This window comes from Juglans microcarpa x Juglans regia, chromosome 5D (genome assembly GCF_004785595.1).
Source record: "Juglans microcarpa x Juglans regia isolate MS1-56 chromosome 5D, Jm3101_v1.0, whole genome shotgun sequence".
NCBI lineage: Eukaryota > Viridiplantae > Streptophyta > Magnoliopsida > Fagales > Juglandaceae > Juglans > Juglans microcarpa x Juglans regia.
In genome coordinates, this window is record NC_054602.1 from 9016023 (window position 1) to 9148276 (window position 132254).

Here is a 132254-nt window from a genome sequence, read left to right on the forward strand (position 1 = left end):
TCCGGTGGAGTATGTGGCGCCCCCAATCCCCCTTATATAAATACACAGGGATCGAGACGCCAGGATGGTGACAACACGGTCACACATCCCAACGAAGTGCCAGTGTGTGTACATGCAACAGTGTACAAATAAAATAACGCAGCGGATAGTCAAATAAGTACCAGAATTTAAATACAAATATTTAACACAATTTATCTTTAAAAATTATACAGTCATCCCAAATATAATACAAAAGGTAAATACAATAATTGATAAAAACATAACTCACTAAACAGGAGCAATCCCAGATCACTCCTCCACCGGAGCCAAACTAAGGCTCGTCATCATCGTCTGCATCAAAATCTGCGATACCATAAAATGGTACCACAGGTAAGTATAAACCAAACAACTCTCGGGATAAAAATATATTAATGCAACCAACAATATAGCAAAATACATTTAGCCATAAAATATCATTTTTTCCCAGAAAAATGATTATTTCCAACACACGCCAAAAAAATCCCATTTTGGCCCAAAATAACCGTAAAACATTTTCTCATAAAATGATTCACACAAACAATCCATTTATCGGACACTGTAGGCAGGAATCGCAGGCGGGACTCTACCACCGTCCCTGCTTACCACCATCCCTACCGCGTGCACCGTAGGCTGGAATCACAGGCGGGACACAACCACCATCCCTGCTTACCACCATCCCTACAGTCTCTTTTCCTTTTACTCACATAAAAATCCAAATCCAATAAATACATGAACATGTATGCAATACACGAAAACCCAGTTTTCTTTACAAACATGATCATGCATGCAATATGTGATGTACGTGAACAAGTCATAACCAACAACCACAATTCACAATGCAAACAAACACAACTCCGTCCACAATCCATCCGACCCCCGAAACTCCTCGGACTCAGTCCGGCAAAACAACCCAATTCACAGATAATATGTGTTAGTGCAAAAATATATTTAAATCACGAAAGTTCTTTAAGGAAAATACTTACAGTGCAATATAGTAATTTCTGGAGGATCTCGAAGTTGCAAGTGGTGATTTCTGAGCAACACCACAGTGTAAAATACACTGTGGCCGTGGGTCACAGATACCCACTTTTCAACGAGGACAAACGAAGACCCAAGATTGATAGGGTAGGGTCTAGGGAGGTCGGTGAAGCTAATGGTGGCGGTGGTTTGCCGTGGGTGGCGGCGGAATGGGCGGTAGAAGACCAAAATGCCCAAATCGGAAATGTAGTTGGTGGAGCTTCACCGGTGATGGATCGGAGGTGGGGTTGGGTCCAATGGGTTGCCAAGAGGTCGGGGATGAAGTGGTAGGAAGATGGTGGCCAATGGTGGTGCGACGGCGGCGCAACGGCGGAAGGAGTGCCGCGGCTTCGAAGAGCTACTGGTGGTTAACGGCGGCACGGATGGAGGTGAGGTTGGTGGGGTGAGGTCGCCGGCGGCTGGGGAAGCTAATGGGCTGGGCGGTGAGGGCCACCGCCGGCTCACGGCGGCGCTGGCGTGAAGGTGGCCCGCGGCTTCGTGGGGGGCGTGTGGGCTACCGGCGGCGAGGTAGGGGCTGAGATTTGGGAGGTGAGGTCGCCGGAGGGAGGGGAGCTGGTCGGCTGGGCGGTGTCGCGCACGGCGGCGCGACTGCGGCGCTGGGAGGAGACGATGGAAACGGGCGGAGGAGAGGAGAGAGAGAGATCGCGCGGGAAGGAGAGGAAATAAGGAAGAAAAAGAAAAGAAAGAAAAGAAAAAGGAAGGAAAGAAAAATGGAGGGAAAAGAAATGAGGTCCAATCCTCATAACTTGGGTCACAAAAAAGATCCAACGGAGACGATTTTAAAACCACAAGTTAAATAAAATAATTTAAACGTAATGGTAAAGTCAAATTGAAATAATTAAATCCCACGGTAATTAATTTAAATATTAAAAGCAATTTAAATGCATAACAATAAATAAATATTTGGAAAGCACATAAAAAAATAATTTTCACCAAATTAAAATCATAGAAATAAACTTACTAAAAATCCAACCAATTTTAAAATAAGAGGATAAATTTTTGAACAATAAAAATAATCCTTCAGTAAAAATACACTGAAATACGGGGTGTTACATCCTCCCCCCTTAAAATAAAATTTCGTCCTCGAAATTTGTAGGGCCAATCATCACTCTAAAGCAGGATACCAAATACAACCAGAACACTCTTAAGAAAATCACACAACCTCCAACACCCAACGGGCATGGATACAGCTTGCATAACTTTCCAAAACCCAAGAATAAACCACACATGGCATCCATTACGAAAGGTAAGATTAGACCCATACCTGCCGTAACTCCAGCGTCCTGAGTCCCTGGAATCTCGTCGCCAGCACTACCAGGAGTCACTGCATACACCCGAGCCTGAACTAGTTGCCTCTGATTAGCCCTACCACCGCGATGACCACCCTGATTCCCTTGGGTCCAATTAGGGCACTCACGAGCAAAGTGTCCTGTCTGACCACACTCAAAGCACTGGTTCCAACCCTGACGACACTCGCCCTCGTGGGCTCTATTACATCTACCACAAACTGGAGCTCGGCCCCCAATACGTATACCGGAAGCTGCCTGCGCTCTGGCCCCGATCCTTTACACAAACTTCTGTGGCGACCCGAAGCTGCTCCCTTCACCATCAACGTTCAGTCGCTTCTTACCCGGAGGGGAATCTACCACAGCACCTCGCTCTCGCTCAGCAATTGAGGCCACATTGACCAACCTCTGAAAGTTCTGGATTTCCAAACATGCGACCTGCCTGCGGATTTGAGGGCGCAACCCTTCTTGGAAACGTTCAGCCCGCATCTCTTCCGTAGCAATGAGGTGAGGAGCAAACCGCCCAAGCTCCATAAATTTCCTTGCATACTGCTCGACAGTCATGTCTCCTTGAACCAAATTATTGAAATCCCGAGCCAATTGCCGTCTCACCGAAACAGGAAAGAATCGATCATCAAATTCTTTCTTAAAACGCTGCCAAGACACAGTAGCCAAGGATCCCAACTCCATCTCTAAAAGTGACCGCTTGGTCTCCCACCAATTCGCCGCTTCACCTTGCAGCATATAGCTCCCATATAATACCCTCTGGGCCTCAGTGCATCCACAGACTTCAAACGTTCTTTCCAGATCTTGAATCCACCTTCTAGCCCGTAATGGATCCTCTTCACCAGAAAAAGCAGGGGTCCTATGCGCTAAGAAGCGCTCATAGGTGCACCCGGCCTGCATCGCCCTGAACTGCTCTCCTTGCTGTGGACGAAAATTCTGCTGAAGAAACTCCGTCATCCTATTCAACGCCCTCGCCATGGCATAATTTCCATCACCCCTCGGTAATTCATCCTCGGGCTCATTAGCTTGCCTTCTTGGTCGTACCATTTTCCTGCCATAGCGTAACCCTTAACCCCACTATCAGTTTAAAACAAACTAAAAAATATAATTATAGTAAAATAAATTAAAATACAACCATATCACATAAAATAAAATAAAATAAAACCAACAAAATAAAATATCATAAGACAAAAGGAATAAAACAAATGAAATAGTACACAAGAAAATAATTGAAACAAGTAAAATTGCCTGCCATATAATAAAATAACTAAATAAACTAAAATAACAAAAATAAGATAAATAACAAACAATTAACGTACAATTAAAATAAATAAATTAAATTAAAATAACGTACTCCCAACAAAATAATTTCAAATCAAAATTTTAAAATTTTCTGGTACTACACCTATGGGACATGTGGTTTTACCCAGAGCCGAACTGCTCTGATACCACCTGTGGCGCCCCCAATCCCCCTTATATAAATACACAGGGATCGAGACGCCAGGATGGTGACAACACGGTCACACATCCCAACGAAGTGCCAGTGTGTGTACATGCAACAGTGTACAAATAAAATAACGCAGCGGATAGTCAAATAAGTACCAGAATTTAAATACAAATATTTAACACAATTTATCTTTAAAAATTATACAGTCATCCCAAATATAATACAAAAGGTAAATACAGTAATTGATAAAAACATAACTCACTAAACAGGAGCAATCCCAGATCACTCCTCCACCGGAGCCAAACTAAGGCTCGTCATCATCGTCTGCATCAAAATCTGCGATACCATAAAATGGTACCACAGGTAAGTATAAACCAAACAACTCTCGGAATAAAAATACATTAATGCAACCAACAATATAGCAAAATACATTTAGCCATAAAATATCATTTTTTCCCAGAAAAATGATTATTTCCAACACACGCCAAAAAAATCCCATTTTGGCCCAAAATAACCGTAAAACATTTTCTCATAAAATGATTCACACAAACAATCCATTTATCGGACACTGTAGGCGGGAATCGCAGGCGGGACTCTACCACCGTCCCTGCTTACCACCATCCCTACCGCGTGCACCGTAGGCTGGAATCACAGGCGGGACACAACCACCATCCCTGCTTACCACCATCTCTACAGTCTCTTTTCCTTTTACTCACATAAAAATCCAAATCCAATAAATACATGAACATGTATGCAATACACGAAAACCCAGTTTTCTTTACAAACATGATCATGCATGCAATATACGATGTACGTGAACAAGTCATAACCAACAACCACAATTCACAATGCAAACAAACACAACTCCGTCCACAATCCATCCGACCCCCGAAACTCCTCGGACTCAGTCCGGCAAAACAACCCAATTCACAGATAATATGTATTAGTGCAAAAATATATTTAAATCACGAAAGTTGTTTAAGGAAAATACTTACAGTGCAATATAGTAATTTTCGGAGGATCTCGAAGTTGCAAGTGGTGATTTCTGAGCAACACCACAGTGTAAAATACACTGTGGCCGTGGGTCACAGATACCCACTTTTCAACGAGGACAAACGAAGACCCAAGATTGATAGGGTAGGGCCTAGGGAGGTCGGTGAAGCCAATGGTGGCGGTGGTTTGCCGTGGGTGGCGGCGGAATGGGCGGTAGAAGACCAAAATGCCCAAATCGGAAATGTAGTTGGTGGAGCTTCACCGGTGACGGATCGGAGGTGGGGTTGGGTCCAATGGGTTGCCAAGAGGTCGGGGATGAAGTGGTAGGAAGATGGTGGCCAATGGTGGTGCGACGGCGGCGCAACGGCGGAAGGAGTGCCGCGGCTTCGAAGAGCTACTGGTGGTTAACGGCGGCACGGATGGAGGTGAGGTTGGTGGAGTGAGGTCGCCGGCGGCTGGGGAAGCTAATGGGCTGGGCGGTGAGGGCCACCGCCGGCTCACGGCGGCGCTGGCGTGAAGGTGGCCCGCGGCTTCGTGGGGGGCGTGTGGGCTACCGGCGGCGAGGTAGGGGCTGAGATTTGGGAGGTGAGGTCGCCGGAGGGAGGGGGAGCTGGTCGGCTGGGCGGTGTCGCGCACGGCGGCGCGACGGCGGCGCTGGGAGGAGACGATGGAAACGGGCGGAGGAGAGGAGAGAGAGAGATCGCGCGGGAAGGAGAGGAAATAAGGAAGAAAAAGAAAAGAAAGAAAAGAAAAAGGAAGGAAAGAAAAATGGAGGGAAAAGAAATGAGGTCCAATCCTCATAACTTGGGTCACAAAAAAGATCCAACGGAGACGATTTTAAAACCACAAGTTAAATAAAATAATTTAAACGTAATGGTAAAGTCAAATTGAAATAATTAAATCCCACGGTAATTAATTTAAATATTAAAAGCAATTTAAATGCATAACAATAAATAAATATTTGGAAAGCACATAAAAAAATAATTTTCACCAAATTAAAATCATAGAAATAAACTTACTAAAAATCCAACCAATTTTAAAATAAGAGGATAAATTTTTGAACAATAAAAATAATCCTTCAGTAAAAATACACTGAAATACGGGGTGTTACAGAGTAGGTCTGGGATACCAATTACGAGTAATAGAGACATGATGTTTTGAATCTCTAGCCGAAAAGTTATTAACATGATCTCCTCTAATCTTGTTTATCTGTAAATCTAGATTTTTAAATTGGTTTTCAATATTACTAATTTCAGAGTCAGATATTACGGGTGAGTCTATTTTGCTTAATACATTAATATGTGGTTGTTTTGAGGTGGTGGCAGTGTTGCTAATAGTTAATTTTTCTAATTTACTAGATATCTGTTCCAATAAATCATTTTTGTTTTTGAAAAATATTGATTTTAAATGGGATGGAATTTCGTGGGGAACAAATAAGGGAGTTTCTTCTATTTCTTTAATAGTGGGTTTTATAGGAGATATTTGGGTTTCAATCATTTCTAATTGCTTACCCATGATTTTTAAATATAAATTAGTATAATTGTTTTGTTGTATTATATTATCAAGGTTTTTTTCAGTATTTGCAATATTATGTTTTTTTATTGGTGTAGCCAGAATTTGAGTATTCCTTTGATTGTACTTGATGGCTTCAAAAGGGGGATATTCTTCATAAATAATTTGGTTATTTTCTCCTTTAATCCATTGATTAGTAGTCCTGTTTATGGTAGATAATTGGTTTGATTTATATATCTCAAACCATATAAAGAAAGGAATATTGATCTGTATTTTCTCTAAATCTTCGTAATATCTTTCTTGAATATAATCTCTTTCTATTTTTATAAAGGTTGAGAAAAATATTATTCTTTTGTGACTATTTTCTTTTTTCATATAATCTTGTTTGAGATATTCTTTGTTAATTTTAAATTCTTCTTTATTCAGGGTATATATTTGGGCATCATCTCCAACTACTTGAGAATAAGTTGGAGAAGAGGGTTCTTTTTCAGGATTTTAGGAGATAGATGCTCTATCAGGATTCCTAATAGCATATACTGGTGTATCAATAATGTTTCCAGGAATGATCCCTCGAATCTGGGTGTCAAGATTTTGGGATCTAGTATCAAAAGATCTAGTGTCAAAATTTTGAGATTTATTTCTAGAAATTGATGTAAGAATAGATCTGGGTGTATGATAACTGGAAGGTGCTGGAGAGGAATAATGTGAGAAAGATCTTCTGAAAGGCTGAAAAGTTATTTGAACCGTCCCATCCGTTTTTTGATCTATATATTCGAGATTATCTTTAGAATTATTTTCTATTTTGGGTGTTGGAGTGATATTTTCTAATTGCCATTCATTAGGAAGTGTGACTTGATTCCAATTGATTTGTTTAGGAATTTGTATACTAGAATTTTGTGTGCTAGATTGTCATAATAATGTATATCCTTTAGGGCTAGTAATTAAAGCTTATGGTTCTAATGTTGTTTTCATTAATTTATAATGAATCCTGTAAACTACTGTTAAAGCATGTGACCCTTTCATCATTTGATAGCCATTTGTTTTAATATTTAGTATTAAGGCGTGTAAAATGTTACCATCAAATAATGATAAAGAATAATTGGGATAACAGTTAAAATAGACCGGTCCTTGGAACAAGCTGGATTCTACCATTCCAAGTAATGAATCATGAAAGTTATAATGTCTTCCGTCTCTTAGACAAAGCAATACTGAGGTATTTAAGCCGTTTCGAGTGAGTGGCTTTATAGCTACTTGTACTAATCCAATATGAATAAAAGAATAATTTTGCTTTTTGTGTTGATCAATAGCCTTTTTTGTTAAGAGATGTAATGATTCATAGTCATTATTTAAACTAATAGTTTTCTCTACTGTTTTAATTGTGTAATTTGTAAGGAATGAAAATTTAGAAGAAAAAGTTGAGATTTTATATATTTGATTGTTTGGAACATCGGGAATTGTCCAATCTTGTAGATTTCTTTCTATATCTAATATACTATAGTCTTCTTGATTAATATTATCAGATTCTATAGGGCTGCTAGTGGTAGATTCATTAGGTTTGAATAAAGAATTCATTGATTCAGATTTTCAACAAAAATTTCCTATTTCTAAAGAGAAATAAGTAGATTAAGAACTTGAGGGAACACCACCGGGACCACCCTGAGAGCCCTCTGGCTTAAATGGGCTGACCATCAGTTTTTCTTGGCTTACCAACACAAGCTTTCCAATATACATTTTTCTCTCTAGTTATGGGTTATCTTTGTAAAATTTGTATCAATGATTCCTTTACTCTTTTTTTTTTTTTTTATAAAGCAAGTATTTTTAGATGGTTTCTTATGGCATTAATTTCTTTTCTAAGGAAAGTGCAGTCAGCTTCATAGTATTCTATTGCAGACTGCCTACTTTGATATACATGGTATTTAGTCATCATTAATGTATAATTTTGCTTCATTAATTGTTGTTGTCTTTTAAGATCTTTTATATTATCCATTAAGATTCGTAGATCCATTCTTAAATTATATTCTGTACATTTTAACTCATACAAATCGCGAAATCCAGTACTATGAGCATAATAAAAATCCATCGTAAATATCAGGAAAATAAGATAGAAATATCAATAGCAATAAAATAAGCAATAAAATAAAATAGTAAATATCATACTATTACAAATTTACAATATTACTACCATGTAACACTAAATTACTAATGTATAAATATAATAACATATAATACTAATGGATAAACATTAATCTATAAATTTATAATAACATATAATATTAATGTATAATAACTAAAGTATTGATCATATAAATTTTATATAACAATCATCTTATATTAATTATATTTTTTGGCCTAATAAATTATCAATATATTCATTTTGATAAATATGTTAGTAATACTAATATACATTAGTATATTAATTAGATTTATGGCCTAGCACTAATACTATTAGTAATCCACTTTAAGTCTATATATAAATTACTATATAAATAGCTATAGTATTAGTTACTAACACTGTATCCCTATATGATACTATTAACTATAGTGATCTAGTTATACTAATATTTATACTAATACTACTATATAGTTATACGAAATTAAAATCACTATAGCAAATACTAATATAAAGTTATGCTAAGCACTATAACTAATACTATATTTATACTAATACTAATATAGACTATAGTTATAACTTATACCTACTAAATCACTATAACTTATACTAATATATTATATAGTTATACTAATCACTATAGCTACATATAGTATTAATATCACTATAGTATTAGTGATAATACTATATTATCACTAACATATAGTAATAGTACTATACCAATAGTATTACTATATACTAATACTATTAGTACATTACTAATATTTATATATATGAATATATATATATATATATATATCAAGTATAAGAGATTATAGATTTAATATATTAAATCACTAACATACTAATAGTATGATACTATAGTATTATTAATTATACTATAAGATATAGTAATAGACTAATAGTATATTATATATAAAATAGGCCATAATGGTGTGGATTAGTAATAGTATAATTAGTATTAGTAATATTCATATATATTCATATATAGATTCATAGTATACTATATAAATATCATAGTATAATATACTATATATAGTTTAATACTCTTAAATATATATATATTTGAATCTTCATTTCCGGCACTTTTTTTTTAATATTCATATATATATATATATATCACATATATTTTTTTGAATCTTCATATATATATATATATGTATATAATAGATTCATAGTAATTAGTATACTACTATACGGTGCCGTTTCTATTTGTTAATAACTTAATTGTTTAGGAATTAGGCCCTTAGGGTTCTCGAGTTCCCCTCTCTCCCCATTTCGTCTTCAATATTCATTCTTCAGATTCTTCACAACTGCCTCACTCCTTCTCATAGCCCTCCTTCATGCAGCAGTCAACAACTCTGCGACAGTCCCCACCGGTAATTGTAATGTCCCTGATCTCCCCCAATCGCTATTCACCCTCGGTCCCTCACTCCCGAAATTTCTTCATTCTCTCAAATTTCCCTTGAAACCCTAGGTCCCGTTGTCGTTGTCGGTGGCCTCTTGTGGTGTACTGCAGCTATGCAAATGCCGTCCCTCAAATCACCATCGCCTATTGACCTCTTACACTCTCAATCGTAGATTAATCACTGCCCATCAAAGATTTGAAGTCAGTAAGTTACCCAAACCCATGTCTCTGTTCTTTAATCAAATCTTTGAAGTTGGTAATGCTGATTTTTTCTATGGTTATTTCTAGATTTGGCTCTTGATAGTGCTTCTTCCAGATCTTGGTTCACCATAGTAAACTCCTAGATTACCCCTGTCATGTACTGATTTATACAGTCAAATGGTTGGGTTTTAATTTGTTGATTGGTAATTTGGGTTTGTTTTGCTGATTATGTTTAGGAAATCCGTTACCCAAAAATATGTAATTTTTGATGTTATTTTAGTGGTGTTTTCATCCATAACTTTCTCATTTTTCAAATCCACCTGTATTTTGTATATACTTTTCTTTTAGTGGCACAAAAGGAAATACCATTTGATCTTCTCGAATTTTAGGCTTTTGAACATTTGTTGTGTAGATTAGGCACAAAAGTATTTTCGTGCATTATCCATATTGTATGTAAATAAGCATGCAGATATGATTGTTAAAAAATGTGTTTGGGATGAACATATTATGTTGATGATTATATTAATTTTGATGGTTCTGTGTTATAAAGATGGTTCTGTTGATGATTTGGAAATTTAAGTATACTGCTGCATTTGTTAGTTGTGCATATGTGTAAAGACTAAAAGTTTTCAAGTTTTAAGAGTACTACTAGTACTCATAATATATATTCCAATGCTTGTCATGATGTTTAAAATTGGCTAGTATGTACACAAGAGTACCTTTCAATCATGAGTGTTGGTGATATGATCTGTATAGTGGGTTTATGATATGTGTTTGTTATATTATTTCTTTTACATGAATCTATCTTTTATTTATATCATTAATGTTATTATTTTTAATAATAATCATGTGAATTTTGATATAGAAGTGAGAATGAGTGGGTGAGGAAATGGGGAGCAAGTTGGGTTTTGTTGGGCGGGTTGAAAATGGAGCAGAGCAAACAAGTGTTAGGAAGGCTGGAATTTGATTTATTATTAGTAAGAAATAAAAATAATTAATTATTATGCATGGGAGAATACATACTTTTGTATACATACATATATACGTATACTTATCCATATCTAATCTTATAAACATATTTTTATTGATCTCTATATTATTTTAGGACCCAAATTCCATTTTTGGAGTTACAAACCACATTAAGCTAGTGCCACAATACGTATGTTGCAGCCAAGCATTTCCTATGCTCCTTTATGTTTTTTTTACTAATCTTTTCATATTTGTTTCAGGCACAACTTGAAAGTTGGAACATTTGGAAGTTTGTAATTTAATTTATTTTGGTGCATTTAGAAGTTTGTAATTTAATTTATTATTAATTTTTGAAAGCATGTTAGTACTTGTTTTTAGTTAGTTGTATTTTTTGTTGTAATCAAAAGTGAATTATTTAGTTTAGATTGTAATTTTTGAAACAATTGAAATTTGAAAGCACATTTTTTTTTTTTTTAAAAGTAGGCCAAATATGATGTTAAAAAATAAAAACAAAAAAAGTCTAAAATCCGACTCTGTTCCGACAAGTCCGAGTCGAAGTCGAAGCGGAGAATGTGCCTGCTGGAGTCGAAGTTGGAAGTTGGAGCTGAAGTCAGAAGTTGGCCATACCAACTCTGAATTGGTTGGTGCTTTGACAATTTCAGGGGGGGGGGGGGGGGAGCGGGAGACACTATTTTTTTAATTTATAATAAAAAAGTTAAAAATAAATTTCAACCTACTTCATACATTTTAATTAAAAAATTTAAACTCATTTCAGTCTAAAAAAGTTAAATACATCTCAATAGAATTCATAAAATACTATTATTTACAACTTAACTCAAATCATTTCAGCATCTAAACACAACTTCAACCAATGGAGATGAAACATTTCTCTCTTTGTAAACTGCACGAAGCATTTCTCTTTATATTAAATTGCTTGTGACTCTCTTATTTACCTAGAATTTCTCTATTCGAAACTCAAATCAAACTACAATAGTAATAATTAGACGATGAAGGTTGGGACTCTCGTCCATCCACCAGTTGTTAGGAGTGGCATTAACAGTCATCACCCTTTGAAAAACAAATTGGTTAAAATTATTTTTTTAATTTAGGAAATGTATGGGTTTTTAGTCTAATATTTTGGTGTTTTTTTTTTTTATGTTTTCATATTTTTATTTTCTATTATGTTTTTAATTTTTAATTTTCTATTTTTTCTTATACCACTTATTTCTTCCATCAGTATGCCTAATGAAACGATTTTTTTTTCCTTTTAATAATATTTTTTTTTTTTAGATTTTACAGAAACTTAACAAAAAGAATTATTTGATTATTATGAAACACTAGAGTAAAAATTTAAGGAAAAATTGATCAATAACCCTAGAATCTTTGGTCAGGTTGAGATTCATCTCTTATATATCTTTTTAAGAAATAATGCTATGTGTAAGCTTCATTTGGAAGTTAAATTTAACTCAACTCATCATTACAATTTTTTCAAATCCCAACACAAAATATAATAAACAATTAATCTTTTTCAAATTTTAAAATAATAATAATATTAAAAAATAATATTCTAACAATATTTTATCATCTCAACTCAGTTCAATATCTAAACAATAAGTTTTGGAATAGGATTGTCCTCCATTAGAAATTCATCCACCTTAGTAATAGTTAATAGAGAGAAATATTCTTTTGCAAGTCACTGCAGAGGATACGAGAGATTGTTACATGAAAAATTATTATTACTAATTTTAAAAATAAAGAGTTTTATCACTCATCATCCCACACATCACACATTATATTTATTTTTATTATATTTTAATTTCTTTTTATTTTATTCTTCTTAAACTAATTAAATTCTTTTACTCATCATTCATACACTATACATTCGATAAGAAAAACAAAATATATTATATGTGGTGTGAAAATGATGAATATAATTTTTCTAAAATAAAACATAATACCAAAATGATAACGACGTTGTTTAATTAAAAAAATTTGTTATTTTTAATATATACACACACACATGTATACTGGGTCGGGCAGATGTGTGAAAACTTGAGTGGGCTTGAGCCTAACTCAGACCCCCCCCCAAAAAAAACTTGAAATTCACATGTCTTAGAGGTGTCAAATCGTGTTAACGAGTCGTATTCGTGTCGTGTCAAGACATGTATATTATACTATATAGGTCAATCATAAGTCGACCCGTTAAACTTATCGTGTCAAAATCTCAAACCCTAACATAATAGGTCGTGTGGTGTCAACCCGTTTTGACCCGTTTATGTCAATGGATTGAATATACTCAAAATTAACTTGTTTAATCTAGTTAAGTTTATCATATAAATGTTAAAATTACAATATTTATAAAAAATATAAAACTAATTACAACTCCAAAATTACAATCCAAACAATAAAAATATCAAAATTAAAATCCCAACAATTTTATTTTTTAGGTATAATGGTATAATTGTAACTTAAACTTTCTTAACGGGTCATAACGGGTTATAATGGGTCAAAACGGGTTGACCCATTATCAACCCGTTAAGCTATCGTGTCTTAACGGGTCAACTCGTTTTGACCCGAACCCGTTAAGGCTAAACCCTAACCCGCTTTTATCTTGTCGTGTTTGTGTTGGGTTAACGGGTCGTGTCACATATTGCCACCCCTACACTTGCCTCAATCGAGGGTGGACGAGCAAAATGTTGTGGCCCGCTGCCTAGCCCTAATCGTGTTTTCTTAAGTTGTATTTAGGCAATGCGACGATTTTAAATATTTTGTGAATAATAAAAAAATAATAATAATAGAATATTAAATAATAATAATAAATAATAATAATAATAATAATAATAAATGAAGAAAATGATCTAAATCAAAGAAGTTATAGATCTTTAGAAAAGAAGTATAAAGACGAATCTCAACTCACTAAAGTATAAAGATTATCCACCAACTTCTCCAAAATTTAATTAAAAAGCACAACCGCCGGTAGCCCTTAAAAACCGTCTTCGGTCTTTCCGTGCAATGAAGCACAAGGAGGCAAAGCTCCCAATGGCAGATCAGACCGGTCGAGCCGGACACAACAGGGGCGCAAGCAACAATGATTTTCGTCTAAAATACGCTGTCGATGCCGGATTCTTATCCGGTCCACACCCTAACATCACGCCGAACGCCCTTGCTCTCGATGACGAAGAATCGGGTAGAGCCCCGAGCTCTGACGACTCGGGGAGCTGCGAATCGGCTGGTGAGTCGCCGCGACTGGCCAGTCTGGCAGCGAGCTTCCGCGTCTTCTCCGAGTCGCTGTTGAGAATGGAACGAGCCCAATTGGAGATGGCCAAGGCGAGGGAGGCCTCGCGATTGGAATCGGAGAAGCGGCGGATCGAATCGGAAGCCGAGCTGACTCGGATGATGCGGCAGACTCAGTTGCAGATCGCCTCATTTGTCTTGCAGCAGAGTCCGAGTAGAAAGCGGAAGCGCGTCGAAGAAGATCACTCGCCAATACTTTCTGAAAGGTAAAAAGTTTAACAGGTAGTTGGGCCTTGCGACTCAACCAAATAATGGCATATTTGACTCACTGAGTTAGGAAATTTTCTTAATCATGCAGGGAAGGAGCATTGCTGTCCAGTTTTATCCAGTGCAATTTGCTCTTCTGAAGTCACTTATGGCCCCAAATCAAATCATGGGGAAACTATGTATTTATTATTTTCCTCGAGAAAACAATAAAATGATGTTATTTCATCTTATTATTGATAAAATGATGTTTTTTTCTTCTGAAGTCACTTTTACATATTTGTAAGTGTCACTCAATGTTTAATGATTTGATGATCATGAGTAAATGTATACACCTAGAGAAAATATCAAAGCAAAACCAATCAGTCTACTTTCATCGCCATAAAATCCAACTGGGGGCTCGTCTTGAGAGTTTCGAATCTTCTAGTCCGTTATAAAATACCCAGTGAAGACTTCCGCCGAGTCATGGCAATATATTCTTGTAAAGGTGGAAGACACCCTCCTCCTTCTCCATCTTTACGTACTTGTCCTCTAATTATCTATAAAAAAAAAAAAAAAACAATGCCATTTGAATTAGATCAAAGAAAGAAAGAAAAAAAGGGACTAATTACTGTCGTAATGATTGAAACATGAAGAGCTTGATTGCTACCTTTGATGCCCACGACCGCTCGGCTTGTTGGCATACATCTCTAATATCCCTTCCAGACATTCTGAAATTGGCAAGGGCCGGAGAACAAGTTGCAAGAAGATTAACAATAACGTGTAAACACAGTATTCTTATCTAGGCTTAACATTGTACTGCAAGAAAGAATCCATATGGCTAATTTCATCCACTCGTGCTTGGCAAGGCTGCTTTGCCAAGTTGAAGAACAGAACAGAACAGAGGACGCATAGTGGCTGTTTTCAATCCAAAGAGAGTTCTTGGTGTATGAAAGAAACAAAGGAAAAGTTGGCATTTAGCATTCCTAAACTATCATCCTTTCGCAATTTCAATGAGCACCCTAAGCCAGCTTTCAGTGTTAATTATGATGCAAATGTGGAGCACGCGAACTATTTTCTGTACACTCCAAATCCAGAATCCAATTGAACGTGTCTTTGCAAAAAGGGATAGTGGTTGAGGGTAAACTATAATTTCCTACTAATGAATTAATTAAAAAACAAGGGAAAGAAACTCAAGCAAATAATTGGCAAGTTGGATTTTGAGGCTTAATTGAACATAATTACACTAAACTAGAAAAAAAAGGGGCATATTCAACATGATTAACGAATCGTAGTGATAATGTGTAAAACTTACGCTTCTGTAACTGTCGCAAATTCTTCTAATTCACGTTTTGTAAGGTGCTTTGCATATTGCGCTGCAATTTCCTGACGATTTTGGTGACCAGGTAAGCCAAAAGTAATCATTGAACCAAAACGACTGCAACAGCATAGATAAAACAAAGTTAGCACACATTCCCATCAGCTTTTGGTACAATTGTCATCTACAGGAAAAATGTCCATAAACTTACCTAATTAAAGCAGGACCGAGGTCTTGCTTTCGATTTGTTGCTGCAATTACAACTACTTTCTTAGACTGTTCAAATCCATCAATCTGCACGAAAAAAAAAATGTATATATTAAAGGCACAATAGCTGTGACATCCATAAAGTTTTGCCCCTCATAATATATGCAAGTATTAAAACATATGATATAACATGGCCATTCAGACAGTTCTGTAGAAAGGCATGCCAAATGGTTCATTTTCTGTGTGAAATGTACTGGAAAAACCCAGTTTCACCTGCCGCAATAACATTGATAAGATTCTGCAAGTAGCTTCATACAGTTCGCTATCACGAGCTACAGCAAAAGAATCAATCTGCAATAGGAAACAACACCATGTACTAAGAAATTAAACACTTCAACAGAGAGATCATAAGATAAAGAAGTGCAGTCCGCATCCAAGGAAAAAAAAGGGGGAAGAAAACGAATTATGCAGAGGATATAACACACTATTGCAAAAGTATACAAAGACATTATTACGCGATAAAAGCTTCAGTTACCTCATCAAGAAAAATTATAGCACCGTTAGGGAACGCATTAGCAAGTGAAAACACTCTTCCTAACAAGCGTCCACTTTCATCATTGTACTTTGACAAAACAAACTCCAGTGGCACATAAAACAAAGGGACACCCTGCCAAGGAATGCCACAAGCTCATTCTCAGTTTTTCGAAAATTCAAGCTTGCAGACACAAGAAAAAAGGAATTCATTTTATGGAATGATCAATCAAAATCTTAAAACTATCCAAACAGGATAGTTTTGGAGCTTGTCATGCATGTGCATCCAAATCCAAGCATTGTGAATCCATATCCAGTCAATGTAAGTTAATGTGCTCTACTTTAACCAGTAGAGCAGAAGGTCAAGCACACATTTGACCCATGTGTAGTGCGAGCCACATTCGCAGACGCAGTAAAAGAATCTACCGCCTACATGCTAGTTCTATGGAGTCCAGCATACAGTCCGGGGAACTTATTATAGTTGAACTAACCAAATGGCTCACTGTACTTTTTTTTACATAAATGATTCACTGTAGTCTTACTTGAAAGGGAAAAAAAAAAAGTAACAAGTAATGTACGGCTTTTAAACATTTGCACATGTGCAGATAAATAAAAGCAGCTGGTTAAAAATAAAAGTGTATGAAAAGTGGAAAAACTGCAAGCCAAACATAAAAGCTCCTGAAATAGTGGATTGATTGCCCCATGGCTCACCGCTTGATTAGCAATAATATGAGCACAAGATGTCTTCCCTGTACCTGAAATTGAGCATGCATTATCAGTAATCTTGTACAATACCTAAACTGAATTCTGAAGTCTGGGATGAAAAACAAATTCATGTCAACACAGTTCTCACTTCTCATCTTTAAGAGGCAAGAAAAATAGTCAGAGATATGCAGTATAGAATTTTGTAAAATAAAAATGGGAGACTTGCTAAGTCCCCCAACAAGAAACAAAATCAATCCAAGAATTATAAGCAATTTTCTTTCATTTGAAAGACATGCTGATATATGCATCAAAATCCAATGTTGCAACTAGTGTTTAAATCATTTGTCCCAGTAAAATAAAGGAAAATATTAGCTTGAAAAAGTTGGGAAGCTTGCTTTTGAAATTACCCAAAAATTCGGTATTCTCTATCTTCTTATTCTTTTATTATTTTAAATTTTTCGATTACTTAGTCCTTCATTTCTCTGGTGAATGACATTAATTTGATTCCCTATGTGCCTAGTTTGCTTTAGGCCTGGTTTGTTTTCACAAATCATCTCATCTCATCTCATCATTACAACTTTTCTAAACTTCCACACAAAATACAAAAAACAATTCAACTTTTTCAAATCCCAAAACAAAAATAATATTATAACAATATTTTATTCAACTTTTATCTCGGCTCATCTCATCTTATTTGTGTAAGTAACCAAACAAGGCCTTGTTTCCATGCATCTTCCATAGACTTGCCACAACAATTTTAAAAAAATAATAGAGCGAAAAAGTAATTCTTTGTATGTAATTCTGTATATTCTATAGAAGTGGATCAATTCACACAATCATCATTCATCAAGTTATTCGGGGCTAGAAGGGCATGCCTGGTGGTCCTTCAAAGAGCACAGCTCGAGGCTTGTTTGACTCGAACTTATGCCGAGTCCCGCGAGCGATATCATCATATACTTTAGGACTTTGCAGAGCCAACAGTATTGTATCCTCTATCTCTCTACATGAGCAGCAATAAAAAATAGGGATATATAAGAACTTCTATAAGGAGAAGGGTGGATGCATCTATTCTCAAACACATGTAGACAAACAAAAAGAAGAGATGTAATATGTCAGCACACAAAAGCATAGAAAACACAGTGGAGAATACATGTGCAAGTAAATTCAATCAACATAATAACCACACATATGCACTTTTTGGTGGAGATCATGAGAACAAGGAAATAAGAATAATCAAACTAAAATGGACTTAACTGATTTAGTTTTACTGGCTGGTAGCATAGGTTATACCCAGTCCTTGAAATCATGCAAATAGAAGATTTAGATAACATGCTCCACATGGACTACCTAATATAATGAACCAAAGCAAAGACCAAACCACATCTAGACCTATACTCCAAAAGAACTAATCAAGCTTACCATTAATGCCCTTTGGAATAGATGTAAGAGGCAACAACTTCTCCCTCCAAGCAATTGGGGCATTAAAAAATGAGCCAATTTCAGCCTAAACGGAATGGGCTTTTCTATAATTCCAAGTCGCTCCAATTATAACCTTAACTAATCCTTTTGGAATATAGGCCTAGATGTAACTTGGGCTTCCTTGGGTCTTACACCTAGATATGCCACTCCAAAACATTGCTATCCATATAACTTATTATGTGATTCAGCAGTCATATTCTGTTTCAAATTATTAGAAGAGAAAATTTCTTAAAAAAGCAAGTGCACGTATTTTAGTCACTGTTTGCATAGTCTTAAAACATACACAAAAGGAAAAGTAAGGCTTGGTTGAACGAAATAGGTATGAGATCTCACATTATTAAGATTATAACTCTTAAGATTTTAATGGCAAGCTAACAACAGCAGTGATTTAGGAAAGTTTGAATAAAAAATAGCAACAATGAATGCAACACACCTAAGTCCTCACATACCGTTTCTGCTGATCATACCCAGCAATATTGTCCCATGATATCTCTTTGTTTGGGGAATAACCGTGGGGTTCATCGAGTCCGTAAATTCTCACTCCCGAGGACTTGTGCTCAGCAACTGAGTTTTTCGTAGATGGTACCCATGTGGTACCTTCCCCTGGTCTTCTTTCTAAGGTCTTCTTTTGTGCCAACTTTCGACCTGCTAATTCTAAAACAGACACGAAAGCATCAAGCTCTTTGGGAGTCAAGCTCCCCTGCTTTATGAATTCAATTTCCTGCAATTCACCCTAACAAATCAGAAAATTCGCATAAACAACTAATGTTTTATTTTCGACATATAAGAAAAGCAAGAAAACAGAAATATAAACATCATAAGATAATGGTTTCATCAACTAAACCAAATGAATACTAACAGCTTTTTCTGAGCTAATGAGTGAACGGAATATGAGGATGCATAGATCTGCATTATGTGAATTTATATCTTTTGAATACCCCACATCCCCTTCAACTTCCTTCCTTTTCTCGAGAGGATTAAGTGTTAGTTGCCAAGCAACTGCACTGCAATAGTTCATATGAACGAGAAAGCATTATTTAATTCACTTCAACTGATGAAAATGACTAACATAGATACAATGAATTAAATTGTGTGAACCACAAAGCATAAGCTCGCAGTTAATAAATACAAAAAGAAAACTGAAGGACACTAAGTCTGACTCAACCTGTCCCAAGCGCGCAATAACATATCTGAACTGCTGCCACAGTCTTCAACTTTCAGTCCAAGATGTGAAACAAGGTTTGCAATCAGCTGTGAAACTTCACAAGCAGGAGGAATTTGGAATTTGATGGTGACCTAAAATGCAACACATGCTTCTGTCAAATACATTTTGAAGTATTCTCATACTATGGATTTTACATGAAAAAGAACTGCATCAAAACTTAGAATAATCTAGATCAACCTCATATAAAATCTGCCAAAACATTTGCTTCCAATAATTAAAAAATACAAAGTTCAAAAGAAAATAGATGCTCTCAAAGAAAGTGATCTTAGAGAAGCAAGCTAAGTTAGTTTTGCCATGTTATGACTCCAAGAATATCAATTTTTGAATCCCCTGATGTAGAGGGACTAACAACAGAGTAATTACTTTTGGATTGAGCTTTTCCCTCCCCATTAATAATATTAAATATTCCCCAAGGTCAAAGAAAATCTCTATCGGCTAAATGAGCTTAAATGCGAAGTAGTATTAAACAGAGGCCACTAGACAACCCGCAATTAATACCGGATTATCTAAAGAAGTAAATGCAACAACCTTTTGGCCGTTAACTGCCACAGTAAAGCGAGGATAAGAACCACGTTGCATTCCTTTACTTCTAAGCAACTCTTCAATCCGCTGTCGTTCTTTCTTGGCAGTTTCCTCTAAGACCTCATAACTTGGAGAAGATTCTGATGGCAAAGGAGGTTTGAAAGCAGCCTGAACAAAGCTAATTTTGCAGAAACTAAATTCACAGAATGCAGCTTCAACATAGCAACAACTCACAGAGTACACACATTTCAAGAAACACACACACGCGCACGATCAATTTGAGCGGCACTGGTTGGTTTTCTCGAAATGAAAAATGACAGAACGAGGGAAAACTTCACACCCGATGTCTTATGATCAACAAAGCAATTCACAAACCTCATCACCATCTGCATAAGCCGATTCAACCACTCCAACTCCAAACGAACCAGCCAAGACAAATGGAAAGACAGAATACGGTCCCCAAGCATCAGGTGCCGATCTCTTTGGCAGAACTTCAGATGCATTAGATTGACTCTGGTGGTCAGTAGATCCTACATGGTTCGTTACTAACCATAAATTAGCACATTATCCAGTATCAGCAGGGATAATTAAAAAAATGTGAAAAACCCGAACATTATTCTAAATTGAACCAAGAACACTTCGATATGCATGAAACGACCCAAAACCACCAGAATTACTGAATTAGTAAAAACTTAGTATGATCGTACGCTAGTGTTACATGGTCAAGCGGAATAAAAAGATGCGATACAATTTATTGAAATACAAACCAGGCACAAAATGGCACTAAAATCACGCGGATGAGAACAAAATGTTGGGCTTACTGAGGTAAAGGCGGAGAGGAAGGACACGCGAGCGAGGGCGAAGAGGGGTTACGGTTTTCGGCGAGGCAAGAGTACGCCATGCAGGAGATGTTCTCACTAGTCGCCCCAAAAACGCCATGGCTGTCCGCGAGTTCCGAGAAATTTTGATCTACCACCCTCGCTCCTCCTCAGTTGTCTCGGTTGTTTGAGCATGCGGGAAGCGTGGTTCGAAAGGCAACACTGCGGCCTCAAATATTATTTGTACCAGAGGGTGTCAGCGCGAGAGAATAGTGATTTGTCGCCGTTGACCGTATTTCCATTTGGTTCAATTCAAGATGGTTTGGAATTTGGACTGAATTGATCTAATTTAATTTAATTTTAAATTTAATTTAATATTCAATATTTAATTATCAGATTATTAAATTTATCTCTATTCAAAATCTATTTATAGTTAGGATTTATCACTTTTTTTAATTTAATACTTCTTTACACGCATGACTCATAATATTTTTTAACTTCTTAAAAATATATTTAAACTCATGTTAACATTTAAATGTATCTAAATTCATCTTAGGTGGATTTCATAAAACTCACTCTATCATCTCAACTCACTATTATTCATAAAAAATATAATTTATCTCAACTCAATTCCGCATCTAAAGAGATCAAAACCTTTCAAATTACAATTTGAGAGATATTAGTTGACGGATTTTTTATTTTTATTTATAAATAAGTAGGGAGAACATATTTTCTTTTTATTAGTTGAAAACGGACAAAATCTTGTTTATTTAATACATCAATTTGAGAAGTCAAATCATTACAAAGTTATAATCAAAGTTGGAAAAAAAAAATTAAAAGATCAATTATGGTGAATAAATATGTATGAATTGTCCATCCAATTTTAGAAGTTATGTTATATATCATAATTTCATCAAACTTCCACCACACCATATTAAATGTGATAATGTAATGTTGTTATCGAGTATTAAATCAACTTAGTTTTAGAAAAATATATTGTATCCAACCAAGGTAGATTTGCGGGAAAAACCCTTGACGAGAGTGTGCATTTTTAAATCAACACTCAACACCAACTCTTTGATTTATTGGGGTCTCCTAGCGTGCGTTGAGGAGGGTTTTCTTGCTATGGGCAAGGCAATCTCCTAGTTTCTTTTCAAACTAAGGAGGAGGTTGAGCCTCAGTCATTGTTCTGTCTAAATATAGTGGTTGTTGAGATGTTAGAGGAGATTCTAGAGAAGTGGGGCAACCTTAGATTGACTGAGGCTGAACAAAAGGAGGACGGGTTGATATTTTTGTGGATGAAGTGGTGACTAGACGTGGAAGACTTTGTCTGATTGGCCTTATTGTGGCAGACAGACTCATCAACAGAGAAGCAATCAAGGCCACAATGCTAAAGGTTTGGAAACTAAAGGGAGGGGTACATTTCAAAGGTGTTGGGGAAAACCTTTTCTTAATTGAGTTTCATAATGCCCATGACATGGAAAAGGTGAAGAGAGGACTGCCATGGACATTTGATCGTAACCTACCATGTCTCAATGAGTTTGATGGTCTCGTTGCACCAAAAAACATTGCTTTTGACGAGGAAAATATGTGGATCCCGTTTCACAACATCCCCTTTGGCGGCATGACCAGAGCCATTGGTGAAAAGATAGGAAGCATGGTTGGTGAAGTAGTAGAAATTGATGTTGATGAAGAAGGGATTGGCTGGGGGCCTTATTTAAGAGTCAAAGTTACTATTAGCATTACCAAACCTCTTATGAGAGGAGTCTTTCCTTCAATAAATGGCAGTAAAGTTTGGATTTCTTTTTTATATGAAAGACTTCCATCTTTCCGCTTTCGATGTGGTATTATTAAATAAGGTGTAACATGTTGCTTGCTTCTGCAATGACATTCGTGCGTGGCAATAATGAGTCTCAATATGGTGCATGGTTACGTGCATCAAACCAGAGAGAGATGGCCAAGGATGTACAAGGTGGTAAGGGAGGTGCTACAAATTCGAATGGCTAATTCTCAACATAGATGGAAAGCAGTCTAATAATTCTGAAGAGGTGGCAGAATCTCGTAGGGGTGGGCAGCGGGGCCCCGCCCCCGCTGCCTCGACCCGCTTCCGCCCCGCCTCCGTTAGGCGGGGCGGATCACCCCGCCCGTCAGATGCTGGCGGCGGGGCCACCCGCCCGCATCTGGGGCAACATCCGGGGGTGGGGGCGGGCTGGGGTGACCCCCGCCCCGCCCCGCCGGATATTATTATATATATATAATTATATTATATATTATACGTTATTTACATATATATTAAAAAAAAAAAAAAACCAGGCATGAAACGACGTCGTTTCATGCCTGGGTTTAAAATTAAAACCGAAACACTTACGCAGCCCCCCTACTTCTCAGTTCTCACTCTCGCAGCCTCGCTCTTGCCTCTCTCTCTCTCTGAGTTACTTCTCGCAGCCGTGAGCCGCCGCCCGGTCCATCTATCTGCATCGCCATCCCCGTCGCACGACTCGGACTCGCACCCGGTTCCTCTCTCTTCATCTCCGAAGGTAAAAAATCCAAATTCGACACTTCAATTTTTTTTTTATTTACATATTTAATGGAGATTGGAGGAAGGATGGGGTTTATCGGAGATGAATGATGGGATTTTGTGAATTGTGTGCTGTGGAGTTTAGATTGTGCATGTGGTTTGATCTTTGAAATTTTGAATGGCTCCCGTGACCTGTGAATTGTGTGCTGTGATTTTTTTTTTTTTTGCATTATATAATGTGTGTAAATCACTGAATTTCAATATTATTGTGTCTAGGGCTCCAATCCGAAACCCTAAAGAGCCCAATCCGAAACCCTAAATTAATTTAGGGGTTTTAATCTTTGAAACCCCTAAATTAATTTAGGGGTTTAATCTTTAAAATTGCTATGCACAAGGGGTTTAAAAAATTAATTTAGGGGTTTAAAAACAGAATTTGATGTTCCCTACCAAATTGAACAAAAAAAAAAAAAAAAAGAATGCACTAGGGTATTTCGAAATTCAATATAATGAATTAAGATGAAATATATATATATATATATATATATATATATATATTTATATGAAATTATGAATGTCAAGTGGTACTTTTTTTTATTCTACTTTTTTTTTTTTTATGTTCATTATAATTTATATAGTTGCTATGCTTATGCCTTATAGTCTTTCAAGTTATAAATATATATATATATATATATATATATATATATATATATATTATGAATGTCAAATTCATTTGAACACAAAAGAGAATTTGCATAAACATGTTGTTTTAGTAAAAAGAAAGCATTTAGGGTGACAAGACAAAGCCCTCAACAAATTTGGAACATTCATACTAACACAATAATTATGGTGCATGCCCATTATCGATATGGACATCCATCCTTTTGTAAAGCTACCATAATCATTATTATCCATTCATATCAACATCTCATCTCTTATTTTGAGTTGATTTCTAGACGTTTCATTTTTATTGTATTGTATTTAATTTCTTTATTTAATTTAATATGCTCGGATGTGATCATTTTTCTTAATATGTTGGTTCAAATTTGTCTGTTTTGAGTTCGGAGAAATAATTAAAATAGTACAATAAAAATAACTAAAACCACTATAAGTCTTTTTATAACTTGAATAATTAATGTGTCTTTTTAATGCCTAAAATTTATGACTTTAAATTTTTTACAATTGTTTGATGAATTATATGGTCTAATTTTTTATTCTAATTTTTTTTTATGTTCATTATATATTTGCTATGTTTTCTATAATTTCAGATTTGTTGTTTGCTTGAGTTCATGGATATGCCAGCAGATTCTAGTGCGAGCTCTCCTTTCCAGGCCGAGGGCACCCCTACCCCTACCCCTACACCTACACCTACCCCTCCTAGTCAAACCCCTACCCCTAGCCCTACGGCACCTTGCCCCGCCCCCAAGCCCAACAAGAAATCTGCTTCAATAGTTTGGAGTCATTTCACCAAACTAGAGGGTGGTGACTCAAGTAACCCCCAAGGCAAGTGTAACTATTGTGGAAAAATTTATAGATGTCACTATAGGAAACATGGCACCTCACAATTAAAGGTGCACTTAGAAGAGCAATGCAAAAAAAGTCCAATATTAAGATCATTACAAGACAAAAGCCAATCTAGGCTAGAAATTGGACTTAAAAAAATGGCGGATGAGACTAGTGGGGGTGCAACTTTGAAGGGGTATACTAAGTATGATCCCGATGAGTGTAGAAGACACCTAGCTCGTATGGTCATAATGGACGAGCTACCTTTTCAAATTGTTGATGGGAAAGGGTTCCAAGCGTATTCTCGCTACTTGGAACCAAGGTTTAACATTCCTTCTCGCCACACGGTGGCAAAGGATGTAAAAAAACATTATTACATTGAAAAGGAGAAGTTGAGGGGTCAATTGGCGGATCAATTTGTTTGTCTCACCACTGACACTTGGACATCGATCCAAAATTTTAATTATATGTCTTTGACTGTGCATTTTATTGATTGTCATTGGACATTGCAAAAGAAAATTATAAAATTTTGTAAAATCACCGATCATAAGGGTGAGACAATTGGAAAGGCCTTGGAGGCCGCAATAAAGGAGTGGGGGTTGACCCGAGTGGTTACAGTCACAGTCGATAATGCCTCGTCTAACGATGTTGCATTGGAACATCTAAAGACCTATCTTAGAGAGGCAAATAAGACACTCATGGGTGGTGAGTGTCTGCATGTGAGATGTGCGGCACATATTCTGAATCTGATTGTCACTGATGGTTTGAGAGATTTTCATGACTCGATTGCTCGGGTTAGGACTGCTGTGAGATGGGTGAGATCTTCTCCTTCGAGGTTGGACAAATTCAGGGTTGCTGCGAGATCTGCGGGCCTAACATCTAAGAGGGGCCTTTGTACTGATATGCCTACACGATGGAACTCAACATTTCTGATGTTGGAGGCGGCCCAAGAATATAAGCTGGCATTTACATTATTGGGTGACGAAGACATCCAATATGTTAAATATTTTAATGATCACGGGGGATTGGGGAAACCCGTAGAGGATGATTGGGAAATTGTAACTAATTTTATAGAGTTTTTGAGGCTTTTTTACGATGTCACCATGAGGCTATCTGGAACTTTGTACCCTACATCCAATATTGTATGTCAGCAAATATGTAGGGTAAAAGAAGAATTAGATGACATGGTCGCGGGTGGTCACATTAGGATGCGGGAGATGTCATTGATTATGAGGACAAAGTACGACAAGTATTGGGGAGATTTAACGAAGGCTAATATTTTGTTATATGTAGCTGTCGTCTTTGACCCGAGGTATAAGTTGGATGGCATGATATTTGGATTGGGCCTTGTGTACGGGCAAGTATGGGCAGAGCTTATTGCAGCAAGGGTTCGGGAAACCCTTACTAGATTATTTGATGAGTTTTCCACCCTGCGGGGTGGTAATATTGCGGCACCTACACCTACCCCCTCAGCCTCAAGCTCACAGTTTCCTGAAGTCGAGGTTGGGAAAAGACGTAGATTGGAGTGAGGTGAGAGGTATGAGCAGACCCCCTTCCTTCGGAGTTCTATAGAGGCTCAGCCAGAGATAGACAGATACTTAGCAGCAGAGATTCTACCATTTTCACTAGATTTTGATATATTAAGTTGGTGGAAGGTGAATGCCGTGAAGTATCCCATCCTTGGAGAGATAGCCTGCACACTTTTGGCCATCCCTGTTAGCACAGTAGCCTCAGAGTCGGCCTTTAGCAAGGGAGGACGTGTATTAGATTCATTTCGGAGTTCATTAGCTCCTGCCACTGTGGAGGCTTGATTTGCACGCAGAATTGGATCAAGGGAACTCCAATTCATGTTCCGGATGTTCTTGAGTATGAGAAGGCCGACGTCGAGGAGGATAGTGATGATCAGTTTGGATCTGGTATTTATTTTAATTTCATTTTATAATTTCTTATTTTAATTTATTTATTTTCATTAATTTGATTTCAAATTTAATACTTATAGTGATACATGAGACGACGTCTACGGCTACCTCCGATGCAGTATGACTTTGTATTGGACCCACCATTGTCATGGTTTGTACAATTTCTTCCATAATTGTTTTTTGCATTTAAAATTTTGTTTCATCTTTATAACTTTTTAATTCTAATTTGTTTTATTTTTAACTTATTAATATTTCAGGTTTTATAACTTATTGACTTTTATGATCTTGATTTTCAGTCTCACAGCAATCGACATAACTCACCACTCAGTGAACTCACCGCTACGGCTCCACTCCAAAATCAAATTGATCAAATTGAAAAATTATGATTTTATTAATTTATAATTAATTGTAATGTTGCTACAATAGTTAATTGTATAATTTGTAATATTTATTTCTTTTAGAGGAGTTTGTAATAGTGTAATAGTTTATTAGTTCTCTTAATTTGTATAATTGTGAACAAAATATTTTAGCATAGTGCCTTACTGCCTTAGTGATGATTACTACTTAATTAGTTAATAACGTAATAGTTCAATGTATGATTCTATATATCCCTTATATATATATTTTTTTTCCTGTTTTTAAATCTATATACTTTTTAATCTAAATAATGGGCTCAAATGGCCCAAAAACGAATTCTGGGCCCAAAGTGGCCCAAAAACCGATTCTGGGCCAATTAGGGCCCAGAAAAATGTACTGGGCCAAAGGCCCAGTATGGGGGCGGGGGGTGCGGACGGGTGGGGGTCCACCCCCGCACCCCGGCCCAATGGACGGGGGACCCCGCCCCCGCCATGCGGGGGCGGGGTCCGGGGAGAAATTCCCCACCCCCGCATATGCGGGGGAGGGGGGCGGGGGAGGGGTGGCCCCGCCCCGTACGGGGCGGGTATCACCCCTAGAATCTCGGGGACATTCCAAGATCTCGGGAGAAGATCAAGCAACTTTCTTTCTATAGAAAAAGGACGTAATTACGGGTCAAAGGCTAGGTATGGAAACAAGGCCTCCTTTTGAGGCACTATCTAAGGAAGTTGAGGATCCCATGTTGAATCAAGGAGGTAGGTCAAGGGAATATTTCGTGGGTGCAGTTGATTTCAATGCAGTTATTAAAGAACCAGGCATGCATTCCCTCCCTTCTCTTGGTCCAAGTGTGGATATTATGGAAAATGCAGAAGTAGGGGCTTTTTTACTAAGTGACTCAGATTCTGGAAGGATGGTGATAGAAAAGTACAAAGTGAATAATGAGGTTGATAAGACTGTTTCAACACTAGTCCACTCTAGGAAATGGAAAAGAAGTGTCAGAAACAAACAGCTCTTGGATGTTGAGGAACTCTTCACTAGGAATGAAGTCTATATAGGAACCTTTCCACCAAGTTCCTTGGGTGTGAGTATCGTGAAGAGGAATCCAATGGAAAATATGTCAGCTAATAAGAGAGGTAAACTCTCGTTGCTCTCTGAGGATGAGCTTTCTAATGTAATGGCAGAGCCAGCCCTGCCAATTTCAAAGAGTCTCCTTAATTGAAACTGCCGAGAGCTTGGAAACTCTTAGACAGTTAGAATCCTTAGTCTTTTGACAAAGGAGAAGTATCCTAACCTGGTGTTCCTTGTGGAAACCAAGTGTTCAAAAGCTCAGATTGAAGTCATTAGAAGTTACTTGAAGTATGACAACTGTTTGGTAGTTGATAGTAAAGGTAGTAGTGGGGGTTGGCTATGCTTTAGAGGAATAATTTTGATGTGCAGCTTATTAATTTTTCACGATGGCACATCAGTGTCATAATCAAAGAAAAAGGTAGTGGCTCTCCTTGGATGCTCACTGGTTTTTATGACCACCCAGTCACTTCAAAGAGGGACAGAAGTTGGAATCTACTCAAGTACCTGAAGCCTTCCTCTTCTACACCATGGGTCTGCATGGGTGATATCAATGAAATCACTTGCCAAAATGAGAAGATGGGGGTAGTGGCCTGACCCTACAAGCAAATGGAGGCTTTTCGAGAAGCTATTGATCTTTGCTCTCTAAGCTCTATAACTATTAAAGGCCAGAAGTTCACTTGATCTAATAACAGAAAATGCAAGGGTTTTACCAAGGAAAGAATTGATAGAGCTTTGGCAAATTCAGAGTGGAAGAACCCGCTTCCTGATGCTATATGCCATGTGTTACTTGCTTTAAAATCTAATCATTCCCCACTCCACATCCAACTGGCCAATACCGTTATGGGATGCAGAAAGACACAGTTCATATTTAGATATGAAGTTGCCTGGGCTCTAAGAGAAAACTGTTCTAATACCATTCAAACATCTTGGACCAAAACCACAAATGGAGATGATGCTAGTTCACTCATCAGAAATAAGCTGTCCAATTGCTCTATGGCTCTAAAGAAGTGGATCTCAGGAAAGAAATGGGAGGGCTCATCAAACATAAGAAGGAAAATAGATAGAATTGCAACTCTTCAAGGAGCTGGGACTAGAGACCATTTAAATACTATTCGAAAGCTCCAGATGGAAGTGGAACAATCTTTGGCTGAGGAGGAGTTAAAGTAGAAGCAACAAGCTAAACAACATTGGTTACAATATGGTGATAGAATTAGAAATACTCGATTCTATCACATGCATGCTAACCAAAGGAGGAAAACAAACACTGTCACTCAGATTACTGATCAAAATGGCTATATGGTTTCTGATTTGGATCAAATAGCTGATTTTTTTCAGAGTTTTGCTCTCATATATTCTCTTCTTCTAATCCATTTGGCTTCAATGTATGCCTTTGTAGTATAGAACCTAAAGTCATTGTAAATATGAACTCCAGATTACTTTCAAATTCACATAAAAGGAAGTCAAAGATGCTGCATTTTTAGATGAATTCTCTTGGATTCCTAAGCTCTGATGGTTTTCCAACTCATTTCTACCAGATTAATTGGGATAACATTGGCCAGGATACTTGTAAGTTTGCTCTTAACATTCTTAATCAGGGAGGCTCTTTAAAGAGTGTCAATGATACTTTTAATACACTTATACCCAAAGTGAATGAGCCTAAGAGAGTGTTTGATTTCAGGCCAATAAACTTGTGTAATGTAAGCTATAAGATTGTTGCTAAGGTGTTGGCCAACAGACTTAAATCTGTTCTTCCTGATATAGTTTCTATGAATCAGAGTGCTTTTGTTCCAGGAAGGCTTATCACAGACAATATTCTTGTAGCATATGAAACTCTTCACTCAATGAACTCTCGGATGCAGGACCAATCTGGTTACATGGCACTCGAGCTCGACATGAATAAAACTTATGATCGAGTGGAGTTGAATTTTCTCATATCAGTTATGGAGAGGTCGGGCTTTGATAACAAGTGGATCTCTCTAGTTATGAACTGCATTACTTTTGTATCTTATTCCATCTTACTGAATGGAGAGGTAAGATCATCCTTCACACCAACTAGAGGTATTAGACAAAGAGATCTTCTTTCCCCTTATATGTTTATCCTATGTGCAAAAGCACTAACTTGTCTACTGAAGCAAGCTGAGGCAAGAGGAAGCATTTCTAGTGTACCTATTGGCAATGACTCGATTTGCATTAATCATATTTTCTTTGCAGATGACAACCTCTTGTTCTGCAAAACTAATTCTTTGGAATGGAGTAAGGTCTTACAGATCTTGGAGATCTATGAGAAAGCTTATGGTCAGATGCTCAATAAAGAAAAGACCTTTATCTTCTTTAGTAGGAATACTCCCACTGATGTTCAAAGAATCATCTTGAGGATTTCTGGGATTAAATCTTTAGGCTCTTTTGAGAAATATTTGGGGTTACCTGTTGTGGTTGGTAGAGCTAAAACCGTTGCTTTTTGTTCCCTCATTGACAGAACTTGGGCTCGAATCACCAACTGGAAAACTAAGTGCCTCTCAACTATAGGGAAAGAAGTTCTCCTTAAGGATGTCCTCCAAGCTATCCCAACATACACTATGAGCATTTTTCTCCTTCCTCTATCTCTCAAAGGCTCAATAAATTGTTGAAGAAGTTTTGGTGGGGCTATAATGAATATCATTTGAAAATACAATGAATTAAGTGAGATAAGTTAAGTCAAGCAAAAGATAAATGTGGATTGGGATTCAGAGACTTGAGGAGCTTTAACCTTGTCAAGCTTTCTAAACAAAGTTGGTGAATGATTCAAAACCCAAATTCCCTCACTGCTCAGATCCTCAAACAAAAATATTTTCCAAAAGGGACCCTAATGGAGATTAAACTGGGGTATAAACATTCTTACACTTGGAGGAGTATCATAGCAGGCTTATAGCTACTGAAGGAAGGTCTAATTTGGAGGATTGATAATGGTAAAAAATTCAGTATTTGGGGAGACAAGTGGATACCAAACCCTCATACTTATAGAATTTAGTCTATAAGGGATGAGTATGAAGAACATGTGTTGGTGGCTAATCTCATTGACCCTGACTTGAGAAGGGGGAAGGATAGTTCACTGGACAATCTGTTCTCACCTCAAGAAGTTGAGCTTATCAAGTCTATCCCTATTAGCCTTGGTGGTAGAGAAGATCAGTTGGTTTGGAGATGTACAAGTAATGGTATATTCTCAGTGAGGAGTGCCTACCATCTATATAGAAAAATTCTATCGAGATCTGAAGGAGGTCCTTCTCATGGCAAATTGCAAGCTGAGATCTGGAAGACTATTTGGAAACTTCAGGTTCCAATGCTGTGAGGATGTTTGTTTGGAGAGCTTGTAATGAAGTACTCCTTACTATGTCAAACTTGTTTAAGACGAAAGTTGTGGAGGATAGTAGCTGTTCTATTTGTCAACTTGAGATCGAAACTTCAGGGCATGTATTATGGAGTTGTGAAGTTGCAAAAGATGTATGGGGCCAAGGGTGTAGGAAGATTCAAAAGATGAGCTTCAAATGCTTTTCTTTTCAAGGTATTTGGGGCTTTGTAGTTAATAACATGCAACATAATGAACTTACGGAGGTGGCCATGATTACTCGACTACGATGGTCTAGGAGGAAAGATTTTATTCATGGTAAAGGATTCATTCACCCTAACCTACTCATCAGTAAAGCCAGAAAAGAATTAGAACTTTATACCAACTTACAGAATACGCAACCTCCAAGCTTAGACAGGGTCAATGATACGAACTCTTCTTCATGGTTGAGACCTTCTGAAGGGACCTACAAGTTGAATTGGGATGCATCTATTAATGTAGTAGAGGGATTAGTTGGTGTTGGTGCAATTCCAAGAGACTGTACTGGTCAGGTCATTGGTACCCTCAGAGCTAAAAGAAATCTAAAAGCAAATTCCTTTAATGGTGAAACCTATGCTATGATGCTTGGTGTTCTTTTCTGCAAGGAAATAGGTGTTACAATGTTCGCCCTTGAGGGTGATGCCTTGTCGGTGGTAAACATTTGGAAAGAGCCGAAATCTTATTGGAGTTATGAAGGCTTATTGATTAAGGATGCAAGGCAAGTGCTGGATTCCTTTGCAGTTTGGACTGTTAACCATACCAAGCGAGAGGCAAATAAGGCAACTCGCATTGTAGCAAAAAATGCTCTTCATCTTGCTGAAGACTTGTATGATTTAGAAGATATTCCAAATTGTATTAGGCAAATTGTAATCAGTGATATGATGTAATTCCCTTTATGAGCAATAATATATCTCCTTTTCAAAAAAAGAATGAGACGAGCGTATATATAACATTTTTCAAAGGATGCTGCTACTCGACTACCTAGTATTTATTGTTGGGTGTGTCCCATAATTACATTATTTTAAAAAATATTTTTTAAACATTTTTAAATATTTATATAAAAAAAAAACATAAATAAACTAATAGTTAGCTTAACCATTAAAAAAAATTAAAATTAAAATTAAAATGCATGAACTGTCAAAACCAAAGACAAATAAGAGAGCAAACTAACATTTTTCCTTTTTCAAATTCACATGGTAACGCATGACCATTCCATTTCGAAAGTGAGGCTAATTTCCAGCAGCCCAAGGAGTGTTTAACAAGGCCATCAACGCCCGCCAGCGGGTTTGGTATTATCCAAGGAAACCCGTTCAATCATTCATCAGCAGTATCCTTTGTTCTTCGGCCTTATCAAAGCAGTCGGTGGCAGCCTTGCAGCCATGGGTGAGTTAAATAAAACAGTGGTCTATTCAGCCAGAGAGAACAATTTAATTTAATTTATTCTTTGGAAAAAATTAAGCTGCATCTGACAATGATTCAGAATGTTGAATTTGGATTTGTTTGACTTTTTGACTGGATTTTAATTAATTTCACTTAGCCGACAAGAGCATTTGAATTGGGTGAAGGAAAACAAATTGCCTTTCTGGTTGTCTGAAATTCCCAGTTTGTAAAATGCCCAATAATTATTAAAAAAAAGTAAAATACAAATACTTTTTTTTATAATATCATAAGGATGACGATAGGTTTACTACTTATTTACTATTTATTTATTATTTATAATTTTTTTATTTTTTTATTATTTTATTTTAAATATTTTTTTAATATCTTTAATCATTAAAAAAAATTAAAAAATTATATAAATTTACTATTAGTTACTTTCTTAACAATTAAATAAAATTAAAAAATTAAAAATAAATTAAATACAAAAAAATAATAAATAAATAATAAGAGACAGTAACTCTATCATTTTCCATTTCATAAACACAAAGCTACATCATCTAACAAGCTAATCTCCGTGAAAGACTGCCAGACTGGAACACGAGGGAATAAACTGAAAGTCCAAACAGCTCATCCTCTAAGGTGTAAAGGCTCTTTGAACTTTGAAAAATAAATATGTATCCTCTCCTTTACAGGAAAGATGAATGATAAAATCAACTCGTTTGAATTTAAAATACATCTCAATTCATCTTATCATTACATTTTTTTTAAATTTTTACATAAAATATAATAAATAATTAAATTTTTTCAAATTTAAAAATAAATTTTCTAAATTTTCACATAAAATATAATAAATAATTTAACTTTTATTCTACTAATCACAAACTATCTCAACTTATCTTTAAATCTAAATCACTCCTAATTATTCACTCTTGCAATAATGAGATATTCTGAAATATTCTGTAAATAATAATAAAAAATATGTAAAAAATAATAATAAAATAATAAAAAGATATTTACCCAATCTAGGCCTTAGGAACATGTTGGAGCCATCATTTTATTAGGGTTTAGCTCTATCAAGACAATTCTTAAACATAACTCCAATTTTTAAAGTACTCTATGTTGTCTTAAAATCTAACAAAGACTACACATAAAGAACAATTACTAAAAAAAAATATCAACCCTTATATAATAATTAAACAATTTTAATGAATGGATATTATTCTCTTATCTTTATTTAGTATGCTTTGATTAAGAGAAAATTTTATAATTTTATAAAAATAAACTGAGAAGAAGAGGTGGTGGTAAGAGCAACAAACTTCAAAGGGAAGAAAAGTTGAACCAGTTTTCCCTTTTTTCTTTTCCAATACTCCCCCCGTTACTTGCATAGAAAGGAAAGCTATTTATGATGCAAATAATGATGTCATGTACCCATGGACTTGTAATCATGCACACACATATATAAGAACTTCATTGTCTTAACTAAAATCTGAGAAAAAAATTAAAATAAAAAAAAAAGGTTAGAAAAGCTACGTTTACACATGAAATTAACAAACTAATTATTTGTTTACAAAAGAAAACATAAAAAAAATTAATCTCTCAACTATCAGAGAAATAATCTGTGAGAGTGTTAATTAATTACTTTCAATTTAATACACCTTCTTAGTGAAGAGGCTTCGCAGGTTATAAAGATTACCACCATTTCCAATGTTGCCACTCTTACCACCGTCGGTGCCACCGCTGCTTATAATACGACGACTATTATTGCCGCCACTGATAGTGCTATTCTCATCGCTTCCACAGCTCAAATGGTGTCCATATCCAATGCATATCGGGACGTTCAAGTTCAAAACCCTCGCTTTCGGCAAGCTACTTCCTCCGTTGGCGGCGGTTCTGCTCCTGCGATTCTCGGGTACATCTTTTTTGGCTGCTCTCTCGGCAACACGAGCCGCGGGATCGGAGCTCTTTACACCCGATCCGCCACCCCGGCGAACCTGCCAAACAGGGCTGCTCCGACCCAGATGGACCCCCCCACGGCCCGGACTGCTCGGCCACTTCTTCGACTTGGACTCACCCGCCGAGTTACTGCGTGAGCACGGCGCGCTGTTCACCTTCCGGGTACCCGGAGCCCCGGTTACGGACTTTGGTCGAGTCCCAGCATTCCCGGCGGATCTGCTCCGCGAAAATGGCCAGATATTGATGTTCAACTCGGCCGAGCTCGCTCCGCCGCCGCCGCCACTCTTTCTCTCTTTCTCCGTCTTCTTTTTTTCTCTGTCTTTTTCCTTTTCTTTCTCTTTACCTTCTGGGTTTTTCGTGCTACTCTTCTTGAAAATCTCTCTCCACCGCTTCGACCCGGTTAATACGGCGGTTGACTCGGTGATTGCCGAGGGTGAGCTCTCTGGTCGTGCTGGCTCTGGGTTTGTAACAGCTGGGGTTGAGTTGGGAGGATCTGGGTCGGGCTCTTGAGTTGGGTCCGGGTGGTGGTGGGGGAGAAGATGGAGAGGGAGGAGGACACCGTCTACAAAGAGTTCGTCGGCGGAGAGGAGATTGGGCTGTGGGAAAGACGGGTTTCGGACCATCCAGAACTCGAACTCGGGCGACGCGGAAAAGCTGCTCCTTCTTCCACTGCTACTGGGACAGAGGGTTCGGACCTGTGTAGTCACACTTGGGCTATCCATGGAGGGAGAATGAGAGAGAAAGTGAAGGTGAGTGGAGAGCAAGTTTCTCTGTTTAACGAGGTGAGTTCAGAGTTTCAGTAACCCACCTGCTCAGGCAATGGAGGGATGATGAGAGAGAAAGTGAAGGTGAGTGGGGAGGAAGTTTCTCTGTTTAACGAGGTGAGTTTAGAGTTTCAGTGACCCACCTGCTCAGGCAATAAAGAAAGGAGAATGAGTAATAAAAGACGAGAGAGAGAGTTTTGGGGGATGAGTGTTTGGAAGAAGCAATGCCACATGTTATAAAACAACACCGGAAACGATAGTCCGTTTTATGCTTCTGAAGTTTTAAGTTTTTAAGATCAATGCTATTGGTATGATCAATTTATCTCTAAAATTTTATAAAAAATACATATTTTTAATAAATTTAAAATCTTCCTAACTATACCCTGATAATTGATTAATTATTGAAATAGTCAAAGTAATAATATTTTGTTAATAATAATTTATTTATTTATTTTTTCATATTTTACAATTACACTAATTATATGTTAATTGATAATTTAATTTGATACTTAAATTATTATTTCCTAACTTAAGTATATTGTGACTAAAAATTGAAAAATAATAATTTAAGTAAATAAAATAATAGTTATAGAGTGTGAACAATATTCAAATTTGGAGATAAACTTAAATGCGCTGTACTTCAAAGTTGAATATTTTAGTATATGTTAAATCCAATGCAGTGATTTTAAACATAAATTCATCAAATTTTAAAGATGACACTCATTTGATGAGTCCAATATCAATGCTCTAACCCATTTAGGCTAGTTTGGATTATGAAGTGATTTCATCTTATCATTATAGTTTTTTTAAATTTTTGTATAAAATATAATAAATAATTTATTTTTTTAAAATTTTTAAATAATAATAATAATAATAAATAATATTCTAACAATATTTTATTTAATTTTCAATTTTCATCTCAATTTATCTTACTCAACTCACTATCTAAACGGCACTTGATTGGTCTCGTTATAATATTTTGGGTGAAATATTTTCTTTAAAACAATTCGTAGAAGTAAATTATCATTTCAAGTTTACTAATTGCTTAAAAGTTTACACTATATGTTTCTTTAAAAAAATATATATTTATCTCGAATCAGAGTTTAGTTTGTAAATATGATAGTTAAATCTTACAAAATATATCATTAAATACTTATATATATATATATATATATATATACACACACACAGCCCACCAAAGATCCAGGTCTCGCAGTAAAAGTTGATTCTAGTACTAGATGTTTGCCGGGAAGTTGTAGACTTGTGTTTAGAACTCAGAAAGGCCAATCTAGTTCTTGAATCTTGGTTGTTGGGGACTCGTATTCAGATGAAAGAGAAAAAAAAAAGGTGTTCGATTAATGTAGGCATACTTTACTGTGAATAAGATAACGCAAAAAATCCGTTTCTATCTTTCACTAGTGACCAAAGGGAGAGTGGTGTCATGTCAAGGTGTCATGATGTGGGGGAGATGCCAAAATTGCTAACATTCAGGGAGCTTAATTCCTGAGCGTTGACATGATCCAATTCTATCATGATTCACCACATGAATCCCCCCACCCATGATGTTTCCTCTCAAGTTCCTAATTAACTCCATACTATATTTCAAAAATATGGTTTTGCTTATATATTTGCTAACATTCAGGGAGCTTAATTCCTGAGCGTTGACATGATCCAATTCTATCATGATTCACCACATGAATCCCCCCACCCATGATGTTTCCTCTCAAGTTCCTAATTAACTCCATACTATATTTCAAAAATATGGTTTTGCTTATATATTTCAAATTATTTAAGAAATTCAAACGTCAACCAAATAACATAAAATAATACATCGCCCTATTCCTGATTAATGATTTTACGATCCACATAGAATTAAATGATATCTTAATAATTCTTAAATCATATATATTTAATGATTTCAAGCTTTTCTCTTGGAAAATAATATATTGTTTGGAGAGAATAAATAATATATATATTATATTATATCAAATTACTCCCTGTAGCTGGAAGTTTATGACTTTGTGGAAGAAGTTAAAAAAATAAAATAGACACCTTGCATGTCAATAACCCGAACCACCGGACCAAAAAGTAGAGACCCCACATTGCCAATTCCAACGACAAATCTCTACCATCTTTTCAAAACTAATGGATTGTTATAAAATGGATGAAGAGTAAGGCTCCGTTTGTTTACTAGACTCAATTGAAATTAATTTGATTTAGTTTAATTTTAAGTTTAGTTTAATATCTAATTATCAAATTATAAAACTCATATCAACTCAAAACTTCTCTACACGTGAGATCTACAACTTTTTTAAATTCAACACTTATTTACAAGTGGGACTCACAAATTTTTTCAATTTTCTATAAATAGTATGAAACTCATTTTAACATCCAAACACATGATTACGTTTAGATCTTATGCTGAACTGAGCTTTTTATAAACAATAATCAGTTGAGTAGGTAAATTGAGTTATGTGGGACCTATCTAAAATGAGTTTAGATGTATTTGAATGTTAAAATAAGTTTAATACTATTTATGAGAAATTGAAAAAAGGTTGTAGGTTTCAGGTATAAAGATGTGTTGAGTTGAAAAAGGTTATGGTTTACACATGTAAATATGTTTTGAGTTGAGATGAATTTAGTAATTTGAGAGTTAGGTGTTTGGATGTTAGACTAAGCTTAAAATTAGATTAAAATGAGTTGATCTCAACTGAGTCTTATAACCAAATTGGGCCTTAAACTCATATTAATTAGATGGACTCTATAAAACTCACTATACCATCTCAACTCATTACTATTCATAAAGAACTCAACTTAACTTAACATTTAAATGCAACTTAAGTGATATGATATATATAGCTAGTTTTAATACTACTCTTGCTAGAGAATGTATATTAATATTGCTCATGTTTTTACTAACACGGTGGAATATCATGTCGTTTTGATTCATGCACCCACCGGCCCAGGGTATCCATATCTAAATATCTAGAGAACCATTTAATGACTTTAATTTAAACAACATGCTGGCTTGAAATGTACATCAGTGGACCCTTTTCAACAGGTGCTAGTTTTTGCACCATGGGATGGGGCACAAGATTTAGGTGTGAGATCACATGGTTGGAAATCTGCAAATATCAAACACAAAGGTGCACAAGGTGACAAGCTCAGATGGAACCCAGTTAAGGACGATGGGGCTATCAGGAGTCAGTAGGATTAATTGTTTGCAAATTAGGTGGTCTTGTCCTCATGTAAAGACATCATTAATTAGGGTACGTAGTAGCTCAATTAATATATATCTTTGGTTTATTTTCAAATAGTTTAGTATATACTAGGCATTAGGCCATTTGGACAATTCATGCAAGGAAGCTGCCTCCTTTGAAAAACAGAAGGAGGGGAATGGTAGATAAATAGGAAAGGCCGGACGGGATTTTGCGTTTGTTTGTAGGCAAAATGATGATGAGCCATGTGCAGGCAAAAAAAAAAAAAAAAATTGATTATTACATTAATGGGAAGGGGTCCTACCAACTCTCCAAACAGACATTTGTTGACAGCAACAGCCACGTGGCCTGGCTTTTGTACCTACCTGTGTAACTATGTTGTGTTGCATCCAACTTCCTAATGATCCATGTATATATATCCAGTGCAGCACCAGCATGCAGTGGGCTATTATCTGATCATAAATAGTGGTCCTGTGAAAATGGAAGACATGTATATATGCTGGTTGCCTATATCAGACTCCATCGATCATACGTATCCCACTTTATTGATTTTTTATTTTTTTATTTTTTTTTGCGAAATCCAAACATGTAAAGGCAAAACGAAAAAGACAAGGGTAAGAACATGAGATGCAAGTTACAGATCATGAGTAAAGAGGAGCCTGCCTGCCTGCCTTTGCGTGTGGCTACAGAAACTTCCCATTGATTAGGTAGCTAGCTACATTTGTTTCTTCTTCCATCTTCGATCTGCACTACTTGTGTTTGTTTCTTGGCGGGCAGTCAGCACTCGAATATCCCCACTCGGGCAATATCTCCACATCCATCTCCTGGACAATTTCTCATTATCTATCCTAACTTATTCTATTTTTAAAAGCAAACAGTGATTTTGCGTTGACATGTTGTAGTTGGTAAATATCTCGAAAGGATAATGTTTGTGTGTGTATATATATATATATATATATATATATATATACACGTTATTAATATTTAGAGAGGGTTCAAAAGGGCATGGGGCCGTCACCCTCTCTCTCTCTCTCTCTCTCTCTCTCTCTCTCTCTGCATCTTATATAAATGGCTTTTAGATCAACATGCATGGAGAATCTGGATTCGAATGGCTTGACAAAAAGAGCAAAAAAGGATGGCAAACATAAGGATATAGGCGAGACTAGAGGTAGGTTCCTTTACGGTGGGAAAGGTGATTTTGACAATGAAAATATGATAATGCAAGAATATACCTATACTATATGCTTAATTAATTCCGTACAACTTTTTTTTAGGGAGTTCTGTTGCTAAAGAAAGCAAAAATTAAAGAAGACTAATTATTTTAAGATTTCAAATGCATTTTTTTTTAATGATGGGAATAGTGTACTAATTAATCCCATTATATTGTATTTGATCATGGGACGAAAATCATGTGTAGAAAATAAAAGGAAATAAGAAGAAGAAAAATATAGTTAAATTGAGTCGACAATTATTTTGTATTTAACTTATGTGAGTGAAATCTCCTTTTATTAAAGAGAAATATTTTAACTAAAAAGAAATTTTGTAAAAATTAACTCACAAATTAATATGTCTTGATGTCATAAGCTTGATTATAAATTTTTTTTTATTATAAAATTTATTTAATATATCATATAAAATAATATCAATTTATATTTTTATTTATTTATTTATTTTTTTAAGGATAGTAACACTTCTCTCCAAATAATTGGTAACTTGGTGTGTACTGTATAATAGTTCGGTGGTCGGACAAAGCATTTATGGAATTGGACCCACACGGTTCATAGCACTAGGCGTTGGGTTTCGCCATTTTCCACTTTCTCGATCATCAGGCGCTTGACTTTTTTTTATTTATTATTCTTTTTTTAAATAGTGTTTCAAAGAAAATATAATTTACGTAGATATACATATATTTTAAGATCTGGCTTACAAATGGTTAAAATTTTACTAATATATTAAAAAGTGAAATAACAAGATTAACAAAATTTATAAAAAAATTAATTTATTATTTCACTTAAAACATTCTTATCTATTTAATTTTCCAGTAATTTTTCAAGTTGGTAAGCGAAACAATAAAACATACTATCTATAAAAGTAATTTTGTGTACCAATTTAAGTATTAATATTATTGTCTTTATATTCTAAATTTAAATTAACACTGTTTTTAATAAAATCTACTTTCTGACCAATCATATTGAATGTGTGAACGTATACGTATTAATGCACAGAATCGCTTATAATTAGATTTTTTCATCTTTTATAGATTTTTGTTTGCACTAATAATTTTAAATATCAAAATTTTGGTTACCATCTTTTATTTTATTTTTTCTGATCAAGAAAACATTTCAATAAATAAATTAAAATATAGAAGGGGATGAGATTCTCTAACAAACACCTCAACACAATAAATATAATATAAAAATAAAAAAATTGAGATTTGAGTCTAAAAATCTGATAAACACTTGATTATAATAAGATATTTACTATGTATCAGTTACTATTCATTCTCACACATCACATTTATAATTTTTTTATAGGGTGTGAGAATGTTTTTTATGAGATAAGATAGTGATAGAGTTTCCACCCTTTTACTATTTATAATGTATTTGAAATTTTTTATTTTTTTATCATTTTTTTTAAAATATTTTGTAACATATTTAATCATTAAAAAAAATTAAAAAATATATAATTTTACTAATTGTAACTCATTTAACCATTAAATAAAATAAAAAATATAAATAAATAGTAACTCCATCATTTTTCTACCATATAAGCGAGAGGGGAATGTGTAAATAAAAATTAAATTCACCATAAATGCCTCTCAACAAAAACTGGGTTTCATTCATTCCATGATGTGACGCGAACGTACTATTTTAAATCTGGGTTTTCAAATTGCAACCAATTGCGATCAGAAATGCTTTTCGACCCGAATTTGGGTCCGAATTTATGATCTGAATGAGATTTTTTTTATTTAATAATGAAAGAAGTGATTTTGATTGATGTTGTGAATTTTTTATTTTTATAAAAATGTTTATAATGATTTAAAAAATATATAAAAAATAAAAAAATAAAAAATTATTTTTACCTTTTCGGTGGGTTTTCGGATTACATCTCTCGGATTCCAAGCGAGACTCGGGAGATGTAGCAGTACTCAATTGCGATTATGCAGATCGGGGGAGGTCTCACATGTCTAATTCATTAAAAAGGAAAAGTACTCTAGCACCATGTGTAATGATTCAAATTCCCTTAAGTTGTAATCTCATTTATACAGAAGGTTTGTGTACGAAAGACCGTTTGATGGCGACGATGAACATGACACAGCTTTTATCAGGAAGGTTGCAGAGATTTATTACCATTGTACCAATATGGGACCCAATTAATTACTGTTATTATCTTTTGTTTTGTTTTTTTTATTTTTCGCTTCATTCAGGATTGTTTGCCTATTGTAATGATAATTTTTACCGGTGTCTACAATGTTTTTTTAGTTGATTTGCAACCAAAGAAACAACATCGAGGAATCCAGTTGAGATACTTCTTATGTTTAAGTTAGAAAGAATTTAAGTTCTTTTAATCAAGTGAAATCTTATTTACAACACACATGAGATATATTTATAAGAACTACATGATATGATCTTTTCCAAGAGTACGACTGTTTAGTTGATAATATATTTCCCGCGAGAGCGTTTCATTAGGATTTATTTTATGAATAATGCTACTCATTATTTCAATTCTCATCATCTTCTTATTATCTTATAATGTGGTATTAGATTATAAGTTTATAAATAAAATATAATAAATAGTCTCTAATTATTTAATGCCACATCATAAGATAATGAGAGGATTATAAGAAAAATAATAATAAATAGATTTGTTCTTTATCTTATTAGCATAAATCCCAATTCAAGATAGATTCCGTTAGTTGAGGCTCTTTTCTGATTACAATGGTCCTTTTAAGAGCCTTATTTCAAACAGTACGTTTCATTCAATTATAAATTATGTCGCCATATATCACATGGACCTTTTGTGATCATGCCATTAGCTGCCCGTTACCATTTTCTTGCTTATTGCATATATTGATTCTCCTCATTGAGTCATTAGTCACCCATCATTCTTTCCTCGCCTAACACTTTATGTAACTTGTACTAAAACTCTGTTAACACTTCAAAAAGATTAAACCAAGTGCAGCTTTTGTTGACCAATTTTTATTGGAATTAAACCAAACTTCAATTAGACAACATTTCCATTAATAAGTTACCCCACCCCGATCTGATTCTTTGCAATGAAACTTTGTATTATGTTTTTTCGTCGATTCGGGAAAAAAAGGGTGGATAAAGAGCGTCTCATAAATCTAAAAGGTGATCCACACGCTATGATCCACAACGCCATGCCAAGAGAACATAGCGAGTGCCAAATCAATCAGTAGCACGTGATTCAGAGGGCCAAGCATATAAAAAGGCAAGTCGTCAGTCTTGTTTTGCTGTCTGCTGGGAGGGAAAGAAAGAAAGAAGGAAAGAAAAAAGTGATTAATCCTTTTGGGCTGCATCAAAGTGAGAGTAGTCAGCGCACGGCACAAGCTGCCAATTTTGGCAAACAGCAAAGCAAAGCAAAGCAGAGTAGTGCACACAAACTCTGTTATTTTTTCTGGTTCTTTTTCATTTGCTACTGCAGAAGCTGTGAGAGCATTATGTTATGGGCTCCACTCTCAAAAGATTAGACTAATCGGGATTAATTCATATCATGTGCTTCAATAATAGCCAATTACCTAAACAGTATCCTCACCCCCACCCCCCCAAAAATGTCGTCCCTCTTTATTGAAGCCGAGAAAAGTAGAGCACACAAACTGTATGACAGAATTCCTCAATGATTTCATTCATAGTGAAATTGGCCTTGGTTTCCACTTCACTCCATTTACAGAGAATGGTAGCATATTTATAGAGTCTATTACATCACAATAGAATATTCTAGCTAGGGAATATTTACATAACAGAATTGGGTACAAAGGTAATTCCAGATGATTCCAAAATGCCACCTATGCAGCAGGATATACTTCTTTCTGTTTTGCTGTGTCATTGCTTCTAGAATCTTCAAGCATTGGCTGATCTTCATTCTCGGTTTTGTTATTCCTAACACTCTTGTTTACTTTTTTTTTTTTAATAAATATTTTTTGGCCAGGCTGTACGAGGACTTGTCACTTGTTGGGAAGGATTTGAGGATGAGCTAAAAGTAACTTGAGTTGACTTCTGGTGATGTAATTACATACGAGTTCATAAATTCTATGGTACCTCATGTTACACGCAGAGAGAGACATCTCCATGATTTTTCTTTATTTTCTCAGCAATGGCACACATCATACAGCTTTCTGAACGAAGCTGAGTCGCTCTTTGGAACAAAGTTTCTGTCCTGTTCTTACCGGCTGAGGTATCATTTTGAATTTGATTAGTAAAAGTTGATGAAATCATCATGGATGTGATTTCTTAGTGACAATCGCTTATTACATTCAATGATCGAGATTTCATCAATCAACACTTGTCGTTTCAAAAATCCGAATATTTATTGTGGAATCTACGCCCCTTTGGTGGAGCCATGATTTCGGTTATAACTTAAATCACGTTGCCTAGAAAATAAATGAAAACAATTGTTGGGATTTAATGGATGGAAATCCAGTCGTGAAAAGAATTACAAACTCTTTAAAAGAATCTCATAGAAAAGTCTTTTAATAGTATAGTGGTTTCAACTTCCAAGTTTCAACATGTAGCAAAACAGAAATTTCTAATGAATTAGAACATCCCACATGAAGCAAACTAGGAAAGAAGCATGCGACAGAAACAAAAGACAAATCTCAAAGATACAGAACAGCACAGATTTAAATTGTTTCTCTAAATATATGAACGCTCATCAAAGCAGGAATTCAACAATTTTCCTATGCCTGAACTCCAAGTTCGAGGAGTAAAGTATGATTAACTGCATTTGATACTGGACCATGAAACTGGATAGGACCTGCAATTAGAATAATTAAAGGCTTGATTAGCGGATTTAGATTAGCCATTTAGCTAGCAGGCAAAATGCAAAACAAAATCAAGGTTAGGAATATATATATTATATATATATATATATATATATATATATATATATATTTATCGGCACCGGGTTTCGGGGACAAAAGTCCATTTGTTGCGCTCGAATTTTTAGTAGGGCAATCTTCTGAAAATTCAGGCTAAATAAATGAAGAGAAACGAGACCATAAACTGCGAAAAGTAGGTAGAGATGATGGTTGTTGAATACAAAATTAATGACTCACCAGGACTGATGTAGCAATTCTTGAGTGCCCACTCGTCCCGCATGGATGCAAATTTCTTGAAAGGTGCCCCTGAAAATTCATCATGTTAGTTCACTTGCTGATCACCTTTTTCTTGGTTTAAGATTTGAGGAGAATAGTAAAGTAAGTGAATCGTATTTCATGGCGTGCCAAACACTATCATGCATACCATGAACCCAAAGAAATATTGCAACTAATCCTTATAACTTAATATGTAAGTGAATATCGTGAGAAGATTTTTCCCCAAAAAGTCTTACCTTCAAGCTCCACCATTGCCTTCTTTATCACAGGCTTAAACTTACCTGGAAAATAATAATAACTAAATTATGAAAAACAGCTCAAGCGATTGACGAAAAAAGAAGAAGGAAGAAATATAAAATGAAAAAAACAGCAAAGTTCTATTATAGATTGAAATCCTGAAATAATTTTGACAAGATAATTTTCTTCAGACCTTCTGAAGCTTAGCATAGCGATAGAAAGAATCCATATAACATTCCATGAAAATATCTTTCCCCCTTGAATTTATTTACTTGCATAGAATACCAGTTAAAATAATGCTAGCTGTTAGAGACAATGTGGAATACAGCGTATTCTGTTCAGCAGTTCACCAAATTAAAGACGAAGGGAAAAATAAGAAAGAAAAGTTCCCACAAACTACATCTGCAGACTTTGAGGAAGAAAGTATAAGGTGACAATACCATGTCTTCTCTCCACGTCCATTAATGAAGTCAATGCTGTCCCACCAACTGTCCATTCTTCAACTGGAGCAGCCAAATTACCAACCTGGAGACATAATGAAAAGCATATCACAAATTTAGCTTAGCTATGTTTTTTACCATCTGCCATAATAACACATAATTAAACTTTGAACCAAAATGTGCAATCAACAGCAAAGTATAAGGAATTATAATAGAAGAAAAGAATGGAGGTTAAGGTCCTTAAGGATAATGGGTGAAGTGAAAGGGATGGAACCCAGACCGATGATATCAACCCAGTTTTCCCACCCTGAAGGAGAGCTCCAGCAGCAAAACCCAATGCATAGCAATAGCTAGAATCGAAGTTAGTTGGCAAACCACATCTCCCTTCGTACCTGCAGAAATACAATTTATGTCCGAGATAAGAATATTGAAGAATATTTATCAACATATATTGCAACTAAATATACGGAGGATAAGAAGCAAAATATCACAGTTACGAATATAAGTCTAGGTATGAGTGAGGACCATTGGGTCCATCAAGGCCCAATGGTAGCCAACAGAATGCCTCAATCACAGTCACCAAACATACACACCCATTATCACCAAAAGATCAATTACGAAATTGTGAAATTAAATGATGATGTGTTTTCAGGAAAGAATGTGAGTACCCGAAAAAATGGGACTGCCCTCTAAATTGTCCTTTATATGAACCTTCTTGCTTCCTCTTTTCCAACTCGGTTTCAGCCATTTGAATAAGCATTTTCTCAGTTTCTATTTTGGCAACCTAATTTTAGAAAACAGATACAACGTGAACAATCACTAGGAAATCACAAGACGTCAAATGATATACCAACATAATAATATAAATAAACAAATACCTGAACATTTCCATGAGGATCTCTTTCAAGCATCAACTGTTCCTGGATTGCTTGAGGTAAAAATTCAAAAAGCTGTAGAGATTGATTTGCAAGTTTCTTTTTCCATAGCCCACCTTCATCCACAGTATCATGGGCCAGGATTTCATTCAATTCGGCGATAAGCTGCTGTACCTGCACATGTCAAAGAAAGTAATGGTAGTTTATATATCAACAAAGTGATGTGGGCATTCGTTACTTTGTAAAACAGTAGTGCATCGGATTCCTGAACATTACCTCGGGAATGAAATCAATTAGACCTTCAGGGATAAGTATAACACCATAGTTAAAACCAAGTCCGGAACGTTTACAGATTACATCTACAATATAGTCAGTCACATTTTTCAACGTCAGCTTCTTAGCAGCAACCTGTAGCAAGAGGCATCATAATTAGATTCTTATCCTTCCTAAGAATCTTTCCATAAGTTCAAAATTTAATAATAAGAACAGTGTGGATGCCAGCCAATTATAAGAGATACACCTAAACAGAAAAAAGAAAAAAGAGCAAGAAAGTCCTGAGAAGCTAGAAATAGAACAAAAACATGAGCAGACTAAGAAAGGAATGGTTGGGAGGTGGCTTTGAGTTATTTAATGGGAAGCAATACTTGTAGGTGGGTGAGGAAAAGCAATCTTAGAGATTAAGGAAGGATGCAAAACAAAGTAAATATAGATTAAGCAATTCTTCTTGGATCAGAATATGTAGGTGGCAGGAAAGCATGCCTAGACCCAGTCCACTGATAATAGGAGGAGCTCACATCTACCCACTTGTCGACAGTTCTTAAACTGACTACCTGAAACTGCATATTTTAGGTGGTTCTGGGTTGGACTTAGTCAGGTCTTATGTTGCATTGATTGTCATAAACAAGTATACTTGGATTGATAGCCACAAAAATAGAACAAAATTCTAACATATCTCTTTTGAACTTGAGCATTTATTAGCAACTATAACGGGCTTCATAAGTGATCTGAAAGCAAAAAAATATATTTATGAAGATACCTCTTCTCCAATAATCGTAATATTTGGATGTGTTTGTAGGGCACACTCTAGAGTGATGTGTGAAGCTGCACGCCCCATAAGCCGTACAACTGCGAACATGGACCCAGTGAATAGTACTTTGCTAAAAAGTACCACAAAAGCAGATGAACAATTGATGAGATAATGCTGATGTAGCATGAATAGATATGAGGGCGCATGGCATACATGCATGAACCACGCCTCACCAAACTTACTGTATTCACAAGTTGATTGCCATTACTGGTATTAGAGCCATAAACTTGGTAATTTCAATGCGAACTGACTCAGGAAAGATAGTAGCTAAGATAGATATTTATTGATGTAGATGGAATAGATATGAATGTGCAGGGCACCCTACACCACACCACATTCCACAAAACCTATTTCCTTTATGTGACCAATCCAAGACTTTTTGTGGCAGCCATTTTCAAGTCAGGTGTATTGAATGTATCTGATTTATAGCTCTCGATTTTATAATTGTTTTAAGAGGCTGTCTTTGTTGGCTTTCATGCCATTTATGTAAATAGCTTTAGTTAGCGCAAATCAACCTTAAGCTGTCATATATACTAATCATAAGGTATTTATTTTCTTTCATGTTTTTTATATCGCGGCAAAGAGGCTGTCTAAAAGAGGGGTGTTTTTGGAATGTAGTGAGAAGATAAAATAAAATAAGTTAAATACGAGATGCAAAAAATTATGAGGTTTGGCACAAGATATAAATCCATGTGCAAAAAACAAAAGCTAGAGAGAAAATCTACTTACAAAATATGGAGTATAATGGGCATAAGAAATGCTCAAGACCGAATCCCTTTTACATCTAAAGTCTGTCTTAGTTTCAAAAAGATTTTTGTGCGAAACTATAGACGTAGTACATCTCTTGAGTAGTGATTTATTTATGTTGTTGATCTCTTCTTTACTTGTTTGTCATCGAAAATCTAATATTTTTCCTAATAGATAATATGAAAGAAAATTTTCGGAGATGGATACAACTCAAATGCGTATGCAATTTCACAGTAGAGGAAAAACAGGCACTGCTTTTAAATATATCAAACACGATACGTACAATGATAATACTTTCCAGTTGATCGGGCATCAACCATAACATTACCAATCATTTCTGCATAAATCTGCAAGCAAATAAAAATATCAAACTATGATAAACAAGTAGCAAGATTTTCAAGTCCCTCATAATGAAAATGTTTACTTAACTACAGAGGCGATGATATAAAATACCTTTTCAGTAAATGAGATCACGGTACATTATGGAACTCACTTATAATCAACATCATAGTATGAAACCATGAAAAACAAGAACATAAGAAAACAGGGCATAGATTTTGAGTTAGATATAATCACCCTGCAAGCAGTATCAAACCCAAAACTTGTAGGAACCTCTTTGCATTTCAGATCCCCATCAATGGTCTTAGGGCATCCAATCACCCGAGTTTTCAGATTTTTACCCCTGACGGAACAAATAATACCGAAAAACTTAACAGATATGATCGCGAATGCAGATATGAACAACATGCAAAGCTTACTCACACTAGAAACAATAGTATTTCAACAACATAATTGTTCCATATAACATACCTGAAGTTTTCGGCAAGGAGGCAGGCATTTGTATTGGAGTCATCTCCACCAATAACAACAAGCCCATCCAAGTCAAGCTTCAATGCAGTTTCTTCAGCTTGCTTAAACTAAAAATCATATCCATTTTCATTCATGTAGTCTTTGCACAGACAAACGCAACACAAAAAGCCTAAATAATCCAAACATTAGTCACACCTGCTCTGGAGTTTCAATCTTGTCCCTCCCACTGCAAATCATATCGAAGCCACCCTGATAAACAGAAAAAAATAATAAAAGTGATCATCTTATTAGTTTGACAAGCATGAGTGCATATATAGCTCCATAACTAAATTAGATGTACAATGACTAAAACTATTGCATTAAGCTTCCTCGTACATTTTCGTATATGCATATGCATATGGCAATGACATACATCAGTTTAGCATACAGCTAAATATTTTCATGATCTCCACTCACCTACTTCAATACAACGTAAAAACTTTTCAATAGCTAAATTTTCCTACTCACAGACATCAAATTATGCCGACGACTAAATCAAAGGCTTCGCAGATTCATGGAATACTACAAGTAACACCAATTTTCCTCACCTGATTTCTGTACGGATAAATATAGTCTGTACTTAGATCCACATATTTGCACTTCATGATCCCAGCAGGACCGCCTTTGAACCCGTACAATGTGCTTCCTTTTGCGCGTTCCTGCAAGTAATCTGCCACCAATACAAGGATTCATATACATCGAAACTAGAAACAGGTCGTGCATAAAAGAAGATGTATAATTATCGTTTATAATGAGATCCTCACCAAAGATTCCAGAAATCACATTGTGTCCACCAGGAGCCTGGCCTCCAGACAAAACGACGCCGATCTTCAGCTTCTGATCCGACCTCAACGTATTGGATTCGCTCGGCACCAGTATTGCCGAAGGTTGCCCGAACAGATTCGGAAATAGTTTTGCAATCCCATCTGGAAACACCGCGTAACACATTTAAATGAAAAAACCCAAAGGCTCCATTCTCTGTATGAAAGCTAGAAAAAAGAACGAACAAAAACAAACAATGAAACTTCGAGTTTTTACATTCCTCTTATTTCCTTGGGAAGTGTTTTTACATTCACTAAAACGAAAAAAGAAAGAGATAGAAATCCAAAGAGTAATTTTAGTTTTCTGTCCGTCAAACATTCTCGGCAACCAAACAGTTCGAAGTTAATAGAGAGCGAAGAGTAGTAATGCGGATTTATCAACGACGACTTGTGGATCAGAACGAGAAGTGGAAGGTACGAGAGTGACCTGGGTTGCCAGCGGCGGAGCTAGCGGGGCCATCGACTATTTTAAAGGAGCTTCTGAGAACCGACGGAAGCGGAAGCTCGTGCTCGATACGACTCGTTTGGACCTCGCTGTAAACGGAGGCGACTCTTCCGGTGGCGGAAGCCGAGGCCGGCTTGACGTCGATGATATTGCCGTTAGCGAGGAGAGCTGGAGACATTGTTCAACTCAGATCTTCGTCAGTCTCTGCGTGTGACTGAATGGGAGCGGCGCTTGAACTATCAAGACTGTCGAAGAGTCACAGAGCGGAGTAAATGTGTGCGCGATTGTCAAGGCCAATAAGGTCTTTTACGCATTGGACTCTCCGCCCTGAAAGGTAGTTAGTTAGTTACACATCAACACCGTCCGTGGGTGTTTTCGGAAATGAAAAGTTATTACCTACTCCCAACTCCCAAGCTGAGTTATGCCGTTTCAAAGGTGTCTTATTACTTTAAAAAAATTTCTCTTAATGGTATAAAATCTTTTATAGCTTCATCCCTTTCTTTGCAATCTAAGACAAAAATAATACTCTTAGTTCTATATTTTGTTATCTTAAAGTCTTGTTTATTTTTATAATTCATCTCAATTCATCTTTTTTAATCATTACAATTTTTTTAAATTTTCACACAAAATAAATTAAACAATTCAATATTTTTAAATTTTAAAATAAAAATAATATTAAAAAATATATTCTAATAATATTTTATTCAACTTTTAACTTTTATCTCAACTCATCTCATCTCATATTGAAAAACAAATGAGGCATGTCACTTGTGTCGACATATTTTAAGTTGTGTTTATTTAAATAATAAATACTAATATGTGTGATTAGAGATGATAAGATTTAAGATAAAAATAACATTATTTCATTTGTTATATCACCTAGTATTTCAGAAATATATCTTACTATTAAAATTAAAGGCATTTACATAAAAAATTAATTTGGTGACGCAATTTAGGTAGGTTGCACGCGTATGCTGGGTTAATTTCACACTTAGGTACGATGGTAGGGATAGCAGTGGATCACACTCCCTGTACTTACCTTTTTTTTTTTTTTGGAGGCACTCCCTGTACTCACCTAACCTTCATTTGGTTGGTGGGCTCTTGATTTATGGGCGCAAAAAGGTAATATACGGACTTAGTAAGAAAGAAAAGGAATCCGTTTATTTTGCTCCATAATGGATACATATTGCCATCTAATTGAGAATTGTATCCCGTCCATAGACTTTGTATATGGTTGTCATTTAGATTTTAAGGGGATTTGAATATCAACTATTAAGATACATATAAATAATTTAATTTAATTTTTCTATTAACTTAAATTTTTGAGATAAATAGTAATTTTATATTATACACTCGAACTTTTTTAATTAAATATTTTAGGACTAACTTATTAAAGAGAGTTTGAGGCACATTTAAGAGTGTGTGTTAAGATAAATATAAATAATTAAATCTATATTTTTTTTATTGACTTAAATTTTTAAAATAAATAATGATTTCATACAAACTAACAATGAGAGGAATGACTAATTATCCATAGAAAATATATCAAAAGACTTTTAATTAATAAAAGAGAAAATAAGCATCAAAAGACTTTGCCCAACCAGTAATTATGAATGAATTATATAAACGAAAGAATTTGTGGTTCTAAAAAGTAATCCAATTAAGGTAGAGTGGCGGGATCAAATGATTGCTGAGATTTTGAATTATTTATTTTAAGTTACGAGGGTCTTGAGGAGAATGACTTGCACGGGTGGGTACCTAATTTTTCTGTTGTCGGTGGGTACGTCTACGTCGCACGCAAAACGCCATATTCCAGGCCTGGTCCTCCTATATTCCATAAACTGAACGCTACTAAAAATGGCATCTCAGATGGAATTAGGTAAAGATTTTAAGTAGGGGTAGCCTCCGTCCGCCCCTGGCCTATCCCGTTTCGCCTATATTGGGATGGAGGCCGCGCCTAGGAGGGAGAAGGACTAACGTGGGTGGGGGAGGGATGACCTCAATAGATTGTCTTAACTTAAGTATGACTATTATAAAAAATTTGGTTTAAGAGATAAAAATAATTTAAAACGTAACTCTAATAAGTTTATATTCTTTTTATATTTATAGATTTTAATTATATTATAATTTAGATAAAAAAAATATTTTTAGATTTAAAAATAATTTTTTAAACCTAATAAATTGACCTAAGTGAGGCCCCGTCCTTGTCTCCTGGGGCGGGGCTGAAAAGCCCTCCACCGCATGGTGCGGTGCACGGTGCAAGCAATTCTAATTTCAAGTTCACGTCCGAGTTTTATATAATTCATTATATAATTATTTAAGTGAATTTCGTAAATAATCTTAAATATTTAATAATTATTATAAAAAATAATTTCTCCCTCGTTCCAAACTCCGAGATTCAAATCCAAGTTTTTGAGATGGAGTCCATGGAAACTTGACTGTCCGTTGCATAGTCGAAATCATGGGCTTGGGTTGAAAAAGAGCTCGACGAATTCATTTGGTGTGGGATGGACCTTGTGCCAAGCTCCAGCATGGTCTAAAATTGGGCTGGAAGTCGCTAACTGCAATTTTTTGTTTTGTTTTGTTTTTGGAGTTAAAAGTGAAGGAACTTGTACGATTTGTGACATGTTCATCTGATCCATCTCAGCCTCTCACCCCGGTAAATGTGTCTGATGTCATTGGAATTCTTCCATCCATTCTATTTCTCCCGAAGAGAGGGAAAAAGTTCAGGAAACAGTCCGACCCAGTGTTTAGATAATATATCAATTTCACTTTATCACCCAAAACTTTGGCTTTGGTGCACAAAACTTGTTCGATGGATGGCCTGCTTCGTCCAACGTGGAAAGATGCTTTTCCGAAATGAGCTATATCAGTCGAGGTGTTGGGGACTGCCCTGTAATCGCTGCACTCTGCACTTCCATAACTTTGTTCTCTGTGCCTTTACAAGTGAATAAGTGATCATTATAGCAACATGTGGTTTGCTTAATAAACTGGTACTCAAAAACAATACAATAATGCATTCTGAGAATGAGAACCATGTTTCTAACATAACGGTAATGATCAGCGAGTAAAGAATCCACGCAAAAAGAGGTTCTCACCCACCTGCCTATATCTTTGAAGGATTTTCTCCATAATTGGATGACGCACACAGTACGCATATGTAAAACTAGTGCAGGTAAGGCATGCTTTCCTAAAAGTAATATGGAACTTTTTTTGAAAAAAATTCCTGAAGCAGAGCCAAGAGAATGTTATCCATTCAATTCATACAATCAAACAGAACTTACAATTTACAAAGAGACATGCCATGCACGAAATTAAAGAAACGTGAGCAACAAAGCATAAAACATGCTTTATCTCCAAACCCCCACAACCCTCTTTTAATATAAATGACACAATCATATATGGAGCCCTTCTTAATACAGTGCCCACCAATCATGGTACCGGAGTGCTGCTTTTTGGTCATATAATTTCCACGGTTAAGGTACAATGTACAACTTTTTTTTGTTATGGTACACAAAATATGCTGTATTTGGTTAGGCACATGTGAGCGAGCTAAGAGTTGGACTATTTCCATACATATGAGCGAGCTAAGATTGTCGACATATTGAGTTGTCAAAGTGTTCTGATAGTACCATTACAACACCTTGGCGCATATGCATCATCAATTATCCCTATGTGATCTTGGAATCAGACTTATATTCACACATAAATGAGCAAGGATTCATAATGCTGTCTCTTTCAATTAGATGGGAATGTTTAGTTTCGCATTAGATCCGAGTATGTGGTTTACCAGCAGCGCAGCACATCTAGGTTTCATCATTTTTTTAAGTTCAGCAAGTACGCTGGAGCTGACACCCACAAGGCATGTGCAGCCAACCAAAGTTTCCCTTTGCCATTACTTTCATCTATAATATGGTATCCTATTTAGAGTTGTATGAAAAAGGCTTTCAAGAAGTCTTTGCTTTCCATATTAATCCAACCTTCAAATGCTTTCCACCTAACAGTGGCCTATAGAGGAAATTATTAAGGGTCTAGGTAAAACACCATAATCACTTGGCTCAATTAACAACACAGATGTTTCCCATTTCCTTTCCAACCTTCCTCTAGACTTATGTTTTAAATGTGGTAAACACAAGACACAATCATGATTAGCATGACCTACCTGCCAATTGTGCATAAATGATTATTCTTGAACTGGTTTCCCTTCAAAGCCAGCTCCCTGTTTATGCCTGAGAATGAAAGCGTCCAGGCAACAGAACAAGAAGCAACAGCTTCAGCAGAGAGGATGCAGGGCTTTGTGTTGCAGTAGCAGGCTTAGCGTATCTTCGTCAGAGGAAGCAGAGAGCTCAAATTCCGAGAGGTTTGCGTCAGTTTCAACCCTAGCGCACGCCATGGTGCAAGAGAGACTGGATCAAATGATTAGAGAAAGGCAGGAGGCAAGACAATTAGAGAGAAGAAGGCCGCAAAGATCAGGTCATGAAGGGACTAAGTTTGTTTTGGTGATGGCCATGGAAAAGTGCTCCTACGATCCCAGAGAGGATTTTAGGGAGTCCATGGTCGAGATGATCATAGCAAATCGGATTCAAGAACCAAAAGATCTTCGTAGTCTCTTGAATTATTATATTTCAATGAATTCTGAGGAGTATCATGGGATTATACTTGAGATTTTCCATGAGGTTTGCACCCATTTATTCTTATTTTGTAAATGCAATTAAACAATGTGATATCGATTAGTGTCATGTTTGGATCGATGATAATGCATACAACCAATTGTGGTATGATCTGAATCTTTGATTTTTTTTTTTTTTTAAATTCTTTTCATTTTACAAAATGCTCCAATATATTATGAGTTATTCTATTTATAAGTTGGTATGGAGAGTATACCATAAATACTATCAATATGGTATTAGACACACGTAGCAATATCTAATGTATAGCTATAGTTCCATATAAGTGGGATAAGAGGAAAATGAATATATAGTTTGTAAGAAGGCACAACAGAAAAATATCTCAAGCTCAGCTTATGAAATTGCTCCACAAATTTCTCCAGATTGACAAATCTCCAACGTTTCCTCTTAGTGGTGAAGTGTACTACGTAGTATAAAACTAGAGTTACACTTAACAAATCTACAACCTAAATATCTTATCAAGAGAGAACAAAAAGAGAGAGAGTTTTTGTGTATTTCAGATGATGCCAAAACCAAACTGAGGGAGACTAATTACTTTGCAATCGAATTGCAAATGTTGCAAGCTGCAATGTAACGTTTATGCCATACGTTACTCTAAGAATGAAGGGAGGGGGTCAGCCCATGTGGGCGCCCCTCCTGCTAACATCTCCCACTCGCACACAGTGCACATGACCTCAGGTCTGCATCTCTTTAATGTTCTCTATCTTGTTTATACAAATAAATAGGCCGTGCAACCACCAAACACATATGTAAAAGGTGAGATTACATACACCAAATCTCTTCTAGAGAAGACCAGCATAGTAACATCCCTAAAGTGTCTGGTCATGTTCTAGACTCATTCGATCGCATCAAGGTCAAGCATTTTCGAACTCTCTTGAGTTAACAAACTCAGAACAATGTTTGACTACCTCCAAATCATTTCAATGTGTTCACAACCTTTAGTCGCTACTAAGATATAGCGTCATAGTTTGACGTCAGCAAACATTATCGAATATACAATATCGAAGAGTCTTCCCTTTGCAATCATATCACTCAATTTTGGTCGAACAACTTTCCCAACAATGCCTCTTTAGACTGTATCAATCATGGCCATAGACAGCATGCTAAAGTAGCAGACATCACAACCTTTATCTCGTGACATAGTCAAAAGTAAAGGACATTTAAAAAAATGAGACTCACACAGTGAAAAAGAGTTGAACCTTTTACTTGCTTACTTATATGGTCGTATAAGCACATGTAGTATGAAACACATGCTACGGTGGATTTCTCTTTTTCAAAGAGCATATGTTTATATCAACACCGTACAAATCTTAGTCTAGCCGCTCTTTAAACGTCTAACCTGAATTCCTTTATTTGCATTCCTCCAAGGCGTCAAAGAGGAACTCGCATATGGCTAACTACAGGGTATATGGATGGTGGGATAATCCATGCATAGTCCTATCAATAGACCTCATCTTATCTCCTACTAAGGCGACATAACTTTGTGTCAACTAATTTATCCCTTTGGACAAGTACCTAGAGACGTAATGTCTCATCTCTACTCGCTACTTAAGCGCTAGAGGCGATCATTTGTGTGAGTGAGCCGATCTACGCCTGTTGATATATCTTGTGTGTGTATTAAAAAAAATACGATAAAGACAAGAACTGAATCATATTGTATTAATATCCCAAGGGAAAGGTTACATCTCAATGTCATTTGAAACATAAATTACATTTACAGTCCACCCAGTCCTAGATTCCTAATATGAGTCTAAAAGACATCTCTTGTAATAAGTTTCGTTAAAGGATCAGCAACCATGCGATTCGTACAAAGGTATTTCAGAACTACTTCCTTTTGCGCTACTATGTTTCTGAAGTAGTGATATCTGATATCTATGTGTTTGGTTCTTCCATGATACTTTGAGTCCTTAGCATATGCGAGGGCTGCCATGCTATCGCAGAATATCGTCACTGGATCTGAAGTATCCGTGCCAATGTCTAAATGCTTGAGGAACCTTTGTAACAAAACAACTTCTTGAACTGCTGCAGAATAAGCTATATATTCTGCCTCCATAGTGGATTAAGTTATACAGTGTTATTTCTTGCTGCTCCATGTAATGACGCCTTTATTGAGTAGAAAGACATACCCAGTTGTTGATTTGCGCTTATCTAGGTCACTGCCCCAATCGGCATCACTGTAACCTCTTAGCTGCAAATCTGAATCCTAATAGCACAACACATAGTCTGCAGTTCCCTTGAGATATCGCATAATCCTCTTGATTGCTTTCCAGTGAGCCAGTTCGGGGTTAGATTAGAATCTACTCACTAAGCCAACTACATAGCATATGTCAGGCCGAGTACACATCATTGCATACATCAGACTACCCACAACATTAGCATAAGGGACACGAGCCATCTTTTCTTTTTCTCTTTGAGTCTTAGGACACAACTCTTTAGACAAGTTCTCGCTTCTTGCAACAGGGGTATCAATGAGTTTACATCCATTCATTAGGAAGCGCTCGAGGACAGACAAGTTCTCCCTTCTTGCGACAGGGGTATCAATGGGTTTACATCCATTCATTAGGAAGCGCTCGAGGACTTTCTTTATGTAAGTCTGTTGGGACAAACACAAATGTCTCTTTGAGCGATTTCTGTAGATTTTAACTCCCAGAATGTATTTTGCCTCACCCATATCCTTCATCTCAAAATTGAAGGATAACCACTCTTTTGTGGCGACTATAAACCCTTTATCATTTCCAGCTAGTAGTATGTCGTTAACTTATAATGACAACATAATGAAACTCTTCTTAGACCTTTTGACCTAGACACAATAATCCTCTGTGATCATTGTAAATCCATTCGAGGGAATGGTTTGATGGAATCTGAGGTACTAGTGTCTAGATGATTGCTTTAGGTCATATATAGATCGTTTGAGCTTGCACATTTTGCGCTCTTGACCTTTGACCACAAAACCCGTTGGTTGATCCATATAAATCTCCTCATCTAGTTCTCTATTGAGAAATGCTGTCCTAACGTCCATCTGGTAGAGTTCCAAATCCATGTTTGCTACTATAGCTAGAATCAGGCGAATTGAGGCAAACCTCACCACTGATGAAAATGTTTCCTCATAGTCTATACCTTCCTGTTGAGTATATCCTTTCACCACTAAGCGAGTTTTGTATTTATCTATTGATTTATCCGACTTGCGTTTGACCTTAAGAACCCATTTGTTCCCAATAGTCTTACACCCTGTCGGTAGATCAACCAGATCCCAGACCTGGTTAGTCTTCATAGACTCAATCTCATCATTAAGAGCTTTCATCCACTCATCTTTAGTAGAAGATGAGAGAGCCTCATGAATTGTCTTAGGCTCGTCATTATCATGCGGAGCTACCATAAAAACTTCCCATTCAATCTCAAAATGACGACGGGGAATACTTTTACGTGTGTTTCTACGCGGCTGAGGTTGTTGTGATTGATTGACAAGTGGTGTGCTCCCACTCGAATTCAAATCCTTTTTATAGTTTGTAGGAGTTTGAAGAATTTATTCCTCATTCTCAACTAAATTTCTTGGAGCACTTTCCTCTTGTTCCACAATCTCATGAAGTTCTAAACTTTTATCAACCTCACCTCCACTTGGAAACTCATCTTCAATGAAATCCACATCTCGTGAGTTAATCTCAGTCACACTTCCATCAGATTGTTCACCTATTAACACATACCCTTTAGAGTGTTCTAAATACCTTATAAAGATACACTTCTTTTCTTTAGGGTCTAACTTCCCATTTTTATGAGAAAGATTGTGAACAAAACCTGTTGAACCCCATAACTGTAAGTTACTCAACTTGGGTTTCTCGCCGGTTCATCGTTCATATGGGGTGGAAGTTACTGATTTGGAGGGCACTTGGTTAAGAATGTAGGTAGCAGTCAAAAGTGCATCCCTTCAAAAAGAAATTAGTAGGTTTGCTTACGCTATCATTGACCTAACCATCTCAAGCAGTATTCGATTTCTCATTTCCGCTACGCCATTTTGCTGCGGCATACTCGGCATCGTTAACTATCTTTTGATTCATTTTTCATCACAGAGCCTTTTAAATTGCTCAGAGAGATATTCTCGTCCTCGGTCAGTTCTTAGAGTTTTTAAACTCTTGTCTAACTGATTCTCAACCATTCTTAGATATCGCTTAAAGCATTTCAATGCTTCAGACTTATTGGAGATTAAGTAGACATGACTGTAACGTGAAAAATCATTTATAAATGTGATGAAGTAGACACCTCCATGTCTTGCCCTCACACTCATTGGACCACAGATGTCTGAATGAACTAATTGCAGTGGAAAAGATGCCTTTGTGGCTCTTCCAAATGGTTTTCTCTTAACTTTTCCCATTAGACAATATTTATATATGGGCAAGATGACCTTAGCAAGATTGCCTATAAGGCATTCTCTAGCTAACCGAGCCATTCTATCTTGCCCTATATGGCCAAGCCTAGCATACCATTTATATGAATCCAAATTATCAGACGTAGAAAGAAAAGCAATAGACTCATTTATATTTGAATAATCCAAATTTAATATCATAAAACCTTTTTGAAGAAAAGCATTACCATAAAACACATGGCCAAATAAAAGGAAACATAATTGTTTTCAAATACAATTCGAAAACCATGTTTTAATAGAGTGACTACAGAAAGTAAGTTTCGTCGGATCTCAGGAACATATAGCACATTGTTGAGAAAAATAGTACGGCCACCTCGCAAGTCCAGCTTGTAGGTACCAAGTTCGATTACCTCCTGCTAGCTCCATTCCTCACTTAGATATCACGACTCTAGCTGGAATTCGGCGATACTCCACAAATTCGACTCTGCCTCGCGCTGTGTTCGGTCGCTCCTGAATCAACAGTCCACACAGGATAGGAGTGAGCAACCATCACATGGCTAGTTACAAAAACAATGCGAGAAAAGTCAGAGTGTACCCTCTTCGGCTCAGTGCAGTCACGAGTGAAGTGGCTATTCTTTCCACAGTTGAAGCACTCTAATTTTGACTTATTCTTCCTACACTTGCTCCTCTTGCTGCGCTAAGAAGTTTCTGACACATTCTTAATTTGTCCAACAACTATCCCATTCTTAAACTTCTTGCACTTAGGCCTTGATGCCTTACGTGAACCAGAATCAGCCACATAGGCCGTATGATTGGACTTAGCAGCCTTCGATTCCAAGTGACACGAGACATTATCAAAGTCTTTGATATTCTCGTTATGCGTCAGGTTCTGGCTCATATTCTCTCAAGAATTCGGCAATGATCTTATCACTGCCTGGACTTGCTATTCATCAGTCAGGTTGTTTCCTGCCGACTTAAGTTCGAGGATCATGGTCGACATGGCCTTAAGATGCTGCTTCATCGTGTGGTTAGAGCGCATCTTATAGGAGTCAAACCTCATGGTTAATCCACGCAACCTAGTGGCTGAAGTTCCACCAAACTTCAACTTCAAAGCCTCCCACATGCTTTGGGCAGTGTCATAGATTTCTAACTCACACATTAGATCATTATGCATGCTGCTTAACATTATTATGCGTGCGCACTGACTTTTCTTAGCCCATTGAGTATAGGCCAGTTGATCTATCTTGTGCTGTTTCGAGTTCCCTTCCCAGGGCGCAGTAATGGAGTGAGATAAGACCTCCAAGACCTCTTGCTCATCTAAGACATATTGGATTTTGTGATGCCAAATGTCATAGTTCTCCCCATCCAATTTCTCCAATTTGTTTAAATCGGCAACTATACTCTTGGATGCCATTTCACTATAATATGCAAAGAATGAATATTACACACACATCTAAGAAATCTGCCGCGTCCATCCAAGCTAGAAAAAGAATAATTTAGACATATGGCAAGATCGAAAAATCGTTAGGTTTTAGATTCATCTCTTGCGCCATAATATCTAATTATTAAATTTATAACATAATTCCTGCGCAAATTAAAAAAAAAAAACAAATATGGGAGAATTAATCATCATAAATCTCAACCATACTCCCACGATCTTAAGTAGTCATTTAGCCTTAGTCACATGTAAATACATAACCTACTAAAATCGCAGTAACCTTTTGGGCCAGTCTACAAGGACAGCTACTCCAACCATAACAACCTGTTGGGCTAGTCTACAAAGATGGTTCATATAAGATCATTACAGTCAATTTCTCTTGTTCCATCAGTGCATTTACAGTTCTTACTGGGGTCACCATAATCTTTTGGCTATACAGTGCATTTATAGTTCTTATTGGGATTACTGTAATTATTTCAGCTTATTATTTACACTGACAATTCTAACTAAGACTACTTAGTGGAAATTTTTCTATTTTATCATTAAATACTAATGTATAAACATTCAAGCCTAACATTCATAGATGATAAAATAATCACATATCCACATGTTCAATTCACATATACATGTAATCACATTTAATAAAAAAATTAAATAAAAAATCACATGTAATATAACATAATGGAATAAAAAAAATAGCATGAATATAACCATATATTCACATGTAATCACATTTAATCTAAAAAATTAAATAAAAGATCACATATAATATAACAATATATCTAAGCATATATCAAATTATGCAAACAATTTTTTTTAATAGAAACGAAATAAATGTATAACAAATATATTTAAAACCTCGACCAAAACCAAAGGTAAATCGCAACCCAGTGGTGCACGCTACCTTTGACTGATGGTCCTGAGTTCGAGTCCCAGAGGTGCCATTTTCATCCCATTCTTTATTTTGTACTTTTAAAAAAATAGCTCAAACCATGTTGGGTTTCTTAAAAAGGATTTTTTTTTTATTTATTTAAAGAAACAAAGAAGGGCTCAATAGTCCAGCCCAATTTTGGTTTAAAAAACACTAATGGGCCGTGAGGCCCAGGCTCAGTGGAAAAAACAGATGACCTAAGGTCATATTCTACCTTCAGATGGCTACTGTTCACATGAATAGTAGCCTTAACGCAGTAGCACCGCAGACGTTGCTTGAGACCACCACAGGCAGCCTCAGTTGCATCCTCCGCCAGAAAACTAGGTGCTGCCGCACCTTGCTGGTGCTCGCAGCACCTCCCTCGTGCGCGCTCCACTATCCTGGTGCTTCACGCACCAGGTGGTGGGCGCAGCACCATTGCGTTGGTGCTTGCAGCACCTTGCAGTGGTCTGCCATGTTTTTTATTTTTTATTTTTTAAAAGAGGACAAAAAAAAGGCACCCATATTTTAAGCATATGCAAGATTAAACAAAATATATAAACTGAGAGATACTATAAAGACTCTGATACCAATGTAAGAAAGTATAACGGAAAAAATACCTCAAGCTTAACTTATAAAATTACTCCACAAGTTTCTCCAGATTGACAAATCTCCAACATTTCCTCTTAATGGTGAAGTGGTATAAAACTAGAGTAACATTTGACAAATCTACAGCCTAAATATCTTATCAAGAGAGAACAAAAAGAGAGAGAGCTTTTGTGTATTTCAGATGATGCCAAAACCAAACCGAAGGGAACTATTTATAGTCCACCAACACACAACTGGCCTTGAAAGCCAGCCATTACTCTGCAATCGAATTGCAGATGTTGCAAACTGCAATGTAACGTATGGCATTTAAGCCATCTGTTACAAGTCAAGTAACATATGACTTAATGCCATATAAGCCATACGTTACTCTAAGAATGAAGGGAGGGGATCAACCCACGTGGGCATCCCTCCTGCTAACATAGTTGATATGTGTCAAACCTTCAACAATTTAGGTGGGATAGTGAGTTGAGACAAGTCAAGTTAATATAAAAGTTAAAAATTGAATAAAATATTATTCAAATATTATTTTTTAATGCTATTATTATTTTAAAATTTAAAAAAAATAAATTATTTATTATATTTTATATAAAAATTTAAAATAATTATAATAATTAGTTGAGATTATATAAAATGAATTAAGATAAATTCTAAAAAACGGTTATAAAAAAAAATAAGGTCAAGAGTCAAATTATTCCAACCAAAAGTACTGGACATGACATTCCCTGTAAAGTAAAAGTTAGAACCCAAAACAATAAATACCATTGCTCTTGCTTTTATGTCTTAAAAGCACCTAATTACTGTTCAACGTGAAGCTCGTTATCAATCGACAAGGGGCTTATTCTCTTTCTTTTTCTTTCACGGCCTTCTGAGAAAGCATAAAACGAATCCACTGGCTTAGAGGCGTTTAAGCCACACTAGCCTGGTATTAGGCTGAGTTTACATGCTCGTACGTAGCATTTAATTGCGCGACACATTTTGCATGCTTTTTGACATTCCAAAATTTAATATAGGTAAATAGTTTATATCGCAGCATTTGACAAATTTTAAATTAGACAATTAATATATTATATTGTAGCTGTCATGGTACGTCTTTTTATTAATTTTTTGGAAAAGTAAATTTATTCGTTGCTCAAGTGAAACTGCATAAAGTTTGGGAACCAAAAAGTACAAAGCTGCAGAACCTCGCAAACCACGAATGATTACGTACTACTATCGCAAGCGAGAAGTTTCAAATTAATTAATTACTGATGAGATTTTTTAAATTTTTATAAAATAGTTAAACACATCTCAATTTTTATATATTTAAATAAATATTTTAATTTATTTACATTTAAATATATGATCCATAAAATATTATTATTTATAAATCAATTCAGATAATCATCTAAAATAATTACCTTGATATCCAAATCCAAAAAACAAAAAAAGGATATTTGAAAGTGTAATAAAGAGTTTTTTTTTTCATCACAAACTACATGTACTACAAGTTACAACCACAACAGCTAGGGCATCACACGACCAAGATAAATAAAGCCAAACAAATTAAATACCCACACATCAACACGTATATATCCAACTCATGAAGTAGTTTGAGGGACATTCCATAGCTAGCTCAAGCCTCAAAGCAGCTGGCCAAGTTATATGTATTCAAAACGGCAGGCAATCTTGTACGCCTACCGGTGCCGGTTGGAAGTGGGTTGATGTTGAGGGAGTTCAAGGGAATTGGTGATTCCATGTTTACAACAGCAAAACAAATATTTTGGAATAGATAACACCACAACAATAAGGTTCCGAGGAATTGACTGTCTCAACTTTTTCAGCAAGTACTTGGAGGTGTCTGACAGTGATAAATAGAGAGGGAAATATGAAAATGCGAAAATTCCGACTGGCAGGAAAGAAAGTGCATATAGGATGACTTTAGTCCAGCTTTCCCTATTTTGTATCATGAGGAGGACAGTTGCTGCAAACGCAAACATCATCATGGACACGGACAAGAACAGAAATGTGAAGCCTAGCATTAGCTTGTTTGGAAGAGATTCCTTGAAGTCCATTAGTCGAAAGGGTGATGAGACGATTGAGAGAAATATTACTACCGATGTCAAAGCAAATGAAAGGGACAGGACATCGGTTACCGTAAAAACCACAAAGAAAGGTTTATTGACGAGGAGTGGAGTACCAGTCTGACTGTTAGGACCTCCAGGTACCGTGTATGCTGCAGCAAAGGCAACAGTAGCAATCAGAACTGCGACAACGGTGCATCCTTCTGAGGTTCGCTTCAGCCATTCTGTTGCTGCTGTTCGGAGTTCATTGTTTGTTTTATGTAATAAGCCCTCAGCGGTCAGCTTCATATTATTACGGTGCTCAATGAAATGGGGTGGGAGGACTAACTTCACACGCTGCATATGAATACCAAAAGAAACATATATAATGAGTGAGAACTCAATGAATATTTGAACCAACTCTTCAAATGGATGAAATGGTCCTAATACTTCAACTAGCTAATTAATGACATTATCCTAAAAACTAATTACGTAAATAAGTAGTGTACTTTTACAAGTTATTATAATCAACACTTAAAAAGAAATTATGCCACATTGCCAATGCATGTTTGTGTTTCCAGATTAACAAGACAGAGGATTAGAAGTTCTCCACCTCAAACCATTGCAGTTCCTCTCGCAGTTCAAGTGCAGGGCCACGCATTTCCTCAGCTATATACCCTTTTCTTTTCACTCCAACTACATGAAGTATGGAATTTCCTTCGCTGTCAAATTTTCGTACTAGCCTCTTCATGGGCACTTCTTTTTTCGCTACAAGCTCAAAAATCTTTGATCGGCGGTGCCTGATAGCTATATGAAGTATGTTACGTCCTTTGTCATCAATATGCTCAATTGCCTGAGGATAACGTTTCAGTATTTCTTCGGCAATGTCTATGCAGCCAGACTTAGTTGCCAAAAACAAAGGAGTATCTGTTTCCGGTTGATCCCCTTGACCAAGTGAAGTCATTAATATGGGGGATTGTCCAATTCCCAGCTTCTCTACGCTAGGACTCTCACCAAATTTGTGGAGCCTAGGCTTTCCCTGGTCTATTCCAAGATAAGTTGCTTCCCATGAGAGATCTCTTTCTATTAAGAACTCAGCAAGCTTCAATGCTGACTCATATTTAGGCCGTCGCTCATGTTTGGCCGGAGTAAAATATGAGTTGACTGTTGATGAAGTTCGGAAGTTAGTACATATATGTTGCATGTATAGAAGGAAAATAATGTAGAGATCTTATAAGCAAGCTGGCATCATACAATTAATAGCTTTACGATCACGATTCTTTAAACTTTGAATAACTTTTAAGTATAAAAATAGTACTTGAGTTTTATATATACATTTATCTTTTTACTAACTTGGTTTCAAAAACTTGTTAATTAGGTCCCGACATTATATTTTTAATATGCTAGCTGATGTGGCATGTCATGTGTCCATTTTTTGCACATTGTACGCCACATGACTTAAAAAATAATTAGACTATATATAAATTGACAAAAAATAACTTAAAATCTAAGAATGAAAAAGCAGCTAGCTAGCTAGGGATGTCAACACTCATTCGGAAAATTCCATTTTTATAAAAATAATAAATACAAAAAAGAAATCCTAAAATGTTTATAAACGTACAATTTTAAAACATAAGACCAAAAAAATGTGCAAAAACATTAAAATTAATATGAGAGATATATACTATATTCAGAAGGCGTTTTAATCATATTTCTTTAATTCATTATCTTCTAATGTATGTGGCATCAACAAATTGTAAAAGAACTTGTTATGTGAAACTAATGATACAAGTACTATTTTCTACTTACGAAAGAAAATTCAAAAGAATTATGACTAATTTTAGAGTTTTTATACTCTATATTACTACAAGAAAAACAGTCTTTCTCAGCGTAAAAAATCGCTAGAAATAACTTCTAAAATCGTTGGATTTGATTTTTCTTAGTGATTTTTATTGAGCTGACGATTTTTTTTCGCCGCAAGCTTCAAATAAAATGCTGTAAATACCCATTCGGTTTGCCTACTAAATTGCTGTGAATACTTTTTTGCTACAAAGAGCATGGTGGTTGTGGTGGCGGAGCAGGACCAAGGAGGTGTAGAGGTTGCGGAGTAGAACCACTCTAGCACGTAGGTGTTGTGTACTCATACCGAGACTTTAGAGGCTCCATGGCACTGTGTACAAAGGAAAGATGTAGCAGAGAGAGAAACAAAGAGAGGGAAAGGCACACAAGAAAGATGCAGACATCGTGAGAGGGAGGGAGGGAGGGAGAGAGAGAGAGAGAGAGCGGAAAGGAAGACAGAGAGCCATGGGGGGGTTGCGAAACCGAGGAAAATGAGAGTGGGAGATCTTGGGTGGGAGGGAAAAATGAAGGAGACTGAGCCCTAATTCCTTTTAATTTTGAATACTACATTTTATGGTGATTTAATGTCGCCATAAAACAACTTTAACTTTTTTTTGGTGATTTTTAAAGTTAAAAAATCGCTGTAAAATGTCATTTTTACAATTCCATAGAACAACAAACCACAATAAGTTTTTTAATATTGCGGCGAATTTTTTGGTCACAAAAAATAAAAAGTCACTGCAAAAGATCAATTTAGTATTTACGGCGAATTTGTCCGTCGGAAAAAGTTAAAAAATAGCCGCAAAAGACCAGTTTTGAAATTTGATGTAAAAAAATCGCGACGATGTAAAAATTGCTGCAATTAAAGTCTTTTTGCGACGATTTTATTTCCAACAAACCTAAAATCGCCGCAAAAAGCCTTATTTCTTGTAGAATTATATATATATATATATATATATATATATATATATATATATATATATCCGTAAGTACTCATCCCATGCAATTTGCTAGAATGACTTCACAAAAAAGCATTTTGAATGTTATTAATGGTAAGTAACTGCATGCAATATGGCATGATGGCCCGAAACAAGAATACAAAAGATATCAGGGACACATTGTACAACATGAATAACATCATCAGATCAAATATTGGGCGATATTAAACGAACCAAAATTGATGATTTGCTGGAAAAATTCCCCTTTGTCCTCACGTACAAAAGCTCTAGGGTCGCATGATAGAAGCTGAAGATCAGTCATTTCATCTGCGTCTCGTTCACCAACCAAGTGTGGGAACATTTTGGCAACGAGCAGGGCCAAATCTGTAATCCAATTTCATATGAGGGTGAAAAAGACCCCCACAAGAAAAAACAACGTCAAAGAAGTCATAAATTAATCTTTGGGCCGGGTTACATAAGGACAAACATATATACTGCATGCATGTGTGCACACACATATACATATAATATTATTGTTTATAATGTTGTGAACGGGATCAAGAGCCAATTACCGAAGTGCTCGTTAACGATGGCGACATGTAGAATGGTGCTTTTATCACTTCTCCGGAGGAAGAGCTGTTGATTAGCTAAATTGTAGCCAGAAATTTTTCCTGCAAGAAACTTGAATACCTTATCCTTGCCATGGCGCACCGCCCGAAAGAGCGCGGTCTCTCCAAGGTGGTTACGCATGCATAGCAGTCCGGGAGCCTTATCTAATACCTTCTTTACCACGTCAATTTGTGAATTGGATATGACCGCTTCGTGGAGAATAGTGTTTCCTTGGTGGTTTTGTCGGGTCATTTTGTCGAGATGTTGGGGAGGCAAATCGTCAAGAAGATCGAGTACAAGTTGGGATTGTTTGGAGTAAGTGGCTGCGTGGAGCACGGTGTCGTCGTGTATTGTCAATATGTGCAATCCTTGCTCCGGAACTTTTGCACACAATTCTTTCACCTTATCTGCATCTTCACTAAGCAATGCCTCATACAACTCTGCATTCAGCTTATGATTTCTAATATTACTCATTTCTGCCATGGAACAGATGATCACTACTTGAAATTTGAGAGAGAGAGGGAGAGAGAACACTAATATAAAATGTAGGTTAACGTTACTCATTTCAAGTACTGCTCCTTTTATAAAATTTGAGAGAGAGGTTTTGCTGACTTTTTTCTGGGACCATATATATGACATTGGATAGTTCTAATCCTGCCTAGTACCTAGCAGTTTATTGGTGGATGAGCCGCGTATATATATATATAAAATTTATTTTTACGTGGAATCTATGTTTAAAAAGTTATTTTTTTTAATGTAAATTTTAGATTTATTTATTTTTTAAAAAATGATGTGCGAGCCATCTTACACATCTTAAAACTTCAAATATAATTTTTTTTATACATGTATATGCATATATATATATATATATAGATATGAGAAACACTATAAACATAAAGAAATTTTATAAAAATAAATTCATAAATTGATATGATTTCATATAATACTTTAGATCTATTTTACAAAAAAATAAATTTAAAATTTAATATATCACATCAATTTACATCAATTTACTTTTATGAAATATTTATAGTTAAAATATTTATAATTAAAATATTTCTCTTTTATATATACACCCACTATTTAAAGAGTACACATGTCTATATATATGCATATAAAATATGATTTACTTTATCGCTGGGGAAATTTTTTGGATAATGGTATAAGATCCGGTATTTAATAGGGAAGAATCACGTTCAAATCTTACTCTTGTATAAATAATAATGAAAAAGTAATAATTAAATATTAAATAATAATAAATAATAAAAATAAATAAATAATAAAAATAAAATAATAAATATTAAAAAAATATTTTAAAAGTATTTGAAATAATCTCGAAATACAAATTAGGCCTAAATTTCTTTTTTAATTAATTATGATTTGACTCGATCGCATAAAGCTATTCAAAATTTCCGTAATAAGTACTTTATAAGGGTATCCATCGCTTTGCTTACCGACAAAGTTTGCGTCTTATACTTTAGTAGCGAAAGCGATACCCTCATGTGGCCCAAAGCACTTCTAAGCCGCGTTTATTTTTATAGTTGAAAAAAGATGAGATAAAATTAAAATTAAAAATTGAATAATCTCATACTTTACTCTTATGTGACTCAAAACCCTTTAAGTCTCGTTTATTTTTAAAGATAAAATAAAATGAGATAAAATTAAAATTAAAAGTTAAATAAAATATTATTAAAATTTACTTTTCTAATATCATTTTTATTTTAAAATTTGAAAAAATTAAAATTTTGATTTTATTTTGTTTAAAAATTTAAAAAAATTATAATAATTAGATAAGATGAAATGAGATGAGTTGTGAGGAGTATTGAAAACAAATTTAGTCTTAATTTCATATATCTCCTCTTAATTTCCTTATTATTATTTTTTGTCACAACTCGATTTCTAACTTCTGTTTTTTTTAGTATTTTAAAATTTATATTTTAGGAAATTATTGGAGATATGTACATTGTATATAAAATTTATTAGGAGATTGTGTTAACGTTGTGTTTCGAACGCTTTTGTACCAGGTTCCAGCAACCCAGATCTTAAAAATTGGACCTGCAACAATGAATAAGAAAGAAACTGGGAGAGGGCGGACTTGAGATTGAGAGTCTTTGATGCCAAAGTTAATAAAGTCTTTTGGAAGTTTGTAAATAATGAGAGTCTAGAGACTAGAGAGTATTCTCGTATTTGAAAATTGCTATTTATACCGAGAGTTTGGGGTGGGGGGGAGGGGAGATCGTGCCTGCCCTCGTGGAGTCTATGTCATTTTTATTGCTCCTTTTGTCAGAGTCATTTAATGTGGCGTGCCTCTGCAAAGACGCCATTAATGTGGCGTGTAACTCGGGTAGTGATGCCATTAATGTGGCGTGGTTCCCCCATTTGCCTTACTTTACTGGTGTTCTTGATGATCCGTTGATGTCACTTTGTTAGAGGATCGTAGGTCCCTCTTACTTCCCGCTTATTCACGTGGACATGTACTCAAGGGATGGACGTTGTTCGAGGGATCTGCAGGACGAAGAGTCCCATCCCCCTGCAGTATGCTCCCACATGGGAGTTGCATCCAGGAGAGTCTACCTGCAGGCCGGGCCGAGGGGCCTATTTGTTCTGGGTTGGGCCTCATTTTCTTATTCTCTTAGTTGCTCCTCTCAGACTCACTAAAAGGGAAAAAAATCTCTTATAGTTACCTCATCAATTCTCAACGGACTCATACAATGGGAATTCTTTTTAATCTTAAACTTGTCTTGATGTTGAGGCCAAGGTCGCCCTGATGACGTGTCTTTGGCTTCGAAGTTTGAGGTGGTTCTTGAGGATAAGGCGGTGCGTTCAACAGCTACTCATGCCGAGTCGAGGCGCATCGCCATAGTAAGAGAGTGGGTGAAGAAAAACTTCAACTACGTCTTCTTGTAAGCACTTCTTCTAGAGGAGAGCAGAAGAGTCTCTTTGCCTCCCCTCAGTCATGTTCTTCTTGACGACAGGGTGACTCTTGCCCGGCCTCGGGCTATCCTTGCTCGAAAGAGTCGCTCGAATCCTTCTCCCGTGGGCAAGGGAAAGAAACCTCGCTTGGAAGGGGATGGCGTCGACAGCAGGCCCCTTTCCGGAGTCTCGATTCCTGAAGAGCCAGCATTGGTTACACTTGAGGCCCTTCGTCTCGTCGTCTTGGCGGCATAGGTGGAAACGTCCCATTGTGCTGTTGACGTGGAGGTGTTGGTGTAATCTATGCCTTTAGAACCCTCAGAACCGTCGGTGAGAAACCCCTCGGCTGAGGTGCTTGTTGCGCCTCCTGCACCAACTAGTGTCTGTGGCATGCCCTAGAAGCTGGTGACCTTGCTACCCTACTTTAGAAACTTTGGCAGTCAGGGTCCCCTGGCAGGCTGACGTGGGGTAGCGTTCCCCGAGTGTAGATACGGTAGTCTCCTCCACTTCTTCTGCTCGATTTGCTGCGGGCATCTTTTGAAGACGAGGTTGAGGCTTGCTCAGGGGATCCCAGCTTTGTGGTCGTGGCAATGCCTTTCACAGAGTCTTTGCCCACTGCCGTGGAATGTGATGATCTAGCTCTTGTGGCAGGTGGAGAGGAGCCCGAGTTGGTCGGAGGCTTGAACTCCGTTATTAAGAGGGCGATTGTTGCTGCTTCTAGTAACTGTGCCACGAAGGTGGAGCACCAAGTGGAAGGTGTGCTCCTTCTGGATGTTGTAGTCGGCGAGGGTTCAGTGGATCTGTGCGAAGATCCGCTTATCCAGGCAGGAACAGTTGCTAAAGAGGTGGTCCCAACTCACGTAGAAAGCGTCGAGGGTCAGCCACCGATCCTTGCGATTGGCGAGGTTGCTGATTGAGTCCGTCAAACAGAGGCGACCACATAACCGCTCAATGAAGAGAGTTAAGTGGAGATCATCACCTATTTGGCCAGGCTAGAAACCAGAAAGGGGGTGTCGTGCAAAAGCCATCAGCTAGGTCATCAAGTGCTTGTCTAGCTTCTTCCACGAGGTTTTGCAACTTCTTTTCCTGTCTTTTTTCTTTTTTTGTTGTCAGAGTTCCTCTCATCTGGTAGTCTTCATCATGGATGGCCTAGAGGCCGTTGAGTAGGAAAACCAGGCCCTTTGCGTGATGACCTGAACTGCTCTACGGTACGCTCACAGTGTAAGAGATGAGAGGGAACGACTGGAGCAAGAGCTGAGGGTCCAGCTTGCTACAGCAGATGAGGGGCCTGAAGCAACTTGTCATAGATCTTCAGAGCTTCTTGTCCCAAGTGTAGGACATCGTCTCCCTCCTAGAAAGCCAGTTGAAGCTGGTCGTGGGCATTCGCGATACCGCGTGGGCGCATGGGTGTGCTGAGGGCCTTAGGTCGTTGCGAGACAATATTCTGGAGAGTTCCAAGCCATTTTCGTGGGTCTTTGAGAAATATTTGCGGGACCTTGACCTTTCCCAAGTTGCTATTGATAGAGAAGCCTTTGAGTTTGGCCGCAAGCTAGGGATGGACGTGATCCTTGACGCTTTTACGGGTCTTGGCTTCATAGCCACGTCCGAGCATGCTGTTCGCAAACACGGTGACCCTGAGCCTGACATCCCTGAGGTCGACGCTCCCATGTCGAGGTCTCTGAGCATGGTGCCTGATGCTCCTACGCCTTAGGTCCTTTGCGCCTTTGATGTTATTTCATTTTACTCTTCTTTCTCTTTCTATTTTTAAATGTATATACCTGAGCGCCGTAGCCATGTGACTCGTGTGTAACCATTGATCATTAATGAAAATGCCTTACACTTTGTTGTGCCAGGTTGCTTGTCTGATGGGAACCAAGTTGGGCATTGTCTTAAAGATTATTTGCAAGTTCCAGATAGGCAAATTACAAGATCAAGAGCCAAGACGATCAATGAAGCAATGCAAGAATTGGTATAATCCACTTGGGATGAAGCTAGCAAGAGCCTAACACTCAAGATGAGTTTGAAAGAAGGAGAACCAGTTTTGATCCACTTGATACAAGCTGTGGAAGACATGACTTATTGTTGGGGCCAAGTATTATTGAAGGCTTTCAATTTGTTAAACGATTTATTTTATTAGTTTAGAATAAGTGGGCTTGAGGATGCTTGGCCCATGTATGTCTTATTTCTTATGAACTAGGATTTTGGAAAGGTCTTGTATTGTGGCCAATGGCTTATTTGGAAAGTTACTTTTTAGGAACTAAGGTTTCAAGAAGTTACTGTAGCGAAATTACTGTAACCGAATTACTGTAGCATAGCACTATTCATTTAGGGGTATTTTTGGGAGAATGTGGCTTTATTTTGGCTAGGGTTTTAATTAGGATTTTTGTTTAAATACTCTTTGTAGCCTCATTTTAAGGGTTAGACAATATTGAATTTTCATTATGAGTTGAGTTTACTCCTCTTGTTCTTGATTGAACTTTTGAACTTATCAAAAGTAAATCATAACTTTTGTGGCGTTCCTCTTTGTAATTTAGGTTCTTGAGACAGGTTCTTCAACGAGTCTAGATTTTAATATAATCTAGGTTCTTGAAACGAGTTCTTAACGGGTCTAGATTCTCCATCCATTGACTTGATTTTGGCTTTCTTGGGTGAGTTTTGAAATTGATTGTGGGTTCAAAAGATTTTATTCCCACGGGTTATATCATTTGGTATTCAGAGCAAAGTTTCTAATTAGGTTTGATTATATCTTTTATTTCTTGCATATTTAATTCTAGGCTTCATTGTTCTATGATTACAAAAAAAAAAAAAAAGAGGTGGCTGCCGAATTTCTTCACTATTCTTTGGGCTACTGAATTTCATTGTTCTAGGATTTGTGTTGGCCGAAATCTATTGTTCTAGGGGCTGCTGTATATCACTTATTCTAGGGTTTTTGAGTTATTGTTAGGGTTTTGTCAATTGCTTATTCTTTTGATTGTAATCAAATCAGTTGGTGAAAAGAAAAAAAAAGAAAAAAAAATCGTGAAAAAAAAAGAGTATAGAAAATCCGAATTTTTTTCTTCTTGAGCTTTATCATCAAAGGGGCTGCATACATCATTCTAGTTGGTATCTTGTCTTATAGTTACTCTTTCATTAGTATAATTTTCTTGTTTCTAGTGTTTTTTTTATTCTTTCCGTGTTTTTCTTATTCTTGTTTCTTGGACCTAATTATTAGTTGGGATAAAATAAGGTTGCATTGTCTTGATTGAGTTCAATTAGTTCTTAAAGAACTTGAGTGGGAAAACTCTTGAGGTAAAAAACAAGAGTGTGAGACTATTATCGTATAAAAAGCCAATTAAGAGTGAAACAAGATTGGAGTGCCATTATTTAAGTGTAAACACGTAAGAGAGTGTGTGATTTTTTTTTACCACTATCATTCTTTTGTGCAGCACATTACAATGTCTCACCGGAGTGGCTCATCACCAAGGGGGAGGGCAAATAACTCATCCTTTGTGTTGCAAGCCATGCAACAACAGTTTGAGCGGTTGAACTTTGTGTTGGGTGAAATGAGGGATAAGATGGATCATCAAGAAGCAGCAATTAAAAATCTGTAAGGTGAGAGAGATAGGAGGCGACGTGAGCCTAGGGTTGAAAATGATTATGAGAATGAAGGAGATGATGAGGATGAGGAAGACTTAACATCTGAAGTTGAGTCGGGTAGAAATAGAAGAGTTAGGCGTGAAAGAGGATTTGAGGGGAACCTAGGGGTCGGGATAGTGTAGATAGAGACCTTAGAAGCATCAAAATAAAAATACCATCTGTCTAAGGTAGAACTGACCCTGAGCTTTATCTAGAGTGAGAGAAAAAAATAGAGTTGGTGTTTGATTATCATAATTACTCTAAGGAGAAGAAAGTGAAGTTGGCGGTCATTGAGTTCACTGATTATGCTATTATTTGGTGGGATTAATTAGTGACCAATAGGAGGAGGAATTATAAGAGGCCTGTAGAGACGAGGGGAGAGTTGAAAGCTCTCATGAGGTGGAGATTTGTACCTAGCTACTACTATAGGGACCTTTACCAAAAGCTCCAAAATCTTACACAGGGGTCTAGGAGTGTGGATGATTACTATAAGGAGATAGAGGAAGTGATGATTCGGACTAATGTAGAGGAGGACTGAAAGGTCACCATGGCTAGATTTTTGAGTGGTTTGAATAGGGACATAGCCAATGTAATTGAATTGCAGCATTATGTAGAGATAGATGACATTGTATACATGGCTATGAAGGTGGAGAGACAGTTAAAGAGAAAAGGAACAACAAGGTACACTTCAGTTTCTAGCACTGCTTGGAAATCAAAGTGGGATAAAAGTGACCCAGCTGAAGCAAAGAGAAAGACCGAACCACCTAAGGAAAAAGATGAGGGAGCTAGCAACAAACCTAAAGTAGAATCTCAACCTTCACGGAATAGAGATATTAAATGCTTTAAGTGTTTAGGTTCACGGCACATCACTTCTCAATGTCCAAATGAGAGGGTGATGATTATGCATGACAATGAGGAGGTGATGATTTAGAGTGAGGATGATAGTGATTAGGTGCCCGACTTGGTTGATGCTAGTGATGATGAAGAAGTAGTATACCCCGTGACAGGTGAGTCTCTTGTTGCCAGACGTGCTCTCAATATACACATTAAGGTGGATAATGCAAAGCAACAGAGAAAGAATATTTTTCATACTAGAATAAAATGTCACGTCAACAATAAGGTATGTAGTATGATCATTGATAGGGGAGTTATACTAATGTGGCTAGCACTATTTTGATTGAGAAATTGAATTTACCAACCTTAAAACACTTTAGACCATACAAATTGCAGTAATTGAATGATTGTGGAGAGATTAGGGTGGACAGACAAATGTTAGTTACTTTTTCTATTGAAAAGTATCAGGATGAGGTGCTTTGTGATGTTGTGTCTATGCATGTTGGCCATATTTTGTTGGGGAGGTTGTGGCAGTATGATAGGAGGGTGACACATGATGGGTTCAAGAATATGTACAGCTTTGAAAAAGAGGGCAAAACAATCAAGGTTGCTCCTTTAACTCCAAGCCAAGTCTATGAGTACCAACTGAAACTGAAAAGTGAGGTTGCTCAAAAAGAAATAGTGAAAATGAGAGTGATCAAAGAAGAAAGAGTGAAAAAAAGATTGAGTAAAAAAGAAAGAGGGAGAGTGAAAATGAGCAAAAAAGAAATAGTGAAAAAGAAAGTAGAGAGGTAGCTGAGAGTAAAGAAAAAATAGTAGAGGCACGAGAGAAAAAAGAAAGAGAGTTTGCAGAGAGAAAATGAAAGATAAAAGTGAGTTTATATGCAAGAGAGAGTGAGGTTAAGAGGGCTTTCTTCGTAGATCGGCCTAGGATTTTTTTTATCTATAAAGAGTCTTATTTTAATCTTGATAAAACTAACCAGTCTCTTCCTAGTTTGGCTATTTCTTTGTTGCAAGAGTTTGATGATGTATTCCTAGAGGAGATGCCTAATGAGTTGCCACCCATTAGAGACATTGAGCAACAGATTGATTTTGTACTCGGAGCTGCTATTCCAAACCGACAAGCCTATATGAGTAATCCAAAGGAGACAAAGGAGCTTCAGAGGCAAGTTGAGGATTTGATGAGCAAGGGGTACGTGAGGGAGAGTATGAACCCATGTATAGTGCCGGTGCTACTAGTGCCAAAGAAAGATAAGATGTGGAGGATGTGTGTTGATTGCAGGGCGGTTAACAATATCACGATAAAGTATCGCTATCCCATTCCTAGATTAGATGATATGTTTGATGAATTGCATGGCTCATGTATTTTCAGTAAACTTGATCTTAAAAGTGAGTACCATCAAATTAGAATGAAAAAGGGTGATGAATGAAAATTTGATTTTAAGACTAAGTATGGGCTTTATGAATAGTTGGTTATGCCATTTGGACTTACAAATGTGCCCAGTACTTTCATGAGATTAATGAACCATGTTATACGTGCGTTCATAGGCAAGTTTATGATTGTGTACTTTGATGATATCCTAGTGTACAACAAAGATTTAAATGAACATATTAAGCATTTGAGATATGTGTTTGATGTGTTGAGATGTGAAAAGTTGTATGCCAATTTCAAGAAATGTACATTTTGCATGGAAAACGTTGTTTTTCTTGGTTATGTTGTTAGTACAAAAGGAATTGAGGTGGATGAAGAGAAAGTCAAGACCATCAAGGAGTGACCAATGCCAAAAAATATCACTGAGGTAAGAAGTTTTCATGGCTTAGCTAGCTTTTATTGGCGTTTTGTTAAAGATTTTAACAACATTGCTGCACCCCTCATTGAAGTAATTAAAAAGAATGTTGGGTTTCGTTGGGGGTTGATCAAGAGAATGCTTTTGCCACTATTAAAGAAAGGTTGTGCTCTGCACCTATGTTAGCATTACCTGATTTTAACAAAACTTTTGAGATTGAATGTGATGCCTCAGGAATAGGGATTGAAGCCGTTTTGATGCAGGATAGGTGGCCAATAGCCTTCTTCAGTGAGAAGCTAAGTGGGGCGTCCCTGACGTACCCTACTCATGATAAAGAGCTTTATGCACTTATTCATGCATTAGAGACTTGGCAGCACTACCTGTGCCCTAGGAAATTTGTGATCCACATCAATTATGAATCATTGAAGCATCTCAAGGGTCAAGGTAAGTTGAATAAAAGGCATGCTAGATGGATGAAATGTATTGAGACATTTCCATATGTCATCCGTTACAAGTAAGGTAAGGAGAACATTGTTGCTGATGCTCTATCTCGGAGGTATGTACTTCTTACTTTCATGAGTGCTAAAATACTTAGATTTGAATATGTGAAAGACATGTATGCCGATGACTCTGACTTTTCTGATGTGTACATAGCATGTGATAAGACGACATTTGGTAAGTTTTACAAGCATGATGGTTATTTATTTAAAGAAAGTAAACTTTGTGTGCCAATTTATTCTATGCGTGAGTTATTGGTGCGTAAGGCACATGGTGGGGGATTAATGGGACACTTTGGTGTCAAGCATTTTGCATGAATATTTCTTTTGGCCTAAGATGAAGAGAGATGTCAATCGCATTTGTGACAGGTGCATTACATGTAGAAAGGCCAAATCTAAGATTATGCCACATGGGTTGTATACATCCTTACTTGTTTCTAGTGAGCTATGGGTAAACATATCTATGGACTTTGTTTGGGGCTGTCTAGGACAAAATGGGGTAGAGATTCTATTTTTGTGGTTGTAGATAGATTTAGTAAGATGACACATTTCATTCCATGCCATAAAACAGATGATACCACAAACATAGCTGACTTATTTTTTAGGGAGATAGTGCGACTCCATGATGTGCCCAGGAGTATTGTTTTTGATAGAGATGTTAAATTCCTTAACTACTTTTGGAAGGTGTTGTGGGGGAAATTAGGTACTAAGCTCTTATTTTCCACTACTTATCACTCGTAGACTGATGGTCAGGCTAAAGTAGTTAATAAGTCTTTAACTCTGCTTTTACGCACTGTTGTTCATAAGAATTTAAAGACTTGGGAGGATTGTTTGCCATTTATAGAGTTTGCATATAATAGGACCATGCATACTATTACTTCATATTCTCATTTTGAAATTGTTTATGGTTTTAATCCACTTACTCCTTTAGATTTGATGCCTTTACTTGTTGATGGCAGGAGTAGCTTAGATGGACAAAAGAAGGTAGAGTTGGTGAAGTCACTTCATGAGAGGGTACGTCTTCAAATTGTCCAAAAGAATGAAATGGTTGCTTCTCAAGCCAATAAAGGGCGAAGACGTGTCATCTTTGAACCAGAAGATTAGGTTTGGGTTCACATGCACAAAGAAAGATTCCCAGCCCATAGAAGGACTAAGTTGCATCCTCGAGGAGATGGACCTTACCAAATTCTTGAGAAAATTAATGACAATGCATATAAAGTGGACCTTCCAGGTGAGTATAATGTTTATACTACTTTCAATATTTTTTATCATTTTCCTTTTGATGTAGGTGAAGATTTGAGGTCGAATCATTTTGAGGAGAAGGGAAATGATGGGAACCAAGTTGAGCCTAGTCTTAAAGATCATTTGCAAGTTTCAGATGAACCAATTACAAGATCAAGAGCCAATAAGATCAATGAAGCAATGCAATGATTCATATAATCCACTTGGGATGAAGCTAGCAAGAGCCCAACACTTAAGATGGGTTTGAAAGAAGGAGAATCAGTTTTGATCTACTTGATATAAGTTGTGGAAGACATAACTTAAAGTTATTGTTTGTACCTAGTGTTATTGAAAACTTTCAATTTGTTAAATGATTTATTTTATTAGTTTAGAATAAGTGAGCTTGAGGATGCTTGACCCACGTATGTCTTATTTCTTATGAACTAGGATTTTGGAAAGGCCTTGTATTGTGGCCAATGGCTTATTTGGAAAGTTACTTTTTAGGAACTAGGGTTTCAAAAAGTTACTGTAGCGGAATTACTATAGCGTGACACTATTCATTCAAGGGTATTTTTGGGTGAATGAGGCTTTATTTTGGCTAGAGTTTTAATTAGGTTTTTGTTTTAAATACTCTTTGTAGCCTCATTTTAAGGGTTAGACAATATTGAATTTTCATTGTGAGTTGAGTTTACCCCTCTTGTTCTTAATTGAACTTTTGAACTTATGAAAGGTAAATCATAATCTTTGTGGCGTTCCTCCTTATAATCTAGGTTCTTGAGATAGGTTCTTCAACGGGTCTAGATTTTAATATAATCTAGGCTCTTGAAATGAGTTCTCAACAGGTCTAGATTCTCCATCCATTGACTTGATTTTGATTTTCTTGGGTGAGTTTTCAAATTGATTGTGGGTTTAAGGGATTTCATTCCCACGGGTTCATATAATTGTCTTTGTGTATTCTTCTATGATGTTTCCTTCTTTTTCTTTCCCTTTTTTTGTTTTATGGACGGCTTGAGGGGTTTTGTTGTAGGAAATTACACTCTTTGTGTTAGGCGGGGATATTGCCGTCATCCAGAGTTTTATGGTCTACCTCGCCAACACCTTGACGACTCCACTGGCTGACGGCTCTTGGCTTATACTGTAGCGATATTGTTTGACGAGGCCGATGTCTTTCCTTAAATTCTTTAAACCAATTTCTTCCTTTTGTTGTCTGTCTCTTGGATGTGCTTTACCTCGCCTATTCCTTTGGTTTTTTTCACTTTGCGTTGCCAAGCTTTACCCTGCTTAGTCCTTCAGTTATTTTCATATGTAATTGAAAAAAAAAGAAGTGTCATTAGTGTATATTGGCCTTCGTTCGCTGCCATCGGCTTGGTGGGGATGAAAATTCCCTTAAGAGCTAAGTCGCGTTAGGGAGACTCTGGTTGCCTCCTCGGGGGGAGAGGCTAGGAAGTGTTCTGCTAACCCACCTCTAAACTCCTCCAAGTTGCACTGTGGCCATGGAGTTGAATATAAATAATCTAGGCTGCTCTTTGCTGTAATGGGGGCTAGGATAAGTATTAGGGTGACTAGGAGGCTGGACCTGCTCTCTGTCGTGGAAGGGACAAGGTGGCCTCTAGCTCAACCCGTCCCTTTTATCCCTGTAGGAGGTAGGTTATTTGGGTAGTTTGGGACTAGACCCGATCCCGTCCGTTGATATTGCGTTTATAATTATTGGCTGAAAAATAAGCAGGCTAGCATAACTTTATCCTTAGCTTTAGTAGGAGTTAGACTTCGCAAGCCTGGGTCCTCTGGCCTATGACGTGACTTGCTTGCCGCTTTTTACTAGGTTGTTGATGTCCACATTCCTTGGTGCAGTATTCGGGTGGTCAAAGGACCCGACTCACACTCCATCGGGGAGAGGTCAAGATGCCTCAGACCAACCTGCCCCTTTAACCCCCGATGAGGTAATTTCTTTAGGGCGGTTGTGGGGCCAGTTCATTTTTTATTGTGATGGGAGCCGGGATAAGTAGACGGTGTAAGAACTTCCAAACTGCATGAAAATAATTTTAGATCTTAATCCATATAATGGAAATAGAGACGCATATATCTGTTGAAAAGAAAACAGGGATTCTGATCAATCAATTAGCATATATTACTCCTGAGTACAACGGCTATTACAAATGTTAGGGAAGCTATGCTATTGACCATTGATGTAAGGAATGTTGTGGAGGTGTACGACAAGCTTGCAAAGTACATGTTTCGAGTAAAACCCTCCCTGCAATAATTTAATTGTTGTTAGTCTGCCTTAACACATTTTAGAAATAATAGTAAGAGTCTCACTAAAAGAGATGAAAATGATGTTTGAGATTTTTTAAGAAATTCTACGCGGTAGAATGCCAAACAAATTCTGAAGGTTTTTGTTGCTTTATTACTACGTAAATTAGAAGCGAGAGCTTCTTGTTCCTTACCCAAGGAGAGAGGAAAAAAATTCCCAATAGGAGAACTTATGTCACCAAGGCCTCACTTTTTTGCAAAAGATGATTAAATATGATCAGTACCTACAATATGGCATGGTACATTTGGAAAGAAGAACGATTCATGATTTCTGATTCGTCCGCATTAGAGCCCACTTTGTGTTTTTAGACATGTAATCTGTTAGTGATTATGCATGTTATTTAAACTAGAAGAAATGAATGAACCTTTCAAAAAAATAGGCAGAAGGGAACATCACAGTAGCAGCAACAATCTGTTTGTAAGTACTGTAAACATGGGAATTCATTCCATGATTGAAGGAAGCTAGTGTGATCATAAAGTACAAAAAAGTATAGCCCATCTGAGCCATAACCATGAGAAGGTGTGGCTTGAATTTCTTGCAACTGCTCCCAAGGGAAAAACCATTTGTTGGTGCCATATGGCTCCTTTTACTTTCTCCCTCTCCTGATTTTTCACAAGCTGAAGAAGCACATAATAAGGCACATGCATATATATATATAGATAAAATGAAGGAATATTAAAGAAGTAGGGCTTGAATTGCATACTCGTATTATGTTCTTCGTATTTGAGGTGTTATATATGATTTGCATTTGAAACTGTTGTATTTCTTAAACAGAATCTATTCACCTGTCCTCTTGGTCCAATAGATCTAGCTTGTGGGACTTCTCATGTTTCTTTACTTTTTAGGTCACTTCTACTAATATTGTATTTTGTATTTTATAAACAAAAAATAAGTGAACAATTAAGATCATGATGGCGAGTGAAACTATTAAGAATGATGCAGAAGCAAGAGGAAGGAGCTTAAGCAAGGGAGGAGACGACGCAACTGATTTGTACGCATGCAGACGGAATGAAAATAACAGAATACATAGGCGCACAACAGAGATGTACTCAGCAGTTGGGAGAATAAATCTCGTGTATTGATCTGTCATGTACAATGTTTATTTATAGCTACATAGGATTGGTAAATGAAATATAAAAATAAACAATGTATATTTACAGCTCATCAAATAAAATTAATCTCTTCATAACTCATCAATCTGGTGGTCTTGTATGTGTTTGACAATATTCCTCTTCTAACTTCAATAGCCCCCCGCAAGATGGAGAGTAAATATTGATGACTCCCATCTTGAGCAATAATCGATTGAATGTAGGAGAGTGTAATGGCTTGGTAAGCAAATCTGCTAACTGGAAGGAGGAGAAAACATGAGCAGTTTTTACTTGACCTTCGTAGATTTTATCTCGAACTACATGGCAGTCAAGTTCAATGTGCTTCGTGCGTTCATGAAAGACGGGGTTTACGGCAATATGCAAAGCAACTTTATTGTCACAATAGAGTGTAGATGGAGTGCCAATGGTGAGGTGCAGATCACAGAGTAGATAGCGAATCCAAGTAAGTTCGCATACGACAGCAGCCATTGCTCTATATTCCGACTCGGCGGAGGACCTGGAAATGGTGTTCTGTTTTTTTTTTTTTTATTTCCATGAAACCAAAGAGGTCCCAATGAATACACAAAATCCGGTGGTTGACCGTCTCGTGTCTGGGCAATTTGCCCAATTGGCATCGGCATATGCTATAAGTTCCACATTGGCACTAGCAGGAAGAAAAATACCCTGGCCAGGGGTTCCTTTAAGGTATTTAAGAACTTTGATCACAACATCATAATGGGGAACACGTAGATTTTCCATAAATTGACGTAGCAAGTTGACACTATAACTCAAATCCGGTCGTGTGTTGGTTAAATAAAGCAATTTGCCAACTAATTTCCGATAGAGTGTAGGATCATGGAAAGGATTACCTTCATCTTTCCTTAGTTTGCTATTTGGTTCCATTGGCATTGGGGAGGGTTTTGCTGCAAGAAGGCCTGTCTCCGAGAGTACATCCTGCAAATTTGAATCCCTGCTTTGGAACGTCCAATCTCCATTCTGAGAAAGTAATGCAATGTCCCCAACTGTTTGATGCGGAATTTGGTTTCTAAGAACTGTATGACCGCAAGGCTTGAGCTGGAATTTGAACTCATGAGGATGATATCATCAACGTATACGAGGAGGGCAAGAAATGAATTATCTGTGCATTTGGTAAACAAGCTGTAATCCGCCTTTGATTGGGTGAAGTCGAACTCAGCTAATGTGGAGGTCAACTTTGTGTTCCATTGGCGAGAAGCTTGACGAAGGCCATACAAGCTTTTCTGTAAACGGCATACCTGTTTGGATTTTGCTGCATAGTGACCAAGAGGTGGTCGCATATGAATTTCCTCGTCGAGATCGCCATAGAGAAAGGCGTTGTTGACATCGAGTTGTTGGAGATCCCAACCTTTGATGGCAGCGACGGCTAGTAGACAACAGATTGAAACTAATTTAGCAACATGGGAGAATGTATCGTGAAAGTCAATACCTTCACGTTGGGTGAATCCCTTTGCAACTAGGCGAGCCTTAGCCCGCTCGATTTTGCCGTCAGCTTGAAATTTTTACTTGTAAATCCACTTGCAGTCAATCGGTGTCTTGTTTGGAGGAAGATCAACGATGGTCCAGGTCTCATTGAGCTCAAGTGCAGTGAGCTCTTGGTTCATTGCCTCACGCCAAATTGGTTGGTGGATAGCTTGGCTGTATGAGGTGGGTTCGGAATGGATGGAAACAGAGGTGGTAAAGGCACGAAATGAAGGTGAGAGGGAAGCATAAGATAAAACAGACGAATGATGAGTCAAATACATACAAGACCACCAGATTGATGAGTCATGAAGAGATTAATTTTATTTGATGAGCTGTAAATACACATTGTTTATTTTTATATTTCATTTACCAATCCTATGTAGCTATAAATAAAAGTTGTACATGACAGATCAATACACGAGATTTATTCTCCCAACTGCTGAGTATGTCTCTGTTGAGTCTCTGTTGTGCGCCTATGCATTCTGTTATTTTCATTCCATCTGCATGCGTACGAGTCAGTTGCGTCATCTCCTTCCTTGCTTCAGCTCCTTCCTCTTGCTTCTGCATCATTCTTAATATGCTACCAGAGCAATGACTGAAGATTATGACGCCAACATCACATCACGAGCTCAGAATAACCCATAAAATCCTGCTAGCCCATTTTTTATCCAACTAGGCGAAGGCGCTTCTTCTTCATTAGTCCTTGATCTGCTGACTACCGAAAGCTATGTCACATGGGTGAGAACGATGCGCCGCGCTTTCAACATAAAAAACAAGCTTGGATTCATCGATGGAACCATCACCAAGCCACCAAACTCTTCTGATCCTCTCTATGCTTCATGGGACCACTGCAATGACATGATCATAGCGTGGATTCAACATTCGGTTAGCTTAGACCTTAGATCGAGCATTGCGCATGCCGATACAGCTGAGAGCGTGTGGAATGATCTTAAGGAGCGTTTCTCCATACAAAATGCTCCTTGGATTTTTCAACTTGCTAAATCTATTTCCTCTTCCACTCAAGACTCTGATTCCATCAGCCAATACCACAACAAACTCAAAACATTTTGGGATGAACTGGAAATTTATGAGGCCATGCCCACCTGCACTTGTGGTGCGGTCAAAACCTTGCTGAACTATACCCACACTCATAAGGTGATGCAATTTCTTATTGGTTTGGATGATTCTTATGACTCTGTTCGTGCCCAAATTTTACTTCAGGATCCTCTTCCACCTCGCAATCGGGTTGTATCACTTGTCCAACAAGAGGAGAGGCGACGGCAACTACACTCTGTCCCAACTTCACTTGCCATGGCCAGCAAGACCTCTGAAATTCGGAACATACGCCGTGAACGTTTGTTCTATTCTCACTGCAATATTCATGGACATTTGTTGGAGCGTTGCTTCAAAGCAAATCCACATTTACCAGTCTGCTCCCATTGTCACATACCTGGACACACGCGGGAAAAATGCTACAAGTTGAATGGGTTTCCTCCAGGACACAAGAACAATTCAAAATACAAATCCAATGCTAATCAATCCTCTCTTGTGCAGGAATTAGATTAGACTGCTAGCATTAGTATTGGTTTCTCTATATGCATATTTATGATCACATCTTTTGAAGATTGATTTTGCATATCAAGAAAAACTTTCACATTGGATTATACATTTTTGAACCAAATAATAAAAAAATATTATTATTTTTTATTTTTTTCTAAAATTATTATTATTTTTAAATATTTTACAATTTGTACCATGTGCTCAAAAATACCAATTCCATATATCTAAATATTACCAATTTCATATGTCAAAATGACCAATTTTATCAATAAATATTAATATGTATTAAAAAACACTTTGTATTATCGACTTAATACAAATTTCATATATCAAAATCATCTTAATACAAATTCTATAAAGTTGATTTTAATGAGTAGGAGAGAAAAAATATTAAAAATAATGTTTGAAGAGTGAATAGTTCATAGCTATGTAAAAATTTAGAGATGTATAAGTCAATGTAGATGAATTTAAAGACATATTATGCAAATATGAAGATGAATAGAAAGATAAATAAACCATTGCTAGTGCTCGGCGGGAATGGAACAGAGGAGTGGATCCCACAATGATCTATTCCTTTCATTTCTTTTGAAGATGTCTTCCAAATTAGATCGCTCATGTTCATTTTCTTAATCCTTTCTATCCAAATAAGCTAAAATATCAAACAAAAAAGCATTTTAGGAATACCACTAATAAATTTGGATTGGGATTGAAAGAATACACTGTATTTGACTGTAATGATCTTTTATTATCACTCTGGATTACAAAAATACAAAAAGAGAAAGTTCAAGATAATCTCAACGAGAATATATCCATTGCTTCTTGGGAATTAAATTTTATTTGTCGATGTAAGAAATGGGCACCCATAGTGGGCACCCCTTCACTTTCTCTTGGGGATTATGAAGTGGAGCCACTTCAAGAGAGGTTATTTACATAGTCTCTCACCCTCTTTGGGGGTGACACACACTTGGATAAACAAGCTCTCTCTCTCAAATGGTTCTCTCTAGTCATGACATCTAGGCTGTGGAACGTGTGAGTGTTACTCTGGTATTACCACGTAACATACTCCACCATCGATGTAAAGATTGTGGATGAACAACGACGCTGAAGAATTCATGGAACAACTGCACTAGATCTGAGATATTTCCTATGAGATAATATCGCTTCCGCTGTATATTCTGATCTAATTTTTCTAACATTGGTATCAGAAACCATCGGTTGTTCCCGATTTGTATTTTTTGATGTGCGATTTATAATTTCATTTACTGAAATATTTATGCATGATGAGAAATTTTTACCAACGAGATGGCTGTCGTTACGGTGGTAGCGCCACTGTGGAATGATTGCAATCACCAAATCGAATCAACAAGGACACGACCATATGTGGCAGCAACGTTCACTAGAAAAGGTTTGCACCCATGTCGCTTTCACCACCAGCCGCAAGCAACACTGCACTGGGTGCTGCATGATGCGCAACACCACAAATGGTGCTGGGTGATAGCAATCGTTGCTCACCAAGGCATGTAAAGATCTGCTTCGCGCGGAGCCATACACCATGGTGGTGCCAACGGCTGATCTGCAGCGGGCAGATCCACGTGCAGGGCCGCACTCAGAGCTAAGTGCTCTGCGCGGCACCGCACCTTGACGCCACCAAGGTCGTTTTGCGGCCTTTGCTGCTTGTAGAGGAGCAGCGCGTGCCAACAGAGATGCATAGTCGAGGTATTGCGAGCACCAGGTGCAGTGAGCACTAGGTGCTGCGCACACCAGTGAGCGGCGGAAGGCAAGAACCCCGCGGAGTGTCTACCATGGAGAGCAGACCCTTGTGCGCTCGCTGAATGGGTGGCGATGAGCACTGCAGCTTCGCGACGTCACCCATGGCGTAGCCTGCACAGCGCATCGCATGCAGCTGTGTGACGTTGCCATGGTGCAACACTGTACATAGTGCAACCCACTGAATGGGGGCACGGCTCGGTGCCTCTGCCAGGGCCCTCAGAGTCCTGGTGAATGGCCACGCAGCAACCAGCGGCGATTACAAGTGCTGCATTATTTTTTTTTCTCTTTCGTTTCATTGCTATGTAATGTTCGGCCAGCGAGGAAGATGAACATTGTTTTTTTTTTTCTAACAAAGGAAGTTGAAGTTTTTTTTTTTTGTTTGGTGCTGGACGGGCTTGGCTTGTTTTAAAAACTTTTGGGTTGTTATATTTTATCTACTTGGGGTTGAAATATTTTTTTAGCTATAAATAGATTTATTTTAAATTCGGTGCATATATGTTTTTATATTTAAAATGCATCAGTCTATTTTTATTAAAAAAAAAAAAAAGGTTATTGGGCAATTTGGGCCGTGAGCTCAGAAGGCACAGGCCTACTCTGCAGTTGGGCGCTCAAGAGGATGCAGCCTATTGGCTGTGTCCAAAATCAGTGGCACAAGTTTTTTTTTTTACAAAATGCTTTAATGGTGTTTTGAACCAAAGACCTCGCATACAAGGGCTATAAGCTCAACCATTGGGTTAGAGCTTATTGTTAGTGTGTATGTTGATTTTATTTAGTAATTCAGCATGTAATTGTGGCATAAAATATTTATTTTTTCTGAAATATATTTTTGCATGTGTTTATTGAATACATGCATGCCATGATATTATGATGTCATGTTTTATCGCATTTACAGACATTTTATTTTAAGTTATAAATTGCCTAGATTATTATTTTTTGGTGAATAATAATTATTTGGATCAAATGTGATGTGATCATTTTTGTACATATATTGTGATTGCATGTAATTGATTTAGCTTATTTTATCACTTGTATTGCTAGATTATTTTTATGAATTGTCTTTAGTTTTTTAGAATGTGATAAACTAGAGGATTAAGTAATCCGAGTTTGATTAATACATGCTTATGATTGGCTCATATTGATTTCTTCGATCGAGGAAGAAATTATTTTTTTACATGTGACTGACTCGGTAGATTACTTATCTTAGTGGGAGTATGGTTGAGATTGATCTGAAATTAATCTCCTATACGATAAATTTGCGCGAAAATTAAGTTAGAAATTAATAATTAAGCATTGAGACGCAAGAGATGATTAGAAAGTTTAGCAAATTTTCGATCTTGCGACGTGTATTAATTATTTTTGTTCTGACTTAGATTAACACGGCAAATTTTTTATATGTGTGTGCAATTAGATGCGCATAGGTTAGTAACTTTGAGATAACTGAAAAGAAAACCTAGAGATTATTTATGTGACTTAATTGTCTCATTAATCTCCTCCATAAGCAGTAGTTGGAAACAAATAAAAATTATTATGAGTGTCAGATAGTCTTAGACCATCATTATTGTGAAACCTCTGAAATGTCTAGAATAAAATTAGAAGTGAATGTGAGACGCATGCACTATAATTTTTATAGAAGTTGATGGGATCAAGTATCAGATAGAGCTAAATCACTATTTTGCCTTTAAGAATCTTGTGGGTAATAGTAGAAATTGAGCGTTGTTTCTGTAACGTAAAGATTAATTGCTCCTATATTTTGAGGTTGAGTATTATAATCTTGAAGCAACTTCAATTACTCACAGATAAGAACATACTCTCTAAAACTTGCTAGTATGTCTAGCGAGTAAGGATATTAAAATCTGAGTGTGCAAGCATGTTGAGGACATTCTCGATTGGCACATTCATTTTTAAGGTTTTATCCGTGCATCTCTCTGTGGTTTTAGTACTGATAATCTTGCTCAAGTTTTATTTCTTTCTAGCAAGAATAAATAGATTCTTGTAGAAATATGAACTTAGGAGCACCCCTGGAGAGTAATATCAAGCACCTTGGAGGTTTGCATGGTAACGGTGGCAAAATTCTGAATGATTAGGTATGACTTAAATTAAGCCTAAAAATCTTGCTCGTGGTTGCACTGATGCAAGATAGGTTTTAGGCTAAGATAATTTTTTGTAAAGTTTTTCTTTTCTCTCTTATAGTGGATTGGAGAATATGAAAATATTGAGTAAGCGAGAAATGGGGATATATCGCTAGTTAGCGATTAAAACGTCACATACTGCATTTGTTGCACAAAGTGATATTTTTAGTGCTTTTAATGCGATAATAAAGAAGTCTATACCTAATTTGATTTAAGACTCATTGAAAATAGTGGTGTTAGTGAGAATTCCTAGAAATTTAGAAGTTGGACGGTCACTCATTGACTTGGTGATATTATTTCTCGGGTGGGGAAATGATATACTAAAATATGCCATGGAGGCATAGGATGATGGGTGTGAAGCTTGAGAAATTGAAGATTTTCTTGCTAATGAGATCCCTCTCCTTGGTTTAGAAGAGTCAAAGAGAAAAGACAATATGAGTATTTTCTATATGAAAGTTTCCATACATGCACACTAAGGACTTAGACTTAGATAATAAAAATATTGTTTCATCATATTAATGCGATCCAAAATTTTTTAGGAAAATATATTTTTCAGATAAAATATTTTCAAAATCAAAATCGTATGAGTTATATGATGAGAATAATTATCTAACAGTTTATTGACTTGCTGATAATGGTGTTATGGCGCAAAGCAATTGTTACATCACACTTAGGTTGATGTAATATGGGATTGTGGCCATAATTCTTATTTGTCGTCCTTAGATCGAGTTCATTCGCTTTTGAGAAAGGCTGAATGACTATTTTTTGCAAACGTGAATTCTATTAAAAATTGAGATGATCTAAGCTTGATCATTTTTTGGTTGAGTCATGAAAATTACTCGTATTTTCGGCGAGGGTGGGGAATTGTGGTTTTTTGTAACACTTATTTTTTGGAAAGAATGTTTTCATCACGTTTCATTCCACATTACCTTAATATTTTCAATTTTTTTTTTAAAAGATTGCCGAAAATAGTGGGAGTAGTTCAACAACTAGTGGGAGTATACCTTTGAGTTAAGGTGTACCATTAGTGATAATGACTCCCAAAATTCATAGAATGTAAAGATCCTCATAACTAGCGTGGAAGCAATATATTAATATTTTCTCGTCGTTTAGAGACTAGAAGAGAATATTTGTAATATAGCTCCGCTAAAAGTATTGAATTCACATAGTAGGAACTTCAACATAGAATCTAAGATTCACTTCACTTATATGATCTAACCTGGAGTTGTTGATCCGTTTGAGAAAGAAAAAGTGGAGTTGATAGAGGTATAAATCCATCTCTTGGCACTAATTGAGTTGCCTTTAGATAACCATTGATCACACATTTATTGGAGTTTTTCTTGAAAGAGTCAAATAGCTGATTCTCATAGGAGAATTAGATGGTTAATTTTTGTGATGTTTAGGTGCAAAGTACTGTGAGCGCATGAGTGTTGCTGCTAGTACAGTTTACATACGACCTAAACGAACCATCTATTCAAAGATACCCAATGTACCTAGTCATTTTTTAACGACCTATTGAATAAAATGGGGTTTTTTGAAAGTTGTTGACTGTCTTAGAAAAATGTCTCTATTGAAAGAGATGATGATTTGGTTGTCTTAGATAATTAATTGTCGCCTAATAAGAGGTTTTCCATACTATGAGGTGATGGACATGGGTTTGTGAAAAATAGATCAGACTTCATGTCTTGTGAGACTGTTTATAAGAAAAACAATTCTATGAGCTCTTGTTCAAAATCTATAGACAATTAATGAGATGGAAAATACTAAAAAATCTAATTTTGCCTATATTATTTGGTGTTTCCATTATGGTTTGCTCATAGGAGTTAGAGGGTAAATATGACTTACTTGATTAAGTGAGTTTGTGATGCGATTGTCGTTAAAAGTAATGACTAGACTATTATGATTGTCTTTGGGGGCAAAGGCCCTAATCGATTTACCCTTAATGAAAAATAAATTATGGTTATCTCACATATTTTTGTTGAGTGCAAGAGATTTATATGAAATCCTAAAGTCGCAAATTAAGTTTGCTGAATAACATTTGTGGTCACCTTGTTGATACTTAAAAATCGCAGTTATACTTGCTGACTAGAATCTAAAGCTTATATTGTGAGTCTGACCTAAATGAGATTTTCGATGAGTCATCATTGACTTCATGGTTGTGTAAAGGACTTTTATATGTAAAAGTTGAGTCTATTGATAGGAGCATATTTTGGAAAGTTACTAAACATTAGAATGCGCATGGAGAGAAATGATCGTTAAACACCACTTGAGAGTTGTGGTTTAATAATTTGTTGTTGACCATGTGATTTCTCTGTACCTCATGGTATTGCTTGTCATGCACATGATACTGAAGTGTTCTATGATCATGCGGCGTGATTGGAAGCATTATTTGGTAAGCACACATTCACCATAAATTTATGAGTTATGGTGAAAAAGGTATATTGACAGGCTTATATCGGCTCACTCACACAAGCGATCGTCTTTGGCGCTACGAAGAGGTAGCGAACAAAGATGAGACAATGCGTTACTCGGTACTTTTTGGGAGAGGGATAAGTTGGAAGATACAAAAGATATGTCGCATTAGTGGGAGCTGAGATGAGGTCTAAGGACCATGCATGGTTACCCACAATCCATGTAGCTTGTGGTTTAGCCAGATGCGAGATCCTCTTTGTCACTTTGGATAGCGAGTAAATAGAGAGACTAGGGTTAGGTGTTGAGATAGCGACTAGACTAAGATCTGTATTGTGAATTGAGATTAGATATATGCTCTTTCCTTGGAAAGAGAACTCCACCGTAACATGTATTTCATACTACATGTGCTTTTGCGACTAACAGTAGAGGTGAGTAAATGGTTCCCTGCTTCCTCACCGTGTGAGTCCTGTAGGTTATAATTGATGACCTTAATTTATTTATGTCCTTAGGAGACCTTTGACTATGTTACGAGGTTGATATTTTAGTGTCTGCTACTTTGGCATGTTATCTATGGCCATGAATAATGCAGTCTAAAGAGGCATTACTGGGAAAACGACTGGACTGAAACTAAATGACATGAGTGCGAAGGGAAGACTATTTGGTAACACATCGATAATGGTGTGTACTCATTGTCGGCAAGTTATGTTGCTTCTTGGGAGTTGCAATATAACTGCCAAGAAGCAACATAACTATGAGTATGTCATGTTTTATGGAGATTGAGCATTGCTCTGAGTCATTTGGACTCGAAAGGGATTAGAGATGCTTAGTCTGATGTGATCAAATGAGTCGGGGGATAACAAGACACTTTTAGGGATATTGCTTTGCTGGTCTTCTCTCGAAGATATTTGGTATAGTGCTCCTATTTTTCTTTTACAGCTGTGCTTGATGGTCACATGGCCTATTTGCCAGTATGAACAATATTGAGAACATATTGAGAGATATAGACCTGGGGTCTTGCCTACTATGTGTGAGTGGGAGATGTAAGAAAAAGACACCCATAGTGGGCACCCTTTCACCTCCTCTTGGGGGTTATGAAGTGACTCTTAAGCCACTTCATGAGACTTGATGGCTGGCCCTTAATGGCCAGTCAGGGGGTTACACTAGAGAGGTTATTTACATAGTCTCTCCCCCTCTTTGGGGGTGACACACACTTAGATAAACGATCTCTCTCTCTAAAATGATTCTATCTAGTCATGGCATCTAGGCTATGGAACGTGTGAGTGTTGCTCTGGTATTACCACGTAGCATACTCCACAATCGATGTGAAGATCGTGGATGAACAACGACGCTGAAGAATCCGTGGAACAACTGCACTAGATCCGAGATATTTCCTATGAGGTAATATCGCTTCCGCTGTGCATTCTGATCTAGTTTTTCTAACATGTCGACATCGGTAAATTTATCACTTTTACTGAGAGGGTTGTGGGTTATAGGCAGAGGGAATGGGAGCACAGATTAGAGAGAGGGGGCTGGCAGTGCATGATCATATATTTAAGGTGTATACATTTAGGTAGCTAAAATATTAGAGTATGACTCGATATAATACAAATAATTATTGAGCAATTTATATATATATATATATATATATATATAAATTGGAGGAATAGGTGATCATGTCATGTATCCCCTTTGCATGGGTTGATGATTCGTATTAGTTGATGTTATTCAATTCATAAAGTCATCTCACATTATATGGACAATAAGTTTACACAACTTATTAAGGACAATAAGTTTTGTTATCATGGTTCTGAATCTTAGGATAATGCATGTTATCTATAACTTCTTGTTGTATTCTAACGCATTTTATCTATAACTACCAGATTGATGTTTGCATGCCAATTACACATTGAAAATATCCCACTTGTATAAGGACATGGTTGTAGTGATGTTGAAGATGTTCCACCCACCCCTGCCACAAATTAAAGCATATTATTATAATTGCCTAGCATCTGTCTACTTAAATAGATAAGTAGTTATTTGAGTGAATGAGGAGTGCAAAAATCTGTTAGGCTATGATATGTAAAAAAAAACTAAAGATGCTATAGTTTGTACTTGCTTTCCATTAATGTACTAGTGTATATATAACTACATTAATGTGAATCGCACACATTTGGATGAATAAATGCCCTTTATTAAATTAGTTGTCTCAGTTGCCCCATATACTTGCTGATGGGGATCCTAAATGTTCATTAGAGTAGATCATCAAAGTTTCATATTTGTCCTTTATGTTTCCAATTTGTAAACCAATATCATGTCTATAGTGCATTAGATCAGTACTAGTCTATATGCAATGGGAATATTGTGGTCACTACTGTTCAGGTCCTATATGAAATTTCAATTGCTGAATTTATTTTAACTAAGTTAGTATTATGTTACAGGAAATTCATCGTGAAAAATGCTTAACAAAAATGGTGAAACAGTGTTTTGAAGAAATTGTTAGTGACTGACTTGAAATGGGGTAATTGATGACTAATCAAATTATGATTTAGTAATGAGCAATGCTACACAACCTCCCCAACCTTCACACACCATATTTTTTAAAATTTTAAAATTTGCTAATATTTTTTGTAAAGTTTTTTTTGAGTTTATTCTTTTTAAATTAATTCAATTCTTCTATTCATTATTTATATATTAAATATTTGATAAAAGAAAAAAAAATTAAAAAAAGTATGGTGTGGGAAGGTTATGTGAATAATAGGAGGATATGTATATTTTTTCTTTCGTAATATATGGCCACTGGAAAACATATCGGGTTGCTTTAATTTTTATGTAACAAAAAATAAAGGATTGCCACAGTCACTAGAAAAATATTGGTAAAAGGTTATTTGCGGTGATTACGAAATCGTTGGAAAGAGTAAACTATTGTGAATGGATATAATGCAGCGACTCTAGGTGAATGCAAACAAATTCCACTTGTACATTACTTTTTGCGGCGGATCTGCATTTTGTTTGAAAATGCAACTATTACGATGATTAATTGTGGCCGCAATAAGATCTTAGTTTGATTTGGATATTTTTTGTGATGCTGTTCGATATCATCAGACTTACTTTATTGCGGCGGAATTGGTCCTATTTATGAAAATTAACATACGTCCCAGACAAGTGCAATTGCGACGATAAGGTTTGGCCGATGGAAAAGGTTTTAAACATTTGTAGCGATTCAAGAATCATTTATGATGATATTTAAACGCTGCAATAAAGTTTTTTTAACGATAGTTAGTGGAGTTTGTGATGTCCATTTACAACACAATGTTGGGTAATTGCGGGAGAAAAAATGCCAGGAATAAGTAGTGACGGTTTAAAGTTTTGTTGCTTTAACACAAAAGTGAATAAACAATAGTATCCGATGTGGGGCGACTTAAAAAATGACAAAAAAATACAAATGCGGCAATTTTAGAAACTTTTGCGGCGTAATTTGGAGTTGAAAAGATGATTTTTCTTGTAGTGGCAATTAATAAAGCATCAGGCAGTGGCTTTCATGACCACAAAACTACTTAACAGTTCATGAGCTCTAAATACTTTTTAGGATTATTTACTAAGTTTCATATGTTATTTTTTAAGTAATTGGGTTTTTAATTTTATCTTGGTATTAGATAATTCGTTTCAAATTTTATAAATTAGGTCCCCTCCATTAGATTGTTGTTAACTAAGGTTACGTTTGGATATTAAACTGAGTTCAGTTGAGTTGAGTTGAGATAATAAAATATTGTTACAATATTATTTTTTAATATTATTATTATTTTAGAATTTGAAAAAGTTAAATTGTTTATTATATTTTATATTGAAATTTGAAAAAATTGTAATGATAAGTTGAGATGAGTTGAGGTGAGTTGAGTAACCAAACGAAACCTAAATCAGCAAAAATGCTGATGTGACATGTCACGTGTTTCATTTGGACATGAGGTAATAGGTATATATGCCATATGGACAAAGAAAAAAAATACACAAAAAAATCATAAGAGAATTTATAAAACATAATAATATTTAAAAAGCACCCTCATTTTCAAATTAATTTCTTCAAAGAATATTCAATAAGAAATAAACATAAAAAACATAAGACAAATAAAGTATAAACATAAAAACATAAGACAAATAATATGTATTTGTAAATAACTTATTTACAAATAATAATTATTTATAAATAATTTATTATTATTTAATATTATTATTATTTTAGGATTAGAAAAAGTTGAATTTTTTATAATATTTTATGTAAAAATTTGTGAAAATTTTAATGATGAGATGAGGTATTCTCAAAATATTTTATTACAATTCATTACTTTATTATTACTTTTTACTTACTTTTCATTACTATTTATTACTTTTCATTACTATTTAATATTCTATTATTACTTTTTTATTATTTTTTTAATACTATTATTCACAACTTTTCTCAATATTAATTCTCAACCCTTCACACTTTCCAAACGTATATAATAAGTACTTTATAAGGGTATCCAGTACTTTGCTTACCGACAAAGTTTGCGTCCCATACCTTTTTTTTTTTTTTTTTTTTTTGACAAGTTAAGATAGGATAGATAAGTCCATACCTTAGTAGTGAAAGCGACATTACTGTTATGGACCAAGGGGCTCAAAGCACTTTTAAGTCCATGTATCTCCTCCTCTTAATTTCCTTAAATGTTTTTTTTTTTGTCAACACTCGATTTCTAACTTCTGTTTTTATTAGTCTTTTAAAATTTATTTTGCAGGAAAATATTGGAGATATATATGTACATTGTATATAAAATTTGTTAGTAGATTGTATTAAAAAAATACATAATCTCAAAAAAAAAATATTTAATATTTATTATGACTTGGGTAAACAAAATAATATAGTAAATCCTCTTATCAAAAAAATATCAAGTGGTAGAATTTTTTTTGTTCTAAGACTTCTTTTTGTAACGCTTTTGTTTCCAAATTAAACCAATCAATGTAGACCATCAATGTCATATATAATATATATATAAACCATGTTTTGAAAAAGCATTCATGATCGAGATAACTATGTTTTAATACACTATACCATCCTACTCTCATCCCATTATATAATATGTGGCACAAATTATCACACAATTGGATAATATTTTATTAAATGATTTTTTATCATTCAATAGTGATAAATATACCACATCTTATATAATAGGATGAAAGTGTGATGAAAGTATATATGGTGTGTATATATAGAATTACTCTAAGTTTTAAACCATACCTAAATATGATTTAATTTTGATTTGGTTGCCCTTAATGCGCATCAAGTGAAACTGTATAATGTGTGGGAGCAAGTTAACAACGGATGATAAAGCTGCGGAACCTCACGAAGCACTAATAGAGTACAATTAAACCACAAACACGTATGCACTACATGAATTACCACAACAGAACATGGCCATATCCCAAGCTGTTAGAAAAGCTCAATTAACAGAATACACATTATTATTAATATGACATATCCAACTAAAGTACGCATATCTTATATATAATAAGTGCCAATAAGTAGCTGTTTTTCATATTTTTTCATTTTTATCCTTGTTTTATATTTCTTTTCCATCTGTATGCCGGTATTGTGATTCTTAGTCTGTTTATCCTTTTGTCCTTGCTTTTGGTAGTGTCGAAGTCCTGTATTTTCTAGACGATTTTTGTTCAGCTGTCGTCCATCTTTTTTTCCATTTTGATCCCTACTTTATATTTCTTTTTCCATCTATGCCCGTGTTGTGATTCTTGGTCTATTTACTCTTTTGCCCCTGCTTTTGGTAGTATCGAATTCCTGTGTTTTTTGGACAATTTTTGTTCATATTTTTTTTCCATTTCTGCCCTTCAATTGCATTCTTCTGTCTGCTTTCTTTATCAGATTCTAGATTCCGCTTTTATGTTCCACACCACTTCTGAGATTCTAGATAACTCTTTCACTTCGATTGCTTCCTATTTCTTCGTCTTTATCAGATTTTTTATTTCTTTATATTTTTTTTTACTGTTTCGGAATTTTTTTTTCCTTATTTTTTTGGGGTTGTTTGCCGATTAAACCGCTTGTTATTAATTTTTTAATCTTAAAATTTCTCCACCGCTTAAAACTGCTATCAGATAATCTAAATTTTTTACACTGCTTTTACCGCCTGTGATTCAATATAAAAACAATTGGGATGTTTTATATTTTCTACCGTTTGCAATCTAATAAAATCACAAAACTAACTGCTGCCTTCTGAGTTCTAAATTCTGTCGACTGCTCTTTCACTTGTGAGTTTTTCGGGATAAATTGGGTATGCTTCTGCTTGCTCTTATGTTTAGTTAAATATGCTTCTATTAATAGAAATGTTAAACATTTATAGATTTCATATTTCTATACTTCTTGCCTCCAATAATTTCTATGCATGCGTCAAATAATACATATACATACATGTGAGGAAAAATTTAGTGTGTGAAAAAAAAAAAAATTCAATAGATGTACATAGTATTTGAAGTTGTGTAGAGAACTAAATAGAAATAAATGTTCATCTGACAAAAAAAAATATTATACAAAGTAAATTGCTAACATAATAGAAATAAATCTGAATATATAGATGACACTGTGCAGACAAATAAATAGAAAAAATTATGACTAAGAAAGATACTCTTATGTAAGGAAAAATCTGATGTGTGAAGATGTGCAGAGATGTGTAGGGAAAAAAATAAAAACCAAAAACGAACATATACTGATTTATGTGTAGGTTCACAATGGAGGAAAAAATAAACAAAACAAAGATCAAATGGGCAAAAAATAAGCATATGAATATTTGTTCTAATGTAAACGAACCGAAACAAACCAACATCCATTTATTAATGTACAGATTCACAAAAGAAGAGAAAACAAACAAAAATTCAAGCATCTGAAGATTTGTTTACATTTATACGAAAATGAACATCGCAAATTAGAACACATCTTCACAAAATAAAACCAGTTAAAAAGAAAAAAGTACATCTATAGAAAAACATATGAATTTTCTTACTCTTCCATCAAATATTACATACACATGCAATAAGTAATAAACCAAGGAATCTGAGAGAAAACTACATAAAGACGTGTTTAGGTTCAAAACAGATGATAAAAATGACTATGCAGAACAGATATAATAGAAAACAATCAAACTTTACAATTGTATTGGAAACAAAAAAAATTAGAGCTGAAAAATAAAAAAAAACATAAAAATATGTATAGTGCATCACATTTGAATAAAAAAATTCAAAGATTTATACCGAATTGTTTATAGTTCTTCAGATGAGTAAAAACAAAACACAGGGACGAGGAGATATATAACATCAACACACAATGACTTTTGCTTGCATTCATAACATACATATACATGATATAAAAGACATATACGTAAATGAGATACAAGTGACATGTCAAGAAATTTTTTGTTGAATAGCTGACGTTGCATAATTAAAATTCAAAAAATTTGAAGCTAAACTCAACATAATAGATATATATGCCAAACAAATAAACTTCCACATGTTACAAAGAAATTAAATTAACATTTCAGGCTTCACACATCCCAGATTTCAGATTACAGCTAACAAAAAGTATATCAGAAGCAAAAGAAATTGATATATGGACATCACCTCTTCGAATATAAGAAAGCTTGGCATATATACAAGAAAAAAAACCAACAGAAAGGAACATGTATTCATTCATGCAAAGATTCGCAGTACATGAAAAAATAAATGAAGGTCAAATAGAAACACCAAAGATAAACCTACTTGAAAATGGATGACAGAAGAAAAATTAACAAACAAAATGAAAAAATAGAGAAAATGAAAGCGTAAAAAAATTTTACATGAACGAAAAAGTAAAAAAAAAAAAAAGGAATAGGTTTAGATCTGAACACCATAGCTTCAAATGTATGAATGTCTGTTCAGATGTATAGAAAAAAAAAAAAGAAATACAACGGCCTAAAAAGTAATATACATTGACTCGGATCTGTAGGAAAAAGATTTAATATAAAAACATATATGAGAAAGTATTAAACATTAGCGTCGATGTGAAGATTTCAAGATCTGTTGGAATATATATATATATATAGATATAAAATCTACCGTCCAAATCTAAACACAACGTCTTCAAATATACGAAGATTTGTTCAGATCTATAGAGAAAAAAAAAAAATTGAAGACAGTCCAGCTAAAAAAAATTACATCCATTCCGATCTACATGTACAAAAACACAAAGCAAAAAAAAAAAAAACCAAAGAAATAGAACCATTAAAAAAACACCTGCAACTTAACAAAATCGTAGGGAAAAAAAATGAAGAAATCAGCTTCAAAAGGAATTTAAATCAATTTTGACCTCTGTACAAAACAGAAAGAAAAGAGAAAAAAAAAGGAAATAAAACTACTTGAGAAGAAAAACTACAGATTAGTGAAATAGAGAGAGCATCAAAGAGAGAGTCGAACAAAGCGAGGGAGAGAGAGATATGGAAGAGAAGAGTTACCGTTGATTTTGTGAACATTGTTGGTGACTGGGACAACGCCGATGGTCTATCACAGTGCAGGAGAGGAAGAAATATGGGTTGGGTTGTAGAAAGAGAAGAGAAAGAATGGATTTTGACGAGGACTTCGATAGATGAGAGGAAGGAGGGAGGGAAAATGTGAAGTTTAGGATATATATATAGTGCTCTTGGTAGGGTTAGGGTTCCTTGGTTTCAAAACGTTGCCATTTTATTTTGCTGTTCTCCAAACATGAATATAGATGTGTTGAAAAATCTAAGAAAACAAAAAACAGTTTAAAGAAAAAAAAATTTGGATATTACATCTTATTACAAATACTTTTGAAAGTTTAACTTTAAATTGGTAATAAATTTTATTAAAATTATTAATAAAAATAAATTTGTAAAAAAAAAGTTTCAATATTCTACAAATTTAATTTTCAATCGAAAAAAATTTATTGTAAATATACAGTCAATTTTGTTTACATAATATGACATTTGTTATTAAAATTTGAATAAAAAATTATTACCAAGTTATTTTTTAATATATTAGTATAGCTTTATTTAAGAAATAATAATATATTATTAAAATGATTATGTGATTTTTTATAATATTTTTTTTGCAATGAAATCGTTGCCTCTGTGTTTATCTTGTTGTTCCTCAATCTCCTGGTTTTGGTTACGGCTAATACAAACAACAATGTATTATTAAAATGATTACTTTATCTTATATAATATATTTCTTTACAATAGGCATTTTGGTTTTATCACTTTGTACTTGTCTTCCTGTTCGTTGTTTGGCTCTACTTCCACTAATTTTTTATTTGCCCCTATTTCCAGGTACATTTTATTATTGTTCATACAAATAGATATTGTTATTTATATTTTCTAATATTTAATGCATTTATTTCTACAAATCATCTTGCAAATATATAGATTTGTGATTATTAATTAGAATTACACAATATTTATTGTATCTTTATTAAGATTTTTAATTGTAAATAGTTCAATATTATATTAAATAATTTAAGCATGTTTTATTGATTGGATGATATTTATTTGTGCTTTCAATGTAGATAATTGTATCATTATTTATTTTTTAGAATCTTGTTTATGTGCTTTGTATGTTTACATGTTTGATAGATTGTTATTGATTTCTTATTTGTTTATAAGATTGCTATGACATTCCTATCTTGTCGTAAGAATGCCAACTGGTAGGCTGATCTTATTTAAAAAAAAATCAATTTTTATTAAAACTTTCCTAACTAATTTGTATCTAACATTCTTTAAAATTAAATTATGAAGAATATGGAGATAATGCTACAAAACAATATTGGTATGGTGCTCAATCGGAGGAGAAGAAAGAAGAAATACGTTGAAAGAAGAGAAAAATGTATGCTGAACTAAAAGAAAATCAAAATAAGATAAATCAAATAGAAACAAGATCTCATCATGATTTATCTTATACTTCAAGAGATGATGGAATTGTTTCTATAAGAGAAATTTGATCTTCTTCAAACACTCACATACTATAGATAGAAATGGATATGCTCTACCAAGGCTAAGGACTTATGTCTCTAACAGCATTGTCAGTATTCCAACAGGTAATACCTGTTTTAGACAAGTAATGAAGACTATTTTTGGAGCCAAATGATTTGTTGTCAGTTATTTCATGTCAATATTGTGGAGCAAAAAGATTTTATCATGAGCCAAATGGCTTCTGCTGTGCTGACGGGACAATAGCGTTGACTTGTAATCGACTTTCAAATGAGCTTTATCAACTGTTTACTTCTAATTCGATTGAGTCTGAAAATTTCCATATTTATGCACGTACATACAATAATAAATTCGCTTTCACATCTTTTGGGGTTAAATTTGATACAAACTTATGTAGAAGAAATAGAGGAATTTACACGTTTAGAGTTCAAGGACAGATATGTTATTACATTAACAATTTAATCCCTGAAGATGGACATCCTTCGTATTTATAACTATATTTCTACGATACTGAACATGAGCTAAACAACCGTATAGATAATGCAGAAAGATTGAATGCTTCTATCATTGATAAGTTGATGAGTATACTTAATGTTAGTCCATACTATTGTTTCTTCCAAACCCTCAACAACATTCCAAATCTTGAAAATCATACAATTCGTATAAGATCAGACGTTGATTTAGACCAACGTGTTTACAATGCTCTCTTAGTATCACAAGTTGCAGCTATATGGATAGAAACTGACACATGTATTGAACAAAAAAGCCAAGACATTATTGTTTTTAACCAAGCAGGTGGTAGTCATATTGTTCAGTACTATTTTGGTTGTAATGATCTGCTATAATATCCACTACTGTTTACTTTCGGTGACCCTGTTTGGCATCAATGAATCAAAAAAATCAAAAGTGGAATAATATCAGTAAACACTCAAACATTAGAATTACATCATATTGAACATTCAAATAGCGCAAAAGAATTTCTTCGAAATGAACAAATACTGATGGAAAAAAGAAGAAAGTGCCAACAGTTTCTTGTCGTGAATATTACTGTTTCAGATTACAAATGAGATACACATACAGATCAGTTTTGTTATTATCTGGTCGTTTACTACAATAATTTGTTGTTGACATATACATTAAAATATAAACATCAAGATTAGATTATTTTCGTTCAAAACAACATGAAATTAGATCAGATTTATATTAAGACATTATAGATAGTATTTCGATTGGAGAAAGTAACGCTTCCAAAATTAGAAAACGCATTATCCTACCTTCACCTTTTATTGGAGGTCCAAGAGATATGCGTAAAAGATATATGAAAGCAATGGTTTTAGTTTAACGTTTCGGCAAACTTGACATTTTCTTAACTATGACATGCAATCCAAACTGGAATGAAATCTGAGAACAACTAAACCCCACAAGAAGAAGTTCAAAATCGCCCTGATTTAATCGTAAGAATCTTTAGAGCAAAGTTAGAGGATTTAAAAATTAATCTGTTCAAAGAACAAATCTTTGGCAGAGTTGCAGCATATGTTTATACTATTGAACATAAAAATAGAGGTCTACCGCACGTTCATTTCCTAATTATACTTCATAGAGATTGGAGAATTTATGCCCCTGAAACTTTTGATGAAATTGTTTCAGCAGAAATACCTGATAAAATAAGTAATTTACACGTGTATAAGGTTGTGGTTAAACATATGATGTATGATCCTTGCGGAATATTGAATCCAACCAATGTATGTATGAAAAAAAATGTCATTTGTAAAAATCAATACCCCAAAGAATTTGCACCTACAACAACTGTCGGAACATATTGTTTTCCACTATATAGGCGTCGTAACAACGGAATCACTGCTAAAATTAAAGGACAAAATTTAGACAATCGATGGGTCGTTCCATACAATCCGCACATTCTTTGCAAATATAACTGCCATATTAACGTTGAGATCTGTTAAATATTTATATAAATATATTTATAAACGACATGATCGCATTACTTTCAATGTTATGAGTGAAGAAAATAATGAACAGATTGATGAAATCAAACAATTTCAAACAGGCAGATGGATTACTCCACCAGAAGCAATATAGAGGATATATGGTTTCACACTTAATGAAATGTATCCATCAGTTTATAGTTTGCATCTACACCTTGGGAATCAACACTTAGTATCTTTTCGTGCACATCAAAATCTAAACACCGTTTTAAACTCAAGTATGTCGAATAGACCAATGTTAACACAATTTTTTTATAGGAATGAAATCAACGAAAATGCACGAAATTTGTTGTATAGAGAGTTTCCTGAAAAATTTGTTTGGAATCAAGAATATAAAATTTGGACTCCAAGAAAGAAGAAAATTGTTATAGGCTGAATTGTTACAGCTAATCCATTTGAAGGCGAAAGATATTATTTGCAAATACTGTTAAATCATATTAGAGGACCAACATCATTTGAAAAATTAAGTACAGTTAATGGCGTTGTACTACCAACATATCGTGAAGCGGCTACTTCACATGGTTTGTTAGATAAAGATAGCAATTTAGAAAATTGTTTAGAGGAAGCATGTCTATATCAAATACGAATTAGTTTAAGACGCATTTTCTCAACAATTTTAGCATATTGTAATCCTACAAATCGAAAAGAACTTTGGGAACGATTTTAAAAAGAAATGTCTACAGATTTTCTTGCAACAAACATACCATTAACAACTGTTAGAAGAATAATTTTGTAAATATTGCTTCCACACTTGAATCTATAGAAAAAAATATAAATATGTATCATTTTGTTCCCGCTGATATATTTTACGATGTCAAAGAATTTATCAATAGAGAAATTGATGACGAGCGAATTGTCACAATTTCGGAAGAAGATCTACTCGCATCAAATTCCTTAAATTTTGAACAAAAGAACGCATATAATTTGATACTACAAACTTTATTGTCAAATGAATCTAGTGCATTTTTCATTGACGGTCTTGCTGGTATTGGTAAAGCTTTTTTGTACAAGGCACTTCTAGCTACAATCAGATCAAGAAATATAATAGCACTTGCAACTGTATCATCGGGTGCTGCTGCATCAATCTTACCCGGAGGACGAATAACACACTCAAGATTTAAGATTCCATTAAATGCAGATAAAGATAACACTTGTAATGTCATCAAACAAGGAAGTCTTGCTAAATTATTACGTCTTGCAAAATTGATTATATGGGATGATGCATAGACAAAATATTCCATAGAAGCATTGGATAAAATGTTGCGAGACATAAACGATATAGATCTTCCTTTTGGTGGTAAAGTTATTATTTTTGGTGGAGACTTTCGACAGGTATTACCTGTAATCCGCAAGAGTACAAAAGAACAATAGATTGCAAGTTTGGCTTTTTCTTATGTATGGTCCATTTTGAAAAAAATCAAATTAACAGAAAATATGAGAGCCAGATTAGATTTGATTTCTCACGATATCTAATCGAAGTGGACAATGGGAATGCTCCAGTAACAATCGATGAAAATATCAAAATTCTAGAAAAAATGATTGTCTCTTATAACAACGACGTTGAATCTCTAAATTCTTTGTTAGACGCTATTTATGGAAATATGTTGAACTATTCAAACAATTTAACAGAGATGGCAAATCGAGCTGTGTTAACTCCAAAAAATCGATCGGTCGATGAAATAAATGATATTCTTATTGATAAATTCCCTGGCGATATAGTACGATATTATAGTTTTGATGAAACAGTTGATGTATCTGAACAGGGCATTATGGAAGATTTTTTAAATATATTAACACTGAACGGATTGCCACTGCACAAATTGTTACTTAAGAAAAACTGTCCTATTATGTTAATTAGAAATATTAATCATTCTGAGGGTTTATGCAATGGAACACGGTTGACTTGTTGTAATTTTAGTCAAAATATGATTGTTGCACATATCTCATTTGGCCACTATAGTGGTAAAAATGTTTTTATACCTAGAATTCAATTTTTACCAGAGACAAATGAAACTAACGGCTTTCCATTTAAAAGAACACAATTTTCTATTAGATTGAGTTTTGCAATGACAATAAATAAATCGCAAGGACAAACCTTAAATTTTGTTGGAATATATTTACCAGAATTTGCTTTCTCTCATGGGCAATTGTATGTTGCACTATTGAGAGCTAAAACTTCTGATTCAGTAAAATTGCTTATAAGACCAACATCAAGTACTATTTGTGAAATAAATTATACAAAAATATTGTATATAGAAATTTTTTGAAATTAACAGATTCATTGTGATATAATGTAAGTGTTTAAATTCTTTTAACGTCATTATTATTTATAAACTTGCTCATTTGTTTTATTAATATTATAAATTTTATGTTATGTATTAACATTCCTCGATTTTTCAGCTTTATTTGCAGTAAACATGCGGACCATCTATAGATCTATTAAAAATATCACTCAAAACACCATAAATTGAAAAATAAAAATGATCATTGCAGAGAAATCACCGAAGCGTGCGGCTCAAAATTCACCTACAAAATACCAGAATTTGGTACTTATGGATGTTGAGGTATTAAAAAATTTTGTTTCATTACTTTTCATTATTTTATTTGTGATTTAAAATTAAACAAATAAATTATATTTTTATATTTTTATAGGAAAATCGCGTACAAGCAGTCATTTTTGAGAAAGACATTGACTGACGTAATGACACGCTTAATGTGTACCAATCATACTACATTGCTAATGCATTCGTCAAACCATTAGATGCAAGACATAGAAGGGAGGCATATGAGCTTCAGTGGATAATTAATTCTCGAACCATTGTTGAGAATATTGAATACGACGAATCACCGCTTAAACTGCCAGATTATAATATTGTTCATTTGAATCAACTTGATATATACAAGGATACAGATGCAGAGATAGGTACGTATTATATAAATATGTCAATATCTTTATATGTTTCTCTTATTACAAAATAATAATAATAAATGTATAAATTAGATATTATGGCAATAGCAATTAACACGAATGCACCAAGAGAGGTTAACACAAGCCATGGGAAATCATTGGTGCAAGACATATACGTGGTTGATTCAAGGTATGCATATATATAATTTTGCATTGATATAATTTTTACTTTAATATCTTATAATACTTTTATTATTATAAATCTAACATTAATTTTAATTTTTGTAGTCTAAAGGTTCTACGTTTGGCAATGTGAAACAAATTTGTTCACGATGAGTGCCCTAAAATTTGTAATATTATTATGCAAAAGCCAATTATTCTTGAGACAAAAATTAGAGTCTCTTCATATAACGGTATTTTTTCTTAATATTAACATTCTTATTAGTTATTTATCTTGCATTTGTATATTTATTCATACGTGTTTATAATATAGGCTTATCATTATCGTCACGACCAACGAGTGTTTTTACCATTCAACCCTTTCTTGCTTCCGCCATAACATTACGTGCATGGTAAATTACGTGTTTAAATTGATTTATTATGTTTGTTATTTAAATGCAATATAAATTCTATATTAACCTTTATCGATATATTAACCTCTGTTAATATGTTATCATACATATTTAATATGTATTTCTTCTTATTTGAATGTTTTACTTTATTTATCAATTCAAATGTTCAGGCAACTGAAAACAATGCATTACTTGAAGAAATAATTGCCAAAAATTTGAATAAGTCAGGCGCGTCAACTTTAGGCAGTTCTACTGATCCATTAATAAAAATATCAGAAATTGCCGAAACTTTGAAGTCTATACCAGCAATGACGGTATAATTTTATTATTTAAAATCATATCTGATTTCTTATAAAAAAATTATCTTTTTCGCTTCTTTTGTTTTCTTATCTTTTTTTGAAATATGAAGATTAGAGGTTGGTTGAGATGAAATGGAGATGGAGGATGGAAACTTCTAAATTGTCTGTTGTGGATTTGAAACAGTGCATGTTTCTAAATTGTGTATTGTGCATTTGAAAGAAATATGGAGATTGGAAGTTGGTTGGGATGCAATGGAGATGGAGGATGGGAACTTCTAAATTGTGTGTTGTGGATTTGAAACAGTGCATGTTTCTAAATTGTGAATTGTGGATTTGAAACAATGCATGTTCTTGTATTTAGTAAAATGTTCATTATTTGTTACGGTTGAATTAATGTGATAATACTTTACTTTTGTTGATGCATTTAATTGTTCAGTTTTAATGGAGCCATCGACATTCCTGGTTGGATTAACTTTTTTATGTTATTGTTTTCTTATCTTGTTTTGAAATATAAGAATTGAAAGTTGGTCAGAATGAAATGAAGATGGAGAATAGGAATTTGTTTAATACGTGTTGTGAATTTGAAAAAATGCATGTGGTTAAATTTAGAATGTTGATTGTTTGTTATGATTCAATTAATGTAGTAATACTAAACTTTTATCGATACATTTAATACATACATGGTCGAAGTCAGATTTATGATGTGTTATTTACATCAGCCATTTTATTACATCAGTCATTTTATTAAATCAGTCGAAATAACTTCTCTACACTTGTTTTTTTTTATCCTCTTTAGAAATATGGAAATTAGAGGTTGCTTTTAATGAAATGGAAATAGAAGATGAAAACTTGTGATTTTTGTGCTATGAATTTGTAACAGTTCATATGTTTGGATTTAGAATATTAAATGTTTATTAGCTTCAATTAATATGGTAATATTAAACTTTTATTGATACATTTAATTGTCAATTTTAATGCAACGATCAACATTTTTTGGTTAGAGGGAACTTTACAATATCTGATCTGCGTCAACCATTTTACTACTTATCATGTAGAAACTGTAGTCAAACGACTACATACGAGAAATATGAAGAGTTTTTATGCTATAATTGCAAAGAACTAACAACTGCACAACCAAGGTAAATAATCATCGTGATATTTTAAAGTTAACAATTTTTACATCATAATTACAATATATTATTTGCTAATACCAAGAAGTAATAACTTATTTATTATTTCTAGATCTCGAGTCTATTGAGAGGCATTCGATGACAGTGCCTCAATCGCAGTAGTAGCCTTTGAACCTATAGTAGAACGAATTTTTGATTGTACAACAACAGATATTGTATAGTATGCAGAGCAGGTAAGATTTATACTTTTAGGCACATTTAAGAAATTATTTTTTTATATATTTTTATCATTACAGGAGGATCATTCGTACATAGAGAACATTGCAAATATAATTCAAGATAAAGAGTGGATGATTGTTTTAGGCATATTTATGAATGAATTTGGGGAAACTGCACCAAAACAAACTTAACGTATTATCTGTCAATAATATATCTGAGACAGCAGAATAGCTATTTTGAAAATTTTTTTCCAGACTTCCAATTATTATAATGTATAGCTATAAGAAATTTATATGTAATTGTAAATGTATTTATAAAATTTTTTATCTTGTAATTATGAGATAGCTCTTGCTTTATATTTCTAATTATGATGATAACACATCAACTTCAATAGTCACTTTTCGATCTGCAATAGAAAATTGTGTAACTGTAAATATGTTCGTGGAAATTCCTATCTTATAATCATAGATATTCTATATATAATATATGTGATTATTTTTTTGACCAATAAAAATCTTAAAATATAGACAAAACTATTACATTTTATAATTATATATATTATTTCTGAACTTAAATTTTTACCGATAAAAAATATATATATATATTAAGCTATTTTTTGTGGGCACACGTGCAATGCACGTGTTTGTCCTTTACTAGTATATATATATATAGTTTCTCAAGTATTCTCATTATTATTCTTTACTTTATTATTATTTTTCACATACTTTTCTACTATTCATTATTTTTTACCTATTTTTTATTACTATTTAATATTTTATTATTATTTTTTTATTATTTTTTTACTATTATTTATAAACATTCTCAATACTTCTCAAATATTCTCACTGCTCAAACCAAGTTTAAAGTGGCAGGCCAATTAGCTACAACTCGAAGCGGCAGGCAATGTGTACTTTCCAAAGGCACGTATATACTAACATTCGTGGTGCAACTGCATGGGGCAAATCTAGTATACTTACTGATCATGCCGGTTTTAAGTGGGTTGACTCCGAGGGAGTTCGAGGGAATTAGTGCTTAGATTTCTACAACAATAACAGAACAAATAGGTTGGGATAGATAGCACCATACCAAAAAGTTTCCAAGGAATTGCCCGCTTCAGCTTTTTCAGCAATTACGTACTTGTAAGTTTCCGATAGTGATATATAGACAGGGAAATATGAAAGTGCGAAGATTCCGACTGGTAGGAAAGAAAGTGCATATAGGATGACTTTTGTCCAGCTTTCCCTGTTTTGTATCATGAGGAGGACCGTTGATCCAAATGCAAACATCATCATGGATACGGAGAGGAATAGAAATGTGAACCCAAACATGAGCTTATTTGGAAGAGATTCCTTGAAGTCATGTAAACGGAATAGTGATGAGACGATGGAGAGAAATATTACCACTGATGTCAAAGCAAATGAAAGGGACAACACATCGGTCACAGTAAAAACCACAAAGAAAGGTTTGTTGACGAGGACTGGAGCTCCTGTCTGACTATTTGGACCTCCAGGTACTGTGTAGGCTGCTGCAAAGGCTACGGTAGCAATGAGTACTGCGACAACGGTGCATCCTTCTGAGGTCCGCTTTAGCCATTCTGTTGCTGATGTTCGGTGTTCATTATTTTCTTTATAAAAAAATTGCTCAGCGGTCAGCTTCATATCGTTACGATGTTCAAGGAAATGGGGTGGGGTGATTAACTTCACACGCTGCACATGATCAACACCAAAAAATAGAACATAATGATTGAAAAGTTCAATTAAAAATAAGTGGAAACATGTGTGCGCACCAATTAATGATAGTCCTAAAAAAAACTATTATTACTTTAAATAATAGTACGGTAGTAAGATCATTGTCCGAAAAAGGTTTCAAGAAATTTCATTGCTTTAAAGCTTTCAACAATATTTTCATGTGCTCATTAATTAATGTGTATTAAAAGTGCATACTACGTACGTACCTCAAACCATAGCATTTCATCTCGCAACTCAAGTGCAGGGCCTCGCAATGTCTCAGGCATATAATCTTTTAATTTCATTCCAACGACATGAAGTATGGAATTTCCTTCGTTGTCGACTTTTCGTACCAGTCTTTTCACAGGCACTTCTCCTTTCGTTACTCAATCGACGAAACTTTATAGCTATATGCAATATGTTCTGCCTGTTGAGTATTTGGAGTCTGGTCCATGCCGCTCGAACAGAGCGTTTAGCCGCTCGAGCGAATACAAGTCAGAGAGCTTTGCTCAAAGATAGCTCGACAGATCGCTCGAGCAAAGGCAAGTCAGAGAGCTTCGCTCGATACTGCTCGACACACAGCTCGAGCGGAGGGAAGTCAGAGAGCTTCGCTTGAGGAGCCGCTAGACATATGGCTCGAGCAATTGCGGGAAACAGGTTCGCTCGATGCGGACTCGACACGTCGCTCGATGCGGGCATCACTAATTCTGCTGAATTTAGGATTTTCACCGCATAACATATATATATATATAATATTATTTGACTTGTACTGTAACAGAGTAAATAGTAGCCGTCCTACACACATTGTATTATGATTCCTCAAGTAATAAAAATCTTTTGTAGCTCCCGTAGACGTAGACAATTTGCCAAACCACGTAAATACTGTGTCGTGTGTGATTGCTTATTTTCTCGTATTTGAATTTACTTTATTGTCATCGTTTTTCAGAACACCGCCCTTTGTCATCAATATGCTCAACTGCTTGGGGGTAACGTTTCAGTATTTCTTCAGCAATGTCTACACAGCCTGACTTAGTTGCCAAAAACAAAGGAGTATCTGTTTCTGGTAGATCCCCTGCAGCCATTAATAATTGGGAGCCTTGTCCAACTCCCCTCTCTCCGGTTGGACTCCCACCATATTTGTGGAGCCTAGGCTTGCTCTGGTCTATTCCAGGATAAGTTGCTTCCCACGAGGTATCTCTTTCAATTAGGAACTTGGCCAGCTTCAAAGCTGATATATATGCAAGCTCTGGTTGTTTGGTTGAAGTAAAATATGAGCTGGCTGTTCATGAGTTTGGAAGTTGTAAGTACTTACCGCATGTATATATAAAAGGAAAAATATATCAAGATCTTATACACCATCTAAAGCAATAAAGCATCAAGCAGTGGCTTTCATGACTTCAAAAATCTTTAGAGTTCATGAATTCTAAATAGTTTTTAGGATTATTTACTAAGTTTTATAATATGTTATTTTTAAGTCATTGGGTTTTTAATTTTATCTTGGCATTAGGTAATTCGTTTCAAATTTTATAAATTAGGTCCCTCCATTCGAATATTGCTGCTAACTAAATCAGCAGAAATGCTCTGATGTGACATGTCATGTGTTTTGCTCTGGACATGTGGTATGCCATATGGACAAAGAAAAAAAAATACATAGAAAAAAATCATAGATAATTCATAAAACATAAGAATATTGAAAAGCATGTCAACCATCATTTTCAAATTAATTTTTTCAAAGAATATTCAATAAGAAATAAACATAAAAAACATAAGACAAATAGAAAATAAACATAAAAAACATAAGACAAATAATATGTATCCAAAATTAAAAATATGAGAGATATATTGATCAGAAGCCTTTTAGTCATGATCATTATCCTTTTATATCATCTAATGTAGCTTCAATGAATTGCAAATTAATTTTTTTTTTCTAACCTGCCAATCACCATGCATGCATGATGCCTCGCAATTAGGGAAGGATCGATGAAACGATGATGATTGAATTGAATTAAAGGAGTACTAATATCATTTTACAAACAATATCTAATAACAATATTATAATAAAAATAAAACCAGAAACGTCTGAAAATAAATAAAAAAATATATATATATAAACAAAAATCCCACACACATGGTGGCCGGACCTAAACAAGATTAATGCATGTATGTATTGGATAGGTGAGTAAGTGGCGGCATATATATATGGTGGCCGGACCTAAATTACAAGATTAATGCATAATATATCATCTAAACAAACCAGAATTGATGATTTGCGGGAACAAATCCATTTGTTCCCCTCGTAGAAAAGCTCCTGGGTTGCATGATAAAAGTTGAAGAGCAGTCATGCCATCTGCGTCTCGTTCACCAACCAAGTGCTTGTACTTATCCGCAATCTGCAAGGCTAAATGTGTACGTACGCAATCCAATTAGTGGGGAAAAGGCCAAAGAAAAAGAGTCTTTAGGGACGTAATATATATGTGCACGTATGTACGACACGTTTCATCATGTGTATATATACATAAATAAATATAGATGGGTGTGTATATATATATATATATATATTGTTAAATATTGATATTCATGTTATGAATGCATTGGAGAACCAACCGAAGCGCTCATTAAGGACGGCAACGTGTAGAATGGTGGACTTATCAGTCCTCTTGAGGAAGAGTTGTTGATTAGCTTCATTGTAATCGGAAATTTTTACTGCAAGGAACTGAAATATCTTCTCCTTGCCATAGCGGACCGACCGAAAGAGCGCGGTCTCTCCAAGGTGGTTAAGCATGCATAACAGTCCTGGGGCCTTCTCTAACATCTTCTTTGCCACGTCAATCTGTTCATTGGATACGACCGCTTCGTGGAGAATGGTGTTTCCTTGGTGGTTTTGTCGGGTCATTTTGTCAAGATGTTGGGGAGGCAGTGAATCTAGAAGATGGAGTACCAATTGAGTTTGTTTGGAATAAGTGGTTGCGTGGAGCACAGTATCGTCGTGTATTGTCAATATGTGCAATCCTTGCTGCCCAATTTTTGAACACAATTCTTTCACCTTTTCGGATTCTTCACTCAGGAAAGCCTGGTACAACTCAGCATTTAGCTTATGATCATGCTGAACTTTCCTTTCTGATATAGAACCCATTACTCAAAGTGTGTTTGGGAGAGAGAGATCAGAGAGATAGAGATATCAGAGAGCTAGGGAACTGAGTATATGTGGGTTGCTCGTGGGTTTATTACCTGCATGCTACATTTTGTAATGATCATAGCTGAAAGCAAAGAGGTTCCGAATCCTTATAGTAGTATTACTTTCGGAAACTTTCAATTGAAGGTGACGATGATATGCTTCGTAATTAAGGTTGAACAATTAACATAAGCATAAAATAAAGGTTACCACAAGTATTGTTGCAATTTGTAGATAGACTAGTGGTTTTGTAAACTTTATTCTGGGACGTCACTGCATCATTTGAGATACAGTTATAATAACTTTATTCTGGGAATTTATTGATGAATAAGTAAGGCATATGAGTAAGATTTTTTTTTTTTTTTTTTATATTTTTTTTATAGGAAATAGACATCATTTCATTCATTTATAAGGAAGTTACATCTGTGACTCAAGGTACAAGTCAAACTAAACTCCTGTTGTAAGCTTCTCTGTACACAAATATTATGTGACGGACATTGTCTGAACTTCATAAAATTCTCAAAAGAGAGTATTACTCTCTGTATAAAACAGAGATTAAAAAACCAGCATCCAAACTCCATCCAGCAAAAGGGGGAGAAGTATAGAAAAACACCCATCCTCATGACCGGAGGAGGGAGGAACCCACAATGCTATGGACATAGGTCCAATAGCCTATTTCACTTTATATTTCCTACAAACAAAAACACCAAGTACCAAACACACCGACATTAAGTCGGAAATACAGAAACAGAAACAACAAAACAACCACCAAACATGCAGAAACTGAAAAGCAGTAAAGGGAATCAGTGGTGGCGCGTGAATGACATGCGTCACTCTCGGGAGGAACCAATCGGCCGGTCGAAGCAGTGCCAGTGAACTGGGCCCTAAGCTGTCGCACATGGCACCGACGCAGTGTGATACGCGGTGGCTCGAGAGTACCACGCGTTCTCTGAGATCCGCGCTTGGGTGCGACGCGCCGCTCCAAATGGCACCCAAAATGGACGGCTGCAAGATCGGCCGGTGAGGGTTCTCCCGGTAGTGCGCGTGTAGGAAAATGGTCATCGGAGATGTTCAGATCGACTACCCTCCCCTTTTTCGGCCGAAAACTTGAAAAAGCAAAAAAATACACAAAACCCGTCGAGACGACGGTAGAGAGGGAGGAGAGGGAGGGGAAGAGGGAGCCGAAGCTCCCCCTCCCCCCAACTGTGGTTGGACGAGAGAGTTTTAGAGAGAGAGGGTCTGGCTTTTGAGTTTTAGAGAGAGAGTAAGAAAACTCTCTGTCGTTTTAAATTTGAGTAAAAACCTGTTCAAGCATGCAATTAATGCATATGAGTAAGATTAATGTTACCCATCATCCAAATTCTCATCATTCTCTCATCATCTCATGATGTGTCATTGGATAATTGTAGACTATTAATTTATTATATTTCATTTGTGAACCTATCATCTAATACTACATCATGGGATAATGAGAATAGATTTACTCAAAGCATATATATATATATATATATATATATATATATTTGGCATAATAAGTTAAGGCTCTCCACTTTGCTTCGTTACAAAGTTAATGTCATTAATTGATATAAAATCATTTTTTTTTAGTGAGTCTATCAACTTTAAAAGTGAAAGCCATAGTTAGCTTATAGACAAACTGCGACTCGAAGCACTTGCGAAGCATCTCTTAGTGTAACACCCCGTATCTGGAAGGGTCAGAAAATTACTACCTCTCACTTATAAACCTGTCTTCCAAAGCATTTAAAAACTCCAATAATTTCATAAATAGTACACAATCTCATATTTTCCAAATAACTATAATACAAACTCCATAAGTCCTCATTACAAAATAACATAAACCAAGGAGGGTCCACAATCTTCTAATAATCTCGACATAATAAAACGATACATCTTTAAGTCTCAATAAATCCAAATAATATAAAGTACTTCAAATACTCAAGTTAAACCCTTCTACTAACAATGGTACTCTTAGGTACTCGACCTTCTATCCATATCTAGTTGGGCTCCAATTCCTATTCCTGACCCCAGCTGGGTCATCAATATCATCTGAAAAATATTGAAGATAAGGGGTGAGTTATCAACAACTCAGTAGCAGAAAATATATATTAGTATGTAAACATGAGCCATCTTCGGAAAGTTTGGTATGCAAAAGTAAAATATTTCATTTTCATACGCACATCTCAAAACGTATTATCAGAAAAATCAGAGTGACTTTTCAATATTTTCATATTCATAAACCATTTTCATATTCAAATACCATTTTCATATTCAAAAATGATTTGACATAACATAACTGAACATCTTCATCTTATCATATCATATCTTATCGTATCATGTCATATCATACACCATGTTTAACCCCCGTAGTAAGGTTGTGCTATCCCCAATGACCAAACCAGACAATATCATATTGTGAAACTTCCACTTTTTCAATCTCGGAGCCCCGAGTGTGCACACAGGAAAGAACACATAAAAGACTATTTTGTTTCCAAAGCAGGTGCACTCATATCTTATCATATTATGTTGGTACCAACCATATCATGCGAACTAGTATCATCATATCAGAACCATACTCAGAATTATAATCAAAACAGATAAGTATGCCAAAGGTTTTTCATATCCATATCATATCAAAACATGTGCTAAACATTCATTTCCACTTGATCAAAAACAGATCCAAATAATTTCATATCACATGTATAAAAATCTCAATGATATCATATTCGCTGTTTTGCATATTTCATAAACATGTCAAATATTGCTCATGTCTATACTATTCATGTCAAAACATTTCTTTTCTCTTTCATACATATCTCATGAGTGAATGCAAAACATATACTGAGATGGTTTTTCACCCACCTTTTCTTTTTAAAACAACATGCACATTGTTACATACCAACCTCATTTCATTTCTTTTTATGCAAATCTAACATAGAAACCCCGCTTACCTAGACTTCTTAATTTTACCGAAAATTTCTTCAACAATTCTGAACAATTAACAATCGTCACCTATAAGATAATCACATAATTCTCGTAAATTTTCAATCAATCACGTACTTCGATATTTAAACCTAAAATGCTAAAAGAACCTATTTTAAATCCTCAAAGCCTAAAACTCTCATAATTCCGAAAATATCATCATTTTCTAAAACCATTAATATCCACTTAATCGAATTCGTACCAAATAAGAAATTTATCGAATAAGTATTATGATAATTACGGAGCTCAATAAATACTAATATTTAAAATATCTAAAATACCTACAACGTATTATAAATTAATAGAATACCTTGGCTACTAAAAATTCCCATAAAATAAGTCATGAAAAACTCCTCTCCTAAAAAAATAGGTTTACTTCTTTTAATTAACAATATTATCAAAATATTATCTACACAAATATAATATTTTTGAGACTTAAAACAAAATCCATTTAAACTAAGCCCTAAACAATAAATCTGAGTGATACACTAAGGGGTAAAAAGGTAATCGTACTTTCTTTTATTAGGTTAACATAAGTTACATATATATATATATATATTCCTAACTTATAATGAAATACCAGACAACATAAAAAAAAAAATCAACAACAGTGCAGCGGCAGCACTTATGGAGAGATGTGGGCACGACGGCGTGGAGCTGGTGGTTGACTACGACGGATAGGAGTGGTGCCTGGTCACTAGCTGAGAGAGAAAGAGAGAGCGACGAGCGAGAGAGGCACACAGCTAGAGAACGATGGAGAGACCGACAGAGACTGAGAGAAAAAAGAAACAAAAGAAACGGCGTGAGCTTACCAAGGGCCTGAGGCGGCATGCAGTGGACTGGGGTGACGGGAAGTCTTCACCGGCAGTTTCTGTGGGGTCATGACGTGGTGGAGTTCTCGGTGGAGGGTGATTGCAACGGCTCAAGGTGGCGGAACGTTGCTCTATGGTGGAGTACGGTGGTTCCGTGCGTGAAGCTGTTGGTTGTTGGTGGAGTTGTGCCAAGCGAAAAAGCTAGACTCTGTTTTCGGATATCTAAAACATAGGAGCTCGAGGCTTGCAATGGAGGCTACGAGGCGTTGAGCGGCAGCTTCGTGTGGCTGGGCAAGGTGGTGAGGTCTGGATTGAGGTTCATAATGGAGGATGGATGCTCAGAAGAGTTTGGGCGACTGAGGGTGTGAAGAGAGGGCAACGACACTGGATCTAAGGTTGAGGATGCTTAACACACATATATAAGATATAAATAGTAAAGAGATAAAACCTAAAGGAAGAGGATGAAAGGGCCTGTATGAAAATGACAAATGGATGTGAAACCATGCGACGTGGATTCTGGAAACGCTTCCACGGGTCTGGGCTCCTTAGAAGGGAGTTGGGTCTGGGCCAGGGCCTAGTAGCGGGCTGAGTCTTACACTTAGCCAACTTTGTGAAAGAATTTATTTATTTATTTTTTAAAGAAGAAGACGGTACGTATCTCAATTTTATTGAAAAATATATATATTTTTTTGGTGATGAATACCTTATATAAAGAGAGCAAGAGGGTTCCAATAGAAATTCCAAAACAAGACTCTTAGGAAAAATACTATTGAAAAACATAAGTCGGAAGATACAATAAAGTACTTCTTAAAGCTAAAAACATTACAAATTAATGCCGAAAGCTAGAAATTATTATTAAACCAATTCACAACAGGAAGAGAATTTGTTTCCATAATAAGGTCCCGAACACGAAGCTGGTAGCATAAAGTAAGCCTCATCCTTAAAGTTGATAATTCTGCAAAATGTTAGCACCCAAACCAAGATAGTAGGAAAAACCAACAGTAATGAAGCAATTATAAGACCGAAGAACGCTCATACAACTAGCAGGGCCGGGATTACCTTTAGAAGTACCATCAATGTTGAGCTTAAGGGACTCTATTGAGTGGGGGAAATTATCTAACAAAGAAAGGTCTCTTAGTACAAATGATAAAATGGGAGATGTCAAGATTAACAAGGGTAGAGATATTGTAAGAGGAAGTAAGAGTATGAGGTTTTAGGAGGGAATTAAGATCTCTTAGCCACCTATTGATCTTGTGGATGACAATGAATGCATGGGTGTAAGAGTCCTGATCAAAACGAGCTTTGTTTCTAGCTAACCAAATCTCTCAAAAGAAGATAGATGGTAGCATTTAAGCAAGTGTATAAAATTGATCAGTGCCTCAAAAAAAGACACACCATTGAGAGGTTTTTGTTTCAAATTGTGAGGGTAATGTTGGTGAAGCCAAAAAAATTGGAAAAATGATGCCAAACCTCTTTAGAAAGATTATCAATAATTAGATAGAACATAATAAGAATCTTCCACACGCCCATCCAGGCAATTATTACAATTAGAAGCCAAACGAATACCACAATGCTAGATTTTGTCATCAAAGGAAGGATTAGAGATTATAAAACCTTTTTGAGTAAAGGAACCATTACCTGCTCAATTATCATGCCATAAATGAATAGAAACATCATGAATGATCTATTGGCTTTCGGCGTGAATGATGGGCAATAATCTACAAATGGTTTTCCAGGAATCAGAATGATAGGTTTTGGAAGCAATGAGATCCAATGAGGGGGCATTGTTCATGTATTTCTTGAGAAATGAACATAGCCCACGGGAAGTTCGATTGAAGAAATCTCCAAACTAATTTACAATGAAAAGCGTGAACAACATCATGTAAATTTCTAATTCCAAGGCTACTTTTAGAGGAAGGGCAACCTATATAGGTCCAAGATATCTAATGCTATTTAGTGTGTTCATCATTATCACCTCAGAAAAAAATTAGCAAAGGCTTTGTGGATAGAGTCAACGATTTTTCTTAAGAGCTAAGGTTATAAACCGAAATGATATGAATAGAATTGGAGGAGAACACATATTTGATTAAGGTGAGCTTGCCATTAGTAGAAAGGAGACGACCTTTCCACCCATAAATGTTATTTCCGATCTTGAGAAGAATCAGATTATAAGTTGATATAGGGGTTTTCCCATAGGAAATGGGAGCTCTAACATAAGTGGTAGGGAACTTGGCTTCTTTAAAACTAGTGGTAGAAGCAATGATATTTCTACGTGGAAGAGATAAAATATACCAGTCGCATAGTGTTTTCTGGGCCTAGCCCAAGGTAGTCATTAGGAGGGAAGAATGACACAAGAAAGGAGTGGACAAAAGGTTGAGGGAGGAAAATGAGAGAAGTTACATAAAGGAGAGTGGATGTGACATAAAGGAAGTAGGGATAGAAGATAAAAGGGAGGGAACCATACGACTTTAGGGACCCTTTTTGGCCAGGCTTTTCCTCGAGGACTTCGACTTCTCCTTCAGCTTCTTTAACCTCACGAGAGGGACTCCAGCAACGAGTGCTCCACCAGAAAATAGAACTCTAATCTCCATTGTATAATGAGGATGAGAGACCGTGAGAGACTGTAAAACAATTATATTATAGTGGACTCTCCCCTCTCCAAACTCTCATGGACATAGGCCTAATGTTGAACCACGTAAATTTGTGTGTCTTCATCTATTTAATTTGTTTGTATTTATTTACTACTCATTGTCATGGATGTACACATGGTCACCGTACAACCACACCAGACCACCACTAGGGCTCCGCATCACACCAATCAAGGCCTAGATCACCATAGCGGACCGATAATGACTCTTTCACCTCTTTCGGTCTGTTGTGAGCTTTTTTCGACATTAATAGTTGGTGCTGATTGTGAGATTTGATGTATTTTTTACAATGGAAGCGAGAGAATGATGATTTTTCGGAGATCTAAATAGTCACTGAACAGGCAGATGAAATCCTCCCAGATAAGTGTTATCAACCTTTAAACTTTTATTTTATGAAAAATACTATTGCAGTGAATGGGAGACTGAACTTTTCCTTGCCCAGGCGGTTAAGTGTATTGCACTTAAATGCTTTTTATGCACCCAGAGTGTAAAGCCAGGAGTCCAAACTCCCCAACCACTTGAACCGTGAGTGCTTTCAACTCCTTGTTCTTCAAGTGTACTAGGCACTTAAGTACATAGTACAAATATTGTGCACAAAATATACTGGGATTATGCATATATACAATGGGCAAGTATTGTACACTTAAGTGCATAGTGCCACGTAGCACCATGAATGTCCGCACTGTACATGGCATGCACAGTGCCATGCATAATGCGAGGCAAGGCAGTCACCACTTGGACCGCAGGCGGATTTTGCAAGCCTAGAGGTGGTCTCTGACCACCAAAGCTGCATGGGAGAGCAGCGGCTGGAACTCCTCGACCAGCCCCTCTGTGGCGCAACGAGGGTGCTGGTGGCCACCTAGTGGCCTGCCGACGTCTTTTGTCTAGTAGCAGCCTTGCCGTAGGCAACACATGCATGGGAGTGCAATGGTTGGAACTCCTTGCCAGCCTTGTGGATGGCCTGGGACAGCCACTGGCAGCCTCTTCTGGGTTGCCGACAGTTTCTATCTCTAGTAAGGAACCTCCCTTCTTGAATGGTGACGGTTGCCTAAGCGCCCTCACCAGCGACACGCCATGCACGAAGCCTCACGATAGCTAGCAAGCAACGACCCGCTAGTCGCCGATAGCTACTAAGGCCATCGGTGTGTTGGCCCTCGCTGACAGAGAACACCGATAAAGGCCTTTCCCACTGACCACTGTAATTAAGTTATAGACTACTCCTCGCACACTTAGCACCTTGCCCATGACCAGAAATCTGACCCGACTCGTACTCCCCACATGCCTTAAGGCCGAGGTCCCCCTTGACCCTAGACTCCTACCCGTGGTGTGATCCTCACCCACGAATTCCTCGACCAGGGACCTAACTCGACTCGGCCAGTGGGCAGATCCCTTTCCTCGGCCCGAAATCTATCTTAGCTTCTCCACTTGGCCAACACGACTCGGGCCTTCTCCTAACCATCATCAAGATCCTCCTCGGCTTGAGACCTGACTCGGCCTATCGCTCCTCAGGCAGATTCCTCAGTTAGCTGAGCTCCCTTCGGCCATGCACTAGTCTTGGTCTCTGCATGAGCATCACGGACATCATGCAACATGCTACACCAACACTGTGCATGGCCACCACCAGACCAAATTGCCTGCCCAATGTGAGCTACCTCCAAGGCACGTTGCATGGCTCATGCAACGTGCTGCACTAGTCTTGCTCAGCCACCCCTTGCTTAGCTGCAGAACTTTCTTGGTCATCTCCCTTCCTCAGCAATAGCGTTTCCCAGACACGACCACTGTCAAAATCACTTAGACTAGGTTGTTTGTCACTCGCCAGTGCATTCCATTACTGATAGGGAGATCCCTGGCGACGAAAGTCCTACCCTACCACAAGTGGCATGCAACCTGTGACATCCCGAGTCCTCCACCACGATGGAGACCATGTTTGGTTTGCACACTGTGCACGCCTAAAAAGAAGAAGAAGAAGAAGAAATGCCAGAAAGGGAAGAAACTACAACCAACAGAGCCAATTTCAGTCAAGCAAGGACCGACTTTAGCAACTAAAATATCCGGTTTGTCTCCCTCAAAACTTGTGTGCATTTTAGTTTTGCTAACATAATTGAGTCATTTATTGCAAAGTACCGACTGCTCAGCCCCTGTCCCATATTCTAGTGTATTTTTTAATTGAAAGGGTATTTTAATTAATTTAAATATTGATTCTTTTATCTTAAATTTATCGGGTTTTCTCGTTGGTTTATTTTTATGATTTTTAAGTTGTGTAATTTATTTTGATATACTTTCTTAATATTAATTATTGTTTTGCATTTAAATCGCTCTTTAATTTAAATTAGTTCATTGTTAGATTTTATTATTTTATCTTACTTAATCACTGTGTTTAAGTTATTTTATTTAAAATTACAGTTTTGAAATTATTTTCGTTAGATCAATTTTGTGACCCAAGTTGTGAGGAATGGACTTCATTTTTTCCCTCACTTTTTCTTTTTCCTTTTTTCCTTTTCCTCTTTTCTTTTCTTCTCCTTTTCTTTTCCCCCCATTTCTTTTCTCCTCTTCCTCTCTCCTCTCTCGCGCGCTGCACCCCTCCCCTCTCCCCCGTGCATTTTCTTCTTCTCCACCCAGCCCACCGTCGCGCGCCGCCGTGACTGACACCGCCCCTCTCCTTCTCTTCCTCACCGGCCGGCAACCTCACCCCTTTATTTCCAGCCTCTCCCGTACCGCCGTCTATCCCCACGCACAGCTTGAAGCCGCAGCCTTCTCTTCGCTCCAGCACCGCCGTCGCGCCACCTTCGGCCACCATCTTTTCATCACACCATCCTCGACCTTCTAGCAACCTAATGCACCCATCCTCAGCCCCGATCTGCCACCGTTGAAGCACATTCATATCATTTTCTGATTTGTGCATCTTGGCCTCCAAACAAATCCCATGCCGCCACCCACGGCAAGCCACTGCCACCACTAGTTTCACCGACATCCCTAAGCTCTTCCCTAGCAATCTCGAGTCTTAGTTTGTCCTCGTTGAAAAGTGAATTTTTGAGACCCACGACCTAGTGCATTTTGCATTGTTCCGTTGCTGTGTCGCCTTGCTGTGTCGCCACCTTTTTCACCTCCGTGATCTTTCAGAAATTATAATAAAGCGCTGTAAGTATTTTTTCAAACAACTTTCGTGATTTACATGTATTTTTGCATTAACTCATTTTACTGTGAACTGGTTGGTTATGACGGATTGAGTCCGAGGAGTAAGGGGGTCGGTTGGATTGGATTATAGAGTTGTTTGTGTGATTGGTTTATGATGAGAGATGTGTTGGCTATTTTAGGTTTAAATATTTGTGTTTTGAGTTTGACGTTGGTTATGTGGATATTGATGATTTTAGAAAGTGATGATATATTTTGGGATTATAAGAGTTTTAAGTTTTGAGAAATTAAAATAGGTTATTTTAGAAATTTAGGCTTAAATATCGAAATATGTGATTGATTGAAAACTTACAAAAATTACGTGATTATTTTTATAGGTGACGATTTATATTCGACTCGACATTTTTGAAGAAAATTCTGAAAAGCTAAGTCATTCTGGTAAGCGGGGTTTCTATGCTAGATTTGTATAAAAAGAAATGAACTGAGGTTTGTTTGTAAAAATGTGCATGTTGTTTTAAAAAGAAAAAGTAAAAAACAACCCCAGTATATGTTTTGCATTCACTTATGAGATACGTATGAAAGATAAAAGAAATGTTTTTGACATGAAATGTGTAGACGTAAGCAGTATTTGACATGTTTCTGAAATGTGCAAAAGAGCAAATACGATATCTGTGAATTTTTGTACATATGCTATGAAAATGATTTGGGTTTGTTTATGATCAAATGGAAATGATATGAATATGTTTCGCACATGCTTTGATATGATATGGATATGATAAACCTTTGGCAGACTTATCTGTTCTGAATCTGATTCTGAATATGATTCTGATATGATGATACTGGTTCACGTGATATGGTTGGTACCAACATGATATGATATGATATGATATGATATGATATGAGTGCACCCACTTTGGAAACAAAGTGGTCTTTTACGTGTTCTTTTTTGTGTGTACACTTGGGACCCCGAGATTGAAAAAGATGAAGTTTCACCATATGATACTGCCTGGTTTGGCTACCGAGGATAGCATAACCCTACAACGGAGATTAAACATGGTATATGATATAATACGATATGACATGATATGATAAGATGAAGTTGTTCAGTTATACTATGCCAAAGCATTTTTTTTAAATATGAAACAGATATTTAACTATGAACAGTTAGTTTTCGAATATGAAAATGGTTTTTAAATATCAAAAAGGTCTTTGATTATGATACGGATCTTTGAATATGAACAGTTGATTTTTGAATATGAAAATGGTCTTTGAAATATGAAAATGGTTTTTGAATATGGAAAGTGTCTTTAAATATGAACAGTTAATTTTTTTGAGTATGAAAAGTCTGAAAAGTCGCTTTGATTTTCTGATAACACGTTTCTGAGATCTGCATATAAAAAATAAATGTTTTGTTTCTGCATACTGAACTTTCTGAAAAGGCTCATGTTTACATACTAGTATATGTTCTTAGTTTACTGAGTTGTTGATAACTCATCCCTTATCTCCACAATATTTTTAAGATGATTTGAATGTTCCAGTTGAAGATCAAGAATATGGAGCATGAGTGAGAGGAGTTAAGAATGATGGTTTAAGCATAGAAGATTTATATGAGTATTAAGGATTTTTATTCAGTAAGCTAGTTGTGCTCTGATAATATGATTTGTTGGGAGGTTGATATTTATATTAAGACTTTGTATTGTCTTAGAATAATTATACTAGAGTATTTGACGTGAATTAATGAGTATTATATATGATAGAGAAAAAAAAATTAGAGTATGTACTATGTGGATAGAAAAATGATTTTTAGGTGATATGAGTTAACTCTCCGGACCCTCGGAGACGGAAGACGGGGTGTTACAGCCCCACTTGCACAGCGTTCGAAGGTCTCAATATGTCTCCATCAAAATAAACTACTTGGCATTCACATGAAAATAACTGAAGATGTTTTTATAACCAAATATGCATGTTTTCGACAAAAAGTAATCTTATTCAATTTTAGACAAAATCTAGCATAGAAATACCACACGTGCTTACTTGGCTTTCTAACATCTCCTGATTTTCTCATAATAGTGCCAAGTTAATATCCATCGTCACCTATTAATGTACTAAAGTGAGCATTAATCATTGGTTTTTAGAGCTGCCATATGCATGTAAAGCAAGAATCCAGAACGTGTTCGATCTGTTAGTTTGACGTAATATGATCCCACAGTGGTACTTTTTTCTCACTTCTGTTTTATTTTTAATTTTTTCAGTCTTCTCAAAATTATTTCTTTTTAGGAAATTACTTCTGTTAGTAGATTGTTTTCAAAAAATAGCATGACTACTCATTTAATATTTATATATTATGACTTAGGTGAACATATATAAATATAACATAGTAAATCCTCTGATCATTAAATATAATATCAAGTGGTACGTACTAGAATTATTTTTGTTGTAAGACCTTCTTTTTTAATGCTTTTGTTTAATTCCAAAAACCAATTAATCTAGATCATGATATCAACTTACGTCATATATAATATATACGCGTACACCGTTTTTTGAAAAAGAATTCATGACCGAGATAACTACGTTTAAGTCTCTTTAAATTTTGAACCATACCTAAATATGATTTTTTTTATTTGATCATTGCTCTTAATGAGCATCAAAATTACTACAAAGTTTACATAAATACTGCTATACGTATAGTAAATTTAATTGAGAAATGAATTTTCATTATTTTTTTTAAATGTACTTAATTCTCAAAGTGAAACTGTGCAATGTTTGGGAACTAGTTAACATTAACAGATCATAAAGCTGTGGAACCTCACAAACTACAAATATAGTACAAACCACAAACACGTACGCATGCACTACGTACGTATAACATGAATTACCACAACAAGATCACACCATGCATGCCCCAAGATAAAAGCCCAAACAGAATACACACAATATTATAATTATAAACATGACACATCCAACTAAAATACATATATATACATATTCAGGGATAAACCATATATACCTCAAGCCTTGAAGTGGATGGCCAAGCTACAACTCAAAGCAGCAGAAAATGTGTACTTAATTTCCAAAGGTTCGTATATAATAACGTCTGATTGATCCCCTGGCCTTGAAGCAAATAAGTTAAATTTGAGGTTTGTGGTGCAACAGCATGGGTTGATGCCGCTTTTAAATTTTAATTAGTGGGTTGACTCCGAGGGAGTTCGAGGGAATTAGTGCTTAGATTTCTACAACAATAACAGAACAAATAGGTTGGGATAGATAGCACCATACCAAAAAGTTTCCAAGGAATTGCCCGCTTCAGCTTTTTCAGCAAGTACTTGTAAGTTTCCGATAGTGATATATAGAGAGGGAAATATGAAAGTGCGAAGATTCCGACTGGTAGGAAAGAAAGTGCATATAGGATGACTTTTGTCCAGCTTTCCCTGTTTTGTATCATGAGGAGGACCGTTGATCCAAATGCAAACATCATCATGGATACGGAGAGGAATAGAAATGTGAACCCAAACATGAGCTTATTTGGAAGAGATTCCTTGAAGTCTTGTAAACGGAATGGTGATGAGACGATGGAGAGAAATATTACCACTGATGTCAAAGCAAATGAAAGGGACAACACATCGGTCACAGTAAAAACCACAAAGAAAGGTTTGTTGACGAGGACTGGAGCTCCTGTCTGACTATTTGGACCTCCAGGTACTGTGTAGGCTGCAGCAAAGGCAACGGTAGCAATGAGTACTGCGACAACGGTGCATCCTTCTGAGGTCCGCTTTAGCCATTCTGTTGCTGATGTTCGGAGTTCATTATTTTCTTTATAAAAAAATTGCTCAGCTGTCAGCTTCATATCGTTACGATGTTCAAGGAAATGGGGTGGGGTGATTAACTTCACACGCTGCAGTACATGAACACCAAAAAATAGAACATAATGATTAAAGTTCAATTAAAAATAAGAGGAAACATGTGTGCGCATGACCAATTAAGAATTTGAAACAGATGTCAACCTCTCCGCGGGATGGATGAACTGACCATAACGTTTCAACCAATTAATGATCATTGTCCAAAAACGGTTTCAAGAAAATTCATGATTTCTCTAAAATTCTTTCAACAATATTCTGATCAGTTATAGCTTGAAAGTATATATTGTGCTAATTAATTAATGTGTATTTGATTTGTGCGCCTATAGCATGCAGCAAGAAAGAGTATTAGAAGTGCACTACGTACCTCAAACCATAGCATTTCATCTCGCAACTCAAGTGCAGGGCCTCGCAATGTCTCGGGCGTATAATCTTTTAATTTCATTCCAACGACATGAAGTATAGAATTTCCTTCGTTGTCGACTTTTCGTACCAGTCTTTTCACGGGCACTTCTCCTTTCGTTACAAGGTCAAAAATATTCAACCGACGAAACTTTATAGCTATATGCAATATGTTCCGCCCTCTGTCATCAATATGCTCAACTGCTTGGGGGTAATGCTTCAGTATTTCTTCAGCAATGTCTACACAGCCTGACTTAGTTGCCAAAAACAAAGGAGTATTTGTTTCTGGTAGATCCCCTTCATGAGTACCAAGTGTAGTCATTAATTGAGAACCTTGTCCAACTCCCCTCTCTCCGGTTGGACTCCCACCATATTTGTGTAGCCTAGGCTTGCTCTGGTCTATTCCAGGATAAGTTGCTTCCCACGAGGTATCTCTTTCAATTAGGAACTTGGCCAGCTTCAAGGCTGATATATATGCAGGCTCTGGTTGTTTGGTTGAAGTAAAATATGAGCTGGCTGTCCATGAGTTTGGAAGTTGTAAGTACTTATTGCATGTATAAAAGGAAAAATATATCAAGATCTTATACTTATACACCATCTAAAGCAATAAAGCATCAGGCAGTGGCTTGCATGACTACAAAACTCTTTAGAGTTCATGAACTCTAAATAGCTTTTAGGATTATAATTTACTAAGCTTTATACTTTATTTTTTTTAAGAAATTGGGGATTTTAATTTTATCTTGGAGATATTTGGTTTCAAATTTTATAAATTAGGTCGTCCCTCCGTTTGTGACAGATTATTTGTGATGGATTATTTGCGACGATAACGATTATTTACGACAAAAACAAACTCATTTTGATAGAAAATAATCATTTTTACTAGAAATAACTGGTCACAAATAAGTAGTTTTCTTATAATAGTACTTCGTTATTGGCATGTGGTATGCCACGTGACAAAAAAGAAAAAGATACACATAAAAAAATCATATATAATTTACAAAACATAAGAATTAAAAGCATGTCACCCCTCATTTTCAAATTAATTTTTAAAATAATTTTAAATAACAAATAAACAATAAAAAGATAAGGAAAATAATATGTATCCAAGATTAAAAATATGAGAGATATATTCAGAAGCCTTTTAATCATGATCATTATCCTTTAATTTATATCTTCTAATATTAATTTGTAGCATCAATGAATTGCAAATTAATTTTTTTTTTCTAATCTGCCAATTATCACCATGCATGATACCTCACAAATAGGTCGAAGGATGAAACGGTGATGATTGAACTAAAAGGAATACCAATACATTTTACAAGCGTACAATATCTAATAATATAATAAAATATAAAACCAAAAACTGAAAATAAAAAAACAAAAACAAAAATTCCACGCATTCTACAAAAAAACTATTTAATTGTGACTAGCTATTTTCTGTAAAAATAATTATTTTTTATTAAAATGAGTCTATTTTTGTTGTAAATAATTATTCTCGATCATACACACGAACATTAATATATATAAAAGGTATATATTGGACTGGTGAGTAAGTGGCATATATGATGGCCGGATCGATTTAAACAAGATCATGTAGGATAAACGAACCAAAATTGATGATTTGCTGGAAAAAGTACACTTGTTTCTCTCGTAGAAAAGCTCCTGGGTTGCATGAGAGAAGTTGAAGAGCAGTCATCCCATCTGCGTCTCGTTCACCAACCAAGTGCTTGTACTTATCCGCAATGTGCAAGGCCAAATCTGTACGTACGCAATCCAATTAATTTCTTACGGGGAAAATTAAGAGAAATACGTGCACGACACATTTGTGTATATATACATAAATAAATATATATAGATGGGTGTGTGTATATATATATATATATATTGTAATAATTAGATGATGTTGTTATGACCAATGCATGGGAGAACCAACCGAAGCGGTCATTAAGGACGGCAACGTGTAGAATGGTAGACTTATCACTCCTCTGGAGGAAGAGTTTTTGATTAGCTTCATTGTAATCGGAAATTTTTCCTGCAAGGAATTGGAATATCTTCTCCTTGCCATAGCGGACCGACCGAAAGAGCGCGGTCTCTCCAAGGTGGTTACGCATGCATAACAGTCCTGGGGCCTTCTCTAACACCTTCTTTACCACGTCAATCTGTACATTGGATACGACCGCTTCGTGGAGAATGGTGTTTCCTTGATGGTTTTGTCGGGTCATTTTGTCAAGATGTTGGGGAGGCAGTTCATCTAGAAGATGGAGTACCAATTGGGTTTGTTTGGAATAAGTGGCTGCGTGGAGCACAGTGTCGTCATGTATTGTCAATATGTGCAATCCTTGCTCCCCAACTTTTGAACACAATTCTTTCACCTTTTCGGAATCTTCACTCAGCAAAGCCTGGTACAACTCCGCATTTAGCTTATGATGCCTAACGATCCTTTCTGATTTTGGAGACATTGTCTGATCAAAGCTGTGTGCTTGAGAGAGAGAGAACTGATGAGTATGTGGTTTGCTCGTGGGTTTAATATTACATGCATGCTACATTCTATAATGATTCTGTATATATAGGTGAAAGCAAAGAGATTCCGAATCCTCATAATATTGCTTTCGGAAACCTTCAATCGAAGGCAATGATATGCTTCGTGTAAATTAAGGCTGAACCATGATATGCTTCGTAAACAAGCATGATATATATGCTTGTTGCATTTTGTAGACTAGGAATTTATTGATGAATAAGTAAGGCATATACATACATACATACATACATATAATATATATATATATATATATGTATAGCATTTAGCTTATGATGCGTAGCTTACGTCGTTGATGATCCTTTATGCCTCGAAGAGAGAGAGAGAGAGAGAGAGAGAGAGAGCTTAGAATATTGTGTGGTGCACGTGGGTCTTTTATTATATGCTACATCTTAAATTATTGATCATATATATAATCTGAAATCAAAGAGATCGATCGATTCTAAATTATTCTTGTTATACTGCTTTCGTAAACCTTTGATTCAAGGTGAAGATATGCTTCGTAATTAATTAAGGTCGAACCATTAACATTAGCATAAAATAATACTACTGGCTAACAAAAGTATTGCTACATTTTTTTAACTATTTTCTGGGAGACAGTCGTTAATTATATTTTCTAGGAATGTATTGATCGATGGATAATTAAGCAAGGCACATATATTCGGAGTAATCATGGTACTTGAAATTAATACATGATACGATTCTTTTACAAATATTTTATAATCCATTTTATAATCAACCAATTATATATATATATATATATATATAAATATATCACTTTAATTAAAAATGACGTACCGTGCAATTAGTAGTCACTGCCATTTAAAATTGTTTAAATATGAATTGGCTCGGAATCTATTCAAATTTGGCATAACAAGTTAAGGCTCTCCACTTTGCTTCCAGACAAAGTTAATTAATATCTATGATACGTTGCTAATTATAATGGATAATAATAGACTTACTACTCTCCTACTACCCTTTTACTATTCTATAGTGTATTTGAAATTTTTATTTTTTTATTATTTTCTTTTAAGTATTTTCTTAACATCCTTAATCATTAAGAAAAAAAATTAAAAAATATATATATACAACTTCACTAATAGTCAATTCCTTAACCATTAAGTAAAAAATAAAAAATAAAATGAGTAGTAAATGGGTGGTAGGAAGTAGTCAGCCTATCATTATCCAATTACAATAGATCCAAAGTGCGGCTTGAAGCACTTTGCGATGCATCTGACTTTATATTAGAATGGAATGAAATATAAATTAGAATGGAACGGAAAAGAATATAATCTTTCTTGTTTGGATGTTTTAAAAGAAAAGAAAAGAAACGAATGGGAAGTAAATAGTCTTATATTACTTAGAAGTATGTTATAATTTATAATATAAATGAATGTTTTTGAATATTTTGTAACAATATTATTATATACTATTATGCCCTTTTCTTAAATTTCATTTTCTCATTCATAATTTTTTTTTTCATTTTATATTTATAAAGATGGACTTTAAATTTAAATTTTACTTGATAATTATATCCACATGCAGCTCTTTTGCAACCAAACAATAAAAGTTACTTGATTTGTATGATCTATAATTTGGCTTATTTTTTTTACAATATAAATGTAA

General features: G+C 35.7%; 9 protein-coding genes across 14 annotated transcripts; 3 read left to right on the plus strand and 6 right to left on the minus strand.

Annotated features, from left to right (window-relative positions):
• Positions 1 to 13904: 13904 nt before the first annotated feature.
• LOC121264262 (uncharacterized protein At4g22160) lies at positions 13905 to 14751 on the plus strand. The gene is made up of 2 exons (XM_041167377.1): positions 13905 to 14488; positions 14581 to 14751. The coding sequence occupies exons 1-2, from the start codon at positions 14001 to 14003 to the stop codon at positions 14627 to 14629; spliced, it is 537 nt and encodes a 178-aa protein (XP_041023311.1). The 5' UTR covers positions 13905 to 14000; the 3' UTR covers positions 14630 to 14751.
• On the minus strand, positions 14695 to 21577 carry LOC121264261 (calmodulin-interacting protein 111). 6 transcript variants are annotated; one of them, XM_041167375.1, is made up of 14 exons: positions 21274 to 21576; positions 20828 to 20982; positions 20459 to 20630; positions 19871 to 20001; positions 19565 to 19709; positions 19155 to 19426; positions 18102 to 18226; positions 17233 to 17276; positions 16526 to 16657; positions 16264 to 16341; positions 15995 to 16077; positions 15781 to 15903; positions 15136 to 15196; positions 14695 to 15025 (listed from the first exon to the last, which is right to left on the minus strand). In XM_041167375.1, the coding sequence occupies exons 2-14, from the start codon at positions 20953 to 20955 to the stop codon at positions 14918 to 14920; spliced, it is 1602 nt and encodes a 533-aa protein (XP_041023309.1). In that variant the 5' UTR covers positions 20956 to 20982; positions 21274 to 21576; the 3' UTR covers positions 14695 to 14917. The 6 variants fall into 6 exon arrangements, with proteins under 6 accessions (XP_041023309.1, XP_041023305.1, XP_041023306.1 ...); XM_041167371.1 differs by having other exon boundaries at positions 20459 to 20620; positions 20828 to 20997; XM_041167372.1 differs by having other exon boundaries at positions 20459 to 20620; positions 21274 to 21575.
• Positions 21578 to 32193: 10616 nt separating this feature from the next.
• On the plus strand, positions 32194 to 32877 carry LOC121265642. Its single transcript, XM_041169332.1, has one exon. It carries the CDS (start codon positions 32194 to 32196, stop codon positions 32875 to 32877), a length of 684 nt encoding a protein of 227 aa, XP_041025266.1.
• Positions 32878 to 34914: 2037 nt separating this feature from the next.
• On the minus strand, positions 34915 to 36319 carry LOC121264264. Its single transcript, XM_041167378.1, has one exon. The coding sequence runs from the start codon at positions 36043 to 36045 to the stop codon at positions 35017 to 35019; it is 1029 nt and encodes a 342-aa protein (XP_041023312.1). The 5' UTR covers positions 36046 to 36319; the 3' UTR covers positions 34915 to 35016.
• Positions 36320 to 45023: 8704 nt separating this feature from the next.
• Positions 45024 to 51401, minus strand: LOC121264265 (pyrophosphate--fructose 6-phosphate 1-phosphotransferase subunit beta). The gene is made up of 16 exons (XM_041167379.1): positions 51123 to 51401; positions 50639 to 50800; positions 50423 to 50544; positions 50031 to 50084; positions 49836 to 49942; positions 49602 to 49707; positions 49309 to 49372; positions 48228 to 48316; positions 47468 to 47599; positions 47195 to 47365; positions 46985 to 47100; positions 46597 to 46708; positions 46317 to 46401; positions 45876 to 45920; positions 45601 to 45669; positions 45024 to 45299 (listed from the first exon to the last, which is right to left on the minus strand). The coding sequence occupies exons 1-16, from the start codon at positions 51316 to 51318 to the stop codon at positions 45223 to 45225; spliced, it is 1707 nt and encodes a 568-aa protein (XP_041023313.1). The 5' UTR covers positions 51319 to 51401; the 3' UTR covers positions 45024 to 45222.
• A 3974-nt stretch (positions 51402 to 55375) lies between these two features.
• On the plus strand, positions 55376 to 55934 carry LOC121265644 (probable transcription repressor OFP9). Its single transcript, XM_041169333.1, has 2 exons — positions 55376 to 55816; positions 55875 to 55934. Exons 1-2 carry the CDS (start codon positions 55376 to 55378, stop codon positions 55932 to 55934), a joined length of 501 nt encoding a protein of 166 aa, XP_041025267.1.
• Positions 55935 to 65779: 9845 nt separating this feature from the next.
• Positions 65780 to 66385, minus strand: LOC121265645. Its single transcript, XM_041169334.1, has one exon. The coding sequence runs from the start codon at positions 66383 to 66385 to the stop codon at positions 65780 to 65782; it is 606 nt and encodes a 201-aa protein (XP_041025268.1).
• Positions 66386 to 68054: 1669 nt separating this feature from the next.
• LOC121264266 lies at positions 68055 to 69091 on the minus strand. The gene is made up of 2 exons (XM_041167380.1): positions 68531 to 69091; positions 68055 to 68342 (listed from the first exon to the last, which is right to left on the minus strand). The coding sequence occupies exons 1-2, from the start codon at positions 69048 to 69050 to the stop codon at positions 68161 to 68163; spliced, it is 702 nt and encodes a 233-aa protein (XP_041023314.1). The 5' UTR covers positions 69051 to 69091; the 3' UTR covers positions 68055 to 68160.
• A 53118-nt stretch (positions 69092 to 122209) lies between these two features.
• Positions 122210 to 130551, minus strand: LOC121265646 (ankyrin repeat-containing protein ITN1-like). The gene is made up of 5 exons (XM_041169336.1): positions 130026 to 130551; positions 129701 to 129850; positions 128058 to 128608; positions 127113 to 127728; positions 122210 to 122265 (listed from the first exon to the last, which is right to left on the minus strand). Exons 1-5 carry the CDS (start codon positions 130549 to 130551, stop codon positions 122210 to 122212), a joined length of 1899 nt encoding a protein of 632 aa, XP_041025270.1.
• Positions 130552 to 132254: the final 1703 nt, after the last annotated feature.

Coding starts and splice junctions, on each gene's coding strand:
- LOC121265646 (XM_041169336.1), bottom strand. CDS start 130,551: ATGTCTCCAAAATCAGAAAGGATCGTTAGGCATCATAAGCTAAATGCG. Junction 128,609..129,700: donor CCAGCAAATCATCAATTTTG/GTTCGTTTATCC, acceptor ACTCATGGACAG/CCAGCTCATATTTTACTTCA. Junction 127,729..128,057: donor ATGAAATGCTATGGTTTGAG/GTACGTAGTGCA, acceptor CATGTACTGCAG/CGTGTGAAGTTAATCACCCC.
- LOC121265644 (XM_041169333.1), top strand. CDS start 55,376: ATGAAAGCGTCCAGGCAACAGAACAAGAAGCAACAGCTTCAGCAGAGA. Junction 55,817..55,874: donor TACTTGAGATTTTCCATGAG/GTTTGCACCCAT, acceptor GATATCGATTAG/TGTCATGTTTGGATCGATGA.
- LOC121264264 (XM_041167378.1), bottom strand. CDS start 36,045: ATGGATAGCCCAAGTGTGACTACACAGGTCCGAACCCTCTGTCCCAGT.
- LOC121265642 (XM_041169332.1), top strand. CDS start 32,194: ATGCAACATAATGAACTTACGGAGGTGGCCATGATTACTCGACTACGA.
- LOC121264261 (XM_041167371.1), bottom strand. CDS start 21,391: ATGGCGTTTTTGGGGCGACTAGTGAGAACATCTCCTGCATGGCGTACT. Junction 19,710..19,870: donor TTATTGCGCGCTTGGGACAG/GTTGAGTCAGAC, acceptor GAACTATTGCAG/TGCAGTTGCTTGGCAACTAA. Junction 19,427..19,564: donor TCATTAGCTCAGAAAAAGCT/GTTAGTATTCAT, acceptor GGTGAATTGCAG/GAAATTGAATTCATAAAGCA.
- LOC121265645 (XM_041169334.1), bottom strand. CDS start 66,385: ATGCAACATATATGTACTAACTTCCGAACTTCATCAACAGTCAACTCA.
- LOC121264262 (XM_041167377.1), top strand. CDS start 14,001: ATGAAGCACAAGGAGGCAAAGCTCCCAATGGCAGATCAGACCGGTCGA. Junction 14,489..14,580: donor TCGCCAATACTTTCTGAAAG/GTAAAAAGTTTA, acceptor TTAATCATGCAG/GGAAGGAGCATTGCTGTCCA.
- LOC121264266 (XM_041167380.1), bottom strand. CDS start 69,050: ATGGCAGAAATGAGTAATATTAGAAATCATAAGCTGAATGCAGAGTTG. Junction 68,343..68,530: donor CATCGTTAACGAGCACTTCG/GTAATTGGCTCT, acceptor ATTGGATTACAG/ATTTGGCCCTGCTCGTTGCC.
- LOC121264265 (XM_041167379.1), bottom strand. CDS start 51,318: ATGTCTCCAGCTCTCCTCGCTAACGGCAATATCATCGACGTCAAGCCG. Junction 50,085..50,422: donor TTTATCCGTACAGAAATCAG/GTGAGGAAAATT, acceptor TCTGTTTATCAG/GGTGGCTTCGATATGATTTG. Junction 49,373..49,601: donor GGTTTGATACTGCTTGCAGG/GTGATTATATCT, acceptor ATTTGCTTGCAG/ATTTATGCAGAAATGATTGG.